The sequence below is a fragment of the Xenia sp. Carnegie-2017 genome, unplaced genomic scaffold, assembly GCF_021976095.1.
Source record: "Xenia sp. Carnegie-2017 unplaced genomic scaffold, XeniaSp_v1 HiC_scaffold_19, whole genome shotgun sequence".
In the NCBI taxonomy this organism is placed as follows: domain Eukaryota; kingdom Metazoa; phylum Cnidaria; class Anthozoa; order Malacalcyonacea; family Xeniidae; genus Xenia; species Xenia sp. Carnegie-2017.
The window spans coordinates 9696624-9809618 of NW_025813481.1; the positions used below are offsets into that span (position 1 = coordinate 9696624).

The window sequence follows — 112995 nt, forward strand, 5'->3', positions numbered from 1 at the left end:
TACTAACCTAGGCAATCGACATCTACAAACAAACGATACGCTCGGGTTCAAACCACTCACTTAACGTATGTAACTAATAGTACCATGATACTATGCCCTTATCAATTTCGCTTTCTCGGTCTTTACGGAGAAATATTGGATCGAAGTTTTTTTGTAGAAAGTAGTGGACCGGCAAAAAAGTTTCTGAGTTAATCAAACCGCGACAATTTGCCGGAAGTGACGCTTGCCATATAATAAATGATAGTAAATTTTTAATAGTAATAGTAATAATAATAGTAAAGTTGCAGATTCATTTGCATGAAAACCATCCATCTTAAAATTAAAATGCTATAATCATTCATTTAATCAATTTTATACGAAAAGTAATAACATACTTGCTACAAACGACTTAAAGTCAATGTAGAATTTAACTTAGGGCTCATTAAATACATTATCACGTGTTCATCTGTTGAATTTGATTCATAATGATAAATGCTGTGGAAATGTAGTGGTTCAGCAACTGTTTACCAATTTCTCGGATTTCACTATCGCAATTATTTTCGAATTGCATAAAAGTATCTGACGCCAAGAAAAGAAACAACGACGTCGACAGAAACGTTTGACGGGTTTCACATCGTCCCACAGATTCTTTCAAATCAAGCAAAAATTGGGCAAGTGAACTATAGGCTTGTTCACGGGAAATTTTTTCTTTTTGTCGAATATTGAGGGGAGAACTACAATTTTTTCTAGTTGAAGCCATTATCGAGAGCTGTTCGGCTAAACTTTCCAGTACTTTTATAGAAAGGATATTTTTTTCTGACGGCTGTTTGAATTCACATCGCCACACCGTTTCTAGTCTTTTCCCAATTTCATCAATTTTCATCTCCCGAATTCTTATACGTGCCCATTTTCGAACCTCTTCATGACAGTCACTGTATAAAATAAGGTCCAGCGAACCGTGCTTGTCCAGACTCATCATTCTATTTACTATCGTCAAAAATTCGTGATCGCAAAGTGTGTTTTGAAGTGATTGAAAACCACTTTTGTCTTTAAGATTTTCTACAGTGGGAGCATCCGTTGAGCTTCTTATCCATTCGTTTATTTTCGCTTCTGACATCATACATGATGTAAGTGGGATGATTTCCTGTTCAGTTTTCTCATCATTTAAACGAAAGAGGAGATTTCTGATCTCATCCGAACTTTTTTTTATAGCTGATAAAAAATCACTGTCTCCCAGTTCCTTTTGTAATCCAAACACAAATCTTTCCAACGAACTAAAACCTGCAATGTTGTCAAGGTGATCTGAAGCAAGTCCATGATCAGACGTATCTTGGGTTCTGTGAAATGCAATAACAACACAGCTTCTTGGAAGTCCTTGTGTAGAACGTAAACGCTGGTGAACAAGCGATCCCGCGGAAAAGACAGTGGTAAGAGGTTTTTTATCATGTCGCACTTCGACAACGCATGCTTTCTCAGAAAGCCTAATTTTTCTCTGAAATGATAAAAGACGTGCAATTGCCGTCTTTGTGACAAATATACTAGCATTTTCGGAAGACCAAATTCCTCTTTTTTCGTCCGAAAAGCAATTGCGACAGCCCTTTTGTGTACCTGGAAGGAAAACGAAATTTTGTCCTTTAGGACCGCTAGGCTGATTTTTTTCCCACGTCAAAAGTACTTTATATTCATCACGAAATGGTGTGTCGTCAATATGAAGCATATTATCTTGTGCAAGGACACTTATTGGCTCGGCATTCTTTCCTCTCGCATCCACGATGCTAATAGGACCACCAACATTATATGAAATAAGCGCAAGAAACAAAGGGTGAAGAAATGCGCCATTAAATTCTTTGTTCGTCAGAAAATCAGGATGATTTCTAAGATTAACGTAATTATGAATCCAACTTTCGCTCCCCGATTCTCCGAGAATACAATTATAATTTTCTATAAGTTTTTGAAAGATTTTCTCGTTGATAATCGATGCAAGTATTACAGCACCATTTTTATTAAGTTCTTGCAATAAATTGGTGAATAACTCGATCAATTTTTTCGCTTCTTTTTCATTATATTCCTCCACCCAAGAATCTTTCAAAACACGAAGTAGATTTTGTCTGAAGTCGTTCATTTCTTGGCTGTTCGAAAATTGTTTGTAAACTGATCGTTCTTGGACTTCGTTCGGTGTAACAAGGTCTGCACAAATCTTTGGAGCATTACAGAAAGTAGCGAGAAGTTGATTAATTTGCTCGTTGCTGATGTTCAATTGCAGGGTGAAAGTCCCCGATACAACGTCTTTAGTCAGTTCTTCCACCATCGTGGCTAAAAACTTTGTTTATAATACATGTTCAGTAGTAACAATTAAGAAATCGCTTACTTTCCTCAGCTGCAAAGAACAAAGAATAAATCACCAATGAGCAGAGGCGTTGAGCATAACGTTTTGAACTGGGAGGTATGCATGTGTGGAAAGCTCAAATTCTATCGACGAACACGTGGTACTTTGAACGTATTTGTTGAAGTAATATATTGAGTTGATGAAGTATTATGCATGCTTAATAAATTAGTAGTTACACACAAAACTTGCTTGGGGAAAACGAGGCAACATTATTTACTATCGAAAATTGGTTTATTAGTTTAAAAGCAATATAAAAATCGTATCATTACCGACAAATGTTGCGTTTCACCGACCACTTTTCGTAAGCTGGAAGGTGTAACAACCACAACACCTCCCCCGTATGCTATGCCCCTTCTTACCGAAACTAGAGAGTAGTGAGAAATTTCTTTGTAATTACTTGTTAACGAAGTGGACTGTCTGTCATCGAAGTCTTGGATTTGTTAACACCAAACGCAGTGCGCAAATATAAACACCATGCACACAAAAAGAAAATTTCCCTGTAGATAAATTATTGGAAATTTTAAAACTTTAAAATTTCAGCCAGTCCCTAAAAAGGCAATCACGATTTTCCTCTTTTGATACGAAAATATTGGCATTTTTGAAGCTGCTTTGCCCGGTGACGGCCAATAACAAGTCATGTTACTGAATAATTACTGAATATGACACTTACAATTTAGAATTACTGAATATCACTTACAATTTAGAATCCTAAGGGGTGGGGGAGGAGGGACTTTCTTCCTTTGTTGTGTTTGGTTTGATTACTGAACAAGGAAAATCTTAAAAAGTTCAAGCACTTCCATCTATTTGGAAGTGCTTTCAAACAGTCAAGTCTTTTATGCAGGTCTTTGTCTTTTTTGTAAATAAAGAGGAAGAGAAAATTTCTTCGTTATCCGATGAAGATAAGCCTTACTATCCTTTTGTAAACTTGCTTTGTATACGAAGTGAACGAATCTTATCACAAACCTTTCGAGACTGCTCAAGAAACTTTGACAAACAATTTACTGACGTAATTTTTTATCGTATTAAATTGAATATCAATTCAAGGAAATCTTTGCAGGTAATGATTTTGAGATCTGAACACAAATTTTTTATGACACGAGCCCGTGATATGATAGATATGAAAATTGAGCGGAGCTTATTACCTGGATTTAGAAACTTTACTGGATTTTCATTGGTCAATATATATAACATATACCAACTCGCTTTGAAGATTTTCGACCTTAAACAAGATCAAATTGTAGTCAAATCGATCGACAACAAGTACAGGCTTAATTTACTATGCAGCTACTTGACTGATAATCGCAATCTATGTGGATAAATGAGTTACAAATGTCTAACGAATACAGTTTCATCGATTTTTTTATTTCGGAAGGCAGAAAATTTCTGAACTGTCATCAACAATGAGGGGCATCTAAGCTATTTTTGACTTTTACCAACACATATTCATATGTATCAAGATTAAATATCTTACAGTACGTATTCAGCGTACATGAGACATGAAAAAAAATGATGCTCGTATGGTTTTCCCCTTAAAAACTTTGTAAGTCAGAAAGTTTCGATCTCATTCTTAGAGAAAAGTATTTTTGCAATTAGAAACGGAAAAAATAGATAATTTTCACAATGAATATTATATCCAGCTTCAAATGTTAAGGGATACTGTGCTCAGTCTATTCTATCTTTGCGGCTTATATGTAGCTAACCCGAATGAGGCTTTTCTTTTAATGTGTTTTTTTACTAATTTGTTCTTAATATTAGCAGAATTTGTCGAATGTCATGCAGAAATCTTTTTCTTCTAACAATCTAACGACATAACCAACCGGTTACTAAGATTAGGGCATCGAAATAAACATTGAAATGTTAAAACTTAACTGTCTGATTGTCAGACAAATACTTTCCATTAAACATTACAAATGCGATAGTGAAATTGGAAGCATATGCTTTTTCTGACATGAAATAAGTAGCGAACACTATCGTAAGTTTAAGAAAACCAGAAAACTTTAAGTGTATTAAAAGTTTTATCTTGCCATTTTCCAATCAACCAAATTAACAAATTAACTGATTGAACACCAAGTGAATAAAGGTATTGCAAAAGGAAAACTGCGAATTCCTTCTAATAGATACAAAAACTTCGAAAAATTGTATTTTAGAAAGGACAATACATTCCATTTTTGTCCAAAGAGAATGCCAAATATTCAAATGTTCACAAATATTCAAATGTTGTGTATTTTTTTTCATTTCGAAATTTGGAAGAGAGAACATTAAAAAATGTTCTGGGCAGCGAGCTGTCAGTTTTACTATTGTTATGGCCAGTCCCTGTACTTTACATGTCTATCTCACTTTAGATATAAATAGGTAGAGAAGGTAATTTGATGTCAATTATATCTTTTTCGTCAAACTCTCTCTATTTATGAGTGATTCAAGGCATTTCTATCGTGTGCATGAGATTGATGCAATATTGTGCACATACCATGCATGAATCTTTCACAATACATCAAAGAATATAAAGTACTTTATTCGTAAATAATCTATAATTTTTCTCATTGCACGATATTATATTTGCTTTTGCATAACTTCAGTTTAGTGTTAGTACATATCATTTAAGTTTACTGACGCATCTACTTGACTACAAACAAACTTAACAAGAACCTTAATTTACGTTAGGCAACCACAAGTTTTGTTTTCCTTTAAAATATACTTGTTTACATAAAATTTCTACTGCTTATGTTTTACGCAAAAATTGCTGAACAATTTATACGTTTGAAAGTATAAATGAACTACTATAGCTGATTATTGATGATGGGGCTTGATGTTATTAATTATGTATCCGTTTTATACCCTGCATTGTTTTGAACATGGTGCCCAATATTTCATCATGTACAATTGTTTGCATCATACTACAATTGTTTGCAAGAAGAGAAATATGTAATTATTTCAACGTTTTAAAATACTATTATCACGATACTTTTTCTTAATTTCTTATGAAAACCTATAGTCTGAAGCTTTTCTTTCTCTCTAAAGGGCGTGATAAAATATATGTACATGTGTTCTTTGCTTTGTTTATTTTTCAAAATTACTTGCTACTTTGCCCGACTTACATGTATTACAAGTTTCCACGTACTATTTGAGAAGCTTTTCGCTTAAACAGTAAAACTCTATCTCAGAGACTTTTATATGCAAATAATAACAAACAATGATTCACTATTTCACTCATCTAACATTGACTATTTTACCAAAATTGCATACAGCTATCTTTGGCGAATTTACCTATTTGCTCCAAATCCTTTTTTTGTGTTCCTTCACATTATATAACGATATCCAATAAAAATCACACAGCATTTTATTTTTAATTGGAACAGAGGATTGGTGTGCAGTGGGAAATACTGCAGTGCTTTTTTACATGATATATACTTAATGATATAATACAGTAACCAACTCTCTTCCTATAAATTCGTGTTATAAGTATTTTGTTTCATTTAAATAAAAATGTCTGCTATAAACTTGAAAGGCATCAAAGAAATCGAAAGCCAATATCAAAGTAGTAATGTGTTAGGCATGACACAAACAAAATTATTATATTGTTTATTTTACGCCCATCAACAAGCTGGGTACATGAGATGAAGATTATTATAATGGTAATGTAGCTACACAGGCAAACAGATATGAAACAATAATTTTAATCATATTTTTAAAACTTTAAAAGTACGTAGAACTATTTTCCCAAGTCAGTCAATAGTTCCGTTTAGCGTTTATTGTCTCATCAAAGCAAAAGCACAATAGAGCATTACGTTTTTATATTTTCTATATTTTCTCAACAACTTCGGATCTTCCATAATAACGGTATGTAATGGTAAAACCAATTCTAACCTTTAATTAATGCTGTATGATGACTGCCTCAGAAATTCCTGCTAGAAACGACAAGGGCAAGTGCTTTGGTCGCCTTCAAGACTTCGTTTGTTATGATGAATCATTTCAAAAAGTCATTTGGAGAACTTGATCTAACCATCCTCAAAATTTGCTTTCAGCTGATTTCAATAGCGGCTATAAAAACAAAGATATAATTGAATCAATTTGTTTCATAAGATTTGAATCAAGAATAGAAAGCTGCACGATTCACTTGGCTAAAATTTGCCTTTACTCTACGATGTTGACGCCGGCATGCGTTAGCTTAAAGAAAGCAACCTCGTGATGGAACATTTGAAATTTCAAAATGCTGAATAGCAACACTAGTATCGTATTAAACTCTCGCAAAAGTTTTCCCCTTTCGTGTGAGTAAGCGATAGCGAGAGATTGCAACATTTCGTAGCTTTGCCACACAATATACCAAGTGAAAGTGTTGAATTAGTAATGGTGTTAAACATCAGAAATGCATGTAAAACTGGGATCGTGTACTAATACTCAACCCAAAGCAATGTTAAAAATCATTTAGAAATAGGAAATACTTACGATTTTTGCTTGGATAATAGATTTTTCTGATCATTTGAAAGGATATTCATCTTTCGATACACAAGGAAATTCACTACGTTATCTTTAAAATATTCTCATTACACACAAGAAATTCCTTATAGTTATGTTTACTTAAGTCCGACCAATGAGCATTCAGCTGATGATTTAACTTCCAATAGAAATGATGTAGACAAATTGTAAGTAAATTACGAGAGCATTGCTGATTTAACAAATTGTAAAGCATGATTGAACCAAACGTATAAATTTACTTTAGTCTCTTATAATCCACTCGAAACCTAACGCTGTCATATTCTACAAAACAAAGAGATGAGGAATGTCGCCTGGTTAAATTGAAATTTGCTATAGAAAGATTATCTTTGGATTTTACGCATGCGCGAACAAAGTAACAGAGAAGCTTTGTTATCAGGCGAAGTACATGTACCTAATGATGCCGGAAATTGTGTTTGAAACTCAAAGTTCGGTATTCCAGTTTTGGATAGCCTCGAAGAAATAAAATGAATTGTATGATTATGCAAATCATTTAGACAAATTGTTCTGTTATCTAACGTCTCCGCCCAACAATCTCTTTTTCGTTGCAGTCAGCACCGTCAAAAACAGATAAAACAGATATTTTGCTATATCGCTTTTATTGCGATAGAGCTCATGCGACAGAAGTCTTAAAATACTCTCTTTGTCGCGAGAGAAAGGTATTTTGTCAAAACCCCAAAACGTTTTCCTTTAAAGTTGAAGTCTGATAGTTCATTTGGATCAAGTATTTTTTTACGGCTTCTAATTGGAAAAACTACGTATTATTTTTACAAAAATTTATTTTGAGATATTTTTCGACTGTGATTCGTCGATTGCAGTGCAGTTTATCTTTAATTGCACTGTAAAAATGTGCAATTTTACTGCAGAAAAGTGTAATTTCACTGTAAATACTGTAACCTGATTGGCTGAAAAGCCAAACAAACTTCTTCTCAAATGAAAAAACATGGTGGCAGTTACAAATAGACAAAAATTTCTAAAATTGCAATAGTTTGAAATTCAAGAATTGCTAAGAATGCAAAGAATAAAAAGAAAACAGCAAGTACTACTTTTTATGTGCATGTTTCTATACTATAACTGTAACTATACGATTATTTATAAAATTGATGACTTTGAAGTAAAATATACGGTAGTTGTGCAAATGCTGTAATTGAAGAGAAACGTTAGTGGTTTTACGCATTACTTGATTAAATCCTGTTACTCAGTATACGACAAAAAGTACAGTAGACAGTACAAGAATATCAACCAGAGCTCTTGTTGATAACATACATCAACTACCGTGATTTATTTACCGCAACTAAAACATTTGGACTGCTGTTTGTTTCCAAAAAATATTTGAGCTGGTTTGTTCCAATCTTTTGAAGATGACACTTGAAGCTGCAAATTTCTTCATTTTATACTAGTTAGGAATCATCATAAATTGATAGTTATTCATTCAACTACCAGTTAACGGCAGCAAAAATGATTTTATTTATTGTTTTTTCAGTTAATTAACAAAAAAATATTTTCATTGTATAGGATATTTGTTATTCATTAGCAATTATGTTAATTAGGTACCTATGTTATATTATAATTTCATTTGCGTTGGTGGGAAAAATATCGAAAAACGTTTCTCACTCCTGCAAATAATAAATTGAAAGATACGCATATTTAGTTTTAGCTTAAATCAAAACACTTTACTTGTTCCAACAATAAAATCACAAAGATTTGGTCTCGTTTAATCGTGCATATATTGCTGATTTAAGATAATTACTAATTTCCCTGGAATGTAAATTAATTGAATTGTGGCGATTTGACATCGTTGTGTCTCCATAAATGAAAGAGGATTTTATAAGATGCAAATTTTCAGTGGATTGCAAAACTATCTGTCGTATTCATACTTTTGATGGGATTATGTTTCGTCTTCTATCCCAGCAGCATCTAGACTTGCATTCTGGAGCACAGCTGCTCGGACATCCTTTCCTGCATGTTTGTGTTGGTTGTGATGTACGATCACAGCACTCCTTTGAACATGATGGAGCGCATGCTTGTGGACATGTACTTGAACATTGTTGTTTTTTCTGTGACAGACCTAAGTATAAAAGAGACAAGCGAGTGAATCATATATAGCAATCGACAAGTAAAGTGCATGGCTTGTCATACATATACATACCAGTCTGATCAAATTGTTGTCCATTGTTAACTGCTTGCTGTCTATACCTAGACTGCTGCTGAGGATGTTCCATTTGCTCTCTGGTGTAAGCGTATTGCTTTCCATTATACCCAGAATCTTGCGCAGTGAAACCGCTTGGTTGATTATTGTAACCAGAAGAATAACTGGGATAGCGAGGCTGTTGACCTGAGTAAATATGGTAAGGATATATTTGTAACAATGGAGAGGTATATTTGGCTAGAATTAGAAGGAAATATATCGCCAAATGTCAGCCAACTTTAGCTTTTCATCTAAACAATTGCATACAGAACTCTATGCATTGTTTTACATTGGGCTTGTTGCTAACGTCTTCAGTTTTAAAACTTAAACTGCTTACGTTTTCCAATTTCGTTGCTGACAGTCTGTCATGAGCATACGACAATTTTTGTGACATTTTCAAAATTTTTCAATTTTGACAAGAAAGAGATCAGTATTTTGTCGTGATGAAACGCACTTACAAAAGCAAACAAAGCTAATTAATTGTTTGCAGTTCTTTAAAAAATAATCACGGGATGATTTACCTCCAAAATAAGAAGGTGCCGCATAAGGAACGTTAGAAGAAGGCAGATTTTGGACGTATGGCGAATGTTGAGCGTACGGAAAAGACTGATCATAGGAAGATGACTGAGTATACGAAGATAACTGATCATATGGATTCATAGCGACATCTAAATCATCTTTATAACTTCCTTGTTTTGAAAACGTCTCCAATTGTGTAGCCCCAATATCCGCTGGGGGCTGCCGTGGAGTAATAATGGAATTTTTATTCAGAGCTAAGTTTGCATTTGGATGTGTCAGCTTTTCTTGATTCGCCAAAGGGGTTTCCACGGCAGGGATCGGCTTCTTTTGAATATCATTCCTGAATTGTCGAGAAAAAATCAGTAAGTGAAATTTTTATACACACGTTTATGCAAGTTCAAACAAAAATATTCTAAGACATTGCATATTTTGAACGACATCTTTCTTTAAAAATTAACCTAAGAAGTGTAATTTGCTTGCTTGACAAAACTTTTCCAAAAGATATATTTAATTACTGGATGCAAAAATGTTTGAAAAACAGACTCCGTCAATATGCAATTTGTTTAATGTAACAAATGTATCGAAGAGTATGTGCGCATTTCATGATATAGAGCATTTAATACAGATAATGGATGGACGTGAACAAGTGAGTTTTTTAATACACTGCAATGCAGAGAAATATCTCAAAGCATCTTATTCTTTTCTTAATGGAACTCTTACAGCTGATATATAGGAATATTTGGGGCAGATAATTGAAAATACTCACTTTGTTGTTTTTGATGTGGAAAGAGGATCTACACAACATTCAAAGCGACAGGAGGGCTCACAAAGCCTGCGACAGCTTGGGTCACATCTAGCACCATCATAAACTATTTCGTCATGGGGATCACCATTCTTATCATAGAATCGATGGCGATATCGCTTGATTTGTGTCTAAAAAATAACGCTTATCAGATTACGATCAAAAGAATTGAAAAAAATTACATCAAAAAATTTGATGTTTCTAAAATGCTGTAAAACAGAGAATCAAATGAAATGCACCACAAGTCTGTCATGGCCTCAAAAATATAAACAAAATATTTCTCGACTTCACGAGCAAATATCCTTTAAAAGGACTTTTTATTTTGCATGCTTGTCGCAATTAAAAATCAGGTTATATGAAACTCAACATCATTAAAATGGTATTTTTTAAGCTTTCCACATCAATCTCCATCCAATTTTCAATTAATAATAACATGGTTGCCTCGGTTTCTTTTGTTAATACGGGGACATTTTCTGACGTTTAGTTTTAAGTTTCCTTATCAATTTATTCATAAGGGACGTTTGGACTAAATATTTTTCATCAATATTAAAAATAGAACGCCTTGTTTCCACATTTTATTCTCGTTGCCTCTAGAAAATGGGTCAGCTTGCTTTTCGACTCTTCCATACCCGAATAATTTCCAATTCTGTTGAATGAACAAGGTTCATGGTAGGTAGTTTTCTGCAAGTCGATTGCATCAACATTACTTCGAGGGCTAGTTTGCCAAGCCATTTTCGATTTTTACAACATCAATTCTTGAAACAGAGGTCAGTCTTTCGCCTTGTTTTCAAAATCATAGAGCTCGTACTCTCAGCCTTAATTAGCTAATTTCTGCTCCACAATTTATGTTTTTGAGTAGTAACAGAAACTCGTTTTTCCTTCACATTGGCAACTTCCTTTGTTGTCATGTATAAACTTTAAAAAATCGGTCATTAACCATCAATAACTTCCAGAATAACTAAATTCCATATATGCATTTTGCAAAGCAAACTCAACCACAAATTCACTGAACTAATTTAATTACAGAATTTACAATTTAATAGCTTCATTGATTTCATCATTTCCTCGCTAACCTGCAACAATACACGCATTGAACGTCATCCATAATTGTAGATATTCAAACCACTGAACTAATTTGATAAAAATAAGTTAAATGAATAAAACAAAAACAAAAGAGTTAAATGAGTTTACTTTACCCTCCGCAACCATGTAACAACAAACTAAATGCATGCTTCCAGCGATATTAGTGATTAAATGTACCCTTAAACCTCTTGTGATTCAGCAAAAACCCATGCACAGGCTACGCCCTTGGACTTTTTTCGCTGAGCAAAAGAAAGTTGCCATAAAAAATATTTATACAATAGCGTAGTTTAGCAAGCAAATTTAGTCTGTTTGCACGATTTCTTTTTTGCTTGTTCTGTAAAGGCCCGTTCACACGATACGATTTGTCGGATATGATTTTTTCTGATCCTAAAAAAAGGATTATGTGATTATCCGATTGTCGGATGCGTCAATCAAAACAGTCGGATGGAAATAGATCAAATTGCAGTCAATCTACATTGATTGAGGTCAAATTACGTAGAAACTTGAAAAAGACTTGGAAACAAGAACAAAAATGTGAAAAATATATCGATAAATGTACTGGATAGCACAAATGGCTGCTCACACGACTTTAAATATCCAAACGAATATAACTATCAACAAAATTATCGGACCATCAGAACAAACAACGAAAAGTCGGAACCGAAACAATCGGATCTGTCAACTCGGATCGTGTGAAGGGGCCTTAAGAACAACACATTTTGACGTGTAATGTGTAACGTGATTGACGTGGACAGCATGAAATAAAATCTGCTTTCCTGGAAATGTGAAAATCTACACGATTTTACGCAATAAAAATGTCAAAGCGTACAACTAAGTGAATGCTAGGTTTGATGATATTGCATGCTAGGCAATTTTGCAAACTGCTCTTGATAAGGCTTGTAAAAGTCTGGACGATCGCTGATCAACCAAACTGGTGAGATGTATTAGTAAAAAGTAATTAAATTTTGATAAAATCTGAGTACTTTAAGCAAAGTTTTGTCAGCTTATAGCTGTACATAATTTCGAGTTGCTTCATAGGTATAGTACACCTTAATACATAAATTGACATCATCCAGATTCTTTCAAATGTTTTAATGAAGTCGATCACAGCACCAAGAATCATTATTGTACTACTTACTTTACCTTTGGTTTCGACGATTTGACGTTGTTCACCACTCTGTTGGGTTTTCTTGTTTTTCTTAAGGCCCTGAGGCGCTCAAATGCTGAAGGTATGCGAACATCATATATATCATTACTATCTTGATATGCCGTGTTCCCTGTCAAGTCTTGTGCGTAGTTCTCTCCATATTGAGGATACGATGGTTGATTTGACAGTCCAGATTGATAATTGGGACCAGTTTGCATGTTTTGAGAGTAACCCGATTCAGGATAAGTGTTATAAGGATACCATTGTTGCATGTATTCTTGCTGTGTATTGCCATATGGCTGTTGGTATAGGTTGGCCTGCGTACCAAAGCCGTCCATGTAGGCACCGGAGCAACATTCTAAAGACATATTTTTAAAAAGTGCTCTTTGATTTCAATATTCCACAAGATAACTTACTTAAATGTAGATATGATCTTCGCACTTGGACAATTTAAGCAATTGTCTCATAAACCTGAAAAATTCAGGTGACTCAACGGGATTCGAACCCATGACCACTACGATGCCGGTGCAGTGCTCTGACCAACTGAGCTATGAAGTCACACAGTGGTGAACAGGTCAATTTTGTTGGGTTCATGTTTTCTCGTGGAAGGAATGTCATACGAAAGAATGTTTTTATGCATTGCGGTTTTTGAAATTAAATGAATTAAGTCACCTGAATTTTTCAGCTTTATGAGACAATTGCTTAAATTGTCCAACAAACTGCGAAGATCATATCTACATTTAATTTTATTCCACTATGAGTCACCATTGAACTAGAGTCACCATGAATAGAGTCACCGTTGCACTATGGTGATAGCCGGGAGGGCACATTGTATATAAATTTTGTATCAACATATATATATATTCTTATCTAGCTCTTATAAATTACATTTTTAGTTAAAACAATTTAAAAAAATATTTTGTTCTGCGAACGGGGTCCTAAAAAACACGGTCTCAGAAACAAAAGATGAATATGATTGAAAACATTTATCTTGGTTTGTAAGTTGACGTATAACTTACGCGACTGACAAGTTGGAGCACACGACTTCGGGCACCATTGGCCACATTGGACAGCTGTTGGAGAGCCTTCTGTTGTTTGCTGGAATGCTGAATTGAATAGCTGGCCTAGTGACGCTTGTGATGGCGCTGGTGGTGCTGGTGTTGCTAGTGGCATCGATGGTGCCGGGTGTGCTGGTGGAGCTGGTGACATAAATAGAACTGATTGCACTGGTGGTATTAATGATGGAGACAATGAGTCCTGGTACTTCAAAAGATCTTTAAACATTCCTTCTTGATAGGTTTGAGATCTGGCGGAACAGCAGCTCTTTTTACAGGATGGAAGACAGAACTTTTTGCACCCCGAGTGACATGACCATGAGTTTGATTCTAAAGTAAATGAAATGAAATTGTGTTTAATTTTCTCCGCCAGACACAGGATTTATTTAATTGTAGCTGTTTGAATCCGTATCCCTGCATATAGATCGTGTAATTAGTCTGACGCGCCATCATGTAAGTCATCATGTTAAACTGTGTTTAAATGGAACATATTACGACTTTTACAAGGCTGGTAGAGCTAGTGGGATTTTTGAAAATCCAGAAGAACAACAACAAATACATCTTGAAAAATAGTTTTAAACTCAACATAACCAAGACAGCTGGTTTTTAATTTATCTTTACGTGTTCGAAAACATCACAGGAGTTTAATGAAAAAATGCAAGCGATGATTAGGGTTGACACGGGCGAAACAAGAAATTAAGGGGGAGAAGGTGTGAATATTCATATATTCTGCTCTGCCCTGCAGATTTCTATTGAAATTATGATCGCTAACAAAGCAAATCAGTAAAGCAGAGCAGATTATACGGATAATAACCCCTCCCCACTTAATGTTCTAGTTTCACCCCTGAGGGTTGATAAGGTCATTGCGTTATGAATAAGAAAATGCAATCACTAATGCTTTCATTGTTCCTTACTCAGAGTTGTGATTTTTCTGAAAAGATCTGTCAGCTTAGTGCAGACATTTTAGGATTCTTTCTGAATCTAGAGCTTTTCATATGTGCTCAAAGCTCTTACAATGAATGATTGACAAGTTTCGTTTAGCTATTAAGGAACTTTGAAAAGTTCTATATTTCATAAATGATGCGAAAAATCCAATATATAAATGCTTTTTCCCACTTACCCAGTTCTACCTTTCCATAGGAGGATTTTGCAAGAAGCAAAAGCAGTTGAAGCATAAAATATGTTATGTATTCAGCACGGTACTCCATAAAAACGAGTTTAACCACGCTTCCTATTCCTGCAAGTGCTATTGAACAAAAAGTTCTTTCATATCAGAATAGCTTATTGGACGACACACAGAAATCATTGTCCAAAAATATTCTTTGCATGTGATGTAATACATGGTGTATCAAAGTAAAGAAGACCTTTATAAAAATTATGTTATTGCTAATTCTTAAACTTGTAATATTCCAGTACAGAGTGCCATCTTTAAATGCTAAGCCAACGGGTGCCTGAAGTTTTGTCAGCTATAACCTACGTTCATATATTACAGATCTTTGTTACTATTACTAACAAAAAATATTTCCTGCTCGTAGTATTTTGAATAACTTCTATAACAACAAGTAGAACAGTTAAACAATAGAATAAATTCTAAAGTTCTTTTTTTTACCCCTTGCACACTCTAATGTAGGGGAGATTGTATGGTACGTCACAGGCGCCATGCTGGTTGAATAGACAAACTGTTTACCATTCAAATTTCAACCACCATGGCAAAAATTTCTTTGTAATTGACTCTTAGGAAAATGGTCACAAACTACCTATTGCGCTAAAACTTTTCACTTTGTCGTTAGTATGTGATTTGCATAAGTAGCGTTTCCCCTGTAATTTACAAACTCTTGATACTACACAGATGTTAGCGATCACAAAAGTTTGATCTTTTTATACAACATAACCTTGTCTATATACTAACTTGTAAAGTTCAATTAAAACATTCATGAATTAGTATCATAATATTCTTTGATGTAACTTCGAAGCCTATTAATTATTAATGAATACTATACACGAAAAACTATCCTTTTAAAACTTCCCTTTATATGAATCAATTTTTAAGAGTTAATTTTTTGCCCAAAACAAACGATCCTTACTGTAGTCGATTATTGAAATCACTTCATACCTTATTTTACAAATTCGTTCAATATTCAATACAATTTCCTGCTTTCTATTTACCGGTTGTAAATTAGGTCATCGGTTAACCGAGTCAGTTCATAAACAAATGAATTCTTTCTCAATCAGGCAATTCGTAAAATGGAAAGCTATGGGAAGACTTTTTTACGTTTCATACTCTTATAGACACTTATATTTTGTGTTCATGAAATTATAACCATCCGAGAAGTTTGATTTCAAGTATGAAAGACAAAAATAACAAACATAGTATATGCTTTTTGCTTAACAATCGAGCAAACATGTTTTAATCCTACCAGCAGCATCTAGACTTTTTACTCTGTAAACATACATTGAACAAAATAACTGTGCTAACAACTTAGTAAAAGCTGAATTATTTTATTTTCTGTCATTAATATGCAAAATTTACTTTTTTGGAAATCTATGGAACTAAGAAAATTCCACAGAACACAACAACATAACTGAGCTGGCTAAGGCATTCATTTTTATTTAAAATACATTTTACTATTGGCTGCTGAGAAACGTTAAACCGGTTGACAAAAGTGCGACTTTTGCTCGGTAGCGTTTCTTCAAACATCAGTATCCTTGATCACGGTACAAATAAATCTCAACCCGACGAGTTTTGTTTGTTTGTCGTGTTCGAGGTTAAATTAGTTATTATAACAACATGTTAATTCAATTCAAGATTGCCATGAAGTAACCACCCGGTCTTTTACTCTATCTAAATGCAAATATGTTTGTTTTCAATCACTGAAAACAATGAATGGAATTAATTTTTTAATGAAATGAATAATCAATTTCCTGAAAAATGGGCAAAAGATCGGGATATTTCGCCACTGCTTGTTAACTCACTTCAAACAAAGCATGTTTCAACGTTAAATTCCTTTGCTAAGCCGTTCCAAGCCGTTTTCAAATGAAAACTTCACCATTCGTATTCTTATTTTTTTAACAACATTTAATTTAAATCTTTACAACTAAATATCGGGATGGCTTTGCTGCCAGTTCAGTTTAATGATAAACATATTTTCTTGGTAAGGTTTGTATCACTTTATCGTATAGCTCAAAAAATTTTTTCATTCCCATGCACTCACACCCACTGAGTGGGGGCTTCAAAATTGCTTCGAAATAATTAAAGGACAGTATTTCCACACTACTTTAATTGCTTGATTTGCAACATGTCAGCGCTGAAAAGTCTTGTCCTCGCTGGAAATATGAGTTTGCCATTGATTAGCGGGAGCAAGATTATTATGTCCCAATCAGCAAATGTGGGTGTAAAAGGAGAATGGGTGTGAGCTTTTACAACACGATGACGTTGGTCCTAAAACCAGAATACGATATTCAAACTACAAGTTTTATGTCTTTTTCTTTGCATTCTAATGTTGACGATGTAAACAGCAGGAAACGTCACAGGAAGAGTCACAACTCTTCTCGCAATGCCTTGGACATCTTTTCTAGCGTGGAATGTTCATATATTTTGTTCTCAGGGCAACAACATCTCGCATAGTTGGCGTGAGGTCTGGTACACAGCACGCAATATGACACGATTGCAAACAGCGATGCTGGCAAATGTCTTGACAAAGTGCTAAAAAATTTGAATTGATCAAAATAAATCCAGTTCAAATGATGAATGAATGAAAATCAGAAACAAAATTACGCTATCGTTTCTCAGGACATTACACGCATTTTACAAATACTTTTTTACAAGTAATGAAACAGAGACTTTTTCGAGGTGACAAATGTAAAAACTATATATCATGCTCATTAAAAACGTGTTTTGTGTTCTCAAGTTTCCTATCAACAACTTTTGCAACTTGAAATACAAATCAATTCCAAAGACCAAAGTTACTAGCAACAAACGTGACACACACAGAACGTTATTTTATCAAAGCAAATCAATCTTTGATACATTCTTCATTTTTTTACAAGCATTTTTACAGTCCTTTATACGAAATCCAAAACAATTAAGAGCAATTTTATCAAGGCAGTTGCAAATAATAAAGTTTGATTTCTTAATACAGGTTTTGACAATACCTTTTGCATCTGGGATTTTTGATCGAGCAATTGGCAATGTCGTCTCTTTTCTGTGACCACGCGACTTTTTTCTCGTCATTTCTACCTTCTCTGCAGATTTATAAAACAAAAGTAGATATTACAAAGATTTTTTAATGAAAGATATAAGCCGTTTTACCTTTTATCTTTCGCGCTTGCTTCTTTTTTGCTTTCAATTCTGCAATGGCGATTTTTGCCAAAGCTCTCATTTTTTCTGCAAGTTTGAAACAAGGAACATTATTTTTCTTTGTATCTATGCAAAGCACTGTTCTGCGAAGACACTTGTCATGTGTGGAGTCCCTGGAAAGCCCAAATCTGCGAAGGCTCCTGTCCCCCTTTGGAGAGTTCAATATAATTTTTGTAAAACATCTGACAAAAGTATAAACTTAGATTGCTGGGCGTGTAAAATATTCTTGCATTTGATGACTAAATGTTATTTAGGGTAAAATGCTTTGAAGAATTTGCTTACAGAAGATCTTCGTCAAAGTTGATTTATAGACATCATATTCAATGCTTACATAAAGCAAGATGAATGAGTTTATTAAAGTTTATTGTCATACGTACTCTGTTCTTTATAAATGTAAAATGTAAAGAGTATAAACAAAATGTTTTTCTTCGTTTTCTTTGCTCTATACAACAACAATTTGAGATTTCACCTTGAATAATGTGGAGGCACTAGTTTGCGGAAGCCCTTGTGAAGCTGCTCAGTCTAAACCATTAAATTAATCCGGCCCTGATTTGTTACATAGAACCACCAAGAAGTTTTCATTTTTCGAAATGTACGACTTAAATATAATTAGTTCGTCGAATGTACAGCTCAAAATCCTCCAACGTAAAAGAAACTGGTATTAAATTAACATTTGAGTAGCCTATACATCCTCATTCATCGCATTTTCATTGAAATGAATGCAATGCAATTACAGAGTGATGTTTATTAATATTTTTATTGATATTATATGTGCTTTGAATTATGATTAATAGAGAACGTTGGGAACGTTTATTAACTTTACCTTTAATACTTTTCATGTGCATGGCACTGGTGTAATGTTTCCTTCTGTTTTTGTGCTTTCCTTTTATTTTTTTTCGTGGTACCTTTTTCTCAGCCATGGCTTCAATGAATTCCTTTAAACTAAATGCTAAATTTTTGTTCAGTTTCTTGCGGCCATGTTTTTTTCTCAAGGGTGTGAATTTCACATCATCTTTTTGACCGTCAGTTGCATTATTTTCTTCACCAGATTCTGCATCATGTCTGTGTGCAGTGCCGTCTACAATACCTCTATTATCCGGTAGTGTCAAATACACAACACTCAAAAATAAAACAAACGCAGGAACTTTGCTCATTATGCTGGAAAAAAGATAACAGAAAAAACTCAGTTAATACGAAAATGAATATTTCTATCAGAAACAAAAGTGTCATCATCAATTCCAGTCAGCTTTTCAGTAAAGTATTAATCTTTTGAAAAATAAGACTTCAACTCATTATAAAATGTATATTTTTATTAGTACGAAGGAATTTATATTTATAAATCAAGCACTTTTGTAAGCATTAAATAAATTTGGAAAAGCTTTGAATGATGAAGTAGTTTCTGATTGGACGAATTATTCATTATTAGTAACAATTATAATAGAAAGGATTTGGTATTTATTCTAGTAGCTACTTTGTCTGATCCTTTGCTATGACAGAAGCTATTTATAAATGTATGGTGCGATAGTAGTAAGGCAGCTATATAGTAGCTATATAATGAGTGGGTAAATGTTTGTTATTTGTTAACAAGTTTTCGATATGTTTACATAAAAAAAAACAGTTGAAGAAAAACTTAAACAAATAGTAGTGCATAATTTAGCGGAAGTTCACAATCAACACATTAGCACACTCTTACTTGCTTTATTAATTTTGATTTTTGTATTTCCAAAATTTTCAATAAAAGATAACAGAAAACGTTTAATTGATTTTAATTCAAACTTACATACATTTTTACAATTATCCTTGAAGCACGTTAAATTACTGTTCTTTTCACTAATATTAATTTAACGACACAAGTTAATCTTTTGACAGAATCTTCACAGGTATTTGCTGGTTGCTATTGAAAAAAACTAACTTGATTGACAAGTGCAAAAAATTGTGATTTACAAAGACTATTATTTTTAGTTAAGACCAATATGTTGAACAATGTAACATTTTCCCGTCCAATACTTTTTTAAATTGAATGTTGAATACTGGCCTCCAAATGACTTATAATATCAGACCCAGTTTAACAACATTTTACTCTCGTTACGAAAAAGCTGAGCCCCAACTTTGAGTTTAAATCGAATTTTCTTTAATTGAGTTCATTACGCATCATATACAAGTTTGTCATGTAATTTTAGTATGCTAGTTTGTTTCATCAGCAACAAATATATCTATAAGCCTGTTCTTGCTTTGTTATCTTGTGCTTATATATCGTTAATTATTTATTGGCAACCGGTCAAAATAAATTTGAAAAGAAAATCATTTGACCTTTGTGAAAGACATGGAAATCAAAACTAATGCAATAAGGTGATGTGGAGCTTCTTTATTACTTTGTTTAACAAAATGAATCACAAAAAAGAAAAGTTTAGCATTACTGTGTCATCTTAATTTTCGAAAAATTCAATAAAAATTTGTTTATGTTAAGACATTATCTACGTTGCATGGAAACGTCAAACTTAAAACATATATAAACGTGAAAAAATCAGTCTTCCAGTCTAAGAGAGAAAATGAATGTGCACTCGCTACTAAATAAATGAAAGAACGCTAAATACATTACAATTTTATTGATCACACCAGCAGGTTTCCATGAACAAAATATGCACGTCTGAATTATTAACGTCCCGTAAAATATTTTTTGCAAATCCTTATCGTTTACCAAACAGTTGTAAATTATAAAATGATTATAAAATTCTTATCGTAAATGCTACTGTTCGCAGAAAACACTCCATTTCGAGGAAGAATTCTGAGTTCACACGATCGAAATTACTTTACCATATTCATTTGACTTCTTTCAGACTTTATCTATGTGCTGTATTGGTTATTATTATGACAACTGACCTTGTTGATTCTGCCAGGAGGCATAAAAAAAACCAAAGTAAAAGACATGATAAAAGACAAACGGGATATCTAGAAATATATCCAAGTGAAATTAAAGGTATTTAAATAATACTGTAAATGCTCGTGAATTGCTCCCGTGTGAGTTTGCCGTTCCCGATAAAGCATAGCACCTTGGAAATTTGCTGTAGTGCTTAATCGGAAGAAATAAAGTGTTTGAAATTGGAATTAAGAAAAATCGGCAGGACAGCGTTAACTTGACTGACTTTAATACATATTAATGCATATAACGCAATTAACTAAATAGACTTTGGTTCAAAGATGATTCTGGTCTTCATTTGAAGTTCGTGAGCAAAATGACCATGATGACGAAGCCATATTTCATTAATTGAGCTTGAAATAAAGGCGATAATTTACCTTTTGTTCCTGTTACATACACATACGCAGACACTATTAACAAGCCCCGCTTCCGTGCATGCCTCTCGATGAAGCGTTGCAGTCAGGACCGCAAAATTTAGATAAAACGAGCATTTACGTTAATGTTTAAAAAATGACGTTGTTTTGACCACTTGTTAAGGTCGATTTTTGTTCGTGTCAAGCCATTACATATATCTTACCATCATGAGCCCACGAGTCAATAGAACATCGATGTCTTCGGAGATAAGTTGATCAAACCTATTAAATGAAAAATGGCAATTGACTGACAACATTATGGTAATCACATGCGTAAGATATGCGTGGCACAAAATACAAAACGAAGTGGACCTTTTGTATATATTTCTTATATTCTGTTGCTTCACACCACATTTTAATTTAGATTGTTAACTATTTGATTGTAAACCCTTTAAGCGGCAAATTTTTTTCTCAGTTGCTTTCCGCTTAAATAATTTCATTTGGTTTCAATGCCACTTAAAAGATATTGGATAGCTCGAATATTAGAATAGGCCCATTAATAGTTAAAATAATGGTTAGAATAGAATCAAAATGCGAGTTTTGTTTGTGATTTTAAAAATTTGTTAATTATTTTGCATTTTTTAGAGGAGTTTAAAAACTACGCTCGATCGTATTTGAACTCTATTGTGCAACAAATGACAAAGAGAGCCAAAACTATTGAAAAACTCAAAAAGTCAAGTAAGCGATTGTATTAATTATTATCTCCACAAGCTCTAGTCCTAAACTCACCAATCTTAACCTAACAGAATGAAGTGAGTAAAATCTTTGAATAACTATTATTGAGCAATAAAGAATTCCTAAAACCTATTATTAAAAAACAAAATATATATTTATAAAATAGTTGAATTTATGTCACGTCTCACTTATGATTAAAACCATAGAGCTATTTACAAGATATTAAATTACAAGGTAAGTAGGCTTGAAGTCAAAAAAACGAGACAAACAGAGTTGCCGCGTATAATAATGAATGAGGGTTTTCTCTAGGAAATGAGCAGATGATGAGTTGTTTACTATATTAAACTGAAAAAGGAAACCTTGGTTAAAGTTGATTATATTTATTGCACGTAGCTGTTAAAGTTGATTTTCTTGAAAGCAGAAAACAATTTTGGCAAGCTGTCGAACTTCTAAATAAGAACTATTCTTAAATCTTACAGTTTAAAACGTTTAGATACAGTCCCAAAAAAATAAAGAATAGCACGTACCCTCACTGTAAAAACTGATTGGTTAAAATAACCATATGATAGGTTAAAGTAGCCATAAAAATATTGGTTAAAGTGGTTAAATGCATCTGAGGTAGCCAATTTTTATGATTATTTTAATCAATCAGTTTTTACAGTGCTTAGCTATAAATTGTCACAAACAGTTTGCGAAATTCATCGAAAAATTTTAACATGAAATGATTTCTACTTTTCTGGCTCAATGCAATCACTTTGATCTCATTTTCATGGCCATTCAGTATCCAGAAATAATTACTATAGCACAAAACATAGAGCCTTTGTCGTGGTGACAAATCTAAATATTGTTTGAAGATAGCAAATACCATGGTGAATGGCAAAAATAATAACCTAAATAGTTCTTAAAAGAACTGTTTAAAGAACGCTAACCAAAGTTCTAAAAGGCCTGCTCTAAAGCTAAACGACACGTTTAATGCATCATGTCGTTTAGCTTTAAGGCAGTTCTTTAAAATTATTGCGTTAGTGTTCTGATTTTAAACAGTTCTTTAAACGCCATTAATTTATTATTTTTGCCATTCACTATGGTATATGCGATACCAATTATATTAATTTATTATTGTTGCCATTCACAACGGTATATTTTCAAAACAACTTTTCGTCGGAAAACAACGAAATTTTTTTGTTTCTGCGTTCACGAGTTGAAAGTGAACAACAAACGCTTGCGTAAAAAACTATTTCGCGAATTCTGTCAACATTATAGCAAAAAGACAACATTAAAACATGACATCTTTTAAATTTCAATCATGGTAGAAAAGTGTGCCACCTGTATATAGGTGTTCACATCTGCGCAGAAGTATGTCGACATCGTTGCCTTCCGTCATGTGAATGGTCATGCTGCATAAAACGTAACATCGAGGAACACAAGCAAGCACATCTGATAAGACACTTGGATTCACATCCAGCCCTACAAAGAAAATCGAATCTTGGAACAGATTCTCAAAATTCAACACAAACGAGTCGTGAAAGTATAGAGAAAACCTTTGAAGACGGAACTGAGTGTAATCCAAGCTGCAAACGTTTATGTGTCCCTTCTTGTCGTTTTTCATGTTGTCAACCTGTTCAAGTGAAGGGAGTAATACTTCTTTGACATTCAGTCTTGTTTAAATCAGTCGCTCCCCAGCCAAAAATTATTTTATTACGACGAACTTTCGACGAGTAGACTGTGGTCTTCGACAGGACTGATTTACAACATAACTTTACCTACAACTGAAACTTATCCACATTCAAAAATGGAAATGAAAGTAATTGCTTAATGTTAATCAAGCCATTGACTGACTCAATTTAACAGTCACAAAATCCAAACATTATTATTAAAAGGAAAGTTACAGTAGAGTTTTATGATATCTTTTTTAAGACGATAAAAAATTGTGTCTAGCACGCTGTTGTCTCTCAGATATACTGGGACGAAAATCAATCACTAAACTACAACCAACACTGCAAAGATTAAAAATGACGTTTTTTTGTTATTATTCAATACCAAATTGACTAAAAAGTTAAAAAGGTGATATTTTTTCGTAATATACTTCAATTTCGTCAGGACTAAAGCTCGAATTTCCAGCCAACAACGTGCTTGCTCTGTAATGATACCAACTAGTATATCCTGGAGGTCTGTAAGTATCGCCAAGATTACTACTTGAAATTGTTTTACCATGTGCAAAATCCCCAATACTGATATCGTTACCAAACACAGGTCCTTTCCTTGAATCAGCACAGACCGCTCTTCCAAAATTCCGGTACGGGAAGCTTTGAAATGCTGGAAGATCAGCGTCATTTATTAGCGAAAAGACAAATGCTTTTCTACTTTGATGACAACTGCGACTGACTCCGTAGTTGTAGCGTGTAGGGTAATTAGGCACTAAAACAAAAATGTGAGACGTGTCAAAAGATGGCATGTTCATGTTCTACTTATTTAGGCGATGTTTACATGTGACCGGAACCATTGGCGGATCCAAGGTACCTCAAAATAAATTATAGCTCCTCAATTTAAAATTCAAATTACATTCAGAAAAAACTATTGGTTTTGAATTTCAAAAGAATATAATTTTGCCAATGAATTTGCCAGTAAGGTCAAAATATGCAGTAGTAATTTATTTTGAGGCACTCTAAATCAGCCACTAACTGAAACGAAGTCAAACTGGAACCAGATGAAACCATCATCAATGTAAACTCAGGCCCTAGAAACTAGAAACCGGAACGATTTTGTGTCGGTCTTAACAATTTACAAAGACGGTCGCATGTGAAACTGTGTATGTGAATACATCATATTGTTATTGAACTGAAATGGTTCTGGTCTGAATTCATACCGCCCTCATGTAAACAGGGCCTCAAATTAACGTTCACAACGATCTGAAACGGCAACAACGCATGCGCAAAAAAGCAAGTTAAAAAACAAAATGGCTGGCAAGTGTAAAACTAGCCCTGAAAAGGTGGCATTACGCAAATGCAGATTTTTCGTGATTTTGAGCATGTCCCTTATAAATATGCAACAAATTCCTATTTTCATTCAGGTTTGACTTTGTTCCGGTCCCATGTAAACAGAGCCTTAGAGATTTTTAGATTATAGTGTCAGACACAGCCGCCAAACTTACGTATAAAATTGTATTACTTTCTCATATTTTTCCCTTAAAAGTTGACTTCAAAATAATAGGAATTGATGGGGAGTTGAGTATGTTAAAAAACGTAAAATGATAGAGTATTGCAGTGTGGAAAATATCTGCCATATAGAACATGCGATATATGCCAATTAAACATATGTTAAAAAGCTTTTAAGCTGTTCATTGCGGAATAACATTCGCTCCAATGTGAAAAGCCACAAAGTGTATCATTTTTTGTCGCAGGGCAGGCGACCATAAGTTTCGGGACTTTCGGCACGCCTTTTCGTCGGATGTCGGATCTTTGTCAATGTTCACAAATTAATATACTTTATGTAAACAGAACAAAAATCAAAGATGGCGGCGTTGTGAAAGACATGTTGATAATTGGATAATGTTGATTGGATAATGATAATTGGATAATGTTGATTAAATGGATAATTTTGAATTTTAATTGTACAAACAAAAAGAAAATCAAGCCCCAAAAGCCATAAAATTTTTATATCTACAATACCTGTGTGAAACGCGGGTCAAAATAAAAGTACTAAAGACAATAGAGGCCAATTTTTATTACGTTGCGTGAAATCGTTTTGCCCCGAACTCAGGGGCGGATCTAGGCCATGGCGAAAGTGGCTTGAGCCACGGTCAGAATTCTGCCACTTAAGTTTTTCCAAGGTTGACTTTTTCATGATTAAAAATTTTGCTCAAATACAGCAAAATTCGATCAAAAGCAAAAATTGAATGAATTTTGTAATTTTTTGTCAAAAATTTTTGTTAACAGAACAAAAACTTCAAATTAAACGTCTTGTTAAAATAGTATTATCATCCAGTTAAACTCTGAACTGTAAAATCACCGAAAGCGTCTCGAATCTTGCCGAATACGCCATGAGTATGCTCGGAATATGTTCGTAAATTCGAGCCAGCAATCTCAGAATGAAGAGCCACGGTCAGCGTTCAAAAAATTTCGCAATAGTTGCTAAATATAGTAGGGAGCTTTAGCAGAGCCTACGAGTACGACTACGAGTACGAATTACGTCATTTTAGCGCGAAAACATTGTTGCGACAACAAAAACACGTAGCCGTCATCAATCTGAGTACGATGTTTTGTAAAAAATTCGCAGTCGCGAAACTTTCATGTATTTCGTACGCAAAGTTAAAGGTAAACAAACAATAAAATAGTACAAATATATCGTACATAAAACTTAAAATAGTGAAGATTTTTCAGTCTAAAGAGTCCTATATTCTTGCAAAACCAGTATTATCGATTCTTTGATATCATTATTTGACGAAGCGATAACGACAACAACCTTCCTCGAGCCATTCCCTTACTCGGTCAAATTGCGTACTCGTAGTCGTGGTCGTACTCTTGCTAAAACTCCGTAGTAACCTTAAAGGGGTAGTCTGACCTTAACACAACTTTCGCTCATATGAAAGTATATATTGTTCTTACCTCTCTCGCGAAATCCTAGGTTTCCAATTCAAATTTAACTCGAGAAATACTGCCTTAAATGTGTGTATTTTTCGATCGCCATTGTGTACATGCAAGCGAAGCCGCAGTCCAGCAGCGGTTTTTCGTCGTGACGTCACTGCGCGGTGATCGTTGTCAACATAAGACAAAATATACTAGCAAAAGTAGAAATTACGCATAAGCATATTCATCGTTGCATTTTACTTTCTAAGTTTTTAAATTATTTTGCGCAATGGATACGGATTACTCAAACGATTCCTCTAGTAATTATTCTGGAAGCAGTGTTTCAAACTACGAAGAAATGATTAACGATCAAAACATGATTCAACCATATGCTTATGAGCCGATTGAAACAGACTCTAGCGACGAGCCTATGGACGACTCCGACGAAGTTCAGCTGTTGTAACAATGAATGAAGACTCAGCACAATTTGAGGGAATAGATACTCCGGACTGTATTACAGATAATCCTGTTTTTCGAAATCTTTGTTTAAATTATTGGGTATTACGACTGGCATGGAGTGAGTACAAACAACACTATGGTTCAAGAGCTGAAGAAGGACCTGAACACAAAAGACAAAGACATGTGGCTTACAGGCAACTGGTTCGATGGTGTTGGAATGTATTGGGCAAGGAAATTAGAGTACCACTACCATCTTTTGCTGTTAGGCACTTTTTAATTATGTACACCAAAATCCTTGCATAGCACAAATAAAGAATTGGTTTGGCTTGGCCATTATAATTTGTATTTATTGTTCATTTACTAAATCCAATTTATATTTTTATTTATTAGTAATTCATCATTAACGATACTTATAAATATGGCTATAATAGTTTACATTACCATTATTATTCATCAGCGAATTTAAAACCCTCAAAGACAAAGTCCTCTTCTAGACCTGGTGGTTGGAAATGTGCTCGAATGTAGCTAACAGCAAAAGATGGTAGTGGTACTCTAATTTCCTTGCCCAATACATTCCAACACCATCGAACCAGTTGCCTGTAAGCCACATGTCTTTGTCTTTTGTGTTCAGGTCCTTCTTCAGCTCTTGAACCATAGTGTTGTTTGTACTCACTCCATGCCAGTCGTAATACCCAATAATTTAAACAAAGATTTCGAAAACAGGATTATCTGTAATACAGTCCGGAGTATCTATTCCCTCAAATTGTGCTGAGTCTTCATTCATTGTTACAACAGCTGAACTTCGTCGGAGTCGTCCATAGGCTCGTCGCTAGAGTCTGTTTCAATCGGCTCATAAGCATATGGTTGAATCATGTTTTGATCGTTAATCATTTCTTCGTAGTTTGAAACACTGCTTCCAGAATAATTACTAGAGGAATCGTTTGAGTAATCCGTATCCATTGCGCAAAATAATTTAAAAACTTAGAAAATAAAATGCAACGATGAATATGCTTATGCGTAATTTCTACTTTTGCTAGTATATTTTGTCTTATGTTGACAACGATCACCGCGCAGTGACGTCACGACGAAAAACCGCTGCTGGACTGCGGCTTCGCTTGCATTTACACAATGGCGATCGAACAAGAGGCAAAAATACACACATTTAGGGCATTATTTCTCGAGTTAAATTTGAATTGGAAACCTAGGATTTCGTGAGAGAGGTAAGAACAATATACACTTTCATATGAGCGAAAGTTGTGTTAAGGTCAGACTACCCCTTTAAGCCACGGTGCAGCGTTGCAAGCCAATCACAGGGAACGTTTTGGTCATGTGCGCCACGGTGAGCCACGGTGAATGTATTTTGATTGCACAATAAATACAAGTCATGAAATTGCTCGATTCTTGTCGACTTGAAAAACGCTACTTCTAGTTCTACTCAGCGATTAGGATCAATGGAAACTTCTAAAAAGATCGATGTTCTTGAAAAGCTCGTCCAAACCTTTCAGCAAGAGAACGCTTGCGAAATTATTTCTGGTGAATTGTCTAACTTGAGACAACACTGTGTTAAAATAATCAACGAGGAAAGGCTTCATCGCATAAATTCTACTGGCGATATTATGCTACGAACTTGTTCATTTTCAAAACTGCACTTCCCTGAAAGCCAAATTGAAAGATCAGGACCCAATGTCCCTGTTAGGTAAGAATTTACATGTATTGGGGTATTAATTTATATTTTTATTTACGTTTGACATCTTGGCCTGAAATATATGATCAATCCGTTAATTTTCAGCTATTCATATTTAGTGTATCATGTAAAATATATGTCTAAAGCTGTCATTATTTTGCATACTCAGTCTGTCTAATGTACGGCCTAAATAATTTTAATTGTTACTGTCTGTTAAATAAAATGTTTTACTTCAATATTAGTCAAAGCTAGTCTTTTTAAAATTTAACCCAATCAATAATGTATTATCCTTGTATTCCTGGAATTTTATGTTATCCCCTGGTTAAAGAAACTAACATATCATTTTGAATAACTGTTACTTTCTTTCGCGATTTATATAGAATATTGATGCTATAGTAGATGGAATCAATAAGTCGTCTGAATCCTGTTTGACATGCCTGGACTAGTTCCAAATCTTAGACTACCTGCCTGTGACTTTGACTTTATCATGATGTTACCAAATTAACACAAAGAGAAAATAACTTTCTCAATTTCAATATTATTTGTCTATCTTTAACAGTATTGGTTACCCTTATTTATTCTAATGTCAGAGTCAGTCTAGCAGATTTGTTTCCAGGTATAACTTGGTATAACAAAGCAGCCATTGATACTTAAATACTAATTTTTCTTTTAGTACTTTAGCCAATGGGAATTTTCTGTTCAATGCATGTTCTATTGCATTAGTTGGGAATGAGACTCTCTCTATTTACTTGAGATTCCTAACTAGTGTTGAAATGTTTGAGAATGCAAAATACTATTCTACCCATCCTCTCATCGAGTCCCAGCATAAAAATGGTGCGTTCACTTCACTTAAAAATGCCTTTTCCATGTGTATATGCGATGCAGCTCTAACCTCTTTAGAAAATGCAAATGAAATTGCGGCAGTTTTACAAGAAGCAGTGGAAAGAGCGAATAATTACACCTTTTCACCCTTGATGTGTATGTTTGCTTTGTCCACAGTAATCCAGTGTGCTATTCAGTCATACTACCCAATTACTAATGATGCTGAAGTGAAAGGAAATTGGGATTCGTTGGCTAAAATGTTCAATTGTACAATATATCCAAGAGATTTTGTTGATGGGAGTGCAATTGACTATGTCCATATCTTTCGTTGTGCTGCGATGCCACGTTATTTGGCAGATCAAAAAATCCCATCCACCAAAAATCATTTCGTTACTTTGTTTTTAGAGGACCACCTTTGAACATTGCTTTTATTAATCTTACCATCTTTACCATTGTTGGATAAACATCTTTGTCGCTGTTGGAAGAAGATCACCTTTGAACATTGTTTTTATTAATCTTGCCAACTTTACGATTATTGGATAAACATCTTTGCTGTTGTTGGAAGAAGATCACTTTTGAACATTGCTTTTATTAATCTTGCAATCTTTACGATTGTTGGATAAACATCTTTGCTGTTGTTGGAAGAAGACCACATTTGAACATTGCTTTTATTAGTCTTGCCATCTTTATGGCTGTTACAAAAGGCATCCTCGCTGCTTTTCGAAAAAGACCATTTGATGGGGCAACAAAGATGGGGAATTATTTTTTTGTAGTGAACTGTCTTTTGGTTATTCACTGAAAAATAACATGCTTCATCTTTCTCTCACTCCTGTGGCAACAATCCTGTGATTACAGAAAGGTACGGAAACTGCGTTGATTTTACATCAGACACCACAAGATAAGTAAAATTTTTATCCGAACAGAATTAAAAAAATGGCGATATTAGAATTTTTTTTAGATGAGATTATAACTAAATATTGTTATATTCTACATTAAAAATGCAGGAATTTGCTTTTCCGAGAGTCAAGATTTCAAAATTTTCTGGGGGAGCATGCCCCCAGATCCCCCTAGCGTTGGCTCGCGCCGAAGTCGCTCGCTACGTCACAGGGCCACGGTCAGCCCAGAAGCTGGATCCGCCCCTGGAACTATCCCATGGATATCAATAGTTATCTACAAGTACCCTGTGTGTGTCTTTCCGGCAGCATATTGACTTTGGCCCATTGAGTTCTATAATAACTCAATGGTTATTACAGAACTCAATGGTTCGGCTCTGCGACCAAAGCTCAAAAGAGCGTCTTGTTTAATTCTAGATCCACCATTCATATAACTGTTTACCAGTATATCCGGTATTTTGATTTGACGCATTTGAATTAAACTTCATTAGAATTCACGTTTTTCTTTAACGCCAAAGTCCTTTTTCATTTTGATCTCCTGGTGTGACTCAGTCAAAGACATTTTCTTTCAATTGTAGAATAAAAAATCTTACATAAAGTTGTTACAGTCGTTAAAAACTCGATAAAGCAACAAATGTCAATGATTTATGATATTAAACATCACGATATTTTTTAAATAACATTGCGCACAACCAAAACTTTGTGTTGAAAGGTCTTTTTCGAATAATCAAATTAACCTGATGAAATCCTTTCAACTAGGCGTTTGCATGTTGCAACATGACCGACATATTGGTAGTCAAATTCTTAAATATATCTTATGAATGCTATTGTGGGTAGCAGCAAACGTAGATAAACCCCATTGTTTGATGATTACGTGGAGGTTGGTTCCAATCAAATCTATACTGGAAACTGCTTATCATGGGAGTCAATATGCAAATAAATACAGCGTAAATGCTTTATAGATTTAAAGTGCACATATATCAGGGTTAGAAAAATGACTTCTTTAGATAGTCAAATCGATTTTAAACACATTTTAAGTACATTTTGTAGGAAAAAATGCTATCTTCAAGGGCTTTTTGGGTCTACAAGTAGATGACTCAGCGCTGAAACAGAAACACTTTGGAGAACAAAATAGCTTTCATGAATCATGATACAAGTTTATAATAGAAATAAACCTTTAAAAAGTACAAATGTTCCGACGTTAATTTTCACTGTAAATCTTAACTATTCTATACGGTGTTTATAATGTTCGAAGTGAGCGTGTTAATTCTCTTATGTACGTTAACCAACTCACCTTCTTCAAGGCCCAACAAGCCCATTAAGATAAAATTTTTGAGATATCAAACATATTGCAAATGTGCTCAAAATCAAATTAACTATTTAAAGAAGTTGTTTTCCCTACCCCGATATATATGGGCACTTTAAACCATAACATAGTAATCTTACGTTTATGATTGCAAAGAACACATTCAAAGATTTTATTTTGCTACTCACAGCCAAATTTTATGTCCGAGTATCCACCAAATATGAAAGAGTCGACTTTGATCACAGAAACAGTGGATGTTTTATCGCCGCATGCCCCATGAAAAGCAAACGCCGACCATCCATCTCTACTGGCTCGGTAGCACAATATCCACTTGGAATATACTGATGTTTCAACCCGTTTTAAATAGTTCAAAAGCTGTTTTGTGTCATTGTACAATCCTTTGAGTATCAAGGATCCTTCTTTACCCAAGACTTCTCCAACACCTAAGATAGAGTTCAATTAATTTATGTTTGGTGCAGATCGGACGATGTGAAGATTTTCATCGATAAAGCTTGCAAAACGGACTGAAGATTTTTGACATAGGGGCGGAAGCAGATTCTACCTTGCATCTTTATCTTTTCAATGAAATGTACACTTTGCATGTTTTTAAAGAGAACAGTTCAAGTACATTGCATCATAATACGTTCAAATCGATTTATTTGATCCTAGGTAAAATAAAAATTGCATACAAACATCTACATTTAACTGGGCAAGGTAGAAATAATACATGAGCTTTAAGATCACAATTGATTGTGCGTGCTTCTTATTAAAAAGAAAGTAAAATGTTGCATGTAACTAGTTATGCTCTATTTTCTGTGCTTTCTATGCCTTCTATGCTTTCTTAACATATTGTATTTTCGATTTTTTTCGTGGGCAGACAAAATACTTTAGTTTCATAAGATTTTAGGTTTAAAAAGAGATTGTTTTTATTTTAATTCGTGGTTATTTTATTTTTATATATAAAAAATATGAAATACGCGTATATGAGCAAAGACTTTTATTTCCTACTATGAATGAGACCATCATTGACTCGAGAAACACCTTAAAGACAAAACTGTAGCAATAAAATATGAAAAAAGGAATCACATAATAGATGATTGCCGTAGTTAGCTAAAGCTTATGTAACTATTTAGCTACACTTAGAATTCCTTTCCAAAATATATAGCTGAAATACAGCTATACGAAAATCTCAAGAATAGTATGCATTTCGTTTGCCCATAGTGCAGGGGCCGGTTGCACGAAGCTTGGATAGCGTTATCCATTGGATAGCAATTATTTTAAACGGTTAAAAAACCTCTTAAAAAGGAAAAATATGGGGTTTGAAATGAGCAATCACTAAAATAAAATACCTCTTCTAAGATTACAAAAATTTTTGTGGTAAGGAAAATATAATTGTAATTTTATAACTTTAAAAAATTTGCTATCCAATGGACAACGCTGTATCCAAGTTTTGTGCAATCGGCCCCTGAAGCTATGTCAAAATAAACTTACAATAAGTGGTCGTTCCAGTCCAAGTTGCGTTGCGCTGGCATACACGAATTTCTGAGCCTACCAACTGCGTACCTTGATTACATGAAAATACCATGATATCGTTCTTGACTTCAATCAAACTAATCATTTCACCATTTTTGGGAGGTGAAAGTGGTGGACATTTGACAATATCTAAAAACAAGACAAATCTTGATAAAATATCGAAAGACACATTACCACAGTCTCCGTACTGGACCGCACGTTAAGGTATGTTTAAGGTTTGGTTGATAATAAATTGTTCAAAAAATTTAATGCCTCATTGATTGATTAATTAAAGAAGCCTGCTGTATATAGACATAATTAGTTTTTAACTAGTTTTTACTTTTTTTGCCATTCCAGACTAGCCAAATGCTCTTAATTTCGACTATTTATGCTGTTGAAAACGGTACAATCTTCTACTGCTCAATTTTACGATGCTCAAGACTCAAGAAGTAAAGTGGTTTTTCCAGTTTGAACTTTAAATCTATTCCCTGTTGTTTACAATATATGAGTTGCAAACAGAAGTGAGAAACCGAGAAATGCAAAGGCGAAGGAGCGTGAGAAATGCAAACGTCTTCAAGAAACAGAATGAATTTATTCGGGGTGGGCCTGGGAAAGATATCACTTAAAGGCTCACAACTTTATCTTAGCTTATACGCCCTATAATTATAGTACTCCGTCATTTTCCCTAGTTTTAATGTAGACTCACATAGTTTAATAACAGCACTAAGTTTACGCCCGAGAGACGTCTCTACGTTGCATGTATAACTGCCTTCGTCAGATGGTAGAAAGTCATGTATGATCAATTTTGCCTGATATTTCTTGGTAAGTGATGCATTGAGTCCATTGTCTTTCATCCAGACGACAAGCGGCGTGGGGTCACCATATGCAGCACAATTGATCATAACTTTTTGATTTTTAAATACTCCCCTCGAATACGGTGGCATGTCGCTAAAACCTGGCCAAACTGAAAGAGATGTAAGGACAAGAAGTTTTGGAACAATTTGATTTTTTTCTTATGTAAAAATTAAACATATATAATTTCCATTGTTTCTGTGTTGATAATTCAAAAAATTAAGTCGATTTTCGGTTTGTCTCAGCAGATGGGCAACTTCGAGAACAAACCTGTACTTGATTTGAACAGCAAAAACTCGGCACACAAGCAAGAGAATATTTTCTCCGCTTCACATATCATAGTTTTTTCGCAAAATTTTCTACAAAGTGCTTTGCCCCTAGAAGCCAATCTACTATCTATTATGATTGCGAGTGATGCATCCCTGTATATTGAATGGTTGCAAAGCTGACCATATTAATACGACTAAATTCTGTTTTTTCTGCGTTGCATTACATTTGCAGAGTTGATAGTTTACAGATTTGGATTTCAAAAAGCTTGATATAATTGTTTTTTACCCTTGTTTTGACATATTTTTAATTGACGATTGTGCTTTTTGCCGCCTTATTAATTAAAAAATACAAAAACTATTGCAATAAGATTTACCTTCGTGTTTTACTTTCACCGAAAGGGCTGTGAATGTTGACCCAAACGTGTTTTTCGCCTCACATAAATATATGCCTTCGTGCGTTCTTCTGACAACTCCGATTACTAAAGTATTGTTTTCAATAGTAATGTCGTCATTTGGAAGAATCAAACCTGGTTTCATCCAGCGAATCTTTGCAGGTGGATACGAGTCGACGGGGCAGTACAAAGTCACTGACCTATATAGGTAGGCTATCGTATGCAACGAGCTTAGGCGACGTGGTGGTACTATGTTTGAAGAAACAACGATAAAAGTAAAATGTATTGAAGCACAAATATTTTTTAAGCTACAGTTTACCTTTAAAGATCACACGAATATCAAATGTCATCAATCCGATAGAACTGGACGCAACACAGGTGTACAGTCCTTCATTTTCGTATCTTATGCTGGCATATTCAATTTTCGCTCCCTTGCCACGCTTAGGAAATGAATTTGAGCTATGTGTAGGTTTTCCATGTTTTAACCACGATACGGACGGTAACGGATATCCAAGGGCCGTACAATATATAGTAACGTTATCTCCTTCCTTGACGTACATAGTCTTAGGAGAGTGGGATATTATTTCTGGTGGTGCTACATGTAACAAGTAAAACAGCTAGAACTTACCAAACAACGAATACTAAGATTTAAATGAAACGTATTCTTAAAATTGCAAGGTATATTTCATGCATAGTGTGAACATTGTAAATTAACGGTAAATACTGTTAAAATTTTTTCGAAATTTAGGACAAAAGTAGCTATGATTGGACAAAAATAGAAAAAATACGTAATTACAATTAATAAATTATTTCTTCAACAATGTTCTTAATAGGCTATTTTGTAAAGGAAATAGAAAGCATTTCACTTGCTTCTATTGAGTTACAGAAACACTTGTGACAGTATGCAAGAAATTCGAAATTGCTCGAAAATACTCGCAATTCGCGTGCCCTTGCTTGCCACGCAATTTCTCGTTTCTCCCAAACTCTACCGCGTGTTTCTACTAATGTATTAAAAAATGGAAAATGTTTTTTATTCTTTAAATTTATAATGCTTTACTAGAAATAATTACCTTCTTTTGATTTCATAACATCCCCTTGTTCACCCTTCATTCCTCGAGGACCTGGTGGTCCTGGTGGACCATCTGGTCCAGGTGATCCCGGTGGTCCAGGTGGGCCCACTACAGCTTTCTTGCAATCACAACCTCCTTCTCCGCGTTTTCCAGGATAACCGCGATATCCTTGTTCTCCTTTAGACCCTTTCACTCCAGGTGACCCTACAAGAACAGTTTTTTGTGGCTTTGAAGGTTAGCCGCAAAATTTTATTAAGCTATAAAATAACAAATTATATAAATTACGGTGAATTTATCGAATTTAAGTTACGATGAGTTTTGTTGCTGTCGTCACTTTTCACATTTTCTTAAAAAAATATAGCTACTTTCAGAAGTATAATTAATGGAACACTTTCATAGTAGAAACAAGTTGAACATCTTATGTGCAGCACAGTGCTCTTTACAACCAAATTTCGTTGTTCCTTAGAAAATGCTTAAAAATTCCTCAAATTTCCATAAAATTTCTTAAATTTATAAAAATTACTACAAGGTGTGATCACACAGGCTCAAAAAGTGTTTTTTCATGGATTTCTTCCTTTTTTTGCCGTTTTGAAGTTTGTCAACGTTGTATTTGTAAAGAAAAATTAAATATTATTAAGTGTATATTAATTTAAAGTATAAAAACATTCTTAAAAATATCCTTAAAACCTTTAGAAAATCCTATTTTTAAAGATAATTCTATAAAGGTGAGAGCACTGGTGCAGCAACTGATAGAAGTTAAATTTTGGTAAAAAGTTATTTTAAACACCTATAATTGCAACCTACTTTGTAAACCGCTTTCAGTATGCTGAAAGCTGATAATGCTTACCTGGCAAACACGCGACACTTTCAGAAAACGTACCGTTAGTCTTGTTTTTCTGCAAAATAATAATTAGCATATTATGAACTTGTCATGTTGCAGGTTGAAAAAGTTAAAAACCTGGGTTAAGGCAGCAGGCTCTTACAATTTAAGATTACCGATGAAATAAAAGAAATAGCATGCATACTGAGGGTACATGAAAAGGTATGCTCTTGAAAAGTTCCCGAAAATAAGACAAGCACAAAATAAGCTGAAAAGTTTAGAGATTTTAAATACTTTAACGTTCTCTAGCTGGCATTAAGTTTTTTGAAAATGAAAGATTATTTTACCTTTGAGAGAATTGTCTAAGTCTGCGAAAACAAACCTTCGGAAAAACAATTCAATTACCCTGAGTCGAAATAGGGACTTTGTTGCACAGGCTATTAAAATTTTATACAATTTAACAGAATTTTTCAAACTCGTAAAAACCATGGAGTATGTGCTAGGCCAAGGCTATAGAAGAATTTGCTAAAAAGTTAGTAGATCGGGGAAAATTTCTGGGGATATTTACAGTGTGAAATGAAGCAGTTAATTCACATTTAACGTTTATCAAAATTTTTGTTGAGTTCACTGGTCGCTCTTTGTCCAATTACAGCCTTCTACCGTTCTGGCCACCCATCGCCAATTTACAATCGTATTACATGAAGGTCGACAAGTGCGTCATTCACAAAGTATAACAGCCAGTGATTATTCCGACCTTCACAGCCATTAAAGAAAGCAATTATGAACAACCTGATTGGCTCGAATAATTGAAAGGATCAAGCGTATGTAAAATAATGAAGATGAATTTGTTCAAAAAATTAATGGTAAATATAAACTCAAACAAAATAACTCGATTATAGCTAGCTTACAAGTCGATTCGACTCCTTGAGTATTTCAATTAAATAACGAATCCTTTGCTCGCACGTTTGAGTTGAGAGTACAGTGGCTCTTTTCTTTCGTTCCTCATTTTGCTTTTCATTAAAATCTTCTTTATTCTGGGTACATGGAACACTTGGTGAGCTACTTTCATTTTCACATTTCCGTAAATTGCACGTCACACACGTTTGCTTGAGACTTTCCAGTGCAAATTGCATCCTGCTCAACGAATATAAATTGAAACAAATAACAGCAAGGCATGCAATAGTTACCAGCAAATGGAGCGAATGAAATATTTTCGCATTTGCTGAATGGTGCGCTGGCTTCGCCATCATCCTTAGCGTCTTTGAATCAAGATTAAATTTCATTGTTATGGATAATTGCGTCATTGCGTCGTCAAATAATGGACCAATGACACACTACTTACTGGTTTATGTGTCACAATATTTTATTAAAAATATGCAACTAGAATGCACAACATGCATGTAGTGACAGAGGAAAGACATCACAAAGCAAGTATACATCGCTTTTTATGAAAGAGACAAAAGTCAAAACAGTAAAAGGGTGAGTTAAAACAATAAACTTTTCTTAAGGCTGAAACACACTAGGCAGTTGCTTTAGTCTCGCGTCTATAACTACCGCTTTGCGTGGCTACTAAGCTAGTCGCGCAGTCGCGTCAGCGAGTCGCTTTGAAATTGTAACATGTTGAACTTTTTACATAGGTCGCTTTAGTCGCTTTACACTGATTGGCCAATAGATACATTTTAGCTTCCTAAATGCATATCATATTCCCTGTCATAAGCATCATACGAAATTTATAGGTTATACCTTGGAAAACGAGGGCAATATATAGTGAATTCACACTGGAATCTTTCAGTTTTTATATGACTTATTAAATAGGGACAATAGGAGCTACAAACTGGAACCCTAATGCACAACCTAAATGCACGGAATAAGATTGTCCACGATATACGCGTAATGGGCTATGATCATATTGGTGTGTTTTAACTGGCTTGTTCTGTTTTGTCCACATAGTAGTTTCTACTGAGTAAATATTCATATATTAGTAGCTATAATATAGGACAAAATAAAAAGTTTAAGTGATGTCTGTGTCTGTAATAAACAGAAATCTCCGCCATGTTCAATAGACGCCACGGTAAAAGTCGCGATGGTCGTTACATGTGTGTTTCTGGCGTTCAAGCGACTGTTACGTGCGCATCAATTCGCTTTTGTAAGCCGCTTTCTTGTTTTTCGAGGCCAAACTTTCTCTTTATTTGTAGTGTTAGATTTATCTAAGGATGCTAAAATATCTGCGCAAATCTACGAGATTTTTAACGACAAGTTCATAGTCCACCGAGCATTTCAAACTTGTCTAATTTTTCATACACTCTGTAGATGAGAGAATTACGAGACATAGGAAGTTAAACATTGGAAGACATACCTCAAAAGTAATATTTTGCTATTGTAAAAAATGTAAACACTATTGAAATCCTACCAAAATTCTGAAGAATTAGTGGGACTATAAGGAAAAACATAGCATCATGAAAATCGTAAAGGAAATTTGCTTTAACCAAGTATCACTTAAAACAATAATGGTTAAACATCATACAATCATTTGAACTTAAACATCATACAAACAAAATATACATAATCATAACATTATCGTGTTGCACAGTCGAATATCGATTACACTTTAGAAATTTATCAAAATACTTTTTTAGACATATTTTCCTGAAACAAATGTTAAAGCAAACTTCTTTTTATTGTCATTCATACTAACATTTTAATAATAGCTGATTCACGTTTTGCGAAGCTTCGACTCGTATGTGCGGTCGTCGAACAGCGGATCGCGTGATTTAATGCTCCTTGAGAAAGAAAAAATTTGTTAGTAACATAAAGGAAAGTGTTTTCAATTAGCTACATTTTTACCGTTGCATTACACAGAACAAGAAAAACACATAGTGTTGTACAATATTGCTATTCTAACAAACCAGCTTGTAATAATCCTACAGGTAAAATAGCTATATTCCCATTAAGTTACGTCTGCCAAGCAACGCAAAATTTTTTTAACCTGGCGTGATAAACAGAATTTCTTTTAAAAAAGTCATATAGGTATAAACTAGTCCGACTGCGTTCGAATCACTTTTCGTGCGGTGGATATAGGAACTTGTTAGAGCTTGAAAATATGTAAAATGGACTTGCTACAATAGCAGTGCATAATTGTATAGTAACTGAACAAGCATACGATGTACGAAGTAGAAAAGGAAACATTCTCCGAATTAAATATCCATCTTTAACTCAACATATGAGATAAAGGAGAGGGGAAAGTAATTAAATTTTAATTTAAATTTATTACAGATTTATAATAATACATTTATAATAATAAAACTAAAAATAGAACAATAGTTAAGCAAAATATTTTTTTGCTAGAATTTGAAGATTTGGATACTGCTAATATGCTCATAATGTAGACTCAGATAAATGCTTTGACTTTAACAAAACAATTAATCAATAAATTAGATAAAGCTCTCAAAATTTGAATGTACATATCTCATATTAAACACAAGACACACACACAATTTTCAATACAAGCTGCACATTTTTATCATAGGACAACATATGACGCTTTACTTAACCACTGTAAATGCACACATGTTTTTATAGGTAATAGTATAGTTTCGAGTGCAATTTCGTAGAGACTGGAGCGAAATAGCATGAGTTTGAATGACGAGTGCTATTTGCCGTCTTTAAAAACTCACGAGTTAAATACAATCACCAAAAAAACAGTATGATTGCTGTTTTGTTTTTATAATTTGCATTCATTTGTAATTCTTGAATTTCAAACGATCTCTGTTTACTTACAACTGCCACTATTTTTTTTAAGTTAAAAGAAGCTTTCACTGCTTTTCAGCCAATCAGATTACAGTATTTATAGTGCAGTTACACTTTTCTACAGTGCAATTACCGCTTTCAAAAACTTCTCAGTTACGTTAATATCTAACTTCAGTTTAAAAAAAATTCAGCAAATTGTTAAAATCGACCAGCTGGTAGCTTTCAATTTTGTCAGATATTTTTTTACACACCATTACTTCCACACGCACAGCCAAAAAAGGCACTTTATACAGTCTTTGCATTTTTGAAAGTGTATTAAAGGGTGAAATTGTATATTTGGTGATCACAGAAAACATACTTATTTAAAACTTACGCTGGCTATTGCTGCTGCTTTTGTTTACAATAATTTAAATTTACCATATGCGCGAAATGAGGTATTTGATTGGCTCTTATGATTGGTTCACTATTTGAGTAACCAATCATGAGCACGTTTAGAAATATTTCCTTCATTTGGCACTGCATGGTATACTTATTATTTTTGGCACTGGTATTTATTAAAAATTGATCTGTTGTATAAATTAGCCAGAATTGAGGAAATTTTTTGTGTATAAAATAGAAACGAGTTTACCTTGCCACATAGGAATTACAGTTATGTAACTGTCTAGATAAGCTAAATGATTGACCCAACTTCTCAACTTTACTCGATTTGGTGAAGCCATTGGGTAACAATGGCATTACGTGACCAATAATTCGACCCTGCCTGGCATCGTTTTTAGGATTCCTGTCCTGAAAACTTTAGAATAGATAACGCGTTAAGCACTTTTAGCATCGCACGCACTTTACATTACAAAGTGTCAATTCATATTTATTACACTTACTGTGATGTGTAATGTGTGTTAAAACGGCTCAAAATAGCAGGTGTCTCGAAAGTTTCAAAATGTTGACAATTGTTCTCCGTAAAGCCTGTAGGTTCCTAGTGAACATAACACATATGACCAATTATGATGTGTTTATGGCATAGTGATTTTCATTGCCTTCAATAAACAAGTTTCTTTGTAAGAGTATAAGAACGTCGCCTTTCTTAAACGATACCTTATTTCCTATATAGCTCTTTTGAAGTTGTTGAGCTAAATTTGGTTGCTTTTGTTGATCACCGGCAAAAATTTTGCTGGAAAGACTGAAAATAATTGTAAAAAATAATTGTAATACAAACAGAAACAGAGACGACATAATGTTCAGCAATCGAAACAGCATAAAGACGATAACACAACCATTTTTTCATAAATATCACATTGAATGGAAATTATAAACCTCAAAGTAAACTTAAAGCTGTTTTAAATTACAAAAAAAAAAAATGCCTGTAGTATTTCAATTTCATCAAAGTTTCTACAAAACAATCCATTTAAATTTTAACTTAATTACCTGGATCTGTTGTCTGGATTAGTCAAATTTATATACTCCGTAGGATCTTGGGCCTTGATTCGGTTTTGCGTTAATAACGGAAGGTCGTTAAGTTCAGTAAAAATCTAAGAATTAAAAGAAATATGAAAATATTATCTTAAACTTGAAAAAGAAAAGAAGGAAAGCAAAACAAGAGGATTGAGTAGAATTAGCTGAAGTATCCTAGAGATAATATTACTAGTGGCTAATGGAATAAGAAAATAATGATTAATGTTCCAAAACAACAGGTTTTCTTTAGAAAAACAAGACCAGAAAACTGTTTAACAGTCGACTTATGCGACAAGAAAAGCAAAGCTAAAAAAATTCGTATGTCGAATGAAAAACAGTCATATTATTGTTGAAAGGAGTTTTTCTCAAGGCGTTCCATAAAAAAGGTATTTTAAGAAGTTCGAGGTCTACTAAGTGCACATTCTGCCTATGGCTGGGCAATAATCATAAATGTTACATTTACACTGACCTTTTGCCTGTTTGGAAAACAGAATTTTGGCTTTCCCATAGCTTCTCGGGTGAAACCTGTATAACGTTCTGCTCTTCCTGGTAACGATGGCAACTTCTCGTAGCCCTACATGCAATTGACGATTTTTCCAGTCGCAAATAATTATTAACCTATGGTTAAGGACGTTATTGACTATTTGTTTATTCAACTAATGTGTGATACTTAAACAAAGTTGGCTCCACAAAAGTCATTTGGCCTTTCGCGAGCTTTCAAAGGCTTCAAAGTAACGCAAAAACGAAATAATCAGTGACGTTGCTAAAAGGCAAATAATACTTGTTCAAAATCGTATGTTATGTTTCGTTGATGGATTTTCCAAAACCAAATATACGCGCTTTTAATACAGGAAAATGATTTACACAGCCCGCAATTTTAGTGTTAGATTGCATATAAAAAGTTAAGAAATAAAAGATGTTTACAGTGTTTGCACAGGCTTATGCAAACACAGCTCATGATAACGTCTTTGGTAGTTCTAAAAGGAAATGTTGAAGCCATGAAAAATTATCCTGCTCTTAAAAAGTTCTTTTTAGAACTACCAAGTCTTCATTTACCATGGCAAATATGCTATTCAAAGCAGTTCTCACCACAACCAAATCTAAAAAACATCATCAACATACGTCTGTAGTAACCCTTGGCTGAAATGACGACTTCATCACGCTTTGAGCAGTTGATCTTGGCAAGGTGACTATCTATAAGAAATTACATTCTGGTAGTGAGAAAAATTATACAAGTGATTATAGATGAATAGATAAGCGTTATGCTGTCTCATGTCTCATACTCGTATATTATTCTATGAAATTGGTTTCTTAAAATGTCATTAAAACTTGTTTCAAAGACTTAATTTGCTCATGCAATCATCTTTCTTAATCATAAATACTCAAATAAGCTCTCGTTGTGTTTGGTTTTTAAGACGGCATCCATGCATAGCACCATTCAGGAATCGTAACCATTGATTTCTACAGAATTACGAAGACATGCAAAGCATATCACAGAATTTATTATATCTATGCTTCTTTCCAAAGATTTACAGTTTGGTCCGTTGTTTTCAAAACGATTTCCTACTTCATTAGTTGCTAGACTTTGTCATAATTGTATTAAAAATATATAGTCAAAAAATAAAGTCTCATAATATTAGGTAATTGTAGTAAGATCATTCATTGGGTATGATCATTCATTTGTGCACAATCCTAAGGTTGTAAGTTGTTCATTTTAGCCCTCTTAGTATATCCATGAAATTCAACAGCGCACTGCTGAAAATACAACACAAACCAACTTACTTGATCGAAAACATCATGACAATTGCTAGGTCGGTATGTGATTGGTTCATCATTGCATGCATGCGTGAACCCCGATCCTTCTTTGTGACCAAACGTCTTTTTTGAAGAATCCACTGAAATAAATTTTCATGGTGTTAACACGATAGCAAAAAAACGTCGCAAAAATATGAATAGCACTTTGCAAGGAGCTTCGAGAGAAGCAGAAATTTAAATTTCATACACCGACTTCCAAATCAAAAGTTGTTAAACTATAAATTCTTCATCCCTGAACATGTACGTAAAACTTGAAGAACTAAAGCTGGCACTTTCACATACTATTGCATGATTTCCAAAAAAATGTTCGTCATCCAAGCAAAAGTTATTCTTATTACAAATAGTTCTGGAGAATGAGCAGAAAAGCAATAAAAGAAAATTTTCGTCGCAATATACTGTTGGGCTATCGGGGAAAGAAACAACTTACCGTGCACAAATGGCAACAAAGAGTATTTTGCTTGTGATTCCGTTTCCATATACAAAGGTCCCTTAAACATGAAAAAACGATGAAAATTTGTCTAGCGACAAATATATAGCTACACGATTCATTTATAAACGAGTCGTAAATAGCGGACGTATTTATTTTATGGAAGAATTCTTTTGAAGAGACAACGGACGTTTGATGAATTTCTGCAGTTCTAGTACATCATGCAAGTGTACTCTAAAAATTACGTGTTCTGCGCACCCAGATACCCAAGGCTTTCCAGGACTCTGTGAACTGTTATCACACTTAAACAAAATTATTTTTATTCTCAATATGCATGAAGAAGTTTCATCATTTTTTATGTTTATATACTTTATGATGAGCTTGGGAAGAAGCTTCCTGGAAATTTGCTCGACAAGAGACTTCATAAATAACAAAAACAAAGCTGTGAAAACGCTTCGGAAGCCGTTTCGCATTTCAATTCATATTATGACGAATCGCAATAATTAGGGTCAAGTCGTTGTCGCTAGTCGAAGGACTTCAAAAATTGATGAATGGCGTGGTGGTGGTGGTGTGTGAGGTTTATTGAGGTTTATTGTTGTATTAATACTTCGCTGGGAAATTCATTCCCCCCCTGCACCCCTTTTAGCCAACGCTAGAAGTGGCGCCTACCAGCGCACCCCTCCGTTAAATCCAGCGCAACATGAACATGCCCCTTATATCTTTAAAAAAATTAAAGTTTCTAATTAACTCGTTTTAACTTAAATTAATTACATAAAGTACACATATTCAAGGATAACACGCACAAAGCTTTAAAGCTACGTTTCCTTACATGACCAGAGTTTTCCATGGATATTGGGTCTTTAGCTTGGATTTTTTGCAGCAATGGTTTCTCTTTAGGATACACAATGCCGTATTTTGCTTTGTTTATAAAAGCACTCGAGACCTGTTTAAACGTATTACAGTAAACTGTATGTTTACAAATAGTTTCACTGACGAATTATTTAAATGTAAAAAACAAATCAATAAATTTGATATCAAAGTGAACCTGGCCAAGTATGTTTTAAGTTACTTTCGTCGAGAGGACTAAGTACAACAGGTAAATGCAATGTGCAAAAAGTAACTGTTTAAAACATCTCACCTCTTTTGATCTAAGAATAGTAGTGGGAATATCTTTAATAAATCCGGATGAACGCATTACCATATCTCGCGTAAACGGATCACGACCATCTGAACCACACACGGGAAGAAAGTGTTTCTTCGTCACTGATGAATAGTTATCTGCCACGAGACGCCTATCAAAAACATTTCTTCACAAAAACTTGAAAACAATGGTAAAATTTATCTTTAAAGCTAAATTAAAAGTCAAAAATCTTAATTGTCTTGAATTTTTTAAAGTTGAATGAGGTCCTTTGAAGGAGTGCAAGCCTGATATGTTAAGATATGAACGATGTCTAAACATCTTTCTCATGACATTAGGTTATCCCTTACGTCAAAAAGTACAAAAAATGTTGACTACCGTCAAGCAGATGGAAACATCAATCACTACAAACTTCAGCAGGACTTCTAAAACATGGACCAGCCTGTACGCCGGATTTTCAAATGGAGGTAGCAGTGATTTCGCTTGAAACCAATTCATTTTATGGTAGACAAAAGTACCGACCACCCCCCCAGCTTTGCATTGTATGGACTTTAAATGTGCAACAACAATGGCACTAATACAATGAAATTAATGTTTTGGAATAACAGAAGCATTAGAGTATATGAATAGTTGTTATCGCTACATTTACTACGTACTACAGGCTAAAACATACTACAGAACGTGTCACTTTAATGTGTAAGTATAGATTACGTATACATGTTTAGCTGTAATTGCATGAGAAACTATACTATTACTAAATAATTATATACTTTGAAATATTTCTTGACAGCGCCCGTCTAACTATGTCTTGCTTCGTTACACTATATCGCTTCAAAGAAGCCTCGTTACACGGCTTAACACTTAAAAACATTCACCCCCAAAACAGTACTTGCTGTTTTGTTTTTATCTTTACGTTCTTTTGCAATTTTGGAATTTGAAACAATTATAATTGCGGAAATCTTTGTTTACTTGGTTTACTTACCACTGCCGCCATATTATTTTCTGAATTGAAAAGAAGTTACGTAGGCTTTCACTGTTTTCAGCCAATCATGTTAAAGTATATAAACAGTGCAATTACAGATAAACTGCGCTGCAATCAACCAATCACAGTCGAAAAATTCTCAAAGTATTTTATTAACTCCAAGTTTTCTCATTAATTAAACCCTATCGACATGGAATTGTAGATGCGCGTTTTAGCACTGCAGGACTGCAGCCCTTATTAGACTATCCGATTTTGAGTACGATTATTACACCTTGACGAAGAGAGCTACCATGTAAAAGCATTTAAACAAAGTGTCAACGAGCCCAATGTCACTTAGCTGCAGATATATAAAAAAAAGGTACTTTACAGCCTTTTTTAAACTCAAATAGCAGAGCATCCATATTCTCGTCGTATTAATCGCTATCTACAAATATCGGCCGTATTCTGTGGCACAAAAAGTCGCTTAGAAAACGACTTTCGTTGCACCCCATCGGCTACTACATTTTAACACGATAGATAAGTAGAATATATCATAGAAAGTGATAATTCACTTGTTTCCACCTTCAAAGAAGAGCAGTTTTTGAGTATTTCACCATTAAAATTTCAATAATTTGATGTCTTTTACAATCGATCAACGCCATTTTGATTACGTAGTTTCAGGGATACTTGATGTAGGATACGACATAAATGCAGATTCTGCAGTTTTACACTCATTTCTAAATGAAGTTTAGCGACAATCCACTGTTCAGGCAAGCTTCAATGAGGAAGCTTTCCATGGCGCTTGACAGTGTTTTGAGCAAGAACTTTAAAGTGTTCAAACAGGACTAAAAAGAAAACATGCACTTACACCCATTTAAGATATTTTACACTATTTCTGCTCTAGGAAGAAAATTTTTTTGGAAAATCTGGAACGTGTTGTCTCCCATTTTACGGCAACGCCTTCCGGGGAAAAGCGGACACTTGTGTTAGTTCTGAACACTATAATTCTGAAATTCTTCGAGCCATTGATTTTTTTATGTTTATTTAAGCTGAAAAAGACGCAAAACTTGGCAGACAACAAACTATGTTACCCAATTAAAAAAATAATATTACCCCCAAAAAGAATTGTTCTAATTCCACTTTATATCATTTGTAAAACCTTACAAATAGCCAACTATAGCATGTTCTGGCGTTATCTCCTTTATAAATATAAAACACAGGACACATTGGAAACCATATATTAATACCAACCTAATGTTAATTTACTGAATATACTGTATAACAAATTTAAATATACTTTGAGGTATATGGCCCAACTCTTAGCCATTTAGTATAAATTAGGCAGTGAGGTTCTGAGAAGTATATTAGAACCACGCTAAATAGGTTCGAGTTATACCAAGGGGGTCCGAAGGAATGCTTCCTTAGAATGTTTTTAAATTAAGAAGACATAAAACGTGATTTCGATGACTTTGGCAGATGAAATTATATGTGTCATTTCAAATAGGTTTTATTAACCCATTACAAAAAAATTCCACGTCCCGTATTCCCTTTTTAATCTTCAAAAGAACAATAGGTAGGGGAGCAATGGCAAACTGCCCCTCTGCCAACATGCCACTGGGAGTAGATATAAACTGTCAAGTATACAATATTGAACTCAGCGGTGGCGCCATTCCACTAGAGCTTTAGGTAACATCTAGTTTCCCAAAATTAAGATTTTCATCATATCCAAGATGAAGATCAAAGATCAAATCCACTAAATATATCGTCATCATGTTTTTACAACCCTTTTCATCGTCATCATCTTCACATACTGTACTCTGGCAATCATAGCAAAATACAAATAGGATAATTTTTAGTCAATCTTTATGCAAACACATGGTCGAGCATAAATTCTTATAATTACACTTAACATCTAGATTCAAACAAGAGTAGATGACTCAAGATATGCTCTTTTCATGCTGTGCTAATATTTTGATGATGTATTGCCTGCAACATGAAATAGCCAAGTCCAACTTACACATACAATGTATTGTCGATATGGACAAATAGACCTTCTCTCACCGATTGGTCATGGTTGGCAGTTTGATTATAGAGGACCGCTATAACTTAAATGGCATTCTACTGGCTCCTCAACCTTTGAATCCTTATCCTGGGAGTAAGTGTTGTAAGAATGAACGCTCGACCATGCAAAAGGGCTAATTTCAAATGGAGCTATTTGTGCTCCTCTATTAATTGCTTGAATGCACCTTTGAAATGACGATGATGATGATTCTAGTGCTAGATATCAATTACAACGCGAATAGATTGACTCAATGTAGATTAAAAAGCTGGGATCGATATTTCATATTTTACTGTTAATCCGTATACCATACTTAAATATTAAAAGTTTCTCTCGTGTTTTAAGTACATAAAAGACATAAACGCCAGGCAGAACATGCTATAGTTGGCAATTTGTAAGGTTTTACAATTCATATAATGTGGAACTAGAACAATTCTCTTTCGGGGTAACATTCCATAGTTTGTTGTCTGCCAAGTTTTGAGGCGTCTTTTTCAGCTTAAATAAACATAAAAAAATCAATGGCTCGAAGAATTTCAGAATTATAGTGTTCAGAACTAACACAAGTGTTCGCTTTACCCCGGAAGGCGTTGCCGTAAAATGGGAGACAACACGTTCCAGATTTTCCAAAAAAATTTTCTTCCTAGAGCAGAAATAGTCTAAAATGTCTTAAATGGGTGTAAGTGCATGTTTTCTTTTTAGTACAGTTTGAAAAGTTTAAAATTCTTGCTCAAAACACTGTCAAGCGCCATCGAAAGCTTCCTCTTCGAAGCTTGCCTTAACGGCGGATTGTCGAAAAAACTTCATTTAGAAATGAATGAAACTGAACGAAAATCGGCTACAGGCACAGAGAATACGGCCTAATAGCCAAATCAGGACATGATTGTGGGTTGTTAAAGTGCGTCAAGACAACTCCGCAATAGCCGAAATTAATATATTTCACGCTTATTTTTGACTCTATGTTTCTTCCGAATAACACCTTTTCTCCCAGGGTTGTTCTATGGTAACATCAAGGAGACCCTCAAAAAACTCAAAGGACCAAAAAAGACTTGGGGAGTTAAGTGTTAAGCACCGCACTAGATTTTCCCAGACGAGGTCTTTAAATGACAGCGGTGCGAATATGAGCATGTACATTATTAGTGTAAGGTTAGTTTCCTTTTCGAGTTCTACAGCAGGAAATTTCTAAGGTGATAGTAAAAACCGCTAAGCCAAAACTCCACCATTGATAGAATTCACACACATCAGTTTTTCCTTTGACATATTTTGAAAGTCTCAAAATGCTCTTCAGAAAGTACGATGTGAGATATGGGAAACACTGTTCTTTTATCCCACTTTAAGTCACTTTCTTTTAAGAGTAAACCCTTTCAAGTGAATGAATAGAGGAACATGAATCTAACAAGTGACTGCATTACATGCTATCCTGGTTTGTGAAAAACACAAAGTTGATGATATTTCAATATAACAACTTATTATAGTAGCTGAGAAGATTCATTTGTTAGAAAAAGCCCTTGGAAACATCTGATCACATGAACCAGTTGAAACAAGGGACGCACACTTTAGTAGAGTATACATAGAAACAACCAAAGCAAATACAATAGTATGAAACATACAGAGGTAACACAGGACGGTGGATAAAGTGAAAAAAGACTGATAGAAAACACAAAAAAATTCTTTTACCCGATTGTGGGATTATCTAATTCATCCAAGCATCTATTGTAATAAGCACCAGGTCGAAAGTTGGATTTATAACCAGTACCATAATGTTTACCACAAGAAGGGACATAATCTTCTAGTGCATAATTGGTGGAATATTCAGTGATGTAAAATTTGTGTAAATCACAGTCAGCACCATGGCTTTGCAGCACGTGTTTTGTTGGTGGGCCAAAGGAATGGCATTTGGTTGTCATGTTGCCTTTTAATTGATCCTCAAGCTAAATAAAAACGTTGCTTACACTTTTTTTCTTACAAGTACACAGTAGTTGTTCAATCAAAAATTTTGAAACTGACAAAGTGAATTTTAGTGCATGTGGGGTGAACTTTAGACTTCAAATTTGCTTATCTTGCAAATCACTATCTTAAATTTAAAAAAGTCAAGTCTTTACCAATGTGTAATGTAACTGTCTTACTGTACAGCTATTAGCCACCTCAATTTCTGTTCAATCATTTCATTTCCTATTCTGTGATTTGACAAGGTCTCCTTAATCCTTTCAAATCTTTTCATCATAGAACAGAAAGTACAGATAGATTTTTTTCTGAATGAACTATTATGGCTTATGACACAAGTATTAGTATTGAAAATTGCAGGTAGTAGACTACAAGTTATGAGTTTGGCTCATGTGAGTTTAAAGGTCTCACACAACTTGATGTCTTAATTGACTTTAGTCTTGCACATCGCAATGTCACAATATAATATGTTGTACTTCAATTTAAAGTTCGTGACTTACCGGGTGAACCTATTACCTTTTTAAATGATTATTTCACACGAATCGTCAATCGAGAAATGCTTTTAGCAATTTTGAGCAATTAGATGACTTTTCGAATTTGAGATCTTTGATTAGGACATCATGGAGCTTTAAACAGGTCGTTATAGCAACAATCGAAACCTAATTTATGCTAATTATAATGCTAATTATCTCATAGCCCGACTCTAAGGCTTGCAATGTTTTGGGTTGTTCAGCCCGCAAACTTTTCCCGTCTGTCTCTTTCTCCGCAACTCTTTGCGATTATAAGGTGAAATAAATTTATCCCTTTCAATCAAGCCGTCAGATTTTGCCAACATGGCTGAACAAATGACTCTTCGTGGCACCCTGAAAGGACACAATGGCTGGGTAACTCAAATTGCCACAACTCCGCAGCGCCCAGATATGATTTTATCGAGTTCTCGGGGTTAGTACATCTAGCTTCTCCAATTCACTTTTAATAATCTCCCAGAAGTAGATAGAAGCTGTTTAGATCGACACTTTTGTTTTTCGATGTGCTTCATTGTATTCTTTCGCCGTCTCACACAAACCTATGTTCTAAAATTGCAATTATAAAGTGGCCATCAGGCCTTAGTTCTGTATTCAGTCAGTGAAGCTAGCAGTGGCATTAGGTAGTTGTAGTAATGGTCTCAGGACTTGGACTTCAACAGGGATCTTTGGCTTTGAAGAATCCCAATTGTAAATGAATAAGTAGCAGATTGGTTAGTCATTTGAGCTCCCAAGCTGTAACATAGAAGAAGCCTTTTAATTTGTGGAAATAAGTCGTGCTGAAAAATTTATTCAAGCATGTTCTTGCTGTCCAGATTGGAAAATTTGTACTACACACCCAAGATGTTGAGTGCCCAATTAAGAAAAAAGTACTCGTTTATGCATGTAAATTTTAAATCTTGGGTGTGGGGTTACATAATTTCCATTCTGGGGACATATTAAAGGTAACTTTTTTCACATATTTTAAATAAAGTTTGTGCATAATGTTTGAATAATGTGTAATTCCTTTCTTTGTTCATTTGTTCATTAAATTCAATTTTCAAAAGGGCGGATGTTTAAATTCTTGTATTAATTCAGTGGTACTGAGTGATATTTAAACTTGCACATAGTTAGAATCTTAAAACAGTCAAGTTTTAGCCACTCAATGAAACAAACCCCTTTTTCTCCACTTTGATGCAAATAGAATCAGTCCATGTAAGGAAATCGGACTTTCGATTTTGTTATATCAGAAGCTAGTACCTGCATTCATTGCAAATAGCAAAACTAGCTGTTAGATCAGCTAGAAAAGATGACACATGTTTAAAGACTTCAACTTGAAAATTTTTTTAAAATTATACGTTGTTATCTTTTACAGACAAGAGCATTATTATTTGGCGTTTGACAAAAGAGGAGACAAATTATGGGCATGCAGAACATGCTCTCACAGGACATAATCACTTTGTCTCTGACGTTGTCATCTCATCTGATGGACAATTTGCTCTTTCTGGCTCATGGGATAAAACTCTTCGACTATGGGATTTGAATGCGTAAGCTACGTATTTTAGTGAATGTGTTATTTTTACTATTTTTTAATCTTAATTACAGTGTTGAAATTTGTGTAGGAACACATAGATAATTGGCAGTTTGATGATAACTGTGGGGTTCAGTGCAGCATTAACCAATGGACCCAAAAATTTTATTTTGATTGTGAGATTAAGTTTAAAAAACAATGATACTGTACAAAAACAACTGCTGTTTAGATAGATGTAATCTATCATAATTGATAAATACAACTGCAACTACCCATGAACATATGGACCAAGAGTAGAATCAGCTAGTATGCAAAAACGATATGGGGCCCCCAAACTCGCTATGTGCCTAGGGGCGAAGAAAACCTTAACATGGCCAAGAGTTGAAATTGCACTATCACTTACACTTGTCATATTGCTATTTCTTGAATTTACAAGATTTCTTTAATGGTCAGAGTTATTAATTTTGTTTCATACGTACTATTTATATAATATCTTTGACGATGTGAACTGACCATGATTTATTCATATTGTCTTAAATACACGTGTGTTGTAGATGTAAGACTACTCGAAGATTTGTTGGTCACACACATGATGTCATCAGTGTGGCATTCTCTGCTGATAACAGACAAATTGTTTCTGGTTCACGGGATAAAACAATAAAGTTATGGAATACACTTGGGGTTTGCAAGTACACCATTCAGGTAACAACCTATGTTTCCTCTTGTGTTCACATATCATAGAGATGTATTCATGACCAATTAGGTGAAAGTGGGAGGTCATCAATTTGGTTTTTGAAAACAGATGATAAGGATGGTCGTTAGCTCCAGAAATCCATAAAATCCCATAACCTTTCTTATTAAATAGCTTCGGTTTTGGAAACTTTTTTGTTTATTCTTTAAACTGTTATGGCGTGTTTCCTCAGCTATGTTCAAATTTTCAAGCGTAATTTCACTCTCAAAAATTGCATACTGTACAGATATTTAACAACTTTAGTACAACTGACTTCAATATTGTTTTTTTTATCAGGATGAAGGACACACTGATTGGGTGAGCTGCGTACGTTTTTCACCAAACACGCAGAACCCTATCATTGTCTCGTGTGGCTGGGACAAGCTTGTAAAAGTTTGGAACTTGACTAACTGTCGTCTAAAAACGAACCACATTGGTCACAATGGCTATCTTAATTGTGTAACTGTCTCACCTGACGGATCACTGTGTGCATCGGGAGGAAAGGTGAGTTTAACTCATCAGCAATTGCAACAATATTTGTATAATGTAATTGTTATAATAATAGAATATGTACACGGGAATGGCTAACTTGCGTGTTGGTTGTGTTGTGCTATGGATATCTTGATGTCGAGAAATGTCGCATTGTTCGAGAACATGTTTACGTGATGTCAAGTCTCGTACATTAGTGGGAAATGTCGCATTGTTTTAGAACATGTTTACGTGATGTCAAGTCTCGTACATCAGCGGGAATTGTCGCATTGCTCGAGAACATATTTACGTGATGTCAAGTCACCTACATCATTGGGAAATGTGTCATTGTTCGAGAACATGTTTACGTGATGACAAGTCTCGTACATAGCGGGAATTGTCGCATTGCTCGAGAACATGTTTACGTGATGTCCAGTCACGTACATCATCGGGAAATGTCGCATTGCTCGAGAACATGTTTACGTGATGTCAAGTCACGTACATCATCGGGAAATGTCTCATTGTTGGAGAACATGTTTACGTGATGTCACGTCACGTGCATCAGCGGTTTTGTTTATATATTAAGCAATCGTCAGTTTTGCCGATTGCTGTAATTGGTAAATAGTGGCAATCGGCTCAACACTACGTACGTACTTTAACACTGCACTTGAAGCACGGCAGTAAGAAGAAACTTTTGCCAACACGCAATACCAGCTATTAGCATGAAAATGTCTGAACGGTGACGAGACATTAACCTTTTTTTGTTTACGAGGCTAACATGAGTAATAGACTCTGTCTGAGTTGCTCTTGGGTTTCTCGAGCGTTTCTTTCATATGCGTAGGGTTACTACTTATCATAGGTTTTAAGAGAACATAACTTTTTAGTAGGATTGCTTAGCCTTGAAGTTGAGGTGAAATTAGCAACTCGTGCTTATCTACAAATATCAAAGTCTACTAACCAATGTGAAACCTCGATAATTGCTTATTTGTTATGTCATTGTACGTATCATCTTTTATAATATTTATAATTAATAGCCCAACTTTAAATGCTTTCCTTCTTAGGATGGTAGTGCGATGTTATGGGATTTGAACGAAGGAAAACATCTTTACACCTTGGAAGGCGGTAATATCATTAATGCTATGTGCTTCAGCCCTAACCGTTATTGGTTGTGTGCTGCTACGGGATCAACCATAAAAATCTGGGTAAGTTTCTCAGCCGATGGGTTTTAAAATAGGGATCTTCAGGAATTGCTAAACGTTTTCGGTTTTTACATGACGTTCCGTACAACTTATTTCTGACGGATTGAAAGTGGTAAAATTTCGTATTAGAGTCTTAACGGTCGTGTTTGCTTCGTTCTCTAGAATTATTTTCGCAAGATGTCTCTTGTCGCGCATGCGCACAATTGTTTTACGCGAAAATTTGTTAAAAATTTCACTTCCATTTGTGGAATCTGGCCATTATTCAATATCGACGCCTGGGTCTTAGTGGTCTAGACATAATCACAAATTCGTATATTATGTATGAAGATACCATTTTACGCACTTAGGTTATAAACCGTCCACGTTTTTTTCATATATACATTTACTATATGTATGAAACAAATTTTCTTGCTTGGACAAGTTGTGCTTGACAAAATCTTAATAATTTCTTTTGTTGGCAGCCAGCTTGATAGGTTAGAGGGATAATATACTCCTGTTCAGGTTCATCTCTTTTCCTTTTAAATCAATGTTTTTTGGGGGGATAAACACACAACCGTCACAGTGACGTCACTTTTTCTTGATTTAAGACTTTTCAAAGTTTTCTATTCGCCCCATCCTAATGCACATATTTGAGGACATTTACTTTCATGCCTTTCTTTTTTCGTCCACTGTGCTTTTTTGTCATAGCGTGTTTAAAGTTTTAATGAAAGTCCAATTTCAGTCTGTGCTAAGGTTCAAACATTTCGAAGCGCTACAAGAACAAACTGATTATGAGAAATTTCTTCTTATTTTTTGCGTCTAATTGTATCCTGCTGTACGTTTCTAAACTCAGTTAACTAGAACTGATTTCAGTGGTAGTAGTAAAAATTCAGGACTTCGGTGTTTTTTAGGATTTGGAAGGGAAATCTGTGGTTGATGAGCTCACTCAGGATGTTGTTGGGGCGAGTGGTAAAATTCTTGCACCCGACTGTATGTCGCTTGCGTGGTCCGCCGACGGGCAGACATTGTTTGCCGGATACACGGACAACGTTATAAGAGTATGGCAAGTTACGCGCGCGTAATGGTCATGGATACGTACGATTTCATCGTGTAAAATTTTGAAAATTAAAAAAAGTAAAAGTTGCTTGTGAATCATGCTGTATAAGTATCATATCTCTTCTGTTGTTTACGTATATTTGTGCAAGAGTCTAGGTTTCACACCTTTCTCTTCCGATTATGCAAAAGCAAAACAGTATAAACGTCAAGAAAATGAAATGTAAATGTTAATGTTATGCAGACCAATTCAACCCCTTTGCACTCCCCGGATTGTTCCACTTCTATATAATTCTTCGAATGAATGACTTATCCCCAAGTCTAAATCTGACTATTACGAATGTTATCTCATTCTGTTAAAATGGTAGCTTATGATTAAGCTGCATTGATCTGATTACGTGTGTGCTTGAATTAGTAATGTGTTCGTTCAGTAACGAATTCTTGCTTCCAGAGAAGACCAATTTAGTATTAACACTTACTAAATTGTTTGTCGGAATTAAATTAACAAAATAAATTTCGTCATCGCCTGTTAATTTTCATAGTCGTGTGATTGGCGAGATATTGACAATTATTTGTGGGCTCTTAGCTAATCACGATATAGACTGCACCAATATAATGCTCATTGCGTGTGTTTAAGCATCGTCTATTCTTGAGTATATTGGATGAGAAGTTCGATAATATTTGGAAACAAGACTGTTGGCGAGTTTAAACCCACGACAAAATCAACATGATTAAATTCTTGGAGAACATCAAAGAAAACGAGTTTTTTTAGCTTCGGTAGCAACAGTTTGACATCTACTGGGTCAGATAGTCCATCGTGAGCGCCCGAGAAAATTGCGATGGGCACTGGAATGTTGGTGACGTTGTACTGTGGTGGTTTCCACTAGATAGAAAGGTAAATAACGTAAGTTCACTTCCCTTATGTTTATGCACATAACATATCCAACCTATTTCATATTTGATCGATGAAAAGACAAGACAAAGATCTGTTACAGAAGCAATTTTAATTTCACGATAAAATGGTTGATGGTAAATGCGGAGGTGGGGCGACACTCGGGACGACAGTAATTTTTCCAGCTTACCTGTCCATATTTGATGAAGTTCTTAAAAAATCCGTAATCATACATTTGAAATTTTCCCGACTCAATCAACTGCAGAAAGAAGATATAAAAATGTCTCCAAATGTAACAAAATTCAACAATGTAACTATTCATTTCTTTATAAAGTTAACCTCATTGTTTTTCCAATACTAATTAAAAACAAAAGATATTTGAATTGTAGAAGTAAAGAGCATACTTAGCTTCACTATTCTGTATATGTAAGTATAGTAACTTACTTGAGCAAAATGAATGATATTTCTTATAGAGGTTCCAGAAGGAAAGTTACTTAGATACACTGGAATGCGACTCTACAATTAGCGAGAAGTAGAAATCAACACGACATAGGCAATACTTAGAAACAGACAGTTATCACTTATAGATGACTTGCTTTGTTTAAATTTCGCTAGCTGGCAGATTAATCTCAAAGGAGTTAAAGCGTTGTTGCTATAGTGTTGTCTAAAAGCGGTTGACTTACATTCTGCCTGCCAGCAAAATGTAAACCAGGCATGTCATCTATTGATTGAGTGCCGGTCAAGGGTAAAAATGCACAGTGTCCCGAGATTTCAGTCAATAAGTGCTTAATCTTATACCAATTTTCTGAGACGACAACGACAACGTATATAAAGCAAATATCTACTTTTCAAGACGTACATAAATAAAACATTAAAAAATATTCTGAAAAAATTTCCGCGCTTTTTTTGTCGAGATCAGATGCTGACCAAAGTCGGGCTAAGGTCACTTTCACATGACGACGGACATGATTTTTGTATCATTCATCATCTTAAGGCTCTTTTCCACTCATCGCAAAATGTTCTCGCTGCGAGCTTGCGAGTACGTTTTGCGATGAGTGGAAAAGAGCCCGTACTCTCGAGCTCCTTGCGAGGAAACAGCTTAATTTCTTCACTATCATCTGACGCACTCTCGACCAATGAAAAATAGGAAAAATTAACTTTTAACATTGTTGCGCTAGCATTGCTTATCTTTGCTTTATTTGTACTTACGTAGTTAACGTTAGTTGGGTCATTGCCAAACAGTAAGTTCGCAATTTTATAACAAAATCTTGCCTCTTCCAGTCCGTTACAATATCCTTTGTAAACGTATTGCGTCCTCCAGATATCTCCTAGCAGAAAAGGTCCATCGATTTGAGGTGCTACCTCCTTTAAGAAGCACAAACGAAACATATCGTATAATGGACAATGTCTTTCCGTAATTCTTGTACTCGAAACTATAATTCGCAAAACGCCGTCTACTTTGCTTCGTAACTGTCTATCGTTTCAAAAAGCCTTGTTGCATCAACTTTCATGGCTGAACTTTTAAAAACAATATAGTATAATCTTATGATACTATCGCAGCAGATTTGTGTTACAATAGAATTTTCAAAATACAAGACTTCGTGTTATTATTTCCCAAGAGATTTGTCGAAAATCTATTCCGGGGAGGAGGGTCAATTGCGAAAAAATTACTTGCAGTTGTGTTTATACTCTTTGCACTGTTTTGTAAGTCATGAATTTCACATAATTACATTTGTGGAAATCTTCGTTTAGATGTCGCATGTTTGCTTTTAAACTGAGAAGAAGTTTGTCTGGCTTTCACTGATTTTTAGCCACTCAAATTAATGCATTTACTGGGCAATTACGCATTTTCATAGTGCAATTACCGATAAACTACACTGCAATCAACCAATCACTCTCAAGGAATGTCTCAAAGTATATTAATGGTCATTGCTCGAGTCCGAAGAACGACTGCAATTCGAAGACTTTGAAAAACTTACGAGAGCTTGTTTTCCAAATTGCAAGAGCAATTACACTATTGCTTATTAATAATGTAAATGAAACATTCCGCGTACATTTCAGCCGGCAAGTGAAGTAATTAATATAAACTTGCTCGTATTTTTCATTCTGTCGGTATTTTTTTTGCAACATCATAGCTTCCACACACGCAGCAGAAACAAGATATCTATACTTTTAGCAGTTTGTGTTGTGGCCGTAAATGCCTTGCAAATGCTGAACTATAGACTCGTTTGCCTAAGAAAATCTACCCAAAACTTACGCTAACCATAGCATGTAATTGCTTTTGTTTACAATACTTAACTTTCCTGGCTTTAGAATGTTTTGCTTTGATTGGCTCTTACATTACTTCTTTGTTGACTAACCAATCAGGAGCAATTTTAAAAAGAAATTTGCACAGGTGATTCCTATTTTTGTACTGGAATTTACGATCAAGCAATCAGAATTGAGAATTTTTTTATGCATTTCATTAAGAGGAAAAATGTTTGTTTATAATTTGAAATTGAACGCATTCATACTAACAAAACAATGATAACCTCAATAGACGTTATGATCTCAGCAAGATATCGTAAAGGACGTATCATTATATGGCCAATGACGGTAATTGGAGCGAGAGCAATAAACAATTTTATCTTTTTTGCCAAATTTTTATCGGTCGAAAATGCACCAAATCCAATTTCCGAGCCCTGGGAATGACCGATATACACCAACTGTTCCTCTCCTGTTTTCTGTAGAATGTAATCGATCGTTGACGGCAAATCATATTTTGCCATTTCATCAAAACTGGTAAGAGAGAAATTTTTATCATAAGGAAACTTGTGGTAAATGACAATTTTATTTTGTTTTACTTTAATCATAAAAAGTGAATTTTGAAAAATGTGGCAAGTTGACTTGGTCACAATTTGATGATTGGTGAACCTATACAAAGTTTTTGTGCATGCGTAGTTCGCTTCTATTGAGTTCTATTTAACTGGAGCGAATTTCTCATTCTCGATCATAGGCGTTGAAGTGCACGACGCATAAAACAAAGTGGAATGGAGCTATTTTTGCTGAGATTTACCAAAATTGACTGCTTTGTAAAACACATGTCGTCTTTTTGTAATGTCGTTCACGTCATCTTTTTGATATGTCGTTAATGTCGTGTTTTTGAAATGTCTTTCACGTCGAGAAAGATTCCGCCATGCATGATACTTTTCATCTTGTCAGTTGTCACAAATATACAAAGATTTTCAATGTTTTGAAGGAGGCAAAACATTGAGAGTTATCTTTTAGCCAATAACAATTGAAATTGCACGCACAATGAAAATAAAAAGTAAAAATAAGCACATTCAAACTGCCGAAATAATGCAATTTCAAAGAGCCGAAAAAAATCCATCGTTTGTACTTTCGTTTGTACAAAAGTTTAATCAAATGCACACAGTTAATTTAAGCAATGTGAACAGTAAAACTGAACTCTTACGCACATTTCAGCAGCTAAAACATTTCCACTTGTAAAAATCTCCCCCCCCCCTAATATAACTCAAGCATGATGACTACCGAAGCTCTCTCAACGTGGCAGCCACAGCAGTCGGCTGAAAACTTGGCACACTATGAACCCTTGAGTGAGCCGTTAGCCCATTTTCTATTCTGTACCTTTCAGTTGTTTTGAAGTGTAAAAGAAATAATTTCAATAACAGGACAATGCTATCCTATCCTATCATATCCTACAATGCTATCCCTATATATTAAGCAAGTAACTTACGACCACTGCCAAAATTTACAGCAATTCGGGGACAAGTTTAGATTCCTCCTCGCGTATCGATTACCACGAGAATTTCCAAGCCAAACGTCAAATCCTTTATCCGCTAACACGTAAGCAAGGCTGCTCTGAGGAAAGTAATTCCACACCCAACAGGCACTATCTGCCAACAAACCGTGCTGCAAAAACACAACTGGCCTTCGCTGTCGTTTGTAATCTTGACGTTGTATGATTCCATGAGGAATACGTTGAATATTCAAGATGAAATTGTCCGCCGTTAAAACAAAGTGTTCCTGGCACGGATATCCTTTGGATTTTATCAATTGACTCTACGGTCAAAAAATGAATTAATCCCCACACAGAAAAATATGATTTTGTAGATAAAACATATTATTCTTAATTTATGAAAAATAAATGAATTGCCAGAAAAGTTCTTTGAAATAAGAAAATTCGCCGATTGTAGAATTTTTCCGTAAAACTTTCGTTGTGGGGTAATTTCCCACTGACTAAATATGCTTTATGGCAGTCGTAAGTTTTAACCTAATGAAAACAAAAATCTGTTTGGTATATTTCATTTCATTTAACACATAAGCACCTCTTTTAATTAGTAAATAAATAATATCGAAATTATTGATAGCCTTCGCTTCCATCGTTTGTAATTCATACGCCATATATCAAATAATTCATAATTAACATATCAAATATCATCCAAAGCTATAAATAGTATAAGCCATGTAAACATCATATGTATTAACTATGTATCGATATATCATCACATGTAAATAATTATTCACATTTAAGATCACAATAACAATAACAACAGCTTCATGAGCTCTTCAAGTTTGGAATTATTGGTTTGTATATATTTGCGGTGTGACAATGGGCATAACAAAAAACTACGTTCTTATGTGGTCAGTTGATCGAATTACAAAGTCAGCGAAGGTAACAATCAACCTGATGAACTTAAACTACGGCTGATTGAATTTTAAGATATGACTCATAAACCGGCACAATTGACTCACCACATTACGATAAACATCTTTGTCTTTAGGAATAGGTCCCTTAAATTTGTTCATAGCAAATGAGCTCTTCAAGCCAGAAAAAATCGTGACGCACATTTGCAGCATATAAATCAACTTCAGACGAAACATCGTACCGAGGTGGGTAGGGGAAAACGCGGTAACGGACGGGCGGAAGATCATTGCGTATGAACAATTACGGAATGATGACATTCGCGGATGGATGGATGAGCTTAATTCGCACAAAACGTGAAGTTCAAGGTTCATTCGTATTTTTTGGCAAGTGTGACCTTCACGTTTTTTCTAGGCTCATCCATGTTTTTTTTTCACCCAAAAGGGTAAAACGCAGATATTGTTAAAATGAGATTTGACATTTTCTCACGATTAAAAAATATTCTTAAATAACCCAGTGTTTAGGGTCTTCCTATCAATGGGTATTTTCATTTTTAACTACCCTAGTAGTACTTTATATTAAGTGTCGCGTGCAATAGTGAACAGTAGTTTTTAAAGTATATCTGGATTGATCAATGCTTCACTTCACTGATGTGAGCCCATGTGGAAAACATGTGAGTTGCACTCTCACAGACGTGAACCTCATAAGAGACAAATATCCATATGAAAAACGCATGTAATCACGCATAAGCCACATGTGATCACATGAAATTCCCTCGTGAAACACATATAATCTATGGCTTAACATATGGTCCTAAGATAGTGAAATGCAAGCCTAAGGCAGCAAACATAACAGAGAAAATTGCACCAAACTACACAGAAAATAGAGCAAACACTGCAAATTTATCGAGTCCAGTGCCGTAAAGTGCATACTATTTTGGACACAAACTTCATTTGGATCAAAAAGAAAAGTTGGTGATGTATGGGTGTACAACAGTCCAAGCAGTTGATGGATAGAGTACTATGGTTATGAAAGCTGCTTTAGTGCTTGTGAAAAATAATCTATAGTAGATGTGAAACACACGAGTGGAATTGTCATATTCTGCTATGCCAGGATGATTCCTTTTGATATTAGTCATTCTCTGGAAATAATACGCCTATTTCATTGGCGTAGAATGTCGTCAAGTGTCATTTTCGATTGAGTCCATATTTACGTATAACAAATGTTCCTTGACCGTCGATTTTTTTCGTATTTAGTGTGAGTACTATACGAGTCGCTATGGAATTTCTTTCAATTGAAAACGTTATGCTTTTTGATTTCTTTCGTTGTCATTTCTATACAAACAGTAGTACATTAAATCAGGAGGGAGTGAATATCAAAAATAATTTTCAAAGTAAAAGTTTGACCACAAGAAATCCGCCATTCCATGCATACATGTTTTGGACAACAGTTGAGTTCCCAGACCTCTTGCAGACCTCTTCTTTATAGAAATCAATCCTTGGAAGGAAACTTGCTATAGAATAATTACAATTGCTTATAATTATAAATTTTTGAGTATTGCCTGAAAAGTTTGATGACATTACGTAAAAAAAATCAGGAATATTAATACGACCGACGAACTCAGCAAATTGAATATATCTTGAAAAAACAAGTTTGAATTTCCAAAACATTACTATCAGGTTCATAAGCTTTTATTAACAGCTCAACCAAAAACTAGAGCGTGAAGTTACCTTCCATTATACATTTACACACGTGCTGCATTGATATGGGGTCGAAGTGCAGCCATGGTGATGAACAACGCTTCTTCGGTTCGTATTGTGCGACTTCCTTGTTGAGGGCAAGTATTTATATAGTGATGAAAGAGACAACGAGGATCCATCATGTTAAGTGACTCGTCTGACTCTAGGCTAGCTTCCAGACCTTGAAGGCCACCAAATACAATGAGCAAATGCCTGAAACAGTTTGAATTATAGTAAATAGAGAAAATTTTCTGTGGAGGACCCATCGAATGACATTTCACTGAATCTGCGACTGTTAAAAATAATAGCCAACATTTACGTTGAAAACAATGATTACATAATTGTATGCGCAGTTAAAAAAACCATGATTATAACTCTGTTTCCTTCTACAGATAAAATGTGGACGCCACGAACGTAAAGTATAAACCATCAGAAAAATAAATAGCGAAAAGCGGGAGAGCAGTTTGTGAAAACTTCAATTTTAAACGCTTGCGCAAGGGAAATGAGAACACAATATATATAATTTAATTTGAAGAAATGAAACTATCATGACAGTTTGAGCTCTGTAGGGCGAAAAGCATTAAGTTCACCGCGTCTTAACGTGTGTGACCGTGTCTTATTTTACATTTTCTAATTTTTTTTTCCCCACTTGTATACAGTATGCACACTATGTATTTTAGTTTACACCTTGTTGAATTACAGCGTAATTGGATAAAAGTAATTTCAGAAAAAACGAAAACACTTCGAACTGTACGAAAATGGGCAACATAACATCTTTTAAGAAAGTTTATATGTATGAGTTACAATGTTACTATTCGTGAGTTATAAAAAATAAAGAATCGCCAGTACAAGCTTTATTTTGCGAGTTCCACGCATTTTGCGTGAAACTGGTTAGGTTTAGGTTACATTGGTCATGTATACATTTGTCCTTTTCTTAGTTTTGTTGTTGTACCTTTTGAAACTCAATTCATTCGTGGTTTATGCACCCGTATTACATGCTGATTTGAGTCCAAAGAAATAAACAAATTAAAATTTTTGCAAGGACAAAAAAACAACGATTGCATTACTTTTGATTTAAACTTAAAATATATCAAAAAATAACTTAACGTAGAAATTATAAATGTATGATTTGAATACTTCGTTTTAACACTAATTTAAAATTCAGGAAAAACGATTCAAAGATATGTGAAATTCTCAGGATATAAACACGATTAATGCTGTATGTTATATTTTGGGCACCCAGGAAGGAAATTCACGATTTTGCATATTCTAGGTCTATAATTCATACCCTTCAACTTTCCAGTATACCTCTTTCTTTTTATTTCTTAACATTGTGTTCTTAAATGTTTCGAACTCTTGACATTGTAACACGAATAAACGACTGGAAAGATTCTTGTAACCTTCTCCAGCTGCATTGAATTTAATTATTTTACTTTTTAGGCCATCAGACATATGCCTTAAAAATCTTATCTTCAACATAAAAGAGAAAATCACTTCAAATCAATTTTCCTGGAATGGACAGAACTTACACAAAAAATGACTAAGTTGTTGCATGATTGTAGAGTCACATTAAAATGCACGTATTGTGGGGCAAGATTATCCGCACACGATCGAATGTATTCACAAGGAAAAAGATACCAAACACGGGTGCCTAAACTTTTGCAATGCATGTAAATAAAAAGTAGGCATAACGCGGTGTGAATTCTTTGTGGAAATAATATTTTTGTTGAGTAAAATAATACTTGCAGTGCTTTGAACACAGTTTTGATGAATGTCCTAAAATTCCTGAAAAAAGCAAAATCGGTAGCTAATTTCATTTTTGGGAACCCGAACTTTTGCAACCAACTGAATATAAATTACTTGCCACCAATGCCTTTACGTCAAAGATTTTTGAGATCTCTTTAAAAGCAATTCAATAATAGGATGTAAAGTTTTAAGAAATGTGTCATTCTTATATTGAAAAATAAAAGAACCTACCGAAATTTCGGCAAAACAATTTTATCAACTGAGTCGCCTTTTCAGATGTACCAACGCTTACATCGTAGCCATTTTCATATGGTGATTGTGTAAACACAGCGCCGAATGTATGGGCGAGTCTCACAGTATATCCCCAGTACAAGCCAGACTCTACACGTGGTTGACTAGGGGGTACTACGCTAGCATCAGGTACATCGGTTTCTAGGAATAAGAACAGTAAAACAAAGGCCTTATTAGACATGCACGACGTCTTCAGCCCACAACTCATATACAAATGAAATCATACATAAATCATCAGTCTATTTATACTCCCACCCCATTCCAACCCTCATATAATATTTTAAGAGTTTATGTATAAGAAACTGGTTTCAGCAGATACAGCAGCTTATAACTACATAAAGCGTCATGATTTATAGGATCATACTTGAACAACTTTAAGCAAAACATAACATACAAGCGGTGCATTGGTCATGCACAAAAGGAAACGCAAGCACTAATACCCCCGACAAAAACATCACTTAAACACACAAAAGTTCTTATTTCCAATTTAGTGTTTTTATTTCAATCAATATTGTAGACAATAAAACATTAAGATCCAGTTTTCAAACATTTCAGTTTACCATTGTTGTTTAAGTATTATCAGCCAATCTGCGACACAACACATATGTAATAAACAACAACATGATGTCGAAGAATTTATGTAACTAACCAGTTATAAATGTGGCAAAAAACAGCAGTGTATTGTGTACTGTTATTTGGGAAAAGCTTACGTGATCACATTGCTAGAAACGCCTGATTTCCTTATGCAGTTGCAATTCAGTTTTTTATCATATATATCGTGATGGAAGCCATTGAAATGTTTCCGCTATATTGTCGCAAGTTGCAAATTTTCCGATTTAACAGAGAGAAATATAATTTTCCGGAAGATGTCGTTTTCATGACGCCTTCCTTTAATTTGTAAGAACATTGAAATCCGACATTTACCATAAACTAAATGACGTATCTCTCACCTCGCTCTTTATACGTAATCTTCACTGTAACCCTCGTCCCAGGCTTTAAGCGTTTATCAATTTGCACGTCTTTTTGCAAGCCAACATTAACTAACGAGCCACGACCTTCTTTTACCGGCCTGTTCACGACTACTCCTTCTCTGAATGGCAGTCGATCACTCGCTCGCATATGGTGAGGACAATCCAGAGGATTCAGTAAACCTGACAATAGAAAGACGTTCTGCAAGTGTTAAAAGATCATCTTAAGATGACTAGTTTTTTTGAATTTGTTTTTTTGCTCTTTTCACCTGTTAAACTGGCCATACTGGTCACAAGCCCAAGATTGACTAAGAGGCTGTTTACATGATCCCGGCTAACTAGGATTCAGTGAGTCGTGAGACGATTTTGAGTCATTGAAAGGAAGCAAAATTTTTAGCGGAAAAATTACAACTGTTCGTAAAGTGCCACAAGTTATTCCAATGGTAAAACTGAAATTAGGCCAAATTAGTTGTTTTCATTTTAAATGCTCGCGTATTTATAAAATCAGAATATTATGAAATTGCTGAAGAAGATTTATCTGATGATAAGTATTGAATCGTTTCCATTTGCCAAAATCATTTAACGCTTCGCTGAATCCCGGCTACCCGGGATCATGTAAGCAACTCCTTAGTCAAAGGCAATGAGATGATGGAATGTAGCAAATGGTTTGGCGTTGTAATTCAGTTCATACATACCATGTAAAGTTTGTTGCTCTAACTTTATTGTATTTTATCGAGCATATACAATGTAATTCTATATAGATTTCACACTGTACCTGCATATTGCAAATCCGGATGCTTAGGAAAGAACGACTTCCTTAGATATTGAGGACACTCCAGATATTGTAATATCCTGCCTAATAATATATTCGGATCAGATTTGTTTCCAGCGCCGCGAAATGTTGGGTCGACGTAAGCCGTATTTCGACAAGACTCGCTGAACACTATCACCTCATCAATATTAAAAATCACCAAGGCACGAGCTATCTAAACAAATGTAAAATCCATTTTGAAAAAAGGTTAAACTCACACTACTTTGCAGATAGGGCGACATAAAGTTCAAAAACAAAGTAAACGATTGCCATAGATTCCCATTAAAATGAAGCTTCCCTACTTTTTTGTTATCAACGAATATCGCTGGCAACAAACTTTTAAAGTTGTTGTTGTACACTTTCTCCATGTTTGTTAGTAAAAGTTAAATACCAATCAAATTGTTGAGATACAGTGCATTTGTCTTGATAAGCTTTATTAGTATGTAAGTAGCATTTTTTAACTGCTAGTGAAATGCTACGAAAAATACTCAAGATTTTGTCGTTTCTTTATGAGTTCTGTGAAAATAATCTAAAAATCATAATTGCAAAATATAATAATACATAGAAGTTTTCCAATACGAATCACACGAAAATAAGTACCAAGAAAGATTGGAAAAACATGGGTTCCATTAGCAAAAGAATCGAAAAAAATAGGAAAGGATCATTCTCATTGTAAAGAAAATATAACAAAGCAATTCTTGCTAGGAAATTAACGCAGAAATATCGACGTAGTGTGGTCTCTGGCAGACGATTTCACAGAAAATTAAAATGCTATTCAATACTTGGAAGAAGTTTCAGGTCACCTATAAAAATGATCACTATTTAGTAAAAACGTTGTATAATAGAACTCTTCATAGTTTCACACAAGTCACATGTAAGATTCGACAATTGTAAATGAAAGAACAACGTGTTCAGATACAGATATGTATGTATTTACTCCACCGTTTCTTAAATATTTCGAGCAGCGAGTGCTGTTGCACAACGAGAAATCATCTGTGCAAGAAGGGATGTGTTTTATGGACATTAATACCAGTAGTATAGTACATGGGGGTTCTAGCGCACGAAAAGTGCTATAATCCATGTACTACTATGATCAGGTAAAACTATTTTATAACAGCTTAAAATAAGACCATGGTTCAAAGACGTCCCTCTGGTAAAAGTGTCATGTAAAAAAGCTGTGTAAAAAATTGTTTGTTTCAATATAGTAGTAAAAACTTTCTTTATAACAGCATAAAATAAGACCATGGTTCAAAAGGCGTCCCTCAGTAAAAGGTCATGTAAGAAAGCTGTATGAAAAAGTCATTGTTTCAAAGGGTAAAATTTGGAATCTATATGTTTTAAAACGGTCTTTACAAACAAATGTTAACAAGCATCGGTTCGGAGGGGGCTCGGCAGCGCAAATTTTAGCGTAGCTAAAATTGAGCAGGAATGGAGCCCCGAGAATTCTAAACGACAGTGGGGAAAATTTTCACGAAGTGAAATTCGAGGCCCTACATTCGAAGAATATTCGAAGAATATTCGAGAATAACAGAGGCTTAAAATGCTCTTCAAAAAACCGTCTTTAAGAATTAATTGTTAATAAAGCATCGGTTCGGAGGGGGCTCGGCAGCGCAAATTTTAGCGTAGCTAAAATTGAGCAGGGGATGGAGCCCTCGAGAATTCTAGGCGACAGTGGGAAAATTTTTCACGAAGTGAAAAATTGGGGTCGCCTCCCCGTGGATTCGAAGAATATTCGAAGAATATTCGAGAATAACAGAGGCTTAAAAAATGCTCTTTTACAATCTATCGTTTAAAAATATGGAATCTATATGTTTTTGAAATATATAGGTGCGTTTAAATTTTAAAAACTATCTTTAGAAATCAAGTGTTAACAAGGCCCTTCCAGGAGGCTGTCAGGCGCGTGTCTTAGTGCATGTTTTTCAACAATGGTTGTTTAATGTAACCAGCACATTTCATCAGCGCATGTATAATAATACAATGTTGTACAAAATATGGAATCTATATGTTTTTTTAATTTGTCTGTCAAGCGAGTGTCATATAATTTTTGTTAAAAGTGTTTTAATAATTGTTTCAGGATTTTGAATCTTTTGTATATCGCTTTTGTATTAATTACTTATTACAAACAGTTATGTGATATGTAGTCAAACATGAGGATTATTCTTCATCTTAAGTTTTAGCTTGATAGTTATTTTTAATAAATTTTTTAATTTTTCGATTTCATCATTTACAAATTTTTAGTTGATAGAATATTATCTTCTATAGTAGTAAATTTTGTGAAAACCATTAAATGACATAGATAATGTAGATTGATGTTGTGAATAAACTTGAATTTTGGTTAATCCATTAAATGCTGCCAGCCATTTTCTTTTCCATTCATCATAACCTAGTGAAACTGAAGATTTTGTTGGTTCAATAATTAATAAAATATTATTATCTTTATCATCAACACAGTATACGTGATATAAATCTAGTAATGCATTAACTATCTTTTTTTCATTATCATTTGTTACTTTAATGATAAATTTTTTTTTAATCTTATCTACCATCATATCTAATTTAATTGTTTTAGAGTTATCAGATGGATTTATTAATAAAAGTGTAAATTCAATAAATTTAACATTTTTAAAATAAATTCTGATAATATCTTGTCGGGTATTAAAATTTTTATAATTTAATTGATTGCTATGGTGTACTACTTTACCATTTACTCTGCTATCAATCTCATTCTTTGTATAATAGTTAGTTAAATTAGAAGTCAAAGCATACTTACCATCTGTTTCATTCTTTGTATAATAGTTATTTAAATTAGAAGTCAAAGCATACTTACCATCTGTTTCATTCTTTGTATAATATTTATTTAAATTAGAACTTAAAGCATACTTAGAATCTGTTTCATTCTTTGTATAATATTTATTTAAATTAGAGGTCAAAGCATACTTGGAATCTGTTTCATTCTTTGTATAATATTTATTTAAATTAGAACTTAAAGCATACTTACCATCTGTTTCATTCTTTGTATAATATTTATTTAAATTAGAACTTAAAGCATACTTAGAATCTGTTTCATTCTTTGTATAGAATTTGGATAAATTAGAGGTCAAAGCATACTTGGAATCTGTTTCATTCTTTGTATAATATTTATTTAAATTAGAACTTAAAGCATACTTACCATCTGTTTCATTCTTTGTATAATATTTATTTAAATTAGAACTTAAAGCATACTTAGAATCTGTTTCATTCTTTGTATAGAATTTGGATAAATTAGAGGTCAAAGCATACTTGGAATCTGTTTCATTTTTTGTATAGTAGTTATCTGATAGATGTGTTTTATCTACAGGTCCTTGTATATTTACATTAATATCTGTTTTATCATGCCCATAAAATAAGCTCATTTATATTATTCCTCAGATTTTATATCCTGTTTATTATTTTTATGTTCATAAACATGTTTAACGGTTATTATACCACCAGATAAAAAACCTAGAAAAGGTAATAGGGGTGATATTTTTTCTACTAAACTATAAACATCTCGTTTTAAAAGGTCGTCTGATTTAAGCTGTTTTGTTAATTCTTTTGAGTCTTCAATAGCATCAAACCCTTTTAATATATCTGAAAATTTTGATATAACTAAATCAGTTAAAAACTCATTAGCTTTTGTAATCGTTTTTCTCGTATTCAATGTATAATTTATCAATAATTTTTTGACTAGCTTTTTTAATGTAAGCAACTGACTTGTCTAAATCACCATCTTCAGCTAGTTTAAGTAGTTGATCTCTTTTATTAAAACCCTCTTGCGGTTTATCTTGTATATTATCATCACATACAGCATCTTTGATAGTATCATTTGCGGAATCAATCTCATTAATTATATCATCAATTGTTTCAGGCTCTTTACGCTTTGGCATATATATATTAACACATATTTTATTGCGGAATAACAATTTTCCATTGGTATGGATATATTAGTTGAATAAATAGATGAGCAAATTTATTATTTTTCAATTTTTTTGTTATTTCTTCTATATCATCTTTCTCAACACCATAAAGATAATCATCAAATATGGTTTTCATATTATTGCGGTTTGTATTATAAAATACAACTAAATAACTTATATTTTCACGATAAGGTTTGGCAATACTTGTCAATTGTTGTGTAACCACAATAGTAGAAAGTCCATAATGACGAGCACTGAATGCTAAACGAACTAATTCAGATGTCCTATTTTTAATGTCTAATCCACTTGCGCAATCATCGAGAATAATAAGACTATTTGTACCTTTATATACATCACTAACATATTTTAAAACAATATCTACCTGATCTTGGTCACATTCTACTTTAATTAAATCAGAATCATTTATATATTTCCATTCTTGATAGGTTTTATTATATGATAGCGTTGGGCATAATAAAATAATATAATCAAAATGTCTATTAAAGTTTTCTTCTAACATTCTTAAAAGAAAGAAGGTTTTACCGCAAGCTGTCATACCTAATATAATCATATTAAAGGGTGTGTTCATTTATATATTACTGGTTATTCTAGTATTGAATACTTTGTAAATCATTATTAACAAATTGAACAAGAGCATCACTGATAACATAGATGTAACAGTTTAAATCTTTTGTATATGCTCTTTTTTTAACCTCAAGTAAAATACCGTTTTGAGTATTAATGATTTTTTTACCATTACCAGCAATATATTTTTCTTGAAAGGTGCGTAGATCGATAACTAATGCAAATTTATCCTTATAGAATTTTTCAATTGTCATGAAGCAATCTATTGGGTTAGTTTTATCAAAAAACCGTCTTGCTTCTTCATAAAATACTTTTTTTATCCATGCCTTGAGCGAAAATACAATTTGGTAAACCTTCAATAGTGATTTTAACTGAATCGATATTGGGATATATAAAATTTTCACTATCACTAACTGAATTTTCTGTGAATAGTAGTACAATACCTTTCATACTTTTACGAGGCACATTAACATTAATATTCTGTAATGTGCTTGATTTATCCCATTTTTCCTTTTTTAAGAGGGTTATATGATGGTAAAATAGGCTTCTACCTATAGAATATAAATTTGTTATCTCATCTGCAATTTCTTGGTTATCAATAGTTTCATATTCAAGTTGAATATTTTCTAATTCATAATCACCGATACTTTGACCACTTTGAGGAATAAGTATTTGATCACTTGGTGGTAATGTTATTATATATTGAGGGTTATTATTCATATTGAAAGGGCAATACAACCATGGTCTTTAAGAATATATCAATATTAATTTTTGCCTTGTACTATAAATATCATACATTAATTTATCTGATACTTTTCTGAACTTCCACTTGTTGCAGCACTATCATCTTTGGAAATAAGTTTTCTAAGATTTTCGTTAGCTATTCCATATTCAATAAGGCTTTGTCGATCACTTTTAGGCAACCACAGGTCTTTGTATACACTTATAATATTATGTTCACAACAATCGTAAAGGGTTTCACCAGCCACTTTAATTTGTAGTCTATGCTGTAAAATCTTACTGAGATTATTTAGAAAGTGACTTTTTGTATTACTGATTTTAAGATCAAATGATAGATTAAGTGAACCAGGAACTAAACAACTATTTGATTTTAATTTAGGCACATTAACATAGATTTGTTCATTAGGTTTAACACTATTAGGATTAAAGGTTATACTATAAAAGTACGGTACCTTTAATTTTGTCATATTAATTCTTTTAAAATTAGGTAAAAGCTCTTCTTGTAATCTGTTCATATATATATTAAAACATATTTTATTTTCTTCTTTGTTTATACTGATCATATATTAACAAAACAACAGAAATAGCTAAAATCCATAGATTAGAAGATACCCATGCTAGGCCTTTAGCCCCCCATGATATAGCCTGAGTAATAATATTCAATAATGGTCCTAATAATGGCCATAATTTTTTACCTAGATTTGCTAAAGCCTTAGAAAATTTACTAGTAGCTTGAGCACCTTGTAGGATTGCTTTTCTAGCTCCTATGACAATGGTTGTAATTATCCCAGCCACAGATATAGCTAAAGCTGATAATCCTGGGATATTTTCCTTAACCCATTCTTTAAACCTCTGTAATCTAGTAATGTCTTCTTCCTGTTCCTCTCGTACATCCTCTTTTTCTAATTGCTCTTCTTCTTCTTTAATTATAGTTTCTAATTCCGCGGCTCTTTCATGTAAAATAGTTAATTCATCAATATTGTTGTCAATACCATTTTCATTTTCTTCTATTTCATTTATTCTAACTTGAGTTTTGTTTAGCTCTTCAGTAAAGTGATTTATTTGTGCTTCTATGAATTGTGGTCTTGTTCTTTTATCGATTGTTTCAGGTGGGTTCATTACCCCTATATGTTCTCTAAGTTCTTGATTAGTTATTTGATTGAAATTATCTGTATATTGATTATTTAAATCAACCATAGGCATACTCTCTTCAGTTTTTATAAATTCCTTTTGCAAATTAATAATTCTGTTAATTTCATCTCTAAATTTTTTAACAGATTCTTTAGCACTTTCTGCTGTATTGTATTTTAATCTACCATTCCTATTACGTGTTAAAATAATTTTTTCAGCACCTCGCTCATTATTTCTATTTAATGGTTTGTAAGTAATATTATTTATATTAGTTTTACCTAAATTTAATCTAAGTTTCATACCTTCATCATATGCCATACCTTTTAATTGATTAAATTTAAACTCTTGTCTATAATTTTTTGTAATGAACTGTTCAACAGCAAAATAAACTTCATTGTCAGGCCTAGTAATATTTGTATAAATAGGAGTTGAAGTAGGTATATCAGGAAAAGTATTAGTTTTATTTGTCTTTTTTCTTATTGTTACACCATCATTATCAGTAATAAATAATCTATCATCATTATCATCATTAAATAACGTTTCATCATAATATTCATTATCATCGTTATTATCTTCTTTCTTCTTATCTTCTAATTCAATATAATCATAATCATAACCTCCTTCTGCCATTATATAGATTACTCTATATTTTGTATTTCACTTTCAGGAATCCAACTGTTATGTTTATTATCATAACCTAACCATTTAACTAAAACCATCTTTTTACCTTTAACCTTCTTACGTTTTAATATCTTTTCAACTCTATAAACATCATCTTTCTTATTCACAACTGATAGTTCCTCTTCATAAAATTTACCAATTATAGGCTCTCCTTCTAAATCTTCTATCTCATATAAATTAGGATCTTGTCTAATAACTTTAATCACTTTAAATAATTCTTCTGTAAAATTTGCTTCATAGCCTTTCGTAAATATAGATTTATACTTTGATATTCTAACCATATCACCAATTTTAATCTTAGGTAATGGTAAATAAGCAACTTCATGACCGTATAATGTATTCCATACTTCATCTTCATTATTTTTATTAACATCTTTAGGCTTCATCAAGATTGTACTGTGTTTTGTATTGTTATAATTATATACTAAATCATCAATATATCAATCCATTTATATGTTCCTTTACTGTAAAAATATTTCCACATAGATGTTTTAAGCGTTCTGTTGAATCGTTCGACAATCGCAGCTTTTTATCATTTTAGTAGAAAAGTACTTAATTTCATGTTTCTCTAATAATGATTTTACACCTACATTATAAAATTCTTTACCATCATCAAATTGAGCTAGTTTCGGGTAATCATTAAATCTATCTTTAAATTGACTTAATAGTTTTGCAACAGCTTTTGTCATATTATTTGTGTCTTTCCTATAAACAGGGATAGCAAATGCATATCTACTTAATATTTCAATAGCTGTTAATATCCAATAATAACCATTGTTTTTATACTTATAAGAACCCATATCAACTAAATCCATTTGTATTTGTTCACCAAGATAGTTTACCCTTGTTTGTCTGAATTTATGTCTTCTAATAATAGGTTTATATCTAGTGTATGTATCTTGAGATATTAACCATTCTTTAACTTGTTTTCTACTAACATCTATACCTTCTTCTAATGCTTTCTGATAAAGCCGTTCTGCTGATTGATATCCTGTTTTCGGATCATAATAAATATCTCTTAAACTTTGCTCAATTTTAATGTCTTCATCCATTTAACTTACTCAAGATAACATTCAAGTAAAATACTACCTACATTAATAGGGTTATCATCTTGATCTAATATATTAAATATTAGCTCGTTAAAGGCTCCTTTTATAACTGTAACTTTAGATTCAATATCGTTGTATTCATATACAGTGCCAAATAAAGTCTGAATTGTTATTACTGGTAAAGTTAAAGCTATATTACTTTTTTTTCCTTCAGGGTTATAATTATAACTTGAATTTACAAGATTAGAAGAAATTTGTAAAAACGTTAATCCTCTGTTTATATCCACTTTAGAAACACCATTTTGTACGATACCTTTTTTCATAGTTTTTATAGTATCATTAAAACCTAACATTTTAATAAGAGTATTAGATAATATTAATTCCGCATCATTATTATTAGTTATTTTACAAGTTCCGTTATTTTCTGTAATCTCAAGCTTTACGTTAACAGACTCAAGAAACGTTTTAAGCATTTTAAAAGTCCAGTAACCAGCATCTATATTATATTTAATAGGTCCTAATGTAAAAGCTAAAGTATTATCTATTTTAATATTTTTATATTCCCAATACACATAAGCTTTCTTTATATATAAATATGAATAGTTAGATGTTACTATACTTTCTTGTAAGTCAATTTTTGTACTATCTCCGTCTATAAAAATAGTGAACTTCATATATAATATAGCTTATATTATATGTCAGACAAGCAAATCAAAGAAAATGCTATAAAATTAGGCGATGATTTAAAAAATGTACCAACATGGCCAAAAATATATTTAGAAACAACTAAAACGCCTTCATTTTCAAATCTCATAGCAGCAATAAATGGAGATGAAGGTCATTCTGAGGATTATTTCGATCATATGCTGCATCGCTGGAGTAGTAAATTTATCGTAAAACCTACATTTCAAAGGCCGGTAAATATTAATATCTGTAACTTTAGATTGTATGTCACAGAGAATGATTATTTTATGAGTAGTTTACCACCTATAACAGCCACATGGTCAAGTGAAATTAAAAGTAAAAAAGAACAGTCTACTGGTATAAGATACAATATTAAAAGTCATTTAAATTATAAACAAGAAGCATACTATGCTATGATTTGTGGATGTTATGTGGCTTCGTTTCTATCTGGTATTGGGCTTAATCATTTAAATTTTGATAAAAGCAGAATTATACAAAGCCTTGTTAAATATCATTTGTATTATCAGATCCGAAAATTTATGAAACATCCATCGTTATTAGACAAATATGACTTTACGGAATTGAAAAAGCATATACCTTATAAAGGTATTTTAAAATTTGATAAAAACAATGATGGTTATTATGTTAATTTTCAATATTCGACTACTGATTATAAGAGCTTCATTGCATATCATTCTGAAGGTATTACATTAATCGGAAAAATTCTTTTGCAAGAGAGCATTGAAAGTTTTGTTTATACAATTCTAGGCAGCCAAGCCAATACTAGATGGGCAATAGTTAATCATGGAGCTAAGAGCATGCAAACACAAAAAGTTTTTAGGAAATTATTAGAGGATACTATAGTACAGAATGATACGACTGTATTTATATCTAACATGAGGAAAGCTATAAAAGACACGAATGTTATTTTAAATATGGCAATCAGCCCTGGTATGATTTTAATACCCAGCCGTATGATCATATTAGATAAAAAGATTGATGGGTATAATAATATTTTAACATTAGCGAATAAAAATATGCAATTCGGTGTTAATTCTAAAATAAATTATTATGGAGTTAAAAAGGAAGAACCTAAAAAAGTACATCAAGATAATACACCATCACAACACCTAGATACTCTAGATGAAGTTCATAAAAAACCATTAGTACATAAACATACAAAAATGATAGTAAATAATACCCATCAAACAGATATGATTGCTTTACTCGGTATATCAACGCTATCAACATTCATATTAGTTAAATATGTTTTATAATATAATATGAAGAAAGTTCTAGATTTTAATCATATTTCAAGTGATTTGAGTCAAGAGGAATTTGAAAAGCTGAAAAAGTTGTATTTGTACTATCACAAGATGTATACCTGTTATAAATGGAAGTATAATAAATTAAATAAAATTAAACTATTATTAAACATGGGGAGTATTTTTTTAATCTCAACTGGTGGTATTGCTGGTAGTGTAACCCTTAACCCGATAATTATAGGAACCCTAAGTGGTCTAAGTGCTTTAGTTCAAGGTTATATAGTTAAGAGTAAGATTAATAATAACTTAGAAATGTGTAAATTTGCATATACATCATATGAAAAAATACTTATGGATATAAGATCATATTTAAGAGGATTACCTTATGATGAAGTGATATTTCTATCAGACATAAAAGTTATAGATGATATTATAATAGACAATTGTACTACCATAGATAGTATGGTGAGTAAATATAATAAAAAATATAAAGATCTGTGAGTTATCTGTAAGTTATCTATAAGTTATCTGTGAATAAAATCTACAGTATTATATAATATGTCTGAAGAAAACCTAAAAATTACTACAGTTAAAAAAGAGAAAGACCCTATTAGAGTCGAAGCTGGTAAACGACTTGCTGCTATTTCTAAATCTGCTAAAGAAAAAAAGATGCGAGATAGGATTGAATTAGAACATAAAAAGAAAATTGAGGATAATAGCTGGAATATTAATTACGGATTCTTATTTGGAACTATTGGAGTGATAACCGCTATTGCTAGCCTCTATTATACAAGGAAAAATGATAAGAGACAGGAAAAATTAACAAACGATAAAGCTAAAGAAGAAACAACTAGTGAAAAACATGTTTTGATACAAAAAAATAAAAAATATAATTTAGACTCATTTGAATAAAATATTTCCTATTATATATGAGTAATACTATGACTAAAAAACAATTTATGAATGAAGCTTTTGATGCAGTGCTTGTGACAACAACTGCTGTAGGTCTTTCTATGGTGTCTAAAAACTACTAGGTCAAAATTAACAGATTAAAGATTTTACAAAACTAGCTATTGCTATTACAACATCAACAATGCTAGTTAAATATGCTCAAGACAAAAATGGGTCCCTGAAAATCCATTTAAATCTGTATAAATATATATGACAAGTGTTATTACTAGTGGGTTGGAACAGCTTTTGGAGCTGTTGTTAATGGCCTAGGATTTAGTCTAGCAGGCTGGCTATTTCATAAACTTGATAAAACGGTTACTGAGGAAATGAAAAGATACCATGATTCTTTAGTAAAACTACAAAAGGCTAAAGAGGTTCTATGAAAATGAAGTCAAGCAGCATGATAAAATTCAACAGCTAAGACAAGAACTTCAATATGCTGATGATGATATAGAACTTACGAATAAAGCTTTAGATGCGCTTAGAAAAGTAAAAACAATACATTATAATGGGTTAACATTTAATAGAGAACCGCAATTAAATGACTTTTACAAACCATCTAAGAATATGAAAAATTATCAATCTGGTACAATGGTTGTGATTGGTATTATATCTGGATATTTATTATATAAAATTACTTAAAAAAATAAAAATATATAGTATTAGTATATGTATTGTAATAAAGTTATTCATAAAGAGTTAGAAGAGTTTTTTGGTTACGTAAATTGTTGCTTTTGTGATAAAAAGATATGTGATAATTATATTAATAGTTTTGTTAAAACATACTTATGCTGCAAAAATCAAGAAATTATTTCAGATAACAATAAAATGGTTTGTATACACTGTGGTGTTGTTCACTCATATAAGATTGTTAATGAATGGATACCTGAAATTTGGAAATGTCAACGATCAGTTCATTCAAGGAGAAAATGGTTTTATAATAAAATTAGATTGTGTGTAACTTTTGAATATGTTGAAATTATTACAAATGATTTTATAAGAGTTGTTAGTACAATGATTAAACATAAGTTGATTCAGAAAAAGAATATTAGTATGTATAACTATTATATAATACGCTTAGCTAGTAGGAGAGGTATACCATTAAAATACCCTGTTAGAGATATGAAAAATAGTAAGACAAAAAGAGTTTTTGATAATAGATTATTTGGTGAAGTATATAAAATCCTTGAGTGGGATAAAGACATCAAATGTACTTATTATAAAAATTGGATAGAGTCAAAGAAATAAAACATTTACGATTATATATGAATCTTAAAGATCTATTAAAAAAGATTAGAAATTTTATTCTATGTTGTAAAAAAACTAGTTCTAATTTAGAAGGTGTTTTGAAGGATTTTGAAAAAACATTGTATAAAACAAAAGATAATTTAAACGCACCTTAAAAAAATAAAATATATAGTAATTATATAGAATGGTGAAAGTTATAAAAAACAAAGATGTATATAAATTTAAAGGACATGAAATTAATTTAGATTTATTAGATGAAATTATGAAAGATAAAAACATGTATATTAAATCATTAACGTACGAACTTTATTATAAAGACGATATTGATAGATATATAACTAAATATTATGAATTACATACAAAAGACTGGTTATCTTTTTCAAAAGATAGATATAATGTTGAAAATATAAAAAAAATATTACATGTGATGTGTAGTATGAATATTGATTATGAACCTGTTATATTGAATACATTTAAACCATCTAATATTTATACCTTAGTAGTGATTTTTATATACCTAATATATATAATATTAGTAGTGATTTTTATATACCACAGTTTACACATATCACTGAAGATTTGTTTAATAAAGATCATGGATGGGATGATTGTTATTTTAAGTATGAAATCAACAATATAGATACAGATGTTTATGTTATAAAATTTGATTTATATGAATATGGTCCTTATATAACTGCTTCTGGTATTATTAGAATCTATCTTAAACGCATTAAATAACTATTTAAAAAATAAAATATATAGTATTAGTATATATGTGTTCAGATAAACCAATACGAGGAAGACCAAAAATTTATACTAAAGAACAAATCAAACAACATAGGACATTATATATGCTATCAAAACCATGGCATTGTGATTTATGTAATAAAACATATAGTTTAGCATATAAAACTTTACATCTTAAAACTAGAAAACATTTAATAAATTCAAAAAATTAGGTGTGTTTAACAAAAAAAATTTAAATATATAGTAATTATATATGATAGAAAATAGAAAAAACTTAAAAGACTTAAAGACAAAAGATGATATTAATAACATTGAAATGAGTAATAATAAAATATCATTATGTCATTTCGGGCCTGGGTGGGTTTTGACTTTTAGACCATTATTTATTATCTAAATTTGATGTATATATATTAATTGATGGTTTACCAACAAAATAAAACATTATGATTCTGATCAAGAAGGTTATAAAAATGTAAAGATTTTAAAACATTTAAACATACTTTAATATCTGAATTAATAGAATATAATTTTAAATTAGTTGAACATAATAAAAAATTAAAATTATTAAGATTTAAACCTGATAATCATAAACAAGAACTATTGTATTATTATGATACTACTGTACAAGAAAGTTTAGATGATCCTGTTATTCGTGCACAATTAAATCAGTGTATATGGTTACATATGAAAGGGTTCAATCCTTATTATGAATATGGTTTAATGCCAAATATGTTACCAAATTTATTACATAAAAATCTGAATTAAAAGAATATTTAAAAAAATGTTAAATAGATTAATTTAATTATTTTTATAAAAGTTTTAAATATAGATTTATTTCTATAATTAAAATTAGTGCGTTTAAAAAAATAAAATAAAATATATAGTATATATATGAATAGAGATTATTTAAATCGAAAGGTACTTAAAGACAAACCTATATTATATAATATGCCTAATATGAATAAAGATGAACTTCAAAAGTTGACTAAAGACGATTTAATTAAGTTATTATTAAATCAAAAGCCGTGGGTTGAAGTTAATAATACTTCAATTTCCAAACCAGTACAAAAAGTATTATCACAATCCAATATCAAACAAATGAATGTATCTCAGTTAAAAGCTATTGCTAAGGAAAAAAAGGTTAAAGGTTATTATAAACTTAGAAAAAACGAATTAATCAAAGTATTAACACCAGTCCCAAAACCAAGAACGAGTGTAAAAGAGATGATTAAAGAGTATGAGAATAATACACAGATGCTATCAGATAAAAATAAAAAACCAGTACCAACACCTAGAGTTAAAATAAGAGAAACAAACAATGCTATAAAAGGATACACTAAATCATATGAAATAAGCATTATTAACAATAAAGCACCATTAATACAAATGCAAAGCACAAGAAAGTATCTTACATATTATATTAAAGAAATATTAACAACAATGAAAGGATTAAAATTTGTTGAAACGCTTAAGGTAATATTTGAAAAATTTGAAATAAAAGATGGTGGTACAGCTGGTTTTATAACAAAAGTTGCTTATTTTAACAGTCAAGCTTTAACAATTACAAATAATGAAAATATTACTGAATCACTACAAATTTCAAAACAAAATATATTAAACAAGATTGATAAATTTACACAAGAAGGTTCTGGATGGGTTATTCATTCTATAGATAATCATTATCTTAATGTTGTTAAATACAAGCCATTACAAGGGTCTTCATACATTAATTTAACTCAAGAACTTAAAAACCCTAATAAAGGTTTGATAAATATCAAAAACCATGATAATGAATGTTTTAGGTGGTGCCATATAAGGCATATTAACCCACAAAATAAAGACCCACAAAGAATAAAAAAATCTGATAAGCAATATATTGAAAAGCTTAATTATGAAGGAGTTGATTTTCCAGTGACTGTTAAACATTATAATAAAATCGAAAAGCAAAACAGAATTAACATTAACGTTTTCGGTTATGATGATAAACAACCATATCCATTATTCATTTCAAAAGAAAAATTTGAAGACCATATGGAACTACTATTGATAACTGATAATGAAAACAAACATTATGTATTAATAAAAGATTTTAATAAATTTATGTACAATCAAACAAAGCATAAAGAAAGAAAACACTTTTGTATGCGCTGTCTTCAATGTTTTAGTTCTGAAAAAATATTAAACAACCATATAGAAAATTGTATATTAATAAATGGTATACAATCAATAAAAATGCCTGATAAAAATAATAACATACTGAAATTTAACAACTATCATAAGCAACAACCAGTACCATTTGTTATTTATAGCGATTTTGAAGCTATTACAGAAAAGATATCTAGTTGTAATCAGAATAATAAAAAATCATATACAGAAGCCTATCAAAAGCATACAGACTGTGGCTATGGATATAAAGTTGTTTGTTGTTATGATGATAAATTTACGAAAAAAATTCAACTATATAGAGGTGAAAAAGCTGTTTACAAATTTATGGAAGCTATGTTAAAAGAGGTTAAATATTGTAAAAATATTATGAAAACCCACTTTAATAAACCATTAAAATGACCTCTGATGATGAAGAAGAATTTAAAAAGCTGATGAATGTCATATCTGTAACAAAAATATACTAACAAAGATATTCGAGTTCGAGACCATTGTCATATCACTGGAAAATATAGAGGCTCGGCACATCAAGATTGTAATTTAAAACTTAGAATAGACTCTGATAAATTAAAATCCCAGTAATATTTCACAATCTGCGTGGGTATGACAGTCACTTTATTATGCAAGAAATCGGAGCTATTGTTAATAAGCATACATACAAAAACAAAAAAGGAGAAGATATTCAGATGAATATAAATGCTATACCTAATAATATGGAAAAGTATATGGCTTTCATGCTAGGTAACCATTTAACATTTCTTGATAGTTTTCAATTTATGAGCTCTAGTCTTGAAAAGCTTGTTAGTAATTTACCTAAAGAATCATTTAAATATACCTCTAAGCAGTTTCAAGGTGAAAAACTTAATTTAATGACTAAAAAAGGTATATACCCATATGATTATATGGATAGTTTTGAAAAGTTTGATGAAAAGTTACCTTCAAAAAAAGACTTTTATAGTATTCTTACTGATGAGAATATCTCAGATGATTCTTATAACCATGCACAGAAAGTGTGGAATACATTCAATCTCAAAAACATGGGTGATTACCACGACTTGTATCTGAAATCTGATGTTTTGTTATTAGCTGATGTATTTGAAAACTTTCGAAAAACATGTCTTGAATACTATAACTTAGACCCATGTCATTATTTTACATCACCCGGGTTGTCTTGGGATGCTATGCTGAAGATGACAGATATTAAATTAGAACTAATGACTGATATTGATATGTTTCAATTCATTGAAAAGGGTATGAGAGGAGGTGTTTCTTATATTTCTAACCGATATGGTAAGGCAAATAACAAATATATGAAAACATTTGATAAGAATAAACCCTCAAAATATATAATGTATCTTGACGCAAACAATTTATATGGATGGGCTATGTCACAAAACTTACCTACTGGTAATTTCAAATGGTTAACTGATAAACAGATTAACAACATAAACCTTGCTAAATATCAAGCAGATAGTAAAAAAGGTTTAATTTTAGAAGTTGATTTAGAATACCCTGAAGAACTACATAATTTACATAACGATTATCCACTAGGACCTGAAAAAATTAAGGTAACTAGCAACATGCTGTCAAAATATTGTAAGACAATTGCTTCTAATTACAATATATCAACAGGTTTAGTTTCAAAATTAATACCTACATTACAAAATAAATACAAATATGTTTTACATTATAGAAATCTTCAACTATATTTAGATCTTGGGTTAAAGTTAAAAAAGTACATAGAGTACTTGAATTCAATCAATCTCCATGGTTGAAAAAATACATAGACTTTAATACTCAAAAAAGAAAAGATGCTAAAAATTCCTTTGAAAAAGACTTTTTTAAACTAATGAATAACAGTGTTTTTGGAAAGACTATGGAAAATTTACGGAAAAGAGTAGATGTTAGACTAGTAACTAATAAAAATAAATTATTAAAATTATCTTCAAAACCTACTTATGTAAGTAGTAAAATTTTCAATGAGAACCTTGTGGCTGTGCATAAGATCAAAGAAACACTAACCCTCAACAGACCTGCATATGTGGGTATGTGTATCTTAGATTTAAGTAAAACTTTGATGTATGATTTTCATTACAACTATATCAAAATCGGTATGGTGATAAAGCTAAATTATTATTCACAGATACAGATAGTCTAACATATGAAATTGAAACTAAGATGTCTATCAAGATTTTTGGGTGATAAAGATAAATTTGATAACAGTGATTATGATAAATGCCATAAATATTATGATAATACTAATAAAAAAGTTATTGGTAAAATGAAAGATGAAGCTGCAGGAATAGTAGTTAAAGAATTTGTTGGTTTAAGAAGCAAGATGTATAGTTATATTAAAGATAATAATAAAGGAGATAAAAAATGTAAAGGTATTAAGAAAAATATTATAAAAAACAAAATAAAACATGAAGACTATAAACAAACACTATTTGAAAACAAACAAATGCATCATACAATGAAAACAATTAGAAGTGTAAACCATCAACTTAGTAGTTATGAAATTAATAAAGTATCACTTTGCTGTTTTGATGATAAACGGTATATATTATATGATGGTATAAATACTAGAGCTTATGGTCATTATTTAAATGATAATTAAAACTTATTTTAATATACAGTTATAATGTGTAGTAAGCATGTAGCGTGGGCCTCTGTTAGAGTAAAATCATACATACCTGCTCCTCATGTTTGACTACATATCACATAACTGTTTGTAATAAGTAATTAATACAAAAGCGATATACAAAAAGATTCAAAATCCTGAAACAATTAGTAAAAACACTTTTAACAAAAATTATATAACACTCGCTTGACAGACAAATTAAAAAAACATATAGATTCCATATTTTGTACAACATTGTATTATTATACATGCGCTGATGAAATGTGCTGGTTACATTAAACAACCATTGTTGAAAAACATGCACTAAGACACGCGCCTGACAGCCTCCTGGAAGGGCCTTGTTAACACTTGATTTCTAAAGATAGTTTTAAAATTTAAACGCATATATATTTCAAAACATATAGATTCCATATTTTAAACGATAGATTGTAAAGAGCATTTTTAAGCCTCTGTTATTCTCGAATATTCTTCGAATATTCTTCGAATCCACGGGAGGCGACCCAATTTTCACTTCGTGAAAAATTTTCCCACTGTCGCCTAGAATTCTCGAGGGCTCCATCCCCTGCTCAATTTTAGCTACGCTAAAATTTGCGCTGCCGAGCCCCCTCCGAACCGATGCTTTATTAACAATTAATTCTTAAAGACGGTTTTTTGAAGAGCATTTTTTAAGCCTCTGTTATTCTCGAATATTCTTCGAATATTCTTCGAATGTAAGGGGGCGCTCCGAATTTTCACTTCGTGAAAATTTTCCCCACCGTCGCTTAGAATTCTCGGGGGCTCCATTCCCCTGCTCAATTTTAGCTACGCTAAAATTTGCGCTGCCGAGCCCCCTCCGAACCGATGCTTGTTAACATTTGTTTGTAAAGACCGTTTTTAAAAACATATAGATTCCAAATTTTTACCCCTTTGAAACAATGACTTTTTTCATACAGCTTTCTTACATGACCTTTTACTGAGGGACGCCTTTTGAACCATGGTCTTATTTTATGCTGTTATAAAGAAAGTTTTTACTACTATATTGAAACAAACAATTTTTTACACAGCTTTTTTACATGACCTTTTTACCAGAGGGACGTCTTTGAACCATGGTCTTATTTTAAGCTGTTATAAAAATAGTTTTTACCCAAGATCATAAGTAGTATAGTACATGGGGGATTATAGCGCACTTTTCGTGCGCTAGAACCCCCATGTACTATACTACTAATACCATCTCATTTTTCAAATATGGCAGCTTTACGTCGTCTAAGCTCTTGCAAGATTTTCTTTCTAATTTTTCTTATTATTTTCAGAAATAATCGATGGAGGAAAAATTTCATTTTGAAGGACAAACATCGATTTTTAATAACAGACGTTGAAAAATTGTCTGCAACAGTTCAAGGATATAAGAACAGAAGACGAAATGAATGTTTTAATCAGCTCGAGTCCCAATGTCACACAAGTAATCCTCTAAAAATTTGCACTGTGACTCTATTCTTTCTGCGCAGTGAACAATGCCACATGCCGTGCAATCAAGTCTTTGAATAAAATTACCTTTTAGAAACAATGCCCCAAACTGATTATTCGCGAGAGGGCTGTATACAACTTTGAGAAAATTTTCATTTGAAATCAGCATAACAATTACCACAAGCATCAACGTATGTTACACACCTGACCCGCCAAATATGTTCTTAATTCCAAAGACTGAGCATTGCATAGAATAGATCCAGGAAGAGCAACGCTAACAGTGGGATTATTTTCTAAAACAATAAACAACGAGGTTATTTCAATTTTCTAAATTCTACATGTCGTCAAATGTTTCTACACTTTTACACGTCAATTTCATGATCTATTTCAAACCTTTAACATTAAAAAATACGCAATCCAGGTGCACTAAAGAAGTTGCATGCACAGTAAAATAAGAACTTTGTAGGACAGTTCACAGCTAACCGATGCATATTGACAGTTGAATTATCGCCATTTTAGTTTTCATATTTATAGTTTCGCTATCAAAACGAAATGCGATAAGAGGATCGACAATGTCTCCGTCTCCTTCGTAGTCTAAGTCGAACTGCTGAATTATAGTTTTTTAAAAACGTAACAATATAATACCTTTTTTCGACAGTTTCTTTTTCCTCTTTTTAACTTTACTTTTTGAACTTTCGTCATGAGATGGCAAAGATGTCTTACGCTTCAAACCTTGACAAACGTAAAGATTTCTGTCAAATATTATTGAATTTATGTGTAACTTTTTGAAGAATTGCAAGCAAATAAATGAAAAAATACTATTTCCAATAAGCTTCATATCAAATATTTAAATCAAATCGATTTTTCAAGAGCTATTACCATCAGCTCGAAGTAGTTTCATCCATCTCAAGCTTTTTTAGTATAGTTCCTATAGAGATATGTACTCCACATCAAACTTGTATAATTGCAGAAATCTGACACATCCAACTATGTAAATAACAAATATATATTCCATATATACTTCCTTGTGACGCAGTATCTGTAATTAGTCTAAAGATGTCTGACGCCAAGACAAAAGATCACTTGATTTCCTTCACAATATCATAAAATCAAACCGCTTATGGCTTTTTTAAAAACTACCTGTTGGGCTCTAATTTTTATATTGAGAATTTGATTACAGCCTGGCACCTCACTAGCAACAATATTTTCAAGTGTCATTAATGAGAAAGAGATGAGAAGCAAGGAAGAGTCGTGGTGCACAGCACAATTAGCCAGCACATGTTACTTGATGACACAACATTGTCTAATTGATCAATTACATACCAATAAAACCTAAGTTGACAGATGTGTCAATCACAGGACCGTAGCAGGAATGTTAATTTCAGGGTGTTTATTCACATATTAACCAAATTATTTCTATAGCAAAATCACTTTCAGAAGAAATCAGTCAGGCACAACTGAACTTATGAATAAACACGCCTCCATTAAAAAAGTGGTCAAGCCAAATATTCAACAAAGATAGCCAACCAATTTAAGATAGGTATCCACACTATATAAATCACATTACATAAACCTGTACTAAACGATGAGCATAGCTGAAAAATTGATAATGTTGTGAGATATTTTATTTGTAAAAATTACCATTATGATGAGCATAAGTACAACATTTTGAGCACAAAAGAATTTCCATAATTCTGATTTTAATAGGAATTAGCTAATGACTTATAACGTAAAGTATGTAATTAAAAACATATCATGCATGGTAAGCGTTATTTGTAACACCACAATTACGGATTGCAATATTAAACAAAGACAATGTACAAAACAAAAAATATAAATATAAATGGAAATTATGAAAATTTGTGTTGAAATATTGAACTTGTTTATGAAGATAGCATATGTGTGAATTAAGTATATGTGTCTTATGTAGCAATGAATCTGAGTATGTAAATGAATTAACAGAAAAATGTTTTCCATGAATGATTAACTGTGCATTTAAAATAGACGACAATTTTTTTTTAGCTAAACATGTTTCAACTTACTTCAGGTCATCCTCAGTGGAGTATTGAAGCAGTAGAGTATTTACCATATTAAATGTATGCAGGACGTATGATATATATGAATAATATTCAGTAAAAGGATGCATGATAAAAAAGTTATGTTGAATTTCTTTGTTCTTTCAAACACTGCTAAATCATGCAAATTTTGAATGTTGGTGTATTTTAAGGAAAAGCAGTTTCTTACACGCCCAGTATAGTGTATATCAGGATATTTGATGCAGAAATACATTTGCCTTCACCCCAACTCACCCCCTCCAATCTTTCAATAGAAAAAGTTAACGTCGTCCATCTCAAATGATTAATACAATTAAAACTTACCGCATTTCTTCTTTTTCGAACTATCCATTGTACGTTCTTCTTAAAAACGTTTGTCAACGAGAATTTTAGAAAATAGCAAAGAACTTGATCACATTGAATGTTTAATAATGCAACAAATAAGTTTATGACAGCATCCAACAACTGAAGAACATCACATTCGACTGAAATTTATCATTCAAAATGACAACATAAAAAAGTCGTCATTTTATTATTAATATTCGTTATTTTTTAACAAATAAATTAAAAATACAACTGTTTTCTTAATAGTAAATTGTTTCATATACATTACAATTTACAAAAAATCCAAACTCAAAGAATAACTTGCCAAGGCCGTCTATAGAAAATTTATTAATGGGGGGTATCCTTTCAACCGACTGGTCAACGAACTTGTACCGACTACTCTATTGGACAAACCTTGACAATTTAAAGTCTACTAAATGACGTCCCTTGATTGGTGTTAACTTATTGAATAATATCGCAGTAATCTCAAAGTAATCACATTGTAATGGACTCAGCTCCATGCCTCTTTATATAACAACTGTTACACGTCAACAAGTCAACAAATTTGAATTTAAATGTAACAAGTTAATGAACTAAAGTAATTAAGATGTCGTCATGGACTATCGTGCATCATCTAATTTATGTTAGTGCGCGGCGTCAAATCCTCGTACAGTGACACTGTTCGAACTGCACGTGTTTTACCGTCTAACTGTCTTGCTCTTAAGTTACTCTTCATTTGTACAAAAACTTTAGTCTCTAAACTCTTATTTACGCTTCCTCCAAATTATCCGTAATGTTGTTTAGTCGTCAAAAATCTTTTTTCTATGGACTAATATAGTACTTCTACTGACTACATTTCAAAATAAAATTTTTGGAAGAGTGACACCACTACACCCTCCCATATGTACGCATGTGCAGTGCGCACAAATCATACGATCTTTAGATGGAAAGGTGTTATTGTAAAGAAACGAGGAGTTTGCGAAATCAGAAAATCCTTCATTAAATCACACTCCTTTTCCTTACTGGCCTTGCACGGACCAAGAAAGAGCTATCTACTATTGCATAAGAAGCAAAGTCACACCATACCAGTCACATCTAGTCACATTGTACCTCAGGGATACGTCGTATCTAGGTCAATTTTTTAGGAATGTGATTAAAAAAGTACCGTACATCTTATGAGACATAGTATTGTCTGTATTGATGGGTTGTTTTTCTTTCAGTTTTCTAGAGCTTCAATGCGTACAGCATGAATTGCAGAAAAGGTGAAGCTCATTACCAGCAGCAGATGACCAAGTAGCCTAGTTAGGCTTAAGTTTAGGCGCCGTGTTTCGAGAGGTCAGTATTTGGTATTTCAGACATATAATCACTCCTTTCTTTTGCAAATGCAGACTGGCTAAATGTTTTTAATTTAGACCATTTATGCTGTTGAAAACAGTACGAGCTGAATGTGCTGGAAAAATGGCATTCGTGCCATCTCCTGTTTAAATGTGCGATACTCAGAAATTATAAAGTTGTGGGTTTTTCAAGTTACCCTGACCATGTCAATGATTTTTGAAATTTCATTTGAACTTTAAAAGTTTTCGTATTGCTTACACTATAAGTTACAAAAGCAAACCATGAAATGTAAAAGCAAAGGAACGTAAAGAATGCGAGCGTAAACTGTTAATGCTATAATGTCATATATAAAGGGAGGTAATGAAAGGAATGCATGGAAAAATAAGAAAGTGCCAAAGCTACACTCTCTAAAAATTCTATACTCGGTTGTTTCTTCATCCTCAGTGTCTTGAACATGAACGACAAAGAAATAAACGTTCAAATATTTATATTTTTTAGTTAAAGAGAAATAAAGAAAAAAATGAAAAAGACAGGATATAGATAAGTTTTCATATTTTCAGGCAAGAATAGATCTAAGGGAGGTTGTGTTAGTCCGACCTTGCTTACGCCGGAGAGGATGAGGGAATGGTGCCAATCTCCATACAAAACACAAATACACCAAACAATTAAGCCGGAGCATGATCGTCATTTATGTTCAATGGAGCGCATTTGCCAAGAAAAAGGCAACAAGGCAACACATGACTTCAGTGGCGTAGCCAGTCCCCAAATTTAGTCTTACTATTTAAATTATCGTCATTCATTTCCTTAGAAATCTATTTGTTTTTGTAGTGAGTGAACACAGTAAAATTTAGACAACACTACCAAACTTGCAGTCTGACTACCTACTAGCATGACTTTCGATCTCCACTCTCGAGCTTGCACTGATCTGCTCTCAAGTTCTCTCAAAGGTCTTCTTGGCTTGTACGAAGCCGTGGTAACACAGTAAAAACCTTTTATTTCTTGTATGAAATATTTGCAAAATTACGTAATGTTAAATAAAAGAGATACCGCTTGTTTTTAATTAAACGAAGGTGTCAAGGTGAAGTTGCATCATTATAAACAATATTGAAATGCTTTTCAAAAAAAAATTTTTTAGGTAAATTTCAAAATCTGCTATTTCATATACAAATATATCAAAAACGGTGTGTTAATCCGTGTTGGTGTATAAATTTTTGCTCTATTAACCAACTTTAATCGAATTTTGCTGTTTTTGCACTGCTACCTATAACTAATTTTACCAGCAAAAGATCGTAAAGACCTTTTTTTTCTTTATTTGATCATATATAATAACACAAAAAGCCATTAAAATAACTTAACATACCTTTTACAAATCCAGAAAGATCAATGGAGACGCAACCAACTACATGATGTCTTTGCTTTTGCTTGATGATAAAGAAATTGGAATGTTTACTGAATGATGAAGTTCAATCATCTTCTTTTTTTATTGTAAAGTATTGAGCTCTGTTCATAACACCAAGACGATAGAATAAGAAATGCAAATTTTTTATATTTTAAAGGCTAAAGCTACAACAGAAATATACACGAAAATTGATTGATTTACAAATTTTATAACAAGTTCAACTTTAGTTCAATTTCCAATTAATAAATCTTACAAACAGTTTATTATTATTTATTTCTATTAAAGTAAATGGTTTGAGCCCGGAAGTATCTTTCATGTTTGTGGATGTCGATCCTCCAGGTTAGTAGAATCCTGAGAAGGAATATTGTTGTTAATGTTGACTGACGTTTCGACAACCTTAGCGGTAGTCTTCTTCTTAGTCAACGTCAGGCTAGCCGTATTTCTTATATAGTTCTTACGTCATCGTATTGTGTGTACAAGGAAACGTGTGGGTGTGTGAGTATCAATCACAGCCCTACATGCAGACGAGATTGATGACTTTCACACTTACAAACAATATGCGTTTTGTACATAAACCAATCACAACGTTACGACAAGTTATAACGAACATCAGGACAAAGAACAGCCCAAAGAGCCTCAAGGTGCAGTTTACAAAATGAACTGCTCCAATTGCCACGCTTCCTATATCGGGGAGATTGGGCAGGAACTTAAACATAAGACTTACTGAACACAAACGAGCTACAAAGAAACAAGACAAAACCAATCACATTGCCGAACATCAACGACTGACGAAACACAACATTGACTGGGACTCGGCAAAAATGCATTACTAACAGCGCTTACTATAGAAAACGACTTACGTTAGAAAGTTGGTACACCAACTTAGAGCAAAACCCCTTGAACAGATCACAACAATTACCGGCACGTTATATATGACTTATTCCCAATACAAACAAGCGAGCAACTGAAAACATTACTTTACACTAATCTACGATGACAATACACAATTGTCACCCACACGTCAATTGTGTTCAAATAGAGCTATCTTTTGGCGTGTTATTACTTTACACTAATCAATACACTCAATAATTAACACGCCAAAAGATAACTCTCTTTACACTCAATAATTAACACGCCAAAAGATAACTCTCTTTACACTCAATAATTAACACGCCAAAAGATAACTCTCTTTAAAATTAAATATTTTGCGCTCAAGGACAAATTAAAAAAATCCCTATTGGAAAGTTGAAGAAAATCACTCCTTTTATTTCATGCAAGCATTATTTTTTTAAAAGAGTCAAATATAACACGATTATTACATAGATTGTAACTAATCCAAACTTGTCGCATTCTATGAACAAATACCCCTATTTTGGCAAATGTCGCCTTATTCGAGCAATTATAATCAAAATCTTGTAATTTTCATGTAATGTGGGGACGAAGCGCTTTTTATGAACGTTGGAACTGAGAAAAGAGTATCGCCAACAGCACTTTCAAATAACAAGTTCTCTTATTGGACATTTAAATCCATTGCGCCTCTGGGCTAAAATGTGTTGGACATTTAAATTATTAGACAATTAATTAATATTTTATGTGCACTAAAACTATATGACACACAATGAAAATTGACTTACTATAATTATATTTATTCGTGCATAATTATTTGTTCACAGTAAAGTATTTACGGAGTTATTATTAAAGTTGTATTGCACTATTCACCTATATATGGCACTGTACATAATTTACATTAAAGCAATTACAGTTATATTTTGTTAGATGCCATTGTAGCAATAAAAGCATACTATTTTCTGTTTATTTTTCATTGATATATATATATATATATGCACTTTATACACTTATTATGTTTTCAGTTACTAATTTTCATTGTCAGTGAAATATTGCCCATTTTCAAGGTCTAGTTCTTTTAAAGCCTTTCCAATTTCAGGCAAATGTAAGTTTTACTTGAATCGCTAATAATTTCGTTTTCTATTTCTGCAACAACATACGCAAATGGTTTCCAATTGTTTTCTTTGTTTAAAAAGTATACCAGTGCTCCAGAATCTCCGGAACGAAGAAACGGGTCGTTCTCAATTTTAACTTTGACTGCATTCTTGTATATAGCTTTCTTCTGGTTGTCCAAATCTGATTTACAATAGTTCAACTCTTGAATAACGCCCCGTGCGTTTGCAGCTCGAGCTTTGACAGTTTCGTTCTTTTTATCAATTCTACGAGAAAGCTCTTGATTCGCCTCATGTAAGCACAAGTTGAGAGGCTGCAAACTACTCGTTGCAATCTGTTGAAAATCTTCCTTATTACCAATGGCAATGTTCATGATATCAACTTCTTCATTCATAACAAATCTAGTTGGCTTTTCACACTGACCAATTTGCAATGGCACTATTCTGTCATTATTTGGATGCATGTAAAAATATTCCGTGCGCGTTTTGTAAATTTGAATGTTAGCTGAAATTGCCCCAAAGTTTTTGACAAATAAATCATCAACAACACCGGCATGCGCACAAGTCAAGGCATAATACGTGTCATTCTTAAGACAAAATACTGTCAATGTACTGCGATTACCCTCACTTCTCACAGCATGAACTTCGGACAGCATTCGAAACTTCGCTTCTTTCAGTGGCTTAGATCGTAATTCAACGTATTTCGAAGCTTCCCATCCAAACTTTTCATCAATATCTTTTTTAAAGATTTCATATGATTTTTCCTCTCCTTCATTTACTGTGACATACAAGTGAGAAAACGGCATCGTTTCGTTTGGACCAGTTGTTCCATACTCTCCAGAAAGCCATGCGCAACTTAAATGAGATAGCAAAAAGAAATGGCGACATTTTTTGAAATTATAATTCATATAACATGACAACCTTAAATATGACCTCTTTTATGAAATGCCGACTTTTTGAAATGTCAAATCATATAACATGACCACTTTTTAACACGATAAATGACATAGCGTCATTTTGAAATGACTGCTCTTACAAATTGATGCTCTTTTTAAACGACGACTACTGAAAATTTACGACTTTTATATTGATACCAAAAAGGTAAGGATGGAAATCAATAAACTAGCCGTTTTCTGCCGTTACTAGGATATAAATTTTCAAAATTTCATTATTATTTTGCTATCTCCCTGTCCTTTAATAAAAAAAATTCTATGTCCTTGGCAAAACGATATTGTCCTAAAATCTATTTTTCGATCTACATTTATCAAAATGTTTAACACACCTCGATTGCCATGCATTATAAACATCTTAGCGAAAATAATTTACCTTTGAAGTGCTTCGTGAACGTCAGCTTTTATACTCTTAGTTTCGTCGAGCAATTTTTTAAAGTTCTTGTCATGGTTTTCTTCTAAATATAATAAAAATGAAACTCATAATGTTGACAAATATGAAACGGGACAAAATTTTCAAAACTTCCTATAAATTATGTTATTTTTTTTCTTTATACATCCCAATAAATATTTTTTCTTTTTCTTCCATCTGATTGGCAGCACCAGTGAGCGGCTTCCTACGTTGTCATGACTAAGGTCGAAAAGTGGTATTTTTTCGCATTCAATTTGTTTACAAAGTGGGATCACAACTTTATAAATTAAAATTTATTTAAATTGTGTGTATTGTTGAAGGAGAAGCAAAACCGTATTCAGACTATATTATTCATGGCAAAAATTTGTTTTACTTTTAAGATGAAATGAGCTTTGTAGAAAAGAATTCAATGGTAAATTTTCAGTCTCAACAAGCCCTTTCGATCATTTTATGAAATGAGTTGCTTTATAATCAAATCAAAAAAATAAAAACGTTATTTACCATTTGGGTCAGACTTTACTGAAAAACTTTTTTCTTTGTCCTCAGAATTGTCCGTCGGCCTCTGGCTGCTTTGGAGACCTAGTAAAAATTTTTTTTCAAGTAACTAGTAAAATTTTAGAAAGCCGAATAACTTCCAAAAGAACTCTGTCAGGCTAAAATAATTATATGAATAAACACTTCCCCCAATTAACGTTCTAGCTACGGCCCCAAAGTGGTAGAAAAACATAACATATATACATTTATATTTCATAAGGAAATTTTATATTAATTAGGACTAAATCTGATTTCGATTACATGTTGGAATACAAATTATTTTGTGGAAGAGATCATGTTTTAGTCAAAATTTACTCACACAAAACCCAATTTTTCATACATATTTTAGCATGGTTTCTTATGTTACCTCTGAGTACGAAAAGGGCACATACATACAGATGTTTTTCATATAATGTAAATTTTAATGTCATAAATTACCTTGCGCAGAGCTACTCGATTCTCCATCAATATTTTTTTCTTTAAGGTCATGAAAAAAAGTTTTTGTTTGTTCTGCAAAAAAGATTCAGTGAACGACTATTCTTTCAAAAATATTCTATTGTAGTATGATAATGAAATGTTTTATTGTAGTCTATCTTATGAAATGTAATAACAGTAACATAGCAGCAATGAAACCTCTCCCATGTTAAAAGTTATAAACAACGTAATCGATTGTACACATTATTTAGACGATTATTTCGTGCCATAAAACTAAGCATGTTAGTTTGTGTCTACAACATTCTGCTAACTGATGGCTTCATAAATTAAGAAATGGACTGGTTAATTTTGCCCACCTGTATCATCGTAGCAGGTACTTTCTTTTTTCCGTAATTTTCTATAATTATAACAAAAACGTTCCACTCTGGAGGCAAAAAAAATTTTCTGGTAAAACAAGAGCAACAAATATCAAAAATAAGATATGAGTGACAGCATTTATAAAGTAGCCAATATAAGAGCAAATATATGACAAACACTTTGTTTTTTCTTGTGAGTGGAGAGAGGGTTTGATATTATTGAAATTATCAGAAGAAACACAACTTACGCACGTAAGCCCTAAGATCATTTTATTAGAGTCAAATGTGTTTAGGTATAGAGAAAATTTTTTAAATTTAAATAATTAAGTTGATGTCGATTCTTGAGCTAAATATAAAATCAAACAACTGCATTTCAAATTTCTTGATAAAAAATCAAATTCAACAAGAGTACAGTGAATAAGTAAACAATTTACTGTCGATTGTGCCACTTGTGTCAATTTTAATAGTGAAATTATCACATCATGTTTTATGTTTTAACATTCCACAAATAGTGTTACCTAAATACTAACACAAATTTTGCCATAAATTTATAATTTGCTTATCTACGAATCACCATCAAATATATATGCTATTCCACAAATAAAATATGAAATTATTCTGTCAAAATCAAAGGAAAAGAACAAGGAATTCGAAAATGATTAAACTTATTTCAGATTCAATGACCTCACCTTTTGTAAGGCGTTGAAGATGACAATTCGCTTTGATAGGGATAACAGTCGCTGTCGTCATCACCTTTACTCAACATGTTAACAATGGTTAGGAAGAAACCTTATTAAATTACAACAATAAAAGCTGGTTGAGCTTTGTGCTATGCGATGTTTTGGAACTTTAATCAAATTTGCATCAGTTCAATTTCTATTTGCCTACTTTTTGAATTTGGCGCGAAATGAATCTGTACTTATATGTGCACACAAAATATTACTGGCTTAAAGAGTGCTATTAGCTCTACAAAGTTCACAAAACGCTTTATTTTATCAAAAAAGTTCTTTGCTGCATAATGTGACATTTTTTGGTAACTTGCACATTATGACAATTAATAATATATATGCACTTGGCTCATGCAGTTAGCCTATTCAGTTCGAAAATGCGGGTAGTCTAACATACAGTAGTCTAACATACATGAATAGAGACTTTGTCGTGGTGACAAATTTGAAAATAGTTCTAAGTATCGCAATTACCATAGTGAATGGTAAAAGTAATATAATAAGTTGATAGTTCTTAAAAGAACTGTTTTAAGTAAAGAGCACTAACCCGAACTATCAACTTATTATATTACTTTAACCATTCACTATGGTATTTGTGATTTTTAGAACTATTTTGAAGTATTACTGTATTGTCAATATTTCCACCAAACCTGTTGGAGATTTCAAAAATAACACAATGGGAGTATTTTTATGTTTTTGTTAAACATTGACATGTGCCATGTAGTTAGATTCACTGTACATGTTTTATTGCCGTAAATGTTTGATGACACTTCGCATATGTGCATTCGAGATACCATATATGACCAAAATATTGCAAGCTTTATCAACTGAATAACGAAATGACACGAAAGTTTTGTTTTAATGTCACGAAAGTTTTGCTTGGAAGCAATTGTTAGAAAAAAAAATGGAAATAAATATCAAAATAACATGCCACCACCCACTCCTTTACCACATAAATACCCAACAGACGACTTATATGCTCGTATTCTAGAAGCTCACCCACACTCACACCCAACAAAAAAGAGCATGCTTTCTAACCAAAGGCAATGTTCTCCTTCGATCGTAATGTTTTCGCTAAAGTATATTTGAGAAGAGTGGAAATGCCATCTTCGAATAATTACAAGATGGTTTTGAAACCCCACTCAGTTATTATGAGTGTGAGTGAGCTTTTACAATACTAGTGTTAGTTACCTTTGAAATTTTGTCGAGTCCTTTTCAAAGAATTACGATCTGCTTAAAAGACGCAATGTTAGTGCTCGTTTCAAATGAAATGCGTTCATTAATTAAACGCACAACCTTTTCTCAAACTGTATTCGTAAGGTGAGGGTGCAGATGTTGCTTTTTTTATTACATCTTTGATCGTTTGTAAGTCTAAAACATGAAAAAATTGAAATTAAGAAGTGAATAGATCTTATTTCATCTAAACTGTAAATATTATAAATAGAGATGAAAAGATTCATCATGATTTTACTATAGTTCAGTATATAGAATGCGAACTTTAAACAGCACATTATAATATATAAACAGCACGTTTTAAAGTATTTACTTAAGGTTTTTAAACAAGACAATAAAAGAAAAGCAAATTTCCTCCTTTTCATTTGGATAAATGATTACCTTGAGAACTTAACCTCTCATGCAAATTGTTCTTTCTCTCTTTTTTCTCTAAAATTTTTTAGAATAGACATTAAATATAAATTTTCCTTAATGGAGGTTGAATCACGAGAAGAACTTCAACTAAAAATATGTCAGTAAAACTAATATAGCTACGATAATGTCATTGATTTTATGAGAAAAAAAAATAATGTCAGTGTTTCGCGGCTAATACAATTTGTCGTTTACTGTTGGAAATTGTCTTGACAGCTATGAAGATATAAATTGTGTCCCAAAAATGATCATTTAATACTCAAGAGCAAAGAGACGAATATAGGTCACTATATGGTCATTTTAAAATACCTTTAAAGTGTGTTGTCGCTACAGGTGATTTGTTTGGATTTTGTTTTCTCGAACCTAAATTTAGAGAAGACTATTCGACACAGTTCAAACTTATCAAAACTTAAAACAGAAAACATCCTACCTGAAATGTTCCACATCTTAGCTCGCTTACGCAATTTACTTGAATTTTGTCCACAGAAACCCAAAATTTGTTTCTGTGATGTATAATAAAGATATGCATGATTTTTCACATTTAATCATTTTATTTCAGCTTTCATGGCTGCGTTTTTATTTTACTTTGTCATGTTGCGTGAAAATGTTTACCCTTTTGTCGGACAAAGAGGTAATAATCATTTAGTCGTGTTGAACTTAGTGTTACATACCTTGTATGAAATTTAGGCTTATGGAAGCACGAATGTGGTACAAAATATTGGACTCCTCCACCAAGAAGCAAAAATAGAAAAGCAGAAACAAGTTTAAAGCAGCCAATAATAGCAGCTGCGTCCATACTAAATTAGGATGGTCTTTACGAGTAACATAATTAAACTTCTCGTCAACAGAGAGACAAAAAGTATTGCCACTTTCAACAAAGACTTTTGAACAAAACATATTAACATACGGCAGTGCTTTTAAGTTTAAAAATTTGTACAATTGCCGGTACAGAAGAACGTATGACGATTTTTAAAAGTCGTAAAGGCTTAAATTACTTTTTATGTCTTCACATTTCATTCTCTCATTTATTTGGTCATTAAAACAGACAACTGAATAAAATAACTCATAAATATATGTTATCTTCTCTTTTATTATATTTATTTCAATTCAACAAATTAAACACAGTAGAACAGTTAAGCTTTCACCGAAATTTCGACTTTGACATGTGCAAGTTGAATTTTTCCTAAAATCCCATGAACTGTAATAAATGTTTTTTTTATATGTATTTAACTTACTTTTTAAATTTGACTTCGCCTTCGAACTGTCTTCTCTTCGTTAACTGAGGTGATTTTTCGTACGACAGTATTTATGTAGCTACAATGTTTGTCAGTATGTCTATGACAACTTTCATGTCGTCCAATCAAATTTGAGAAAGTAATATATACACTGTGCTGCAGATTTCCTCAACCTCTGAGACATCTGCATGCAAAGCAGCTGAGGATTTCTTGCGCGAAAATCTTTTTTTTTCATTTTTCAATTAAAAACTTTACAAATACAACCACTTATTTTAAAGCGCTCTGAAAACTTTTGATAAAATTCTTACACAGCCACAACAAAATTAACAGACAACAGTTGCATAACAGATAGATAGCAACTTGGTTTGAAATCGATTTTGCAATTTCTTGACGTTTCTAGAAATTTGGAAATATTTTACGATGTAAGGTTCTCTTCTTGTCAACATCTGACAACTATAGTATAGACAACTAAATAAAACACTTTTTGTATCTGTTGATTTATCACTTCAAATAAAAATATTTAATAAAATCTTATGCTTTATTAGCTGATTTAATTTTCAGTGTTTATAGTTCGTGCAATTTGTGACACAGCATGTTTTGGGTAAGCATCGCCAGAACACCTGTGACAAAGATTAAGTACGTAATTTACGCCGCTCTGATTATTTTTTCGTTATTAAGCGATTAAAGTACTGTCGAGATAAGAAGAAATCAGCAATAAGGTAAAAGAAAAGGTAGCTTGTAGCCTTGTACATTGGACACCGCATAGCAAGTGTTTAAATAAAAGTATTTATTTTACGAGACGAGACATCGTTGTGAAAACACAGCTCTAATTTTTTTCTCTCACGCAACCTTATTTACTTTTTACAAGAATGACGAAAATGTTCTTCGCTTTTAGAAGCAATATTTTTCTCAGAAAATATTATTAAGATATTGTTCTGTTTGTGACGTCATTCTCCTTGGTTAGAAATAGATTCTTATCACAACGGGAAATTAATGTTACTCAAATCTTAGAAAGATTATTTTGTCTTTAATCCCATATCAGAAATTTGTGCGAACAATTGGAAATAAGGTGCTTCAGTCATTAGCTACATAAATCATGAAATCAAAACAAGTGCGTCAAGCCACTATATGATTAGTTCCCCGAATAGTTAAAAACTACAAACATCTACGAGAAATCTGAAGCAAGCTAGACAACCACAAGCCACAATTTTCCACGAGACGATCAAGTAATTTACAAGCCAATTTTGATCATGGACTCAAACTGAAGCCCACTCACACTTATAGACCCAAAAAAATAACTGTAATCTCAACTACACTATCTATAATTGAGAAAACTTATAATTTGTATTAACCCACACTACCGCCCAACTGTTTACACAACTTTTATGTATGATTTGCGACTTCTGCGGTAGATGCACGTGTCGTAATCACGTTAACCAAACAAATATGGCCGCATTGCTCATGGTGTACGTGCAAAAATGATTTGAAAAATCTAGAACTATGGAAAAGGAATAAAAGAGGTGATCCAATACATTTTTCACCCTTCCTTTCTCCAAAAAGATCACTCGAAAGGTGAAAACGTCGGATAAAAGAATGCCTAGTGATAGTGATTTTTGCTGTACAATATATAGCTACCGGTGTAGTCTGCATTTTATTGGTGAAGCAGCACCAACTCAAGCGCATCCCGATCCGATTTCGGATATATTTAGTGATAAAAAGGTAATAAACTTCATGTCACCGCCTTTGTTGTCATACTGTTTGTTGTATGAGATATGTCATGCTATCATCGATGACAACACTCTATTCTAGTAGTTTATTACATGAAAATCATGCATACGTTACGTACTATATCGGTCCTCTTAAGATAATTCATATGTAACGAACTTAAATTGATATTCTTTTATCAAAAGGTCTATTCTAACTGTGATGAGTTTTGGAATGTCTTAAGTATCTATTGTCATTGAGCTTAAATCACTGTCTATATGTTTTATAAAAAGTGAAATAGTAACTTTTCTTTCTTTAATTCATCCTATACATTTTCTTGCTACTCTGACTACAAATTCTTAATACAATTCCGTCACTTTGATTGATTTGAGGCGTGGGCAGGAGTTAGGAAAAAGGAAGAAAGTCATTGAGATCACGTGTCAACAAAGCAACATATATAACTATGAAATTGAAACTGACACAAAAAAGAGGAAGGTAATTCCCCCCGTTTGTATAGTGATATACAAAACAACAACTTAATTCTTGTGTTTGAAACAACAGTGTAATTTTTCAAACCCCTATTTGCTGCAACGTCCATATAAGCGGATTGTTACCAGTTACCCCTTATCACAAGCAACTAACCTTTTGAACACAAAAGACGTACAGCGTACGCTATATTGATTTTAGTCTGATTGTCAGGAATAGAATTATATGCCAGTTGGAAAAATCAGTTATGATAATTTATTATTAACGTAATTCATTGATTACATGTGTATTAAAACATAAATTTATCATATTTTCATGATTAAATGATAGATATAATAGCACCTAGATTGCTAACGCACATTGTGCGGCCGTAGCAAATTGAACATCCCAACACTGTAAATTTTAAGGTGTTAATTTAACACTAAAATGTCGTGTTAAATTAAAAGGTACAGAATAACACCATTTCGGGTGTTATTTTCTTACTGGTTTTAAATTAACACCGAGTTTGGTGCTAAAATAGCGCCTATTCTTGGTGTTATTATAGCACTTGTTAAAGTGCTAATTTAGCCCTTAACGTCCGGTGTCAAAATGACACTTAAATTCGGTGTTATTTTGTAATTTTTCTTATTGTATGTAAGGCCAGTTAAACACGCGACACAAAATGCTGAGCAGTAAATATATTTAAAAAAAATGAAATGATTTATATGCATGTATTCACACATATAAATATATACAAAAACATAAAACATACTATAAACAAGTCAATATATGAAACCAGTAAAGTTAAATGTATATATATATATATAAAACAGCTTAGAAACATCTTTGTTTCTGGCTGCTTTTGTGTAGTTTGAGACACACAAACAGATCTTGTTGTTGAATTTGTCTTCTTTCTACGCATGTTTTTGAATCGATTAGTGATTGCTTTTCAACCATGACCCCTGTAACGAAGAAAGTTCATGCTGCACATTATAAGAGATAGCGAGCAAAGCTATAGGATTTCTTCTAAAGATTATCTTATGCATTAAATAATATGAATATGACTTACTGTACCAGCTCCAAGTGAATCGACGAGAAAAGTATATTTTTCTACAATCATGGAAGCCACTCTTTGTTTTTCTTCTCTGGATAGAAACATTGTATGAGCTTTAATAGAAGAACAAATGTCCCCAGTAAACTCATCCCTAAGGTTTCCATTAAGTTTTCCTGCTTGCAGTGCTTCATTCACTCTTGGAGAAAACTGTAAAATACAAAAGATAAATTTTAACATTAGAATGTGACCTATTATGAGGTATATTATTTAACATTCAGAAATAGGAAGTTTAAAACCTTTTATCCAGTTCTTGTTCGGTTTCCTTTCTTCCACAAGTACAAAGCTTGGTGAAGGTTGATTACTCTTTTCAGATGCTATGGTATGTCGAGGTGTACTAGATGTTGTAGGTGACGCTGTGCCTGTTGACAAATTAGCTTCTTCAATTGACGCTGAAGAATTGCTGAAATGGTCATTTATGGCACAGGAATGACTAGTGGATAAAGCGATCTTCTGGGTGGATGGTTCAATGGTGGATGGAATATTTCTTACTGGCAGAAACTTGTCCAAGTTGTTAATCGTTGCCAATGCATTTTTGATTCGTATAAATTGCCCTCCTTTTATGCCACATGCCTTCAACAGCTCATCAGATATATTGTTTAAAATACCAGCTGAATCGAACTATTCAAGTACAAAAAATTAAAATTAAATTAAAAAGATATATATATGTTAATGACTGAGCGAGAGGTTCGTACAGGAGGATACTGGTCAAGTTGTTTTTTCGCTTGTACGGACCGAGACTTTGGAGAGGTCCATTCAAGCGAAAAAAGAACAGCCATTTGATGTTTGGATTGGGCTTTGACCAATCTGAACGCGGTTGAAATAAATGTAAAAATGTTTTCCAGAGGTCTCAAACGACCCGAGGCCAAAGGCCGTTTTTGATTTCAAGAGGAACTATTTTTCTATTCGGACCGAAATATAAACGGTAAATAACGTATTTATTTTTGTCAAGCGGTTATGGCCGTTGTGCCTTAATGTAATCTTGAATTTCATGCGTAAAACTTTCGTCCCTTTCATCCATGTTTACGTTTTCTGCTATATTTTCGCTAACATTTTCCACGATATTTCCAAGCTCGTCGGCATAGTAAAACTCGCTTTCCGAGTGAGAACTATCATTCAAATCCATTGTTAAAAACGTTTTCCAAATAACTTTTTTAAATTACTAAAACAGCTTAATTTATTGGCTTTAACATTAGCCAGGATTCCCCGGACCGGAGTAAAAAAAATGAAGTAATTTATTCGAACATCAACTTAGCATGCTGCAATAATAATGATTTGGTATTTTTACTTCATAGTCTAATGTAGTTTGGAACCACAGCAGTTGAATCTTCACCCATAATGCTTGACGTCTTAGATTACTTGACGTCTTAGATTACTTGACGTCTTAGATTACTTGACGTCTTAGATTACATTTTTTATCTTTACACTTTATTTCCCTCAATAATTTTCCCCACTAAATTCAAGTATTGTTTTTTCGGTATGGAATAAATATTTACCAAGCAGTGTTAACAAAAGCAACAAAAAGTCGTCTAGTCACAACGTCAACACGCAAAAATTCACGCACTCATGCTAAAATTAATTTTATACACATACCTCTTCATCTTCAAGAATAGAAATTACACTGTCCTTTACCCCTGCCTTCTTAAGATTATCAAGCAACGTGGAATCCATCCGACCTTAAACGCATAAAAATTTGTAAAACACAAATACAAAAATTTCTACATGAAATATAAGCACGAGGAGAAGTATGTGTCACAAGAAATTTCATAAGAAAATACATTCAAAAAAGCTTTGTATTTACCTTTTTAAAAGAAGGGAGATCGTCGAAACCAAATAACTTAAATCCAATGGCTCTTTAAGCCTGGTAATATTTACTTTTACGTTTAGTTCACAATAAAATATAATTTGACAACGCTGCACAAACAGATGAAATCACGATGAAAATCATGAAATGAAATATGAGAGAGTGTGGCAGTGACAGTTGGCTATAAGCATCTTACCGCGTTTTTGCATATAGTCGCTAATATCACATTTCACACCATATATGGTAACAGAGTTGAGCCGGCACTCTCTTCAGAAGTGAATTGTATTCTTGAAGTGAATTATGTCATGGAGCGTCTATATCGATGTAATATTTGCCTAGAATTCGTTTCAGATTCTCTTCAATTATTAATAACACATATTGGCCGTGTTCATCGTGATGAACCAAATTTTCATGTTGTTTGTGGCATCGATGGTTGTGCCAGGACGTTTAAGAAATTTTTATCATTGAGAAATCACCTTATTCGAAAACATAACATCGTGCGCAATACGAGGAACAGCACAGAACGAAAACAGCTGCAGTTTGATATAAGTATAAAAATAAGTTAAAAAAAACAGTTGAAATAAGTGCTATTTTGACACCCATGATTTTACAAGGAGAGTGGTGCAGAAATACCGCCCTTTATAAATTATTGTAACTCTTGCTAATAGCGTTAATTTAACACCAACCACTTATCACCAAGAAACAGTGTTACTTTAGCACTTTTGTGGCAGAACAAGGTGCTATTTCAGCACTATTAATTGGGTGTTAAAGTGCTGAGGTGTAAATTTAACACGCTACAATATGTTTCAGGTCATATGTTGTTAAATCAACACCAATATTGGTGTTATAATAACACCTTTTATTTAACACCACGGGTGGGTGTCAGTTTAGCACTAGAGAAAGTGCTAGTTCAACACCTCAAAAATAACAGTGAAGAGGGCAGCTCAAGCGGGCAAAACAACTATAATTTGTATTACAAAAATACAAAGGAATAACGCGACAAATATCGCTTCATAAAATGGGACCAAAGTGGTGACTTGAATCAAATCGAGCATCACAATGTAAGAAATACCGAGTTTGGTTTAATGTGAACTTCTGAAAGGTGACTTACGATGAAGGACGAAACCATAAGAACAAATATACAATGTTTCAGAGATCCAGTGACTCCTTTAAGTATGTCTTATTATATCTATAAGCAAAATTGACCAAAGTTTCATGTTTCACATAAAATATAAATATTTTACACAAATTAAAGTATTTTACACAAATTGAAGTATGTTACAGTTATGTAGTTTACTCTTTCGTATCATGGAAACATTATGGTCCAGTGAGCAGAACTATTACGCACACATAGGATTCAGTAATGAGTGTGGTTTGTCATTATGAATACTGAAGCGGTAAAAAATCCATTTACCTACGTATGTCATGGCTGCAACATTTCTTGCAACAACTTGTATTTATGCTTCTGAACGATATATTGATTGACATATGAACTGAACAATTCTTGGGTTGCAAGCTTCGTCATAGACGCCATGCTGGATGATTTTAACAAAAGATTTTTCTTATTTACAATGCAAATTTCATCCAACATAGCGAGCATTCAATTGTTCTCTTACTCCCAGTGGAAATGTTGCAGCCCACCAATTTGCGTCATAAAACGCGCACACAAAATTAGTCATGACACTTTGTCTTCTAAACATTTACCAAATCAATTGAAAGCATTTTAGTCGATTCCAGATCATGATAATTTATTCTTGTTCATTACTATTCTTCCTCTCATATTTTTGTGCTAAGTTGTATATGATATTTCCATAATTTCTTAAAAGCACTATATACATATTAAGCATTTCAAGTGTACGACAATTTTCGTTAAAGTAAACATGTTTCGGCATGCTTATGCCATATTCAGTACAAGGAATAATGATGATATCTATTTACAGTTATATTATTTAAGTGAGAGGTATCGAATTACTAGATGATGGAATTATTTACAAGTTGAATATCGTGCTGATGTGATGTATTTGTTTATTCAGGTTCGATTTGAGTTTTTTTATGTAAAGCGCTTCCTTGAGTTTCAAAGAGAAAGAAGAGCTAGCGGTGTCTAGGATGCGAAAAAAAGAATGATTAAATTTGGTTTTACATTGTGGTAAAGTGCGGAGGTGTTTGTAAATGTATGAGTTTTTGTCAGAATGTGTGTGCTCTTTGACGAGTGTGTATAGAGATGGTGAGTTGTCTTACCAATATAACAGGAATTACATCCTGCATATGAGAATTCGTATACTACGCATAATTTGGGTAAGGAGGGAATGGTGTCTTTGAAACTAAAAATGTTTTTTGTTTTAAAGGAGGAGTAAACAAGTTTAATGTCTAGGTCAATACGAAAGCGTTTTGTTAAGTTTTGTTGTTTTTGTTGGGTAGTGTGAGAGGGCACATGAGAGCCAATGTAAGGAAGTTTAAAGTGCCTATCACCCAATTTTTTCCATTTGATAAACAAAAAGTATAACCCCCAAATAAACATCTTTCCCGAAAACGAATTCTCTTTACGTCATATTTACTAGATTTTTGAGCATAAATAACTGCAAAAATGGCGATTTTTAACGACATTGAAATTTCTGTCACGGCCAAATGAAATATCGAAAGCCTGGGTAGAGTGACGTAGAGCGAGGAACCCAACATCAGCAACTTGTATTTTTTTACACCTATACAGCGTTAGAGGAGTACTTAATTTTTACATTTTATAAAAAACATGCCGAATAGATGTCTAGCTGGTGGTTGTTCAAATACTCCTGATGCTTTTAAAAACATAGGTGATCATAAATTTCCCCAAAATGATATTGTAGGGAGAAAAAGGCGGAGAATGTGCATAGCATTTGCTCGGACAAAGCTGCTATAGAAATGGTCACCGACTGTAAAATCCAGACTTGTTCCGAGCATTTTTCTTACGATGATTTTGAGAGTTCTTCTGTAAGAATCCCGGGTTCAGAATCTGTTATGAGTATAGTTGTAAAAATTATGCTTTCCCCACTGTACAAAACAAAACAACAAATGCTGAAGAGCTTTCTACTTCTACGAGACTAACGTGACGGCATCTTCGGGTAAGTACATATCAAATTGTATTGCATTCATATCGCACATGTGATAAGGCTTGTGGTGTTTGATGCAACAAAAAGCAAAAAACTAAAGCAGTCTATAAAGGAGCTTGAAGTCATGAGACCTGCCCCAATGAATGCATTACTTGAAAAATAACCTTACACTTCAACAATAACAGTTTGGCAGACAAGAAGTTTGATGGTTGTGCAAAAAATTCTAAGGACTGTCAAAGGTATATACCACTTATGGTAACACTGATGTATCTTGCTCAATCAGGAAAGGTTTAAGATGGCATAATCTTTCTTTCATAGCAATTGAAGCACTTACAGAATCGTTAGAAACGTATCCTGTACCCTTGAACAAGTGCCAAAAATATAGAAATCCCATTAAAGGACATAAATATGTTTTGGATTGACAACAAAATATACTATCCTAATCTTTTAAATTTAAAATACATTCATGCATATGTTTTAATATGGTTAACAAGGTATTAGAGAAGAGATTTGATTGAAACTATTATCAAAATTATCATTTATTGTTAGAATTATTAAACAATTTTAATTGCAAAATTTATAATTTAAATCAAGAAAAGTCTGTACCCTAATATAATAAATAAAACAAATAAATTAATTGAAAAGGAGGTGGTGTGTTGTTGTCAATGTGTTCGTGGAGTTTTGGAAGGCCGTAAAACCTTTCTGGTTGTGAGCCCAAGTGAAAGATCTTAGAATACGTGTTATTATCGATGGCACCTTGCATCTTGAGTTTCCTTAGAAAGCGCTTCCTAAATGCATTTTTTTGGCATCATTTTTGTGTAAAAACAACACATTTTGCTTACGTTTTTTGCAAAAAAAACTGAAGTGAACAATACTTGAATGTTTTGCCATATATTTAGGCTCATCATCATGCCAAATATACGGCTCATTATCATGTCTAGGAACATAAAATTTATTTTAATAATGCTATTCCAAAAAAAAATTTTGTCTTTAAAAATTTCTACTATATTATCAGGCCTAGACCCCCCTAAAGATCCCCATTCAAATCTCTATGTAATGAGTTAAGTTAGAAATTTGGTACTACAAGGGACAGTCCATAGATGTAGAAAAGCTCAGACTTTAAACCATGCAAGTTTATTGTAACCCTTTACCCATTTCCACATACAGTGCCAGCTAATACAACGTTTGGGAAAAACTCAAAATTTTTTCTGCCAAATAATAAGCAAAAATTATCATAGTGAAAACTTGTAATTAAGGACAGCTTAATGCCATTAATGTTTCTTAGGCATTTCACTAGAATATTATCTTGTGTAAGTATATGCAAGGTGTGCTATATAGTAATCACCAGTAGCATTGTATTTGCCAATGCAAACAGAATGTAACCAACATATCTTTAATTATATAATTACATGAATGTTAAAATTGGTTCTTGTGTCATGCTTACTGGTTATGATAAATATCTTTTCATATGATCAAAGCTTGTTTAAATGTAAATCTGAAATAATTTAGTTTAGAAATTATAATGATCATCAGAAAAATTACCTAGTGATCATGAAAAATACTTTGCTATTTTGCCAAATTTCAAGGTTTATCTGCATACATAGGAACACATTTTTACTTTGTAGAAAATGTTTTTTATACATCAATAGCCCTTTGGAATTTATGGCAAAGAATCTGGTATGAGCTGTAGATTAACACAGCTTGACATCTCACATGAGGTGTTCAGTTAGAAAAGGGGACAATGTGACATGCCACAACATTTTATGTATGTGAAATACTCAGGTTTAATATCATTCCAGTCAAATTGTCAAAATAAAAAGCTTCATGGATCAGAAAGGACTCAAAATCACAGATTATAGTAAACAGCTTCTCATGTAATCAATGTTTGTTTTCTCAAATCTTAAACAATGTGTAGTATAACTGTCTAATGATTTAATGATAAATGATCATAGACTGAAAAGCCCGAAACATTTGGTAATGATAAAGTAAATAATAGTATGGCGCCTTATGGCTACAGATTTTTGTCCATTGAAATATATTTGCAGGAATGTAGGATTTCGCTTCCATATAACGGCCACGATGCCCCAGGCACTAAAGAAATCATAGCTCCGTCGGCAACAACAAGTTTAGAAGCATCAATCTGCTTACCATACGCCATATTGACATAAATCGCATCACATACTCGCATAAATTGACTTTGATATTTTACATTCATGCATACACTTCAGTTGTCCTTTACTTACGATTTTGGATGTAAATTTCTGCTGAGAAAGCTCAAAATATTGTTGGCTTGCTTTTGCAAATCAATCACTGAAATGTCGCTCGCGAGATCGTCTTTGCCAAGTATTTACAATTCATCCATAAATTTTTCACCCTCTTGAAAAAAATCACAGTTTGGACAGCAGCATGTCAATATATGAATTTGTAAAAGATTTCCATAAATTCCATCTGATTGTAGTTTAGTTTCTATCATGTTTTAAAAAATTACGATGAAACGATCAAACATTCAATTCAGACAATGAGCTTGACTATGTTAGTTCAGTTGGCTATAAATCGAAATCGGTCAAACGAATTGAGTTCTATAATAACTGGAGCGGCTATCTCAAGCGCGGCCTTAGATATCTGATGACGCCAAAAAATGGCGGATTTCGTCCGCTGCCGCTGAGATTTACCGAAATTGACCGCTTTTACGAAAATTTCACAATTTCCCACTCCCTCCTGAGGAAAGAGTGAAGAAAATGTATGTGTGTATTTGGGATTCGGCAAACAATTTTTTGATGAAAATCACGATAAAAACCTACAATTCGTAACAGCGAGTCAACCTAGCTTTCCAGTTATCGGCTCCTACGAGGATGTATTTATAACTATCGACGAAAGAGCTATATGTCGGCTACACATCTATGAATGCAGATATGCGTCGTTTTCTTACCAGCGTCAAACTTGTTTGATCGATTAAACTATTTAGTCTATACAAAAAAGTATATCATAGCTCATCTCCACAGTGGCTCACGGGAGAGAATTTAGCTTATTTGTTATCATTGCTATTTTGCTTCTTTTCGTGGAATAGGCAATGGCTTTTTTCGCCAAAATTGTAGGATTTTTACTTGTTTCTTTAAAAAAGTAAATATTAAATCTCTGGATGTTTACGGATTTTCTGTAATTGAGTTTCGTATTAAATTTCAAAAAGACTCAAGTCTGCATAGGTTTGGTAAATGAAAACAAACAATATTGTATAGAAATTACTTTAAGTAACCTTTTTGTGATGTCCTGAAGTGCAACTGCATCAAATACTTGTAAAGTTGTAGCACATTTTTATTTTGTTGTATTGATATATAAATTGGGCAAAATGCAAATAATCATCAAAACACTTATGCTTCCAATGGTGTTCATAATTCATTTTTAGTTTTAATACTTCTACCCTTCTTTTTCACTTTGTTTTGTTTTTCCTATATTTGCAATATAAGTGCACAATTTGAATGATCAACACAGTTTTCACCTCAACAATAAATTTCATAGTGCATTTTGTTCTCTGAGTATCCACATTTGGTGTTTTCTTCATACAAGAATGATGAAATGCATATGGATATGTCATAGTAAGGCAATAAAACCAAATGAATTAAATACCTATGGTGTACTTTTATGGTTGAAGCTTAAAAGCTTTTTAGAAATTATAAAGTTATTGGATTATATTACCTCTATATCATCAATCTCATGAAAAGAAATAAGAAGCAAAATATTTGTAGAAAAGCTTTGAAAAGTGAAAAACATTTATTTAAAAAAGCAGTAATGATGCATATGATAAATCTCCATTCTGTACTCTAATAGGTAAATAAGCTCAAACTGTTTCTTAAAGAAATATAAGAAATATATAAGAAATATACAGTACAATAATTTTAAAGGTTTCATCACTGAATCTTTGATTCTTCAGTATAGTGCATTAGATATTAGTAACATTTAAACAACACTCAACTAAAATATTTTGATAAAGGTATGACATGATTTAAACATTAAGTTATATAAAACCCAATGGCTTATACAGCTTGATGCTTCAAATCTGCATCGAGTCATCATCAATCTTAGTACAAATGTTTACATAGACACAAACTTTATGGCCTTCCCATTTTACATGTTTGTGAATTGACATTTAATTAAGCATCAAAACACACACAACCTTCTTGCCATCTTTTTTTGGTTCATGAACTTTAACTTCAAAGCATTCAAGGCATCATAAGTGAATCCATTGTCTCCATCCATAGAATTTGACCATGATCAATTAAATAACTCTGGATAAGGCAGACAATAAATCAATTATCTTTACAGCATTGCCATTTTTTTAAGACTCTGCCTGGTCAATAACATCTTCCAGTCATCTTTACTCCTTGGTCTTCCCTGCATGTTGTCAGCAAATGGAACATAACAAGCTCTGCTCCAAATCATGGGTACTGTTGGGGCTGATCATTTCTTTTTGATACTTTTCACAGAGCAGGGTCTTTTTTGCTTTAGGGAAACTATTTTGCAAAATAGATGGGTAAATTTACGATTTCATCCATTAACAAATGACAGAAAAGTATGCAGAATTTTATTGACAAAAACAGGAAAACATCAGTATAATTGGCGTTCAAGTCAGTCTTAAAAAATACGATCTTTAATATGTATTTTATGGCTTTTCAAGAGCATGTATAATTGCTTTTCAATCGTTGACGGACTAACAAAACAAGCAACTATCTCACCTGTGAGAAGCGATATTTTCCTTTTTGTGGAAACTACGACATCCAACAATTGAACGATTGAAGTGTTGGCATTATAAAAGAAATGCTAAAAAAGATATCGTCACAGAATATGGAGCTAACGATATCCGTATTCTGTGATATCGTGTTTGTTTTTGAAAAATTCTTTATAATTTACTATAGACACCAGGGGGAGGTCGAGAATATTATTTTTCTGCAAAGCGATCATTTCAGCGGAAATACTTCCGTTGGCCGCCATTTTTTTGGCGACCTCGCCCCAGTAAAGTTAGCCGCTCCAGTTATTATAGAACTCAATGGTCAAACCAATCACAGTAAGACAAAAATTTAAACGAACAAATTACACGATAGCAATTGGACACTCTTATTGGTCCGGCCACCATGCTTATCGGTCGAGATTATTCTATATCGTCAACTGATCTGGCTATTGACCAATCAAATGGTTTAAATAAGCTTTCTTGAACTCCGTTATCGGTCGACCCAGTCGAGCCATCCCGCTGATCAGTCAGCCAGTTAATTTAATTCTAGATATGTTTTTATCTACTGATCTGTTTACTAAGGTGGTATTTGTATAAGTTTTCATAAATAAAACAGAATTTTGACGATGAAATCCAAACGATTACAGAACGAAAATTTAATGATCAAAGAAAATTGTAATCATTAAATTTTATAAATAATTTTTGAACTACAAACATCAGTCGCGTGACTGATTT

At 33.0% G+C, this 112995-nt stretch overlaps 10 protein-coding genes and 2 long non-coding RNA genes across 27 annotated transcripts; 3 read left to right on the forward strand and 9 right to left on the reverse strand.

The window, feature by feature from the left end:
* Nucleotides 1-288: 288 nt before the first annotated feature.
* Nucleotides 289-7019, reverse strand: LOC124439179. Of its 4 annotated transcripts, XM_046989411.1 has the most exons (4): nt 6809-7019; nt 6230-6403; nt 3508-3584; nt 289-2356 (listed from the first exon to the last, which is right to left on the reverse strand). In XM_046989411.1, exon 4 carries the CDS (start codon nt 2285-2287, stop codon nt 434-436), a length of 1854 nt encoding a protein of 617 aa, XP_046845367.1. In that variant the 5' UTR covers nt 2288-2356; nt 3508-3584; nt 6230-6403; nt 6809-7019; the 3' UTR covers nt 289-433. The 4 variants fall into 4 exon arrangements, with proteins under 4 accessions (XP_046845367.1, XP_046845368.1, XP_046845371.1 ...); XM_046989412.1 differs by lacking the exon at nt 3508-3584; XM_046989415.1 differs by lacking the exons at nt 3508-3584; nt 6230-6403; nt 6809-7019 and adding an exon at nt 2763-2817.
* Nucleotides 7020-8280: 1261 nt separating this feature from the next.
* On the reverse strand, nt 8281-15817 carry LOC124439137. The gene is made up of 8 exons (XM_046989361.1): nt 15764-15817; nt 14771-14896; nt 13615-13980; nt 12592-12953; nt 10330-10496; nt 9566-9903; nt 9006-9191; nt 8281-8924 (listed from the first exon to the last, which is right to left on the reverse strand). The coding sequence occupies exons 2-8, from the start codon at nt 14856-14858 to the stop codon at nt 8728-8730; spliced, it is 1704 nt and encodes a 567-aa protein (XP_046845317.1). The 5' UTR covers nt 14859-14896; nt 15764-15817; the 3' UTR covers nt 8281-8727.
* An 888-nt stretch (nt 15818-16705) lies between these two features.
* On the reverse strand, nt 16706-23418 carry LOC124439581. 5 transcript variants are annotated; one of them, XM_046989843.1, is made up of 6 exons: nt 23336-23418; nt 21502-21559; nt 18831-19165; nt 17960-18034; nt 17803-17892; nt 16706-17353 (listed from the first exon to the last, which is right to left on the reverse strand). In XM_046989843.1, exons 3-6 carry the CDS (start codon nt 19159-19161, stop codon nt 17223-17225), a joined length of 627 nt encoding a protein of 208 aa, XP_046845799.1. In that variant the 5' UTR covers nt 19162-19165; nt 21502-21559; nt 23336-23418; the 3' UTR covers nt 16706-17222. The 5 variants fall into 5 exon arrangements, with proteins under 5 accessions (XP_046845799.1, XP_046845802.1, XP_046845798.1 ...); XM_046989846.1 differs by lacking the exons at nt 21502-21559; nt 23336-23418 and adding an exon at nt 21302-21480; XM_046989842.1 differs by lacking the exons at nt 21502-21559; nt 23336-23418 and adding an exon at nt 19792-20073.
* LOC124439582 lies at nt 20285-23902 on the forward strand. 2 transcript variants are annotated; one of them, XM_046989848.1, is made up of 4 exons: nt 20285-20356; nt 20845-20984; nt 21923-22015; nt 23346-23902. In XM_046989848.1, exons 1-4 carry the CDS (start codon nt 20331-20333, stop codon nt 23657-23659), a joined length of 573 nt encoding a protein of 190 aa, XP_046845804.1. In that variant the 5' UTR covers nt 20285-20330; the 3' UTR covers nt 23660-23902. The 2 variants fall into 2 exon arrangements, with proteins under 2 accessions (XP_046845804.1, XP_046845805.1); XM_046989849.1 differs by having other exon boundaries at nt 20293-20356; nt 23323-23397.
* Nucleotides 23853-50832, reverse strand: LOC124439576 (protein phosphatase 1 regulatory subunit 32-like). Of its 4 annotated transcripts, XM_046989838.1 has the most exons (14): nt 50707-50818; nt 49924-50177; nt 45230-45383; nt 44921-45034; nt 44092-44152; nt 43632-43744; nt 42972-43043; nt 42319-42423; nt 41823-41926; nt 41493-41577; nt 41279-41373; nt 41029-41193; nt 39349-39433; nt 39009-39087 (listed from the first exon to the last, which is right to left on the reverse strand). In XM_046989838.1, exons 2-13 carry the CDS (start codon nt 50151-50153, stop codon nt 39367-39369), a joined length of 1365 nt encoding a protein of 454 aa, XP_046845794.1. In that variant the 5' UTR covers nt 50154-50177; nt 50707-50818; the 3' UTR covers nt 39009-39087; nt 39349-39366. The 4 variants fall into 4 exon arrangements, with proteins under 4 accessions (XP_046845791.1, XP_046845794.1, XP_046845793.1 ...); XM_046989837.1 differs by lacking the exon at nt 39009-39087 and having other exon boundaries at nt 39113-39433; nt 50691-50832; XM_046989836.1 differs by lacking the exon at nt 39009-39087 and having other exon boundaries at nt 39113-39433.
* A 95-nt stretch (nt 50833-50927) lies between these two features.
* On the forward strand, nt 50928-55752 carry LOC124439580 (receptor of activated protein C kinase 1-like). Its single transcript, XM_046989841.1, has 6 exons — nt 50928-51132; nt 52069-52240; nt 52779-52926; nt 53252-53458; nt 54484-54624; nt 55512-55752. Exons 1-6 carry the CDS (start codon nt 51024-51026, stop codon nt 55680-55682), a joined length of 948 nt encoding a protein of 315 aa, XP_046845797.1. The 5' UTR covers nt 50928-51023; the 3' UTR covers nt 55683-55752.
* A 415-nt stretch (nt 55753-56167) lies between these two features.
* Nucleotides 56168-62520, reverse strand: LOC124439577 (gastric triacylglycerol lipase-like). Its single transcript, XM_046989839.1, has 7 exons — nt 61301-62520; nt 60282-60607; nt 59077-59323; nt 57755-57910; nt 56990-57061; nt 56736-56804; nt 56168-56536 (listed from the first exon to the last, which is right to left on the reverse strand). The coding sequence occupies exons 1-7, from the start codon at nt 61562-61564 to the stop codon at nt 56297-56299; spliced, it is 1374 nt and encodes a 457-aa protein (XP_046845795.1). The 5' UTR covers nt 61565-62520; the 3' UTR covers nt 56168-56296.
* Nucleotides 62521-62640: 120 nt separating this feature from the next.
* Nucleotides 62641-88569, reverse strand: LOC124439578 (putative methyltransferase C9orf114 homolog). The gene is given in 8 exon segments (XM_046989840.1): nt 62641-63142; nt 64907-64937; nt 64940-65107; nt 65917-66117; nt 66710-66920; nt 86214-86302; nt 86655-86741; nt 88388-88569. Coding segments are annotated over 8 exon segments (1023 nt in total). The 5' UTR covers nt 88416-88569; the 3' UTR covers nt 62641-62934.
* Nucleotides 82324-85760, reverse strand: LOC124439583. Its single transcript, XR_006946366.1, has 4 exons — nt 85750-85760; nt 84423-84428; nt 82862-82953; nt 82324-82372 (listed from the first exon to the last, which is right to left on the reverse strand). It is a non-coding gene; the product is annotated as an uncharacterized LOC124439583 (long non-coding RNA).
* A 4177-nt stretch (nt 88570-92746) lies between the features above and the next one.
* Nucleotides 92747-99409, reverse strand: LOC124439115. Of its 5 annotated transcripts, XM_046989335.1 has the most exons (13): nt 99371-99409; nt 98807-98861; nt 98566-98638; nt 98445-98498; nt 98106-98153; nt 97788-97862; nt 97683-97724; nt 96456-96555; nt 95767-95807; nt 95414-95485; nt 94943-95020; nt 94406-94487; nt 92747-93934 (listed from the first exon to the last, which is right to left on the reverse strand). In XM_046989335.1, the coding sequence occupies exons 3-13, from the start codon at nt 98579-98581 to the stop codon at nt 93046-93048; spliced, it is 1497 nt and encodes a 498-aa protein (XP_046845291.1). In that variant the 5' UTR covers nt 98582-98638; nt 98807-98861; nt 99371-99409; the 3' UTR covers nt 92747-93045. The 5 variants fall into 5 exon arrangements, with proteins under 5 accessions (XP_046845291.1, XP_046845294.1, XP_046845292.1 ...); XM_046989338.1 differs by lacking the exon at nt 99371-99409 and having other exon boundaries at nt 96456-96519; nt 97683-97721; nt 98807-99347; XM_046989336.1 differs by lacking the exon at nt 99371-99409 and having other exon boundaries at nt 97683-97721; nt 98807-99347.
* LOC124439117 lies at nt 94890-106488 on the forward strand. Its single transcript, XR_006946280.1, has 3 exons — nt 94890-94900; nt 95155-95156; nt 106430-106488. It is a non-coding gene; the product is annotated as an uncharacterized LOC124439117 (long non-coding RNA).
* On the reverse strand, nt 102290-104542 carry LOC124439116. The gene is made up of 4 exons (XM_046989339.1): nt 104452-104542; nt 104244-104326; nt 102890-103271; nt 102290-102800 (listed from the first exon to the last, which is right to left on the reverse strand). The coding sequence occupies exons 2-4, from the start codon at nt 104319-104321 to the stop codon at nt 102781-102783; spliced, it is 480 nt and encodes a 159-aa protein (XP_046845295.1). The 5' UTR covers nt 104322-104326; nt 104452-104542; the 3' UTR covers nt 102290-102780.
* Nucleotides 106489-112995: the final 6507 nt, after the last annotated feature.

What these genes read in the sequence shown, in the direction of transcription:
- LOC124439576 (XM_046989835.1), bottom strand. Translation starts at nt 41,119, where the DNA reads ATGGCTTCACCAAATCGAGTAAAGTTGAGAAGTTGGGTCAATCATTTA. An exon ending in TAGTGCTGTTATTAAACTAT is followed by an intron (nt 33,401 to 33,956) that starts GTGAGTCTACAT and finishes TCTTGTTTTTAG; the next exon opens with ATATTGTCAAATGTCCACCA. An exon ending in GACTGGAACGACCACTTATT is followed by an intron (nt 32,182 to 33,229) that starts GTAAGTTTATTT and finishes ACTCTATCTTAG; the next exon opens with GTGTTGGAGAAGTCTTGGGT.
- LOC124439115 (XM_046989335.1), bottom strand. An exon ending in CGAATACAGTTTGAGAAAAG is followed by an intron (nt 97,725 to 97,787) that starts GTTGTGCGTTTA and finishes GCGTCTTTTAAG; the next exon opens with CAGATCGTAATTCTTTGAAA. An exon ending in TACCTGCTACGATGATACAG is followed by an intron (nt 95,486 to 95,766) that starts GTGGGCAAAATT and finishes TCTTTTTTGCAG; the next exon opens with AACAAACAAAAACTTTTTTT.
- LOC124439179 (XM_046989412.1), bottom strand. Translation starts at nt 2,287, where the DNA reads ATGGTGGAAGAACTGACTAAAGACGTTGTATCGGGGACTTTCACCCTG.
- LOC124439116 (XM_046989339.1), bottom strand. Translation starts at nt 104,321, where the DNA reads ATGGATTCCACGTTGCTTGATAATCTTAAGAAGGCAGGGGTAAAGGAC. An exon ending in CTATTCTTGAAGATGAAGAG is followed by an intron (nt 103,272 to 104,243) that starts GTATGTGTATAA and finishes GTACTTGAATAG; the next exon opens with TTCGATTCAGCTGGTATTTT. An exon ending in GAACAAGAACTGGATAAAAG is followed by an intron (nt 102,801 to 102,889) that starts GTTTTAAACTTC and finishes TGTATTTTACAG; the next exon opens with TTTTCTCCAAGAGTGAATGA.
- LOC124439577 (XM_046989839.1), bottom strand. Translation starts at nt 61,564, where the DNA reads ATGAACCTTGAACTTCACGTTTTGTGCGAATTAAGCTCATCCATCCAT. An exon ending in AAGATGTTTATCGTAATGTG is followed by an intron (nt 60,608 to 61,300) that starts GTGAGTCAATTG and finishes TTTTGACCGTAG; the next exon opens with AGTCAATTGATAAAATCCAA. An exon ending in TGTAAATTTTGGCAGTGGTC is followed by an intron (nt 59,324 to 60,281) that starts GTAAGTTACTTG and finishes CTCTCTTACCAG; the next exon opens with TTTTGATGAAATGGCAAAAT.
- LOC124439581 (XM_046989843.1), bottom strand. Translation starts at nt 19,161, where the DNA reads ATGAGCAAAGTTCCTGCGTTTGTTTTATTTTTGAGTGTTGTGTATTTG. An exon ending in GCACATGAAAAGTATTAAAG is followed by an intron (nt 18,035 to 18,830) that starts GTAAAGTTAATA and finishes TCAAACTTGCAG; the next exon opens with AAAAAATGAGAGCTTTGGCA. An exon ending in GCAAGCGCGAAAGATAAAAG is followed by an intron (nt 17,893 to 17,959) that starts GTAAAACGGCTT and finishes ATAAATCTGCAG; the next exon opens with AGAAGGTAGAAATGACGAGA.
- LOC124439137 (XM_046989361.1), bottom strand. Translation starts at nt 14,858, where the DNA reads ATGGAGTACCGTGCTGAATACATAACATATTTTATGCTTCAACTGCTT. An exon ending in TCAAATCGTCGAAACCAAAG is followed by an intron (nt 10,497 to 12,591) that starts GTAAAGTAAGTA and finishes GTTATTTTTTAG; the next exon opens with ACACAAATCAAGCGATATCG. An exon ending in ACAACAATTTGATCAGACTG is followed by an intron (nt 8,925 to 9,005) that starts GTATGTATATGT and finishes TTTTATACTTAG; the next exon opens with GTCTGTCACAGAAAAAACAA.
- LOC124439580 (XM_046989841.1), top strand. Translation starts at nt 51,024, where the DNA reads ATGGCTGAACAAATGACTCTTCGTGGCACCCTGAAAGGACACAATGGC. An exon ending in TTTGCAAGTACACCATTCAG is followed by an intron (nt 52,927 to 53,251) that starts GTAACAACCTAT and finishes TTTTTTTATCAG; the next exon opens with GATGAAGGACACACTGATTG. An exon ending in GATCAACCATAAAAATCTGG is followed by an intron (nt 54,625 to 55,511) that starts GTAAGTTTCTCA and finishes GGTGTTTTTTAG; the next exon opens with GATTTGGAAGGGAAATCTGT.
- LOC124439582 (XM_046989848.1), top strand. Translation starts at nt 20,331, where the DNA reads ATGGAAATCAAAACTAATGCAATAAG. An exon ending in ATCAAAACTAATGCAATAAG is followed by an intron (nt 20,357 to 20,844) that starts GTGATGTGGAGC and finishes GACTTCTTTCAG; the next exon opens with ACTTTATCTATGTGCTGTAT. An exon ending in ATATCCAAGTGAAATTAAAG is followed by an intron (nt 20,985 to 21,922) that starts GTATTTAAATAA and finishes TGCATTTTTTAG; the next exon opens with AGGAGTTTAAAAACTACGCT.